At 44.4% G+C, this 144,179-nt stretch overlaps 1 long non-coding RNA gene across 2 annotated transcripts; it reads left to right on the top strand.

The window, feature by feature from the left end:
• Positions 1-34,193: 34,193 nt before the first annotated feature.
• LOC146351333 (uncharacterized) lies at positions 34,194-142,073 on the top strand. Of its 2 annotated transcripts, none has more exons than XR_014788895.1 (3): positions 34,194-34,796; positions 139,009-139,116; positions 141,345-142,073. It is a non-coding gene; the product is annotated as an uncharacterized LOC146351333 (long non-coding RNA). The 2 variants fall into 2 exon arrangements; XR_014788894.1 differs by lacking the exons at positions 139,009-139,116; positions 141,345-142,073 and adding exons at positions 80,455-80,476; positions 81,987-82,604.
• The last annotated feature ends 2,106 nt before the right edge of the window (positions 142,074-144,179 follow it).

Genomic DNA, 144,179 nt, shown 5'->3' with positions numbered 1-144,179 from the left:
GGAGAAAAAAGGAACACAAATAGCGCCCACTACGCTATTTGCATTCCCCTTTTTTTCATCGTAATAGCCTACATAAATATTTACATAGGCTAAAATGGCTAAAAATAGGGAACGCAAATGGTGGCCGTCATAGCCGCCGCCATTTGCGTACACTGGGGGTTTTTTTGGCTTCCTGTGATAGGCTACGTAAATACTTACATAGCCTAACATGGCAGCTTTGCAGGACGCAAATGGCGGCCGCTACGGCGGCAGCCATTTGCGTCCACAGCAGCCCGTCTGTGGCTGGAACTCCAGCTGTGGACAGCCCTGGCCAGCGGCTCTGTGGAGCCATTGCAGAGCGGAGCTAGCCCAGGGAAGATTCCAGGGGGAGGGACAGAGTGCCCCCCCCCATGAATCCAAGCTGCGAAAAGGTAAGTGACTTTCGTACATCCCTAATACAGAGTCATACTGCCTCTGATACTGGAGGTAATGTATAACCATCAAGATGAGAAATTTAAAAGAAGAAGAAAATAGTTAAAAAGCACCCAGTAAACTTCCTAAGTTTACTAAGAATCCCCACCGGAGTCAAATGATTTCCCCACTCCCATGGATGTCACCAATTTTTCTCTCCTCACCTTCATTGGAGAGAAAAATTCATTGAAAGAAGGTGAAAACTGTGGAGAGCGGAACCTCCCAATACGCCTATGAGCAGAAAAGCAAAACCAATGTATCTCATGTTCAAGATGTGTCATGCCGTGTTAGGTGGTTAATCGTACAGGATTATCTATGTAACAATTTTTTTGCCTCTTCCTCTTCTTTCTCCACCTCCTACCCTTTTATCCCAGTAGTTGTGTCTGGTCATTCAGGAAATGAGAAACTTTTGTGTGAGACTGTAATGGCCACTTTTCCCAAAGGGGTAATAGAATTTTTGCTGACTGATTGTTTTATCGCTCTTAATGCTTCCTTATGATGGTAATGAAAATCTTGAAATATTAAGCTGATGGAATGTTGTATGATGGAGACTGGGCTGCCCTTTTATATGAGCTGAATTCCTGACCTGGCAATGGCTTCAGTGACAAGAGCACTAAAAATAATCAATGGGTATAAATGGAAGCCTGGGAGTTAAATGCTGCTGTGGCCTTCTTTAAGATCAAGGTTTTGTTCCTGTTGTACATTGTCTAAGGGTAAACAAGTAAGTGTGAATAGGATTAGTTGTTTTTATTTTAAACAACACAGCTAGAAAAGCTGCTTTTCAAATTTTCTAAAGTGAAACAGTCTTAACACAAGACATAAAAGGAGGTTTGGTTTCAGCATCGGAGTAGCATATAATGTTTGTAATGTATTAGAATACATACAAGAAAGCTTTACTCTAGCTACACAACCATGTTTCCATTTGCTTGCTTTTTCCCATTCAGACAGCCAGTGTGGTGTAGTGGTTAGAGTGTTGGACGGGGACTCCGGAGACCTGAGTTCTAGTCCCCACTCGGCCATGAAGTTTACTGGGTGACTTGGTTAGCGACTCTCAGCATAACCTACCTCACAGAGTTGCTGTGAGGATAAAAAGGGAGAGAAGGATCATGTATGCTGCCTTGGACTCCTTGGAAGAGAGGTGGGATATAAATGTAACAAAGAAACAAATGATTCAGTCATTCGCATGGTTACTAATGAATACATGGAGAGGGGATGCCACAGCCCCAATCTCCATATGTATACTGTTTGCACAGACACTATGTGTAGGGTTGAGATAAAATAGCCCTCACACATTTTCCACCCATTTGTAGGTGATGAATTTGAGACAGTCATTGCAGTGACTTTTAACTGCTAATGGCTCTGCCTTCTCTGCTGGCTCTGTCAGAAGTCCCCCTCTGTCAACTGAACTGATAAGTCCTGCCAGGCAGCAGTAGAATGGCCACTTACACATCGCCAAAAAAGAGGAAATACTTCACCAAAAAGAAGATAGTAATTTGCACATTTGCATATGCTAATTTATGCATATAGGTGCACATTTACAAACAATAACTGTAATTTAAATAGAAATACAATACGTCTCACCTTAGTGGGGAAAACTTACTAGGTGAATTGGGTGCCTGCTCAGTCCACTGTCCATGTGCTACCTGTTTGTGGGCCGCTTCAAGGACCCTGCTGCTCAATCTTCTTATGGTTCTTTACCTTTAAACTGGATTTGGACTGGGCAGCCCATCAAATAGAGGATGCCTTCAAATAGAGGACTGTCCTCTGTAAAGCAGGACACCTGGCACCTGATACAGTTTTGCCTCGACTTTTATTTAGGGAGGAAGGGCAATTTTTTAAATTAAGGGGGTAGCCATCTGACATGGGCTCCCTACTCTGCCATAATAATGAACTCACACATGCTTTTGTACATACATACACACAGGCTGGATCCACACTAGTGTTTTATAACGGTATTGAAGTGCACTGATAACTGTTGGGGCACATTACACATTCGATATACTGGTTTTGCAGTGTTCTTTCCTGCTTTTTATTCCACATTATCCAATATACTGCAACAAATGTCACTGTGTGTCCTACAAGTCATAACTGCGCAAGGTGTAGATCTGGCCCCATTCAAAGAAAGCTATTGTACCAGATCCCAGGTTCCTAGAAATGTAATTAGATTGAAACAGCAGGGCAAGATTAACACAAATTTATAAATGAAGGAAAGGGCAAGTACAGAATTCAGATAAAAAGAAGGGGATGTCAATAATATAACAATGATGCTAGAATAAACAAATGCTTCCTGCATTAAATAAATACAGTTTCAATAAACGATAATAAGTATATCACAGTTAGTTGACTGCAGTTCTGCCTCTCCTTGCCCCCACCTCCAGAGGTATCCCTTCAGAAAACAGAAAACCCTAAGACTAGGTTCACACAGCACAACAACCCACCATAGCTGATCATCTGTCGGCTCCATCATGGGTTAGTGATTGAATAACCAACCCATGGTGGCTTGTTGTCATGGTGGCTTATCATGACATGCCAACCAACCCTAAGCATCATTCCTTCAGCTTCAATGAGGCCTGACACACAGCACAGATCTCTTGTTCTTTCAGGAACAGACACTTCTTCTGTTAAGTGTACGTGCTTCTCTCTTTGTCAGATCTTTTACTCTCACTCTTCCTTTGTCTCAGGTGCTTATTCTCAATGTCTTTCACCGCTTTCTTCTTTGTTTCATGAAGAAGTTCTGTAGCTTCCTTCTCTTGTCAGCCATGACTCTCCCACTTCAGCTCTTCTTCTTCCACCTCCACCTCAACTGCCAACCTTTTTTTCCCATTGCCTGGGCAACCTTCTCCCTTCCCTGCCCTCTGCTGTAGTTATCTGATCATTTCAGCTCCTTCTACACTATTTTGTGAATAATAACAATGCAAAAACGTGTTTGAGTTTTTTGTTGTTGTTGTTGTTTTTACTACATACTACATCTTCCTTGCCTTCCTGGAAGCAAAAGACTAATATCTTATTCATGGTAGAAAGCTCAAATAGAGACACAAGCTTCCCCTTTTATAGCTCTGAAACTAGCACAGAGACACATAGAAACTCTCTCTCACACAGTAGGGGTGTACGAACCCCACTCACCTGTCCTGTCCGGGGCATCCACTGGGGGGGGGGAAGCGATCCATCTCTCCCCCTGGAATCCTTCCCAGCTGGCTCCCCTCCATGGCGAGTCCACAGAGCCACCGGCCGGGCCCGTCCGCAGCCAGACTTCTGTCCGCTGTCACGCAAATGGCATCCGGCGTAGCGGACGCCATTTGCATCCCTGCCCTTGGCCGTGATAGGCTACATAAATATTTTTCCACTATGTTGGATGCCATTTGCTTCCGCAGCCCAGCAGCAGATGGCAGTGGATGGACCCGGACTGGTGGGGTGGCAGGAGGGAGCAGTCTGTTCCTCCATGGACTCCGGGGGGCTGGATTCTAAAGAATCAGGCCTCACTGGAGTCTTTGATGGATTTCTCCGCCATCCCTATCACACAGACACTCAAGAAAGAGACACAGACTGACTTGTTGACTCATTCAGACACAACAGCCAAACATGTTAAATACTGTATGTACTGTGCAGCTGACACAGGGCTGGACAACTTGTGACCCTCCAGATATTTTGGCCTATAATTCCCATGATCCCTCACCACTGGCTATGCTGGCTAGGGCTGATGGGGGCTGTAGGCCAAAGCATCTGGACGGCCAAAAGTTGCCCAGCTCTGGTCTAAAGTAAGGCCCCAATCCAGATCAGGACCACTGCATGCAACCTCCCCCATAGCCACTTGTTTCCCAATATATCCCTCCCTCCATGTGGGGGTTAAAAAAGAAAAAAGAAGTCTCCATTGGCCCCTGCACCGGGGCGGGGGGAATTTCAGAAAACCAGTGGCAGGGAATTGGTTTAAACCTTCCCTGTTAATGCATGGTGCTCCAATCTGGATCAGGGCCCCATATATTTACTTTTAAGTCAGAAAGAGAGGACCAGCTACAGTACATGCTATGCATTTAATGCAACATATCATTTGACCAGGATATTTAGAGGTGGGCAGATGTTAGGCTTGCAGGATCCACTTGGGTTTTTTGCACTAGAACCCCCAATCCATCAGGTAGTGGCAGGTGCAAAATAATGGCTCAGTGGATGGGCATAGATGTAGAATTAAAGAATGAGTGCCTTTGGAGCACAGGCTAAGCCCAGTCGGGAGCTCAGAGTTTTTTTCCACAATAAGCACTTCAGGTTTCCCCACAAGGTTTCTTTGGGTTGGAACCAGATTTAGGTGCATGCAACTGGGCTGGCAGAAGCAGATGCCATATCCACCTGTCCTTACGGCATACCATCCCCCTGGAAATACTATACAAAGGGTCAGGGGATGCTCCTAAATGGGGTGAGCTGTGGAAGGGGGCGGGATCCCTCAAAATCAGATGGAGGCACTTTCTGTAACTAAATCCTTTCTGTCCATGGAAGGCAGATCCCAGATCCAACCCTTAGTTTAGGGTGGAAGTGGAAAGCCTCTTCATTCTTGCTAATATTAAATTCTTGTTGTGGTACTGCAAATAGTCCAGATACCAGTGGATCCAGATCTACATTCTACCCACTCCCACTTTAGAAAGCCTCTCTTTTTCTTTTGTGTTGCCTAGGCAGTGCAGGGACATTTACTCTCTTTCTATGCTGTGTTGCACAATGTGGGAATGGATATGTCCACATGTTGCCTAGACAATAGGGGGTCATACTTCCTTCCACTTGCCCCAGCTTAATGGGTGAACTTTTCCCAGGTTTACTGCCTTCCCAAAGCATTGACAAAAAGGCTGGGGCAACTTCATAGCCTGCAAAGTCACTGATTCAGCTCTGACTTAGTACATTGAGAATTTCAGTCTACAGTTCTGTGCACACCTTAATATCCTGTGTTCCTGTTCATGCTATTTCAGTGAAGGGAGATGATCCACATTGACCAAGGAATGTATGCACAAGAGTTGTGTCTCCCCTCACTGAAATGAATGGGGAATTCATTGAAAGCAGGGCACCTGTGTGCACACATGGCCATATTTGGGTGGTAGTATAAACAAAACTGTTTTTATATGGCAGTTTACATGGTCAACAGATTACAGTTGTACAAATTAATGAAAAACTTGGCTGCATTGTTTTGAGTCTGAGTGTGACAATAGCCTGAGATATTGTTTTATAACCTTGAAACCAGCTAGGTGCAAAATCTTCAATTGCATTATCATAAAGTCATAATGAATATGAATAACACCCAATTGTACTAGTGCCGCTTTTGCGGGCTTCGTGATGATTACTGGAGTGAAATGTTCCCAAATACAAAATAAGGTAATCAAAGTCTAGCCCAACTGTGATCACTGTTAAAGCCAATTGTTCTAAATGTCTTTCAAAGTAATGAAAGTTACTACTGTGACACATGCCGTAATATTAGCTGTTTAGCAAAGCATTGTTGGGAAGATTTAAATAACAATTCTGCACAGTGTGTAGGTGGATAGAGAGATATGTTGATGAGTGTTCAGTGAGAAGACAGGCTCAAGATCAAAAAGCTGACAGAATGTCTTAGAGACATTTTTAAAGAGTGGATTAGTATTGGGTGATTATGGGTGGCAGTGATACCTCAGAACCATTATTGCTTAATCCTGGTTACCTACAGTGCTTCCAGTCCAGATGAGACTTTTATGGCACCATCGCCTTGCCACATTCATGGAATTTTATGGGAAAGGGAGGAGGGGAGTGTTCAGACTTTATCATCTTCAGCTCGTAACCCTCTTGTCTTTTACCACCATTTCTTTCATCATTTCTCTTACCACTGAAAATCCATGGAGGGAGCAATCCTATGGCCGCTAGACAGCGGCTAGAGAGCCATAGGATATGCTGTTTTCTGGGAACCAACGGTCATTTCCTGGAAAACCAACCTCCCCCCACTTCTACAGTGCCTCAGAGGCAGTGCGGAGAAGACCCGTCCTCAGTGCAGAGAGGCTGAAAAGGGGCATGGCTGGGGGCGTTCCTGGGTGGGGAGAGCAGAACTGCATGTACTACACATCCTATGTGTCGTACAGCAGCCTCCTCTCCTGCTCGGCCCCCTGGCAGCTAGACAGCTGAAATCTGCTGTCTAGCAGAAAAAGCAGGGCAGGAGAGGCACGGAGGGAACAATCCCCCTGTGCTTCTCCTGCCTCGCTTTGGATAGGTGGTCACCTCTGAGTTTGGAGGCGGATGCCTATCTAGATAGAATTGCGCCCTAAGAAAGAAATGGTGGAATAGCTGCACAATGCCTTCTCATTGATAGTGCTAGGACTCCTCCATCTGGAAGGATCTCTAAATTTACTGTTTGCCCATGTACTTTGAATTCTTCAAAATAAAAAGCCCCTGTACTTATCTGCATTACATGGAGGTTCTATTTTTTCATTATTTATTTAATATTGATTTATTTCATTTATCAGTTGCTGAATGGCCAGAGTTTTCTGGGTGAGAAACTAATTAAAAAAGAATTAAAACCACAACTCCAGTAAAACACCAGTCAATAACTGCACAACCAGCCTGTAAAACACAGTAACTATATCAAAGCAGAGATTAACACAGTATTGGTACATTTATATACCCCTTTTCTTTCATCATGGAACTCAAGGTGGTGTACATGGGATTCCCAGGTGGTCTCCCATCCAGAACGGCTCAGCTTCAGCAAGATGGCTGTATCATATGACCCCAGGCCATGCCCTGGGAAGCTGTTCTCTTTGTTTCCAAATGAGTGGCCTGAGCTTCCCCAGGCCAGATTGACCAGTGACGCTGGAATTTTTTGGGCCTTCCTTTGAAGAATGTTACTAAGGCTGACCTCCTGTACACATTTAGTAGATTCCCACTGAACTCAATATGAGTAAACATGGTTAGGACTGAGCTATGAGGCTGTGTGTTAAGTCATCTGGAGCTATTCCAATCTGCAGCTATACCCACTGAGCTCACAATCTTTTCACATAAAAGTCCACACCTGCTTTCTTCATTTCAGCAGCCTAGTTTAGGTTAAAAAAGGTCATTTTCATCCTGCTACTATTAAGCAATTGAGAGTCAGAAACCCTTGTCAATCTACTGCAAATCACTCAGAAATTTAACCAGTAGGTCCTGATCTACCTTCTGCCCACCCCTGCTCTACAGTTTTTCTGGGTTTCCATAATGATATTAAAGGCAAAACTGAAGTACTTTGGCCACATAATGAGAAGACAGGATACCCTGGAGAAGATGCTGATGCTAGGGAAAGTGGAAGGCAAAAGGAAGAGGGGCCGACCAAAGGCAAAGCGGATGGATGATATTCTGGAGGTGACAGACTCGACCTTGGGGGAGCTGGGGGTGGTGTCGGCCGACAGGGAGGTCTGGTGTGGGCTGGTCCATGAAGTCACGAAGAGTCGGAAGCGACTGACCAAATAAACAACAATAAAGTGGGAATGTTCAGCATCAGTGGATATATCTGCATTTAAAAACTAGGTGGCACTGCAAGACTGCATGTTCCCCTCAACATGCTATATACACTTCTAGAAAGGGATTTTAGACTTAAATTGCATGAAAAAGCTTTGAAGTGCTAAAATTTCAGTGAACCATATATATATTTTCAACTACTTCTCAACTATACACTGCTGGACATGGAAAAAATCTACTCTCTACTCGAACACTGCGTAGTTGTTTTTTATATACACTCATCTACAATTTATCTGGTGAATTGTATTAAAAATAGTGAACTATTCCCAAGCTGTTCTCCTATAAAGAGCCCATTGAAATCAGGGCTGTTTTCTACATACATACTACTTATGTAGACATAATCACTCTGTAGGGGAAAAATGCATTGAAGTGTCGTGGGAACATTTATTTGCCACTTTAAGCTGGTGGGAGGAAGGAAGCTAAAACTCAAAATACTACTGGATTTCAAGAGTCCTCATTCTCCTCTCTTTTATCTTTCTTATGTGTGTATTCTTTCACCTCATGTTATTTGTTTATCATAGTCTTGTCATCTCCCCTCACCCCCAACTGAACTTATATTGTGTATGTTTGTGAATGTGAGAGTTGCTTATAGGTTGAGTAAGGGTATTTGTAGAGACAGAAGACTACCAGAATTGTATTGTTTAGTTTGTCTTATAATAATCAGTAAATGATATTAAAAACATTGGCAGGTCATCCTAACAATACAATCCATGAACCAGATTCAAGGTAGAATTACATGAGGCAAATATGGCCCTCCTAATCTTACAATTAGCTCATAATGGGGTGAGGCAGGCAGCTAGGATACCACAGCAGAAATGAGCCCAGCTGGTGGGGTGGGGTGGGGGGTGGAATGACATGAGGGGTTATTTACAGGGGAAATTAATGGGCTAGGTATGGGTTAAGCTCTCCACCCCCACTTGTCAATTCTTCCCTGTGAAATCTTTTAGTCCTGCATTTACATGCCCTCAAAAAACTCAGGTTTCAGAACCTGCGCTTACTGAGGTCTTTAACTCTCAGAAAACAATGGTTATGCATACAAAGACATTCTCGGTACTTAGACCACAATAGTCCTCTTCTTACATTTAGGGTGGCCACTTATGAATCACCAAAAAAGAGGAAATGCAACACCCAAAAAACAGGGTGGAAGAGGACACTGATTTGCATAACATTTGCACATGCTAATTTATATGCATAAATGCAAATTTAGAAATAATAATGATAATTTAAGTAGAAATACAGTACATCCCAACATAGCATGGAGGACTATGACCAGGTGAGACCTCTGTGCCTTGCTCAGTCTGCTGTCCGGGCATCTTTATGGCCCAGTTTTTCCTTCTGATGGTTCTTTATCTTTAAACATAAGTTGACTGGATAGCCCTTCAAACAGAGGATGCCTAGAAAATAGAGGAGAGTCCTCTAGCAGCCCTTCAAATAGAGGACTGTCCACTGTAAAAGAGGATACATGGACACCCTACTTAAGTTACATTGGTGGTTTGTGAACCACAACAAAATGCAGTTAAGGCTGGTGGCTCTGATGTCAGTGGGGTGGTGAATCCACTCCGGGATTCAGTCAGAACCTGTCAGAGCTCTAAAGGAGCTATCCAAGGTGCAGCCTCCACTGCTTTGCACAATGGATAGCTCCTTTAGAGTACTGACGGGTTCTGACTGAAACATGAAGTGAATTCACCTCCCCACTGACATCGGCGCCACCAGCCTCTACAAGTATAACATAAGAAGAAGAGAGCTACAGGTGTAATAGTTAAATTATTGACTTTCTGTAAGACACCCAGAACTCCTCGGAGATATGACAGGGTATAAACATTTTAAAATAAACATTTAAAACTCTCTTTCCTAGGATCATAGAATCATAGGGTTGAAGTGGCCTACAAGACCAGCCAGTCCAACTCCCTCCTCAATGCAGGAAGCCTGATTCCCAGGTGGTCTCCCATCCAAGTGCGAACCAGGGCTGACCCTACTTAGCTTCCAAGTTCAGACAAGATCAGGCACATCCAGCCCTTGCCATGGATACCTGACTATTTTTCAGAAACTCTGTAAAACTTGCAAAAATTTGCTCTGGCTTGTGGTGGGCAGGACTAAATTGGCTGGCATGAAGTTTATATAACACTTCCTATGTCTTTCTGCTGTTCTCAGTTGTGCTACTCTAGATAGATCTTTTAAGTGATTGTCATCCACTGCAGGCTTTCAGGAATGGGATGGCTACACATTTAATTTAAATACAGATATAAATGGAACATCATGCCACCATTTCAAAAATGATATTGTCAGGACTAGCCCAAGACATTTTTCTGCCTGAAGCAGAGCAGGAAATGGTGCTTCCCCTGCCCCCCAAAGTCAAGGTGCACAGCGTCCACAGCCAGCCAAATTATTTTGGCACCTGAGGCAGAAAACCCCACAAGCACCTTTTCCCCTCTCTGGCAGTAAAAATACAATAAGAATAAATTGAATAACTAACAATTCTCTGCCCTTTCATGCCACCCAAAATCTGCTTAAGGCAGGGCCACCCTGGATATTGTGGTGTAGCAGGTAGTTATATCGCTATATCCCAAAGTTCAGGGTATCAGTGACAGAAATCTAACCACTAATATATTGTTGTTAAAACCATAATCCAGGAACCATCACGTTTCAAAGAATTCACTGTGAGATGTATTTGGCTCTTGGACTAGAAATGACATTAACAGAGTGATCCTATGTCTCCTAGACAGCGTCTGGAGGAGATAGGATTTTTCTGTTTCCCAGCTATGAGCTTCTACGAGCTCGTAGCCAGGAAACTGTGATCCCTTCCCCCACCCCCTCGTGGCTGGGGTGTGGAGAACCATACCACCGCCACCTCTGTGGTCATAACACGGAGCATGGAGGGGTGAAAATGGGTTGTTCCTGGGCTGGGGATGGAAGGAGACCACGGAAGCTCTTTTAGACAGCTTCCTATGTGTTCTTCAGCCCTTATCCCACCCCCTCCCCTTAGATGCGGGAAAACGCATGTCTAAGGCAAAGTGAAGGGTGGCTGCAGCATGGAGGGAATCCTCTCCTCTGTATGCTTCCACCCTGCATTGGATAGGTGGTCACCTCCAACTTCAGGGGAGGTCAGAGGTGCCCGTCTATCTCTATAGCATTGCGCCCTAAATGCATGAATACATTGAACACCTTTTTTGAACTTTCAAAACAACATCTACATGTGTGGGGCGGGGGAACACTGGGACTGTGTCACTGAGGAATGCATTCCTCAGTGCCCTTCACCAATGCCACAATCCTGACCAAAATCCTCCCTCTCCCAAAGGGGGGGTTATTGCTATTGGCATCAAGCTGCCACTGGCCTTGAGGGGGTAACTGTTTGCTGGAATTAAACCCCACCTTCCTGCAGACTGCACTCCCATTCCTGATTACCTCCCTCCACCCACATACACACACAATGCATTTAATGGCAGGTCTTGCTTGGTCTTAAGTCACCATTCAGTTTGTACATGTAATTAAGCAGATTGCTGAGGATAATGCCTGCTATCTTTTATTTACTGTTTTCTTATTATGTATTTTAACATGTTAAATAATATTCAGCTGCCTTGTGCACCAGAGTTCCTCAGTGCAATTTGAATGCAGTATATACAGTGGAAGAATTAGTGTCATTTAAAGTTTGGCTGGATGGCTTATAATGCAGATTAAAAGGAAATACTCATATTTTTAAATGATAAAGGATTGGAATAGCAACCCACCAGAGCACATTGAATTTCTCTCTAAATGTTAATAATCAGCGGTTATTGCTTTCTTTGTAGCAGTGTAAACATTTTTTAGGGCAATCATCGTTTTGCTTTGTACCATTAACACAGAAATATTGCATTCTATGGCAGCCTGCACATCCATGATTTTGTATTTCTTATTTAAAAGGTTTAAAATATAAAACCCAGGCCTCGTGAAGTATATTCTTGTCCATATAATAGTCTAATTAAAAAAAATCTAAGTGAGTATAAGAGCACTGAATTTTCATCATAACCTATGGAAGCCAGTCCAAAGAACATTAACATAGGGTGAGTGGGAGGAAGTGTAATGCCATGCTAGAATCCATGCTTTGCATGCAGAAGGTTCCAGGGTCAATCCCTGGCATCTCGTTAAAAGTATCATTTGGAGGTAACAGGAAAAGCCACTGAAGAACTGCTGCTAGCCAAATTAGATAATAACGAGAAAGATAGAGAAATAGTGTAATCAGTGCCAGCTCCAGGTTTTTGAAGGCCTTGGGAAAGAAGCCCTCAGTGGGCCCCCTCCCTCAGTGAGGCTACCTTCTCACCATGATTATCACAGGAGCTGCTATTGTTCCTCATCCTGTTTCTCATCATTGCTACAACTTGTTTGCTTGACAAGCAGAGAGCCAGTGAGCAAGTAGGCATCCACTGCTTCTCCTTCTCACCACTACTGTTGCCTGGGTCAGAGCTAGAGGCAGATGAACAAGCTGGTTGCAGTGACAAGGAACAATGCTGGGGGGCTCTTGTTAGTGGGCCCCTGCTGGAGTGTGGGCCCTTGGCAGGTGCCTAACCATGCCTACCCTTGATCCCTGAGTCTAATCAGGTATACGGCAGCTTCCTATGTTTTATCACACAACTCCTCATCCTGTTCCAGTTGCTTTTTGGTACAAAGATGTTATAAGACCAACACCCTTGTAGGAAGGAACCAAAAAGGAGATACAAAAAATGGCATGATCTGCTGGATCAGCTGGGATCGGCTACAAACCAGACCATTATATATAACAGATGTTTCTTACATATAGAGGAAGATGGGGCTATACACTAAATTCTAATAAGCTTTAAGTCAAGCTAGAAAGATGCATTATTATAGTTTGTTTACAGATAGTAATGGTTGGGGAAGAAATGCCTACCATCTTAAGTTCCATCTGTCCTTTGAGGAACAGGACTTCAATTCTACTGTCCATCCAGCTCTTGAGAAAAACCAGGGTAAATATACATAGTAGAATCCTGTAGCTAAAGAGCTAACTGGCTAGTTCAAATCATTGTATGAAATTCTCTCTCTCTCTCTCTCTCTCACACACACACACACACACACACAGGATTATGGATTTTGTAAATGCCGTTCCATCTGCATTTCGCAGATTGTGAGGTGCCTTTTCTTTTTCATCTGCTCATTGGTGGCATTGTTTTTTTTTTCCAATTTCTCAAATTTGCACAAATTCATACTTGCAAAAATGCACAAATCCCCCACCCCCTGCAAAATGTGCAAATCACCCCAAATGTAAAGCATTTTCATGCTTTAGCCTATGGGAAAATGCGCATTCTCAGCTGGTGGTTTTTTTTTATTTTACGTATTTTTCTACGACTAAATCTGCATAAAGTTCTGGAAAGTAAAAAAAAAAAAAAAAACAGTCCACAAGTCAATGGAATCCATGTGACTCAGGAAAAGCTGGTCTGCTGAAGATTCAAAAAAATCTGAAATAATTTGATTCTAATGCAGATTTCTCCAACATCACACACACACACACACACACACACACACACAGTTTGGGCTCTTGTCCCATTAGGGATGCCAAGGCAGAATGCTGCAGTGATAGCATTAGCCACAACTGGCAAAATTCCTCTTCTGTACCAAGCAATCTTGTATTCAGCCAACTCACATACTCTACCCTTACACTGTACATGAGGTTTGCCACAACTCTACCTACTACGTGGCTAAGCATTTCTTCAGCTTCAAGTCTCCCCATCACCTATTGTTTCCTCAGCTCACTCCCTATTTAGCCCCACTTCATTAAGCAACCCTGTATCTTGGCCAGGCTAAGTGGCATTCCTGTACTGCTCACCTGGTCATTCAGCCTGACCAGGCCTTAATCACTGTGAGACTTCTTCACAGCCCTCTTCCTTATTAACCTTTCTGGCCTCAGTTCCCCGTCTCCTCTGTCCCCTTCCTAATTTCTCTTTCATTACCCACCTTTCCCTCAGGTTCCTATTTCTCAGCCCGTTGCCAACTCTGCATCCTGCATTGAACTCTGCTCCAGTTCCCTACAATTTAGCTTTCTTAGCTCCCTGGAGTTGTCACCTAGTTATCTGTCTGCCCCCCACAGCCACTCCTGTCCCTAAGCTGGTAAGAAGGTTTAATGCCAGCAAAACTGACAGCTTTCCATTATTTAACAACATCTGGACTTCAAGCATTCTGACGTCTCTGTTCCCTGAACAGTTGGAATGTTTGTGAATCAACTCAGCCACTTGGAATCAGAGGTCTCACCTCTGCCCAGTGACAGAGCAATACAATACAATGTAAATACTACCTCCTGAGGCTTTTCCTTGTGATGCTGGCAATCACAACTAGATTGGATTTATGAATTGCTTGTTGGGTATAAATAGAACTTGGCCTGTAATTTTCAGCATTCAAAGGCCTAGCATTCATGTATTTTTTAAAAATATCACAGGCTTTAACTGTGTAAAAATAAAAGCAGCTCTGGAATTAGTTATCCATTTTAATAAGATGGGACCATCATAGTCTTCAGTTATGATCTTCTGAATAATGAAAGTAATAGAATTCCCCCAGTAGTTCATGTAATATAGAAAATTATCAGTCTCCATTATGTAAGTAAAAACTCTTCCTTGCAATTTCACTCCCTTGGTCTTGATCATTAACTTGATATTGGATTAGAATTTGAAAATTTGTAAGATTTTTATTGTAATGTATGCTAATGGGAATTTGTCTTCAGGGCTTAGAGTCTGGGAGTAAATTATAGCAAACGGAGTATTCTTTAGTAGGCTATTATATACTTTACGCTCAAGAATCCAGATGAAGTCACCTATGGAGGTATAATATTGATGGGCTAGATCATTGGTCTAACTTGGTAATGGGCTGGATGAGGGCTAATTAACTGACACTCAGTCCAGGTAAGATGGAGGTTTTGTTAGCAGGTGATTCGTCTGTCTGGTTAAGTGGCATTCAGCCTGCTCTAAATGGAGTTGCACTCCCTCAGAAGGAGCAAGTTCATAGTCTGGGCTCTGTCACTTGAGGTACATGTGGTTTTAGTGGCATGAAGTGTCTTCTATCAGCTTCAAGTGATATACCAGCTATGACCCTACCTGGACAGAGATAGCCTGGCTATGCTTATAGCTGCACTGGTAACTTCCTGCCTGAATTATTGCAATGCATTATATATGGGGCCACCTCTGAATATGGTCTGGAAACTTCAGTTAGTGCAGAATAGAGTGGTGAAGCTGCTTACTGGGACTGGCCATTTCAAACATATTACTCCAGCGTTGCATCAACTGCACTAGTTGCCAGTCAGTTTCTAGGACCGATTCAAAGTGTTGGTGGCGACCTCTAAAGGCCTAAATTGCTTAGGACCAGGCTACCTGAAGGAGCGCCTGCTCCTGTATGTTCCTGCCCAATTGCTAAGATCATCTTTGGAGGCCCTTCTCCGGGTGTCCCCATCCACAATGGTGTGATGGGTGTCTACCAAGGGAAGATCTATCTCTGTACTGGGCCCCCATCTGTGGAATGCCCTTCTGAGGGAGCTCTGCCTGGCATCTTCACTGTATATATTTACACATATTCCAGCGGCATTTAATCTTCAATCTGCTGCTCTGATATTAAATTTACTGCTGGCTCTTTAATATTCTTAATATCTTTAATGTCAGAATACAATTCTGTTTCAGTGTCAGGGTTTAGCTCTGGTTGATGAGAAAATTTCTGGATATGTGGGGCTTTTCTACATGAGGCTTTTAAACAATACCAGACTTTCCTTGTTAGAGCCCTCCCCCTCCCCCCTGCCCCCACTGCCTGCTAAAATGGATGCAAAGTACAGGAGAGGCCCTGGAGGATGACGACATCATGTAAAGGACCCACAAACTAAGTGAGGAATTACGAATGGCCAATAAATGCCTCATGTAAAAAGGATTGTGAATTTCCCTTACCACTAGGCAGAGCACAATCTGCCTTCACATAATTTGGATTAGGGCAGCAGGTTTTCAGGCAAGATGATATAGACTCCAGGAAGGGTTAAGTCCTGGCACATCTCAGGCAGGGCAGCAAAAATGGCCAAACTGGCTACCGCTTGAAAATAGTGAAGATCACTGGTGTAGAGGATATGTACTCCATCCTTGACCTCCCGGTGTTGACAGGGAAGGTCTTGTTGGAAATTTTGCAACCTTGTCTGAAAGGTACAGGAAGGGGGGCAGTGTTTCAGTTAGCTAGTTAATGCATGGGAATTTTGGACATAACTAGACTTAGGATCTCTGCAGCCTACAATGTGGTTTCCTGCTCCTCCCTCCAACCCCCCCCCCTTTCTGACCTTCCTTCATTGCTGGAAGCGCATATGCTTGCTCTCTCCCACAATTTCCTGTGTAATGGAATACAAAATGGACTGAACAAACTCCTTTTGAAACTCCTATGCTATACCTGCATTTATATGCAAGCATATTTGTGAGTAAAGCTGTTTTCTTTCCTTCACTAAATAAAGGTGTTGTCTCCTTTTTATTAAGATAGCCTTTGTGTGCATGTGAAACTGGTAACTGCTCATTCAGTTCTGCCTTTTGTTTTTCTCTGCTAACTGCCTTTCTAACAGGAGGCATCCTTACCAAATAATCCCATCAGATCTGAAGAAAGGCTGTAACCCCATTCAGCTGAACAGAGCTCCATGGGATCAGAATGCTCATTCTGCACACACGCACTCAGGAATCCCAGGCCCATGGAGTGCTGTCACCATGTTCAGCGGAACACAGTTCAAGCCTTTCTTCAGACTTTCCATGTCAATATAGGGAGGTGGAAGGGGCAGGGGCAGAGCACATGTCCCCATCTCCTTTGCACACTTAAATTTTGTGAATGTCTGAAGAAGGTTTAGACTGTGCGATGAAATGTTGAGAAATGGCTTTCAGATACATCTGGATAGCTTAGATTTCCTGTTTTTTCCCCCATTTAAATGCTGAGAGTGCACTCTTAAGTGGAGTAGCGTGAACCGTGATGATATTTCAAATGGTTTTGTGAGGTGTGTTTCTCCACCCTCCACCCCCAACTTATCTTCAGTCTTTCAGTGTCCTGATGTTAGAAATGGAGAAAAAAATAGACCATGAATGAAAGATCAACCATCCAGGCTTGTGACACCCTTAACTTAATATCGCATCAGTGCACCTGTTATGATTTAGCTATGTCTTGTTTACGATCCACATTTCATGTTCATGGCATTCAGCCTTGCAGGTCTGAGAGTAATATATAAGTTGCAGCTAAAGACAGCCTGTGTTCTGGATTCAATTTTCAGAGCATCTTTTCATGGCCTGGTTATAAGCCCCTGAAATATGGCACTGTAATAGAAATGCTGACAGTCTCTTTGCTGTAGCTGTGATAGTGGGTGTTATGAGCAAATGGCATTATTAGATTGATTTTTTTTTTTTTTGCCCTTCCAGGGATGGTTTTATCTTATATTTGCAATGAAACTGCAATCCGTTTTTGGGGAATGGGGGAGGAGCAGCGGCTTACCTTCACAAGGCTTCATTTCAGAGGATGAGACAGAATGTAGAAGTGCTCATTGCATCTTTCCTATCCTTTGTTCAATTTAGACAGAAGGTTTCTCTGCTGTCTATTCCATTTTGTACTTTAGCCAGCAACTGTGTAATAAATACTTTCAATTGAGCCCACTGCTGCCAAGCCCCTTCTGCTGTTTGCTCTAGCTTCTCTCTTTGTGCCTTCTAACCATTCTCTTGGCTATGTTCACCTGGAACAGCCCCCTCCTGCTCCTTTGCTCACCAAGCAGCTTCCCCTTACCTCTTTTGCTCCATGTCTCTAGCAAAGTGTTTACTGAACCCAGGGCTGATCTAATCGTTTTGCAAACAGCTTTACAAGTTGGGGGTCTTGCTATGGGGGAAAAAACTATTATCTGCAGGGTTAACTACACATTCCATGCAAAGCCGTGTAACTGTATCCCAACATCGTATTATAAAGTGAAAAGCATTGAGAGGGAGGAATTTAGGGCATGGTAAAGAGCAGTGCTTCACCTTCTCCCCTCTTGCCATTTCCATATTCTGAATGCCTTCCAACAAGCAGCTTCCCTTCCTCGAGGTTTTAAAAGTGTGTTAGGCCTTGACCTGAACAGGATATCACAAAAAGGAGGAGCAGAGGCTGTATTCCAACATTTAAGAAGATGTAAAACTTGGCCAGTATACATACATACGTACATACATACATATGTATGCAAATTACTTTTTGCAGTAAAGTGCTCTACATATGTATGTATGTATGTATGTATGTATATGTAGAGCACTTTACTGCAAAAAGTTTCAGGAGGTTCCTTACAGCAAAAAGATTCTCTTAGGAATGAGAATAACTAGCTGTATGCGTGTGTATGAACAATCATGTTCATGTTCACATAAGCACATGTCCTTGTATATGAATGCTGGAAGATAAGCAAAGTCATATGACATGTTCCCAGAAATTATAACCCTTAATGGGAGGAAATTAATCTACCATATTGTGCACCAGCTGAAGTTGCTAGACCAAGGCTGTTGAACCTATTTCAGCTCAAGCACCAAATTCAATTATGGAAAAACTCTTGGGGGCTGCATTCCACCTTAGGGAGCGCCCTTCTCCCCTACGTCCCAGTCCTCTGGTCCTCTGAGGGCTATCTGCTGCGGCTGCCTAATGTGAGATTAGCAGCCACACGCAAGAGGGCCTTTTCCTTTGCCACTGCTCAGTTGCAGAATGACCTGCCGGTTGAAATGTACTTGCTGACCTCTTTGAAGGTCTTTAAGCAGGAATTAAAGACTCTATTATTCCAGCAGGCCTTCCCTCTTTAGAACTCTTGTTCGTTTTTGTTGATTCTTGTATACTGTTTTAAACTGTGTTGTTTTTATTGTTGGATTTTTTGTTAAATTGTTTTTAGTTCAAAGTTGTTTTTAGATATATGATGTTTGTGTCTATTGTCTGTGTGCTTTTATGTAAATGGCTTTTAAACTTTGTCTGTTGTATTTTAATGTTTGAACTTTTGTAAAGTGCCCAGAGAGCCTCGGCTATGGAGTGGTATAGAAATGTAATAAATAAATAAAAATAGTGGGCAGGGACAAGGCAAAATGGGGCAGAGTGGCAGATGGGGTGGGGCAAGATGCCCAAAATACCAGCATATTTTAACGTAAAGCTTTTGCTGCCAGTAACTAAGCTGTGGGTGAGGCACTTCAGCCTTTTAGAATGAGAAAAACTATGTAAAAGCTGGGAAACCGCAGAATGGTCACTGGTCAGGGAAAAGGGACCAGAGGAAGGGGCATGGCCATCTGGGGAACCTCCAGAGGGGTGAACTGGAACCCCTGGTGGGCTAGATTTGGCCTGCTGGCCTGAGGTTCCACACCCCTGGACTAGGCTGTTATCACGGGCAGTAGCTTAGCCATGAGGTATATCTGTGACAAACATTAGGCTGCTGGACCTATAATGACCTGGCTTCCTCCTGGATCCCTTTTTTGACTTCTTCATTATGCTCACTGCCAATCCTCCAACAAGGAAGCTGATTTGAATGGCAAGTTACATGCTTTTGTTAGAATATCACCAGTATCACCTTTGAGCTCTGGACCTTTGAGCTGTTTCACTCTTGTGCTCTCCCTATGAGACAATTGGGCAAATTCCCCCTTTAAATATTCCCTAGCAAAAAAAAAGAGATTGTCTGACTTACTAATGCAGCCTTTCCCAATCTGACATCTGCCAGATGTGTTGGACTACAATGTCCAGCATTCCCCAGCCAGCTATGGCTGGCTGGGGGATACTGGGCATTGTGATCCAACACATCTGGAGGGTGCCAGATTGGGAAAGACTGTAGTCATGCTTCTTCTTCCAGGCCTTTCTCATGATGTGCAAAGCTGTTCCCAGAAAAGCTGAACTCCTGCTCAACTTCAGGGCAAAACTTGGCATTTTAATTTTGATTAGGACTGGTTCAAACCCATCAGTACAACTCCATTGCTACTGTTATTTTTTTTTAAAGAAAGGAATGGATTTCTATCACAAGATGGAGTTGTGATCTTTCAAAGACCATCTTTCAAAAGTGTAATATTACTAAATGTATGTGTGTGTGTAGTGGTAGTATTGTTAATTTCTACATTTGTATGTTCTGAAGTATATTAGTCACGTAATGTTGCCTGCCCTAACCCTTTTGCATGTGACAGGCTAAAACATTCCTTTAAACATTAAAAATGAGTCCTATTAGGATGGCACGCCACATCCTAAGCCCTGGCCATTCACCACCGTTGCCCACCTTCTTGACGGAAAGTTACACTGGGTCCAAGCCCAGCACAGGCATTTTCTCTCCCATTAAATTCAAAGGTTATGACCTATGTAAAAAGCTCCATATCGCTTAGGACCAGGCTACCTGAAAGACCACCTCCTCCTATATGAGTGTGCCTGGGTTTTAAGATCTTTGAGGGAGGCCCTTCTCTTGTTGCCACTGCCATCACAGGTGGGGAATGAGAGAGAGGGCCTTCATAGGCTGAATCTACACATACCATTTATACTGTTATCATAACTATTGGTACACACGACACCAGTGGGCACCAATAGTTATGAAAACGGTATAACAGTATAACTGCTGTGTGTAGATTCAGCCTTAGTGGCCAGTCCCAGGTTCTGGAACTCCCTGCCAAGAGAGGGTTGGTTCTCTCTCTGCTGTACTTCCACTGTCAGGCAAAGATAATTTTATTCAAGTAGGCCTTTGGCACGTAAGCTGGTCTGTTGGATTGGGTGCTGTTTTTATTCTTTTTTTGTTGTGTTTTTAATGGTACTTTTAAGATATCTATGTTTTAATTGTTTTTTTTTAATTTGAACTGCTGTATTTTATTGCTAGTCACCTTGAGTGTCATTTCCTGGTAGAAAGGTGCGGTATAAATTAATAAATTAATTAAGGGTGCAATCCTATGAATGTTTAGATGGAAAAAAAGTCCTACAACTCCCAGCATTCTCCATGGTGTGTGAACCCAGTGAGTGTGGATTATGCAAGGGTTAAATAACCTTCACATAACCCTAAAATAGACTATGGGTTATGCCCACATTAAATAACGCACAGTGGGCTGTCATGCTCTACAAACAGCCTTACTGTTTCTCTGTGCATTGGGACATTTTTCCTGCTATCCCCAACCTTTCCAATTCTCTATTTCTCTATTCATCTGGAGTTCTTTTCTGTTACCCCTCTGCCCCCGTCTCTCAAACTTTCCATTTCTCTCTGCATCTGAGCTTATTTCCTGCTTTTGTTCCCCCCTCCTTCTCTCCAACTCTCCATTTATCTGTATATCTAGGAGGAGGAAGAAGAGGAGGAGGATAAATTTTCTGTCCCCTTTCTTTCTCTCCAAATCTGTTTCTCTCAACTCCATTTTTATGTGTATCGGGGTATATGTGTGTGTGTTCCCCCCTCCCTTCCCTCTAAATCTCACTTCTCTGGGTATTCTTCCCTGTTGAATTGGGGGTGCAATTCTGCACCTTCCCAGTTTGAACAAACCAGAAATTGTCAGTTATTTGATCTGTTATTATGGTATTTTTACTGCAGTGGTGGGGTACAGGCGTTGTGAGATTTGCTCCTTCCTAAGTTAGGCAGCCTCGGTTATCATGCACATTGACTGGGGGTGGATGGGGGCAACATTGGTTTTTCCGCCTCAGGCAGCAACATGTCTTGGCCAGCCCTGATCACCCTCCATGATTTGGAGGAAAATATCTGCAGCAGGGAGCCTCACATAGGGCAGTATCTGATGGTGCTAGCGCCCCAGGCCTGCTGGCAGCAGCACCACGTGCACAGTGCCTACCATTGGCAGCTGTGATGAAGCGCTTCCAAGGGGAGCACCAAAACTAGCAGACATGCTCGTTTCTAGAAAGGGCAGGTCATCCCCTTCCGGAAACAAGCGTCTCCTCTCATTTTGGTGCTTGCCCCCAGAAGTGCTGCATCGCATCCACAAGGGGTAGGGGCTGCGCCCGTGCATGCTGCTGCCTCCACCAAGCCCGGGCTGCCCGTGCAAGGCGACCATTGGATCCAACCCATAGATTCCCCATGTAATTCATAATCTTGATTTTCCTGGGTTTAAAATTACACAGGAAGCCTCCACAAGTAGAGAAGATGTCCTTCTAGCCATGGGTATTTTCTTCAAATTCCTGAAGGGCAGTGCGGACAGTGAGGGAGCAGGTGGGCGGAGCTAGTGCACTCACTCACACTCACCCTCATCAGGTGGGTGTATTTGAATGCCTGAATGGTGCTAATGTTGTCAACAGAGAAGAGTTGTTACGTATCCTTCCTTGTCTGCTGATTTCCTTAGGAACTGTGGGATTTGGCGGCCTTGAAGGGTTAATCTAACAAGAGCTGTAATGAAACAAAAGACAAGCACTCCTGTGATTCTTCCCTCATGCAGTGAAATGTCACAGTCCATTGGTTTTTCCTAAGAACATTACACAAAATTACACCGCTTTTCATTACTGTGTTTCAACTACAATATCGTTAAGTAAATATTTGCACAAAACTGTGACCATTTTAAGGTTTCCTGAGATGTGAGCTATCCCACAAGGTAAATAATTAAAGGATGCGGTTTCTCTAGTAGCACAAACCAGTGCTTGATATAGGTTCGATCATGTCACATCTTTTTGATAATCCATAACTGTCGCCTGCAATCATTTTCAACATTCAGCCAAGCAAAGATAAAAGGCAGAACATGTTTCTTTCACCTACTCCCAAGGAAACTCCATTAGCCTTGAAAGGCCATGTGACTATATGAGAGCCAATCCGGGCAAAGAACAGCCTCCCACAAGGACAAGCTCTGTGTGAGCAGAAAATGAAGTTGTTACCAGACAGCAAACTGTAGCCCTCAGTTCTTATGAATATTTGAATGAGTAACTAAAAACAGCTCAGTGAACTCTAAGCAACTGTGACAGCTGAAACTGCCTAGGAAACTAGCAGTCTTCAAGGACCATGATGAAAAGATCACCAGTCGTTGCATCCCCTCCGACACTGTTGCTACCTCGCATACTGTAAAACATTATTGTTCTCAAAATATTAGTTCAAAGGGGAAGGAGGGTTGGAACTGTTGCTCCCTATAAATTTTCATAAGGAATCTCTCAAGAAATGTTCAAGCCATTAAAATGCAGCGATTTCTAACCATCTATTCAAGACTGGAGAATAGTCACATTTTAAAAAAAAAATTGAAATATTGATGTTGCTTTTGCTTATACAGCTAGAAAATTGGCCCTGGTGAATATTTCATGAATATCTCTCAGCTAGCTCCATGTGGAAAGAAAGACGATGAGAAGAGTTTCCCCAAAGCCAGAATGTTCTGAATAATTTGCACTTTAAAAAACCCAAATAAGCAAAGTAACTGGGAATTCATCTTTTATATTTATCATAATGATATGATGTACAGCATCCTTGTAGAAACACACCAGCCATCTTCCCCCACCTTCCCTTCCTAAAATCCCTGTGAAGTTGTCATTTGTTTTTGTTTTTACTCAGTTCCTCCTTCCCAGCCTACTGCATGCAATTTCCAAGGTTGCAGGCGAACATGCATGCACTGTAACCTTTATGCATAACCTGAAAATATATCAGCCCTCATGTATTTCCATCACTGGCCTTTTATTTTCACATGGGACCCTGCAACTTTGAAGATCTGTCCAAGAGGCAGCTTCCTCCATATCCATTTGAATGCTGTAGTGTGCAAAAGAGAACACAGGAAGTGTTCTTCAGACTTTTCCTAAGCAACATCTTTGTGCTTCCCGGGGGGGAGCCAGCTGTGCTTTTTTTGTACTAGACCCCACCAGAGCACACCAAAGCAACCCAGATCCATCCAGAAAGGAGCACTATTCAGCAGCCATGTATAGCTTTTGCTATTTTATGTTGTCAGCTGTTTGCATACTCACTCAAAATTCCTGATATTGGTTAACCATAATGAACAGTGATGTCACCAGTTATAATGCTGCTTCATAGCATCTAGCAGTTGTCAGATGAAAACAAGTTTACTTGTCCTATTTATTTTTTAAGCATGGAGGCCCTTAGTTTGAATGCTTTGGCATCGCACAGCCTGGTGGGACCACTCGCTACATCCTGAGGTGATTCCACACACAGAGCGATCTAGGCTGGATCTACACTTACTGCCTTTTTTCGCTTCAAATGAGGTTTCACCACCCGCCTTTCATGCTACGCAGTAGCCACCTCGAATTGGAACCAGAATTTCCCACTTCCGTGCTCCCGCTTTCAATACCCTAATATCCCTGTATTTCCCCTTAATGTGCTCTGATTTTCTGCCTTCGCTACCATATCCAGTCGTAGTCTCCTCCCCTGCCTGTCCATATGCAGCGGTGTTTGTATTTCTCTCCTGACCAATCACAGCTCTCGACGGCCCCATGTCTTCTTCCGGCTACTGATCGCATAGCTTCCTCAGCAGCCCCCATTTCCTCAGCAACAAGCAAAGGGCTGGATGTGTGCGTGCTTGTCTGATCTCGGAAGCTAAGTGGGGTCGGTCCCAGTCAGAGCTTGGATGGGCGACCGCCTGGGAATCAGGCTTCCTGCACTGAGCAGGGGGTTGTTCTATCCCTTCAAATGAGATTAAGTTTAACCCCCGCTCTGGATGATTTTTTTTAAAAATTCAGGCGTTATCCTTGCAGAATCGAGGCTTCTCCATGATGTTTTTTTTTTCCTAATTGAGGCATGATCTTTGAAGCTTCGAAGTTGTGAAGCATCACAACTTCAAAGATCATGCTTCAATTAGAAAAAAAAAACATCACGGAGAAGCCCCAATTCAGTGAGGATAACGCCTGAATTTAAAAAAAACAAACATCCAGAGCGGGGGATAGGAGGGAGTAAAACTTAGTCTCATTTGAGGGGATACAACAATCCCCTGCTCCGTGCAGGAAGCCTGATTCCCAGGCAGTCGCCCATCTAACTACTGACCGGGGCCGACCCCGCTTAGCATCCGAGATCAGACAAGCACGCGCAGGAAAACAGCGGGAAAACAGCACAGTGCTCGAGTGTGAACCGAGCTTGCGCATTCAGTGAAGCACTGCAACGGGGAAAATGGGTGAGTGTAAATAATCACGTTTTAATGCGACAGCATTTAACCCGATGGGACACCGAATTCATTGCGATGGCGGGCACAATGTAGATCGGCCCCTAGTGGTAACTGCTACCATACCATATGGCTGTGGTAAAAACAAACCCATCATCATTTCTGCCCTATAGCTGTGGATTTGAATTTGCCCATTATGGCAGGTGCGGCAGGGGTGGCGGCGGCAGGTGCGGCGGCGGGGGCGGCGGGCAGCAGCGGCAGGTGCGGTGGGGTGGCGGTGGGGGCGGCGGCGCCAGTGCGGCGGGGTGGCAGCGGGGGCGGGGAGTGTGGCGGCGGCAGGTGCGGCAGCGGCAGGTGCGGCGGTGGCGGCGACTGGTCTCCTGGCTGGCTGCGGCCGGGCGCAGCGTAAGCAAATGGCGGCGGCTACGGCGGCCACCATTTGCATTCGCTATTTTTCGCTGTTCTAGCCTACGTAAATATTTACGTAGGCTAGAATGGCAAAAAATTGTGAACACAAATGGCGGCCGCTGTAGCTGCCGCCATTTGCGTACGTGTTTTTTTTACTTTGCCATGATAGGCTACGTAAATATTTACGTAGCCCATCACGGTTAAGTACAGGGACGCAAACGGCGGCGGCTACGGCTGCCGCCATTTGCGTCCCTGCTGCCCAGTGGCCGGATGTCCGGCTGCGGGCGGAGCTGGCCAGGCAGGACTCCGGGGGGAGGGACGGAGCGCCTCCCCCCCCACCACGAAGCAGATCCACAAAATGGTAAGTGATTTTCGTACATCCCTACAAAATTCTATCAGCCTATGTCCTGCTTCATTTTGTTCTCCCAGACCATGCTTGCCTGTAATTCCAGGTGTCGTTTGACTACCCACCTTAGCATTCCAGTCTCCTGTAATGAAAATAACATCTTTTTTTGGCGTACTATTCAGTAGGTGCTGCAGATCCTCATAGAACTGATCTACTTCTGCTTCTTCAGCATCTGTGGTTGGGGCATATATTTGGATCACTGTGATGTTAAATGGCTTACCCTGAATTCAAATTGAGATCATTCTGTCATTTTTTGGACTGTATCCAAGCACTGCTTTAGCCACTTTATTATTAATTATGAAAGCTACTCCATTTCTTCTGTGGTCCTCTTGTCCACAGTAGTCAATCCGGTGGGCATTTGATGTGAAGTGGCCCATTCCAGTCCATTTCAGTTCACTGACACCCAAAATGTCTATATTTAATCTTGACATCTCCCCAATAACCACATCCAATTTGCCCTGGCTCATAGATCTTACATTCCAGGTTCTTATGGTGTGTTGATCTTTAGAACATCGGATTCGTCGTTCACCACCAGCACCGTCAGCTGTTAGCCATCCTTTCGGCTTTGAGCTAGCTGCGTCATCACATCTGGGGCTAGTTGAACTTATCCTCTGTTCCTCCCCAGTAGCATTTTGACCATCTTCTGACCTGGGAGTCCCATCTTCCGATGGTATACCGACATATCTCTGGTTGTACTGATCCATTTAGTTTTCATGGCAAGAATACTGGGGTGGGTCGACGTTTCCTTCCCCAGGGATCGTATTTAGTCTGACCTCTCTGCCATGACCTTCCCATCTTGGGTGTCCCTTCACGGTGTAGCTCATGATGTCATTGAGGTGCTCAAGCTCCAGCACCACGACAAGGTAACGATCTCCTTTGCTGAAGTATCACTTAATACCTTCCCCAAAATACTAGGTGCTCTGCAACATTTAAAAATCCACAAAGGTCCTGTCCTACCCTGCAAAAAAGACACAACACAAAAGGAAAGGGAAAGTGGAGAGAGGAGCAGTTATTTATTTATTTAAGGTACTCTTTATTTTAAGAATTTTTCATTTCTATAACAACAATGAATAACAACCCAAGGTCCTATAATGAATAGAAGAAACTAAACAACTAGAAATTCATACACACACCAGAAAAAAGGGCTTTGGATGATAAAGAGCTAGTACAGAAATGATTGTAATGTGCCTTCATAAAGGGAAAACAAGTCTAAACCCAAATAACATTGCATTAGCAGAGCAGAGGAGGGAAATAGCTGGGGAGCACAAACCCCTACCTTTTATCCACGGCTGACCTCCCTACAGCCTCTCTCCCAAGGCACTTTTCTCATAGCTCTGCTCACTTCTGGTGTTGGAGCTCAGATAAAGGAAAAGTGGGAGCAAGGAGCAGACTACCTGAGTTATATGCCTGCATGCCCCCTTCAGTCTACATTGAAGACTTTTCTACATGAGGCATTTATCATGCACTTGTCATTCCCTACTCATAGTTGCCTATGGGTACTTTAGATGGTATTGTGACCCTCCAGTTTTTTTTCTGTGTCTAATCAGCTCTTTAAGAGAGTTTTTTTTTAGAGCAGGGAAAATGCGACATTTAATTGTGAAAGTGAAATAAAGCACGATTTCCTCTTGTGTATTTGTGCTATTCTGCTATATAATGGCCCCAGGCCTGTAACCAAATCATCTGCAGTTTTAGAGGGGCCTAGAGATCCATAATGCTTGGCTTTGGTTCATGGGCTGGTGGGCCTCTTGGCTGGTAAGATGAGTCAAAGGTTGATATTGCCGCCTCAGCACATTCCATGCTAACGAGCTACCATTTACCTTATCAGGGCCTAGGAAGTGCCTGAGAAGTGAGGCTCTGTTTAGGCTAAGCTACAGGTGTCTGTACTGAGAAAGTTCTGATTGTTTTCCTTCTGAACAAGCGCTGTTAGCTTATGCTGGGCTTCAGTTGCAGATGAACGCTAATTAACGCTTGCTGCTGCCATGCTGCCTCGCTGCTAACATGTATGGTATAAGACCCACTGTACCCCTTGGCTCTGGGTTCAGAGAAGCTGTCTGATCCAACCATTGGGTACGGCTGTGTACTGTAAGTACTCAATCAAGTCTTCTTGTATTTATGTATTTATTTTATTAATCGCCCATCTGGCTGGTCACCCAGCCACTCTGGGCGATGTACAATGATAAAAACAGTTTAAAACAATAACATTCTACATTAAAAACATCATATTTCTAAAAATACCCTAACCCACCCCAAATGCCTACCTGAACAACCACGTTTTTAATGCATGGCAGAAGCTCATTAAAGAGGGGGCACAGCGGAGTTCCCTAGGGAGGGAGTTCCACAGAGTGGGGGCCACCACAGAGAAGGCCCTCTTCCTCATCCTCATCAGCCTAGCTGTCCTGGCTGATGGGACAGAGAGAAGGCCATCCAAGGCTGATCTTGTTAAGCGGCCCATCTGGTGTTGCTGGAGGCGCTCCTTAAGACAGGCTGGTCCAGAACCATATAGGGTTTTAAAGGTCAAAACCAACACCTTGAATTTGGCCCAGAAAACAACTGGTAACCAGTGCAACTCCTTCAGCACTGGAGTGATGTGATCATGCTGGTGGCTGCCTTTAATCAGGCGAGCCGCTGTGTTCTGTACCAGCTGTGGCTTCTGTACGAGCGTCTTCAAGGGTAACCTGATGTTTAGACTACTGTAATGCGCTTTACGAGAGGAGACCAGGGCATGTACTACCGATGGGAGCAGATGGTCGGGAAGGAAGGGGCACAGCCGCCGTATTAGATGGAGTTGATACAGCGCTGTCCGGCTCACAACTGACACCTGAGCCTCCATGGACAGCTGGGAGTCCAAAATGACCCCCAGGCTGCAGACCTGGTCTTTCAAGGGTAGCCGTACCCCATTCAACACCAGGTCAACATCCCCCGACCTCCTCTTGTCTCCCACCAAAAGTACCTTGGTCTTGTCAGGGTACAGCGTCAGCTTATTCCTCCCCATCCAGCCACTCACCGTCTCCAGATATTTGGACAGGGATTCTACGGCCAACCTTGGTAAAGATTTGAACGAGAGGTAGAGCTGTGTGTCATCCGCATATTGATGACACCACACCCCAAGCCTCCTGATGATAGCCCCCAGCGGCTTCATATAGATATTAAATAGCTCTGGGGAGGGGATGGAACCCTGTGGCACCCCACAAGTGAGTGGCCACGGGTCCAAAACCTCCTCTCCCAGTGCTACCCTCTGGTACCTGCTGGAGAGGAAGGACCGGAACCACCGCAATACAGTGTCTCCAATGCCCAACCCCTCCAGGCGCTGAGATCAAAAGCCGCTGAGAGGTCGAGGAGAACAAGGAAGGAGTATTCGCCCCTATCCAGGGCCCTCTTCATGTCATCCACCAAGGCGACCAAGGCCATTTCTGTCCCGTGCCCAGGCCTGAAGCCCGACTGAAATGGATCTAGATAATTGGCTTCTTCCAAGTGTGCCTTCAACTGCATCACCACCACCTGCTCAATCACCTTGCCCCCAAATGGCAGATTCAAGACTGGGCAAAGGTTGTTCAGAACTTGGGGATCCAAGGAGGGCTTCTTTAAGAGCGGTCTTATCGCTGCCTGCTTGAGGGCTGACGGCATCACTCCCTCCTCAAGGGAGGCGTTCACCACCGCCCTGATCCCCTCACCCAGTCTCTCTCTGCAGCCCATAATGAGCCAAGATGGGCAAGGATCAAGCAAGCAGGTGGTCGACCTTACAGATGAAAGCACCTTGTCCACTTCATCAGAAGGAAGAAGCTGGAACTGGTCCCACAAAACCAGTTTGCCACAGGCCGCCTCTTGCTCACTAATTGTATCCAGAGTGTGCAGAGTAACACTCCTAATCTGATCAATTTTATCTGCAAAGTGCCTTGCCAAGGCCTCACAGGAGGCCTTAGAATGCTCCAGCGGTTCTGGAGCCACTGGACCAACCAGGCTCCAGACCACTTGGAACAGCCTCCTGGGACAGCACTCTGCGGACGTGATAGAGGCAACATAATATTCCTTTTTTGCTGCCTTCACCGCCACATGATAGGCTGAAGATATAGCTCTAGCCCGTGTCTGATCGTCTTTGGAGCGAGACTTCCGCCACCGGCGCTCTAGCCGTTTCGCCTCCTGCTTCAGAGCTCATAACTGCAGATTGAACCATGGTGCAGTCCAAGCCCTGTTCAGGGGGAGAGGGTGTTTTGGAGCCACCCGATCTAATGCCCCAGTGATTGTAGCATTCCACCCATCCACCAGGGTCTCGACCGAGTGGTCGTTGGCGTGCTCCAGAGAATACCCAAGCGTGTTCAGGAATCCATCTGGATCCATAAGACGCCTGGGGTGGACCATTTTAATGGGTCCTTCACCCCTGTGGAGGGGTTGTGGAACCGAGAAGTCTAATGTCACCAGATAGCGATCTGACCATGACAAGGGAGTGGTGGATATTATACGACCGACTTCCAGATCACTCCCCACTTCTCCAGAAACAAACACAAGGTCTAGCGCATGACCGGCTACATGGGTGGGCCCAGTTGGAATAGGGTGCAGCTCCCAGAAAGCCATGGTCTCCATGAAGTCCCGAGGTGCCCCTGTGAGGACGGCCTCTGAATGTATGTTGAAGTCCCCCTACACCAATAAGTTAGGGGACTGCACACGCACATCAGAGACCACCTCAAGCACCTCGGCCAGGGAGTCAGTTGTGCAGCAGGGTGGACGGTCCACGAGCAGAATTCCCAGACTGCCCTTTGGGCTCCAGTACATTCACTCAGCAACCTTGGTCTCCCGGAGAGAGGTTCTGGTGAAGACCAAGGACTCTCAGTAGATAACAGCCACTCCCGATCCCCAGCCTGCGGCTGCTCTGCATACAAAAATCCAGCTGGCCATATGGCTGCAAGAGTTGGAGCAGCAGCCTCAGCCAGCCAGGTCTCCGTAATACATGCCAGGTCTGCACCCTCATCCAGGATCATGTCATGAGGTGATGAGGGATGTTTTCTGGGTAACAGACCTGGCATTGCAGAGCAGCAAACGAAGGCCCGAAGATGGAGTCACGCCTCCCCCAGCCATCCTTTGGCTCTGGACAGGCCCGGAACCGGGGACAGATATTACACATCTCCCCCTTGTTCCCCTTACCTGGCATGGCCTGCCCCTAGCACTCCGCCAGTGCCTGCCGCCCAGCCTCAGTATAGTGTACCCCCAGTATTCCCCCCACTGCCTCCATCAGGTGGACTCATGCCCCCTCGCTCCTGCCTATCAGGCAGGCTACCCACCCCTAAAAACACAACAGAACCCCCCCCCCCCACCAACAATTAAAAAAAATTCCCCCTTTTAAAATAGTGTCAGGCAGGAGTCCACGGTGGTGGTGGTGGTGGTGGCAGCGGCGGCAGCAGCAGGCATGCTTCTTCCCCAGTGGTGGCAGCTTCTCTTGCAGGCCCTGGCTCTCCCAGGCCACCTCAGCCAGCCAGCTTACGTAGCCCCTCCAGGAAGGGGCAGGTGGAAGCAGCACAGCTGGCTCGGTACCTGGGGGCCTGGTTCTGCAGGGACTGGCATTCTGCCAGGCAGAAGTCCACAGGGAAGGCCTGGTGTTGGTGACAGTGGCAGCAGGCCCAGCAGCAGCAGGCACACCTCCTCCCTGGTGGTTGCAGCTTCTCCTACTGGCCCTGGCTCTCCCAGGCCACCTCAGCCAGCCAGCTTATGCAGCCCCTCCAGGAAGGGGCAGGTGGAAGCAGCACAGCTGGCTCAGTACCTGGGGGCCTGGTCCTGCAGGGACTGGCGGTCTGCCAGGCAGAAGCCCGTAGGGAAGGCCTGGTGTTGGTGGCGGCAGCAGCCTCAGCAGGCTCAGCAGCAGCAGGCTCAGCAGCAGCAGGCACGGCTCTTCTCTGGGTGGTGGTAGCTTCTCCTGCAGGCCGCAGCTCTCCCCGACTTGTAAGCAAACCTGGATCTGGCTTATCATTATCTCGGCACCTCCAAACCTTAGCAGCCCATGGCCGGGGCATACACGCTATACCACAGTGCTGCCTAGAGGTTATATAGAAGAACAGGAAAGGAAATGTTCCTGGTGTAGTGCTCGGATCTCAATTCTGTAACAAAACCAAAAGTAGATAAAGTGGATTAACAGGCAGTTAACAGCCTTGTGTAGACCCAAAGGGTAGTAACCAATACTGCCCTTGCATGGGTGGCCCAGGGCACGCCAGCAGTGGTGTGTGGGTGGCCACCCTTGCCAGCGGCAGTGCACATGCAGCCCCTACCACCGGTGGTTGCAGTGTAGTGCTTCCGGGGAAAGTGCTGCAAAAAGCAGAAATGCTGCTTTCTGGAAGGGGCAGGCCATGCCCCTTCCGGAAACAAGCATTTCCACTTGTTGCAGCGCTTCCCTCCGGAAGTGCTACATAGTGGCTGCCAGCTGTAGGGGCCACCTGCACACTGCCACCAGCATGCCTGGGCTGCCTTGGATACTACCCGTGCACCTTCACACACGTTTGGGACCGGCTTTAAAGACATACGTCTTCTGCCATCACGTGTAGTTTGGATCAGCATCTCCCACAAAAATCTAACCCTCCTGATTCCCAGCCCCGTGTTTTTCCTCTGTGGATGTAAGTTTTATGCCCTTGGAATTTTCCCAAGGAATTCAAGATAAATCAGAAAGGAAACGATTGGAAAGCCTGTTAGAGAATCACTAATAATAGCAAGGCAGCTCCTTTTTTCACCTTCTGTATTTGCTGCCATTTTCTTTTGACCCAAGTTAGACTGTGCCTGAGGGATGTTTACCTGCTTGCGATTAATTGAAATGGTTTCATTCTGTTGAGGGAGATGTTATTTCAAAGTGAGCTCTTTGAGCTCAAAGGGCACAAAAAGCTTTCCACTCGCACTGTGAGGGAGTCCTGCCTATGGAATATTTCAGTTGTTGGAACCTGACAGAAGATGCTGAGCATGGCGAAGAATGATTTACCCATGGAAGGAAAAGAAATATTAAATAGATTATATCTGCTATATAGATTAGCAGATCTCTGCTAGCTAGCTTCTGTGGCTCTGCTGGGAATGTTTCAACTTTCTGTTCTCCTTTCCCATTTGAAGAATGCTGGCCCGGGCATTACTATAATTCACTAAAGCTGAAACCAAATATATGAAGAAATGAATGTATATCCATCCAAATGTGCTGTCTTGATTGGTCTAAATCAAGGCCGGAATTTTCCTCTGATTTGCCTGAGTGGTGGTTCTCAAAGCATGAGAAGAGATGAAGATGGTTTGTAGGGCGGGTATGATCTTCTCTCCAGTTTGTGTCCCCTGGTTGGGTAGGAGACAATATGCCAGCCAGCCCAATGCCATGCCAGTCAGTGTAATGCAGTAGAGAAATGGGTTTCACTTGAACCAGGATTAAAGTTCTTGTCCTTATCAAAGGCAGTATGCCTGTGTACACCAGTTGCTGGGGGACATGGGTGGGAGGGTGCCGTTGCACTCGTCCTGCTTGTGGTTTCCTGGTCAACAGCTGGTTGGCCACTGTGTGAACAGAATGCTGGACTAGGTGGACTGTTTGTCTGATCCAGCATAGCTCTACTTATGTTCTTATTGACAGTTCATAAATCACCAGGCACAGACGGTATCCATCCCAGTGTTCTTAAAGAACTCAGTCAGATAATGAAATTGCTGATTTTCTAACAAAAATTTGTAACATGTCCCTAAGATCTGCCTGTGTACCAGAGGACTGGAGAATGGCCAATATAATATTATATATATATATATATATATATATATATATATTTAAAAGGGATCCAAATGGGATCTGAGAAATTACAGGCCAGTTAGCTTAACGTCTGTTCTGGGTAAATTGGTTGAAAGCATAATTAAAGATAAAATTAGTAAACATATAGAAGGATAAGCCCTGCTGAAAAAAAAATCAACATGGCTTCTGCAAAGGTAAGTCCTGTCTGTCTCACTAATCTTTTAGAGTTCTTTGAGAGTGTCATTAAACATGCGGACTGGGCAATCTAGTAGACATTGTTTACTTGGACTTCCAAAAGGCTTTTGACAAAGTCCCTCACCAAAGGCTCCTGAGCAAACGCAGCAATCATGGAATAAGAGGAGAGGTGCTCTTAATGATTAGTAAGTGGTTATAGATCAGAAAGCAGATGTTACTTAGGTCTCTTTTGGGGGGTTCAGGAGATGGTGACAGAGGGCTTATAAGGGATCCATAAAAGATTTACTTTCATGGAATGGAAGTAAATCTTTGGTTCACAAGCAGACCTGCCTTTCCTTTGCTGCCTGGACTCTAAGATACATTTATGCTAACAAAGCTGTGGTCAAGCCATGGAACAATGGATCAGTATGAAAAGAAGTTACAGTCTTTGCTACTCCCTGTGACTAGCAGATCTATGAGTCCAGAGTGTTCCCCTGTATCTTGATAAAGCCTAGAGTAACATCAGCTGCCTAAAACAATGAGAAACTGTTTTTGCAGGTTTCTGCTCACCCAACATGATCTCATTCACCAATTCAGAACCAAATTTCTAGTTGGCAACTGGGAAAAAAGAAAAAGTCCAATCAGATGGCAGACAATTTTAGGGGAGTCAGTGGATCAAAAAGTGACTGCACCCTAGGAGGGGCACTTTGTTTCACTTCTTTTGCTTTGTTTTGTTGATGTTTTTCTTTTTGCATTGTCCCAGTTTTTGTCAACAGATTTTTGCTTATTTGGGGGCCCTTTAGGCCATAGTTCGTACATTTGCTTTCTTTTTGAGGGATTTTTTATTTTTTATTTTTACTTTGACTGTGTCCATCCTTCAGTTTTTGAGGCTGCAGCTAGCCATCTTTTCCGAACTAGCTTTTGGGGGATGTTTGGCTCCTGAGATGTTTGGCTCCTGAGAAACTTTGGAACAGATTCAGTTTACCCACTGAATTTTATTTTATTTTACTCACTGGGGATGTTCATTTTAAAACATTTTCTTCACTTCCTACCTGGATTTATTTTCTCATATGGACTTTGATGAGTCTTACACCTTGGACCTGGGAGAGATATTTTTCAATATTCCTCTGGGTCCACAGGAGCCTGTTCCTCAGATCTCTGCTTTGGACAGGTAGCTATATTTTTTTTCTTTTCCTCCTTCCTTTTCACTGAAATTTTGGATTACATTGTGACATAGTTGGAAACTTTAAAAATTCCATTTAACTAGTCTGGACTGGTGGGAGTTTAAGTGGAGCTAAGTAACAGTTCATGGTATAATCTTTGCACATAACAGTCACATGGCTTTGTGGTTCATGGTTTCAATTGTATTTTCTCTGTAATTGTTACGTTTCATATTTTATTTTTTCATGTGTTGTTCTTTTGCATTTACTTTTCTCTATGCATCATTCATACCTTAATACTTTCTGTGTGTCATGTTTTCATTTGTTTTAAAAGTTGAAGGGCATTCACTGTTTCCCTACTTGAGTTTTAAAATATACATTTTCAAATATATTGAATTTTTAAATGGCCTTGGGTCATTTACATTCTCTCATCCATTGGGGCAAGGTCAGAACCTCATTTTCAGGAGAGAGTAGGAATAAATGATGAATTCTCCCAATGGAAAGATAGCAACAGTGGGGTCTCACAGGGACCTGTATTGGGACCAATGCTTTTCAACTTGTTCATAAATGATCTGCAATTAGGAGTGAGCAATGAGTTGGCCAACTTTCCTGGGCCCCATCTACATGAGCCATTTACTCCGGGGCTGCTGCGATCCATGGACCTTTGGGACATATGATGCAGTTGCCACTTCGCAGTCTAACAGGGGTTTTCACAGGGAAAATGAGGATTTTCGCAGAGGTGTTTTGCTGCTATTTTTTGGCTTGCTGCGGGTTTACCGCAGTTGCTAAGCTGTCTGTCCCTTCCTTGAACTGACTTCGCAGTTTGCAGTGGGCATGGGGTAGGCGTGCTTAGTGAATGCATCACTCTGTGATACCATTTCACTCCTCCCCGTTCCTCCCTGTTCCTTTGCAGCTGTATAGTAACACAAAGGTATCCATTTTGGAATGATGGGTAGGCATGTATCTCTCACGTCGGCACACCCCTTCGCATGTGTGAACCATCGTGAGGGTGTGGGGCTGGAGGACTGCTGCTGTGATTGTGTACAAACAGTTGGCATGTTAACAAAGGAGCAGACTACTCACATCTTAACAAAGATCCGGACACGAAAGAACCCCTAAAATACAAAACAGCCACTAAAACCTGAAGTGTCATACCCCCACTGTCACATAGCTGTGCATTTAAATATAATGGTAAAAAAAGAGAGCAGCATGGCTGCTGCAGTTTACTTTGCTTTAATGGCCATGTGTCAGGGCATGGTGGATTTTTCCATTGCAGAAGTCCTCAGTAAATCACAGGTGTACTGCAGCAGAAGCTAATTCACAGCTGCAATTCTGCACAGTTACGATGGAGTGAATGTTGAAAGCGGTGCTGTGTAGATGGCCCAATGATGATACCAATTTATTAGATGGTTAAAACAAAAAGAACTCCAAAAGGATCACTCCAGACTGGGAGAATGGGCATCAAAATGGCAAATGAGGTTCAATGTAAGCAAGTGTAAGGTGATACTTGTTGGGACAAAAAATCACAACTTCACATATAAGCCAGTGGAATCTAAGTTAGTGGATAATGACCAAGAGACTGAAGAACTAGAGCGTGGGAATATGGTGGATAGCTTGATAAAATGTCAGCCCTGTGTGTGGCTGCTGTGAAAAAGGCAAATTCCATGTTAGGCATAATTAGGAAAGGAATCGAAAGTAAAACTGCCAATATCATACTACCCTTATACAAATCGATGGTGTGACTACATTTAGAATATTGTGTACAGTTCTGGTCACACCTAAAAAAGGATATTGCAGAGGTGGAAAAGTGCAGAAAAGGGCAACTGGAATGATCAAGGGGCAGAAGGAACTCCCCTATGAGGAAATGTTACAACATCTGGGGCTATTTAGTTTAGAGAAAAGGTGAGTGAGGAGAGATGATAGGGGTGTACAAAATTATGCATGGTGTGGAGAAAATGGGTAGGGAAAAGTTTTTCCCCCACTCTCATAATACTAAGAGTCGGGGTCATCCTATGAGACTGATTGGTGAGAAAACCAGGATAGATAAAAGAAAGTGCTTCTTTACAGAGTGCACAGTTAAACAAGATCTAGTGATGGCCACCAAGTTGGGTGGCTTTAAAAGGGTATTGGACACATTCATAGAAGATAGGGCTATCAACGGCTACTAGTCCTGATGGCGATACACTACCTCCAGTATCAGAGGCAGTATGTGTACGTAAACCAGTTGCTGGAGAACCTGAGTAGGAGCGTATTGGTGCATTCATGTCCTACCTGTGGGTTTCTTACTTGAGAAAAGAATGCTGGACTAGATGGGCCTTTAGTTTAAACCAGCATGGATCTTCCTATGTTTGCTTGTTCTTATGTTCTTTGACATATGAACAGAGGAAGCTGCCTTATACTAAGTCAGATCATTAGTCCATCTAGCCCAATATTGTTGACATGACTGGTTGTGGCCTTCCAGGATTTCAGGCAGGATTTTTTTCCTAGCCCTACCAGGAGATGGCAGGAACTGAAAGACTGCCTGTTTCATAATGGTGCCAGACTGTTTCTTGTGCTGGGATGTAGCATCAGTGTCATAGGTTTGATGGACCTGGGACATTCTGTTCTACCACTGAGCTATGGGCCCTCCCCAAAGAAGCAAAGGCTCCCCAATTGGGAAAACAGGCCCCAATCATCCACATGATGGTGGGGCAGGGGGAATGATGCTGCTGGCCACTATACCAATGAAGACTGCCTTCATTAATGTATGTTGCCTTGAGTTCCTTGGAGGAATGGTGGAGATACACGTCATAATAAAGCTTTTTGTGTGTTTCAGCTTTTTCTACTGGACATGATGTGAGTACATGTGGCCTTACATGACTTACACTTAGGAACTTTAAGCAGTTTCTTTCTAGGCTTAAGGAAACCACCACCAAGAAGTGACTATAGAAGAGGCACATACGGAATGGACATTTCTGCAGTGTAAGGGAGTATGGCAAATACATGACTACTTTACAATGAGTGCAACTCAGACCAGGTCTGCTCAGCTTCAGAAGTTCACAAACATGGTTGTCAGTGGTGAGCAGAAATTTAATTCTGGCAGCCAAAGGAAAAGTCTCCAGTATACTTTGCCCCAGGGGTGAAACATCTCTTAAAATCTGCTGGCAATGAAGAATGGCAGACACTGCCTCTTTCAAAGTACTGGAATTGTCTTGTGCTGGGATGTAGAGTCATGGGTCTGAGGAGTCATCCCCCCCCCCTGTAAAACTTCCTCACCAGGCATCAGAGGGAAAAGAAAACCTGCTTAATTTACACCTGTGGACCAGGAAGTGAGAATGCTGGGCAGTCACTAGAAATAATGGATAACTATCAAGTCAAAATTTGTGGACCACTCCTCAGCCCTGGCTGTGTGAATCAATCTTGGTTGTTGTAGTAATACTCTAAGGCTGCAATCCTATGCACACTTTCACTGGCATAAGTCCCACTGAACTGAATTCCGAATAAACATACATAGAATTGCACACATGTTTCTTATACACTGCGTTAAGCTGTAACTCAGTGAAAAAGGAAGCCAAAAGTTAATCAATTTCATTCTGGAATCTTGCATTTGTTCACCTTCCCAAGCTGGCATGCAATGGGTATTTTCACTATTGGCTGGGGTGGGGTGGGGGGACAGGGGGACACACAAATTATGGCTTTTCATGAGGGCCTTAATATTTGGGCTTTGTAACCTAGAAATGCACCATCAAATATTATAAATTCTGTTTCAGTGCATGCTTCCCAAGATGTAAGTAATGTTTGAACTTACATCTAACACTTGTTTTAAACTTAGAAACCTGATTCTCTGTGTATTCCCATTGTTGTTTTTCAATAATTGTTATTCAGCTTCACATTGGGAGGCTGCAAGGGATAATGATTAAGACTTTATGACACCATATACTGCAGCAGCAGCAGCAGCAGGAAACAAATTCTAAAAATAACCTTTACTGCTTGCCTTACTCCCCCCTCGCCCTCTGATAACATGTGCTCTGAGTTGCACTTAATAAATGCTCCAGACCAGAAGAATCAGCCATAATACAGATTTTCAATTCTATACCTAACAAGGAGTTGGCTTCCATAGTTGACTTCAATTTATCTGTGGGCAGGGGGAAAATATTGAAACTATTCATGATCCCCCCCCCCCCGCAGTCTGAGAAGTGTCTGTTTGGGCTCACAGTAGCGACCTCTTCACCTACAAAGAAATAGAATAATGGTTTGTATCCTGCTTTGCTGCAGAGAAAATGCTTTTGCATTTCCACTGATTCTGGAAGTTATTTCCTCGGAGACTCCGTTGACATAAAAACATGGTTTGAAAACTGCTCAATACCACATTTTCCCTCACATGAGACAGTGCTAAGCTTCCTTGGAAATATCATCAAACTGAATTTTGGGGTGTTTGTACTGCCATACTTTCAGTCTGATCTATGAATCACTGCTCCAGAAAATAAATGTTTAGAATTAAATGCAAGGGTATCTCTGCCAGCTCAGTCTTACAAATGTGAGACCTCTCAATACTGGCACAATTCTGCCAAGATTGTGTACCAATAAGGAGGAAATCTCTATTGTATTGTTACAAAAAGGAAAAGGGGAAACACCCAGTATCTTCCTCCCTTTCTCCAGTATCCTGGAGTATATATTGTAGATGTAAACATTCAAATCACAATTTAAAAATCATGCAACCTAAATGCCTTGAAGGACTGCTTTCTTGCACATGACCTTGCCCATCACAGATGGTCATCTCTGCATTCGGCCACCAAGAGAGATGTGGCTCGTGGAAACATGAGATAGGGCCTTCTTGGTGTCAGTACTCCAGTTCTGGAACTCTCTCCCAAGAGACGAATTACTGACCCCTTTGTTAATGGGTTGTAGGCATGTAGCCAAGATGTTTTTATTTCACCCGTTTTTTAGTGGATTGTAACTGTATGTTAACTTAGCTGCATGTTGTCTTTTATTTTGTTTGTTTTTGTAGTGGTTTTCCTGTTCTCATTTTTATTGTATCAGGATTACATTTTTATTGTTGCAAGCTACCTTGGGGGCCTTTATGGGAGCTGAAAAGCAGCATATAAATGTTTCAGTAAATAAATAAATAAATAAATAAATAATACAAAGGCACACAAATTCTCCCAGAGCAATTTGATTCTACAGTTGTAAGATAATTTCTGAAGGGTTCCATTGCTGCACTGCGTACATAAAAAGTCTGAATAGCAACATGATTCCATGTTAGCAAAATCGTTCATTAAGGACACCATTGCCTGAAGGTGACCCAGTTTCTATTTTAAGTAAATATAAAATATATATTAATATAATATAATACATTATAGAGTTATTATAGGTACAATATTCTGGGTGGTTCTGCTCATCTTGGTGTCAGCAGGCAGCATCCTGCTGAGGGGACCCACCACTGCTGATATTGCTGCCCTGGGCCTCATTTTTGGGTGCTCAGTGTGTGCTGGGTAGCTGCCCTTGTAATTGTTCACAGTGACCTGGAGCGATGCTATGCTGCTTTGGAGCATTGTGGGAGAGTACAGTGGTGGCTGCCCAGTACTCACTGAAGGAGTAGGTCCACTGCCACTGTCCTCCAATAGGTCCAGTCCCCTAGCTCTGAATTCAGAGGGTAGAACAGGAAGATGAGGGACCATCCACCCATCGCTGTAGGGGGACCTGCCAATGTGAGCCCACCAGTCTGTTAGGAGCTGTCGGAATAGCAGCTGGATGGTTGGGGAAACTGGGGATCTAGGAATTCTGCAATGGAGCCAGGAGTCACTCAGGTTCAAAGAGTAAGTCAGAAGAACTAAAGGACAGACCAGGAGGCAGATTGAGGAGCAAGCTAGAAGTCCTTTGACCCTGACTTACTCTTCAGTCCTGACTACTGGTTCTATTCCACATGGCTACTGGTTTCCAGCTTCTATTGACTGCTGCTGTGGAGGTAGCTCCTAATACAGATGTACAGGAATTTCAGTTCACAAATCACTCAAAACCATCCCATTTACAATCCCAAATGAGAATGTGAATGGGAGCACATGTTCTCCAAAAGTGTTTGCAAATTCCTGAACTTGCATTTGCATTAGCAAAGTATGTATGTTAGAAATGCACACTTTAAAAAATTCACACCTTTGGAAGTGCACACTTTTAAAAATGCACTTTTAAAAAATTGCATTTTCACACATTAGTCAGCGAGGAGAAAGTGTGCACTTTTGAAAAATGCACACTTTTTCTTTATTGAAGAACTGAAAAAAAAGATCGCAAACTAGAATGGGGCCAAGCTGAAACAAGCTTTGAAAGTGAAGTTTGGAGAATCTTGTCAAGCTTAAGAATCCCTGGTTCTCTGATCCCTACAGATGTCCCAATGCAGAGGGCCCTTTTAGTGACATTATGTAATTGAGGAGTAATAGGATATCAATCAATACAAATTTAACTTTAACTGTGAAAACTCTACTTTAAGACTTTATACATTTTTTTTTAAAAAAAAGCCTATTCTTTCCCGTTAATAAAGCCCTATGATTAAGATCCTCATGGGCTGCATTTACAATGGGTTTCACTAAAACTGAAAAAAGAAAGAAAGAATTAAATGCAACTAATATGAGAAGTTAATGACAAATTGATTTATAGGAAGCCCCGATGTCTTATTAAGCATGTCAAGGAAAATCAAACTTATGAAAGACTAAAATGCCAGATTTTTCTTTTCTTTAAAAAAAATGTATGCCCTACGGCATTAATATATGCTTAGAATACCGAAATATTGTACTCTCTTTTTAATAAAGCAACTGGTATCTCATGAAATATATCTGCTTCATTCCTACCCTGGCACCCCCACACCCTTCCCATTTGGTTGGCATCAGTGCATTAACATGTATCATTTGTAGGCTAAGTTCCATTCTACACAAAGCTGTTCTATGTAGCAAAAGAAAATGAAGTAACCTGTGCCACCTCCGCCCCAGATCAAAACAAGTTTATCTCTAGGGGTTGTTATTTGGGGATCAAGTAAGGAAAAATCTGGGCTATTTGTTTTTATTTATGTTCCTGTGAATTTGCTGTCTGATTATTGTGAATAGGTCTATCATTATGGTTTTGCCTAAAGTGATTCGAGATGGAATTTGGGTTTTTGATACAAAATACCTCATGTTCTTTAATGTCTCTGGCCTCTACAGGCAATTCACCTAAGTCATAAAATTTCTAAGTCATAGAATCATAGGGTTGGAGGGGGCCTACAAGACCATTGAGTCCAACCCCCTGCTCAGTGCAGGAAGCCTGATTCCCAGGCGGCCTCCCATCCAAGCACTAACCAGGGCTGACCCTGCTTAGAGATAGATGAGATCAGGCGCATCCAGCCCTTACCTGCAGGGGTGGGGTCAATGAATAGTATTTGGCAGATAGTGTGGGAAAAACAACCATTTTGCAGTTGATATAGACAAAGAGAAGTTGCTTCCAATCCACACTTAGGGATGTACGAAACACTTACCTGGTTTCATCCAGGGACATCCGCAGTGGGGGGGAGGTGCTCCGTCCCTCCCCCCGAAATCCTCGACGGGGGGGGGAGGCGATCCATTTCTCCCCCGTGGAATCCTGCCCGGCCAGCACTGCTCCGCAGCCAGGCCGTGGAGCCGCTGGCCAGGCCAACCTGCAGCGGGGCCTCCAGCCGCTGCCGGGCTGCTGCGGATGCAAATGGCGTCCTGAGTAGGGGACACCATTTGCGTCCCTATGGTAGCCCCTGATAAGCTACATAAATATTGATGTAGCCTATGATGGCTGAAGCGGGAACGCAAATGGCATCCCCTATGCCATTTGCGTTCCCGCTTTAGCCGTCATAGGCTACGTAAATATTTACGTAGGCTATCACTGCTAAAGCAGGAACGCAAATGGCGTCCCCTACACCATTTGCGTCCCTATGGTAGCCCATGATAAGCTACATAAATATTGACGTAGCCTATGATGGCTGAAGCGGGAACGCAAATGGCGTCCCCTACACCATTTGCGTTCCCGTTTTCTCTGTGATAGGCTACGTAAATATTTACGTAGCCTATCACGGGCTACCATAGGGACGCAAATGGCGTCCCCTACTCAGGACGCTATTTGTGTCTGCAGCAGCCCGGCAGCAGCCAGAGCCACTGCCGCCGGAGCCGCAGCCAGAGCCACAGCCAGGTAGGCTCCGTTTTGTGGGGCTTTCACGGGGTGGTGGGGTGGGTTGTTCCGTTCCGCCACGGATTCCAGGGGGCCAAATTCACTGGAATTCGGCCCCCCTGGGATCCGTGGCGGAATTCTCTAACATCCTTATCCACACTATCCATTTATTTTGGAACTATAATCTTTCATTTGCTCAGTTTTTACAGAGAATCAAGAGTTTTCTGTATTATTCTCCCATCTTGTTTCAGGCTGATTTGTGCCCATTTGTTCACACTTCAAACACAGTTACAGTGCCAGCCTGTCCAGTGTAGACTAACAAAGTGTAATTGAGATCTTCAGGGATATTGCTCCTTGTGACTTCTTCCCTCGTAATTGTTTCCTGTTCAGCAGGTACACAGCATTACTGAATTGCCCCTTAAGGAATCAGTTTCTGTTCACCCACAAATGTTGGGGGCTTTAATTACTGTTTCCTTGCTTTGATTTTTCTTCTTAATTGCAAACAATACTATTTTGCAAGAGAGAAAAGAAGAACAATGAAAGGAAGCCAGTAATTAAAGCCCTCTTGCCCTGCCCCCTGTGGGCTATAGGAACTGATTGATTAAAGGGAATACATCAGTAAAATTATGGCTGTGGTCAATAGAAAACAATTAGGGCCAGAAGGAGGACATGTGTAATTAAACTTGCTGGGGACCTTTGCTAAACAGAACTTATTTATTTCCAGCTAAACATTCTGTCCTTTTCCATGGGGACAGGCATTGATGGATAATATAGCACCACATTAAGTACTTTGTGGAAGACTGTTTTAATTCCACTTCTAGCTGATTGCAGAGAAACACTGTTTTAGCCGCTCTAATGGATCTTTGTGTGGAAGCAACCAGAAAGATAGACAGGGGGAGCTTTAACTTGACTGAAAGTGAAGCACCTTAAGGTTCAAGGGCAATCGCAGGGACTTCCTTTTGCTTCCTTGCAAAAGTGTTTGTTTGCCTCCACTTATGCTCTGCTGATATATTTCTAAGTAAAGCAAATATTATAAGTCTCTTTCATCCACAGAAAACTAAACTCAGTAGCATTATCCCTGAAACATCCTCCGATGCCTAACTCAAATGAACAAAAAGAAGTATAAAAATATATTTTCTTTATTGAAACCTGTCAGCTTAAATTAGACACAATAGGAGGAACTGGGGGTGGCGAAGTGACAAATAGAGAAATGGATGCCCCTAACCAGATGTGAGGAGACATCAGGGGTAACCATACAAGATATTCATTGTTGCCTAGCAACAGGAGCCAGCCACAGTTAGGGCTGGTTAAACAGAAGGAAAGGGAATCAGAGCAGGAGCTCTTTAAATGGATCCAGGACTCTGAGGGAGGAGGAGGAGTGGAGGCAGAATAAAAGCCTGAAAGCTAGCAGGGGAGGGGAATGGAGACAGAACTGGAGTAAAGAGACTCAAGAGGAGTGGCTGGAAAGAGCAACTGGAAGGAACAAAGTATGGAAGGTAAAGAGGGAGAAAAGAGCAAAGAGCAGCTGGCTCTTTAGAAGGCCAGTGAGCTGAAGTACAGGAGGGGCTGCTAGGAAACAAAGGAACAAGTGGACAAGAAAAGACTTGCTTAATTCCACAGTAAGATCAGTAACAGATCATTCTGACTCTACAACTACTTATCTACATCTAGCCTCTTTATGTAAGCATTCACTTTGACCCCACAACTACTTACCTGCACCAGAGACCTTCAACTCGATCTTGCAGATATTTCCCTGTATCACTCATGAGCATCCATCCTGGTTCTGCAGGCAGCTACTTACCTCACTCTCTGACCTTTTGTCCAGGCCCCTGCAGCCACTTACTGCGATTGCTTCAGAGACTCTGTGCCTTGACATACTTACCACAATTCCCAAGACGTGATCCTGAGCTACTGATGTGACTGATGCTGTGCTGTAACAAGGATTAATAAAGGCTATCGTTGCTGTATTTACGTGGCCACGGTGATCCTTTGGGATAGGAATAGGACAAAGAGACATGAGGGGACACAGCTTGTGACACCAGAATACAAAATGTGTAGGAAGGATAGGGAAAGGTGTACTGGATGTGGTGTCACTCTGTAAGGGGCAGACTCCTCCACAGTATCGCTGTAGGTGACAGTCCAGGCTTCAATATTAACTTAGCAGTGGGGACATGCTATCTTCCCCGGACCAAAACACTTAGTGATCTTGAGGTGGGGGATGAAATCAGGGAGTCATCCAAACAAGGAAGTGTTGTAGTAATGGGTGACTTCAATTACTTTTGCATATTGGCTGGGTAAATATGTTTCTTCTCATCTCCCCCCATCAGAAGTGGCAAAGCAAATAACTGGAAAAGTTGATACTTTCATTGGCATCTTAACATTACCTAATAAAGACACTCTGGTAGGAATTGGGGGACCTCTTTGGAGTTCCCTTTTTAACTCCTGCACTAATTATTTTAGAACCAATTCACAAAGAAAACAAAGATACAGCGGGGAGATGTGCAAAAATTGAAGAAGGTTCTTCAACAGGCTGAGATACAGCTATCCTGCTGTTATTCTTACTTGCCTTATCAGCACCTCTGATATTTCAGAGAACATTCCTTTTCATTATACCTTTTGGGGGAGGAAACATTCTCTTGATACAAAGGAGTGACCACTCAGAGCCAGTTCATGGTAAACATTCACCCCTGCTTATGCAAATGGTCTAGTCACCTAAACTATGTAATGATGGATTCATTCTGATGCTTCAGCAGCTCCACTATGAGGAAAGGTTACAACATCTAGGACTATTTAGCTTAGAGAAAAGGCAAATGGGGAGAGACATGATATTGGTGTACAAAATTATGCATGGTGTGGAGAAAGTGGATAGGGAGACATTTTTCTCTCTCATAATACTAGAACCCAGGGTCATCCCATGAAGTTGATGGTAGATTCATGACAGGTACAAGGAAGGACTTCTTCACACAGTGTATAGTTAAACTATGGAATTTGGTATCACAAGATGTAGTGAAGACCACCAATTCGGATGGCTTTAGAAGGGAATTGGATAAATCCATGGAGGATACGGCTACTAGTCCTGATGGCTATATTGCTAGCAGAGATGGGTTAAAGAAGACGCAGACAATAAGCTTGGGTTGAAAATTGGGCCACATTTATTGAAATACCTGCAAAGGGGTAACTAGGATGGGCATCTAACTGGGTGCTGCACAACACCTGGGTGAGTGAGGAGGGTTGGTCTCCCAGGCAACCTTTATCCCCCCACCGAGCCGCACAACCCGTTCAGGGGCCCTCAGGCATCACCTGTCACCATAAGGTGCCTCTGCATGCACACCATCCCTAATCTCTTTCAGGTTCTGCCCGTCCTAGCCGCCAACTGGAATGTGACCGATGATATAGACCGTATTCACTTACAGGTCACACTCAACCCAAATAACAGTGTGACATAGGCAAAAAGACTCACAATAATAGGCCAATCAAACTGTGAGCCAAAAATTCCTACATGGCTCCCAAAGGGCAACCGGCAAGAAACCCACACTGCTTAGGGGAGGGTGGGAGGGAGCTGCGTTGAGCCAGAGAGCTGAGATTGGGAGGGGGGCTGAGTTTAAGGCAACTCAGTCTGCCCCTGCTTGAATGGTGGTGCCACTGGGGTGCACCAATGAGAGGCCTCTATGTTATCTCACCCCACCCACACACAATGGCCCCCCTTTCATCCAGACAAGCTGGCGCCGGGGTTAGGGCACTTGCAAGCAGAGATGGGTTAAAGAAGATGCAGACAATAAGCTTGGCTACTAGTCCTGATGGCTATATTGCAAGCGGAGATGGGTTAAAGAAGATGCAGACAATAAGCTTGGGTTGAAAATTGGGCCACATTTATTGAAATACCTGCAAAGGAGTAACTAGGATGGGCATCTAACTGTGTCAGCAGCTAGCTGGCACTTCTTGGGCGAAAACACCCAGCCTGAGGAATGGCGGTGATCTCGCCATCCCTCCAGACTGCCCCTTCTGGGGGAGGTAGACCTTCCGGTGTCACCCCCAACCTGGTGCCGCACAACACCACCTGGGTGAATGAGGAGGGTTGGTCTCCCAGGCAACCCTTATCCCCCCACAGAGCCGCACAACCCATTCGGGGGGCCTCAGGAGTCACCTGTCACCATAAGGTGCCTCTGCATGCACACCATCCCTAATCTCTTTCAGGTTCTGCCCGTCCTAGCCGCCACAGGAGTCACAAGCCTATTGCTTGTGAAACTCCCCCCACCTGCACAGAAGAACCTCCCGCAGGCCCCTTTGCAGATCAGACAAGAATATGTGGTTCCCTATGTCCGACAGGTGGACACCGTCCCGCTCCCTCCTTGTCCACAGAATTCCCTGGTGGGTGATGCACCCATCGCCATGTTCTGACAGCCCCCATGTCAGTTCTCTGTTCACCTTCCACCGAGCCCGTTCCATGGCAGCATTACTCTGTGCCCTCCACTTGATTCTCAGGAGCACTGAGGACCACAATATGGTCACCCCTGGCCAACGATGTCGGATCGACTGCAGATCGACCAATGCCTGCTCGACCAAGCCCTTTCCTGGCTTGCAGCCCAGGTCGTTTGCTCCCAGGTGCAGCACCAGGACCTGTGGTGGGAAACTGACCAAACCTTGATGAAACAGGGTGGGAAGGACTGAGTCCCATCGGCTTTATCCATACTTATCCCAGTATGGATAAAGCCGACTTAGTGACTGCCCAGAATTGGAACTTTGTCAGTTCCAATTTTGTCAGTGGTGAACCATCATTATGGCAGAATAGGGGACCCTCACTCATCCCGCGGTGTCCCAGAAAAACCTGCAAGGCCCTGACAGGGCATAACTCCTCGGCCTGGGCCCGGCTGAGGGCCACCAATGTTCCCTTTCCAGACTGATTGGTTTTTGACCGTCGAAGACGGAGGTGGATCAGTTTGGGATGGATCTGCACATCGGAGTACCTTTAGGCCCTCCCAGTTGAGTCAGATTTGGAAGCCCAGACCCGTTCTGAAATCCTAAGGGCCCCAAAGAAGGCTGTTAAAGCTGCAGCATGAAAGAGGGAGGCTTCGTATGGAGAAGAACAAATGGAGGGCCACAGTCCCCGGAGCCCTAGAAGGATAACTGGAGACAAAGGATGCCTGGAATCTGGCGGGGCAGGTGACATCTGAACCCAACCTTGAACTGCCCACCTAACTCGGAAATCCGAGGTGGAGTCCTCAACCCCTTGCACTTTGGCACAGAAGGCCAAAGCGGCAAGTCTCCCCATAATGGTCCTAGCGGATAGCCCCTTGTTACGCAGGTGTACGCAGAATTGTAACAAGTGGTCCACAGGTAAGGGCCAAGAGTCCTGTAACTGAAGTCCACTCCTGAAGGCTACCTGCTACCTACCTGCTCTCTCGTAGGCAGCTCTAGTGCTGGGGGCTATAGAATTCAGGATAGCGTGTTCGACTTGAGAACGCCAATCTCCCACAGTCAGGCTGGCATGGGGTCCGGTAGCGGACATGCCCATGGGGCTAACACACGGAACCTGTCTATCTGGTTTCGTGACAAAGCATCGGCAATTGGGTTCCCCAGACCCGGCACGTGGCAGGCACGGAACCAGATGTTGTAGCATAGGCATTGGAGGGTAAATGCTCTAACTAAAACCATGACCCTCTGGTTTCTGGAGGACAATGTATTAATGACGTGCACAACGGCCATGTTGTCACACCAAAGGAGGGTGACGGAATTGGCCATCAGGTCCACCCAAATGTGCACTGCTACGTAAATTGGGAAGAATTCCAGGAAGGTGAGGTCCTGACAAATACTGGCGGCAGCCCAGCTTTCTGGCCATTGGCCAAGGCACCACTGCTCCTGCCATATTAGACCGAAACCGAAAGTGCCGGCAGCGTCTGAATGAATCTGCAGGTCAGCTCAAAGAAGCAACTCGCGCCTCCAGAAGGAGATGCCATTAAATTCCCTCAGGAATTTAAGCCATACCTGCAGGTCCAGGCGCATGGCGGAGGTGACTCTGGTGCAATGATGCGGGCATTGAAGACCCCGCATTGCCCAGCAGAGCCGTCGCAGGAAGGCGCGGCCAGGGGCCACCACCCTACAAGCGAAGTTCAAATGCCCCACTACTTCTTGCAGCACTTTGAGGGAGACTTTACAAAGTTGCAAGATGATCTGGAGCTTACCCCTAAGGACCAGCAGTTTATCGTGAGGGAGGCGAGAACGCTGTGTGAGGGTATCGAGTTCGATCCCTAAGAATGTCAAAGTAACAGATGGGCCCTCTGTCTTCTCGTGTGCCAAAGGGATGCCTAAGTCCGAGGAAAGGGATACGAATGCACTGATTAAGTCAAAGCATTGACTGCCGCCCCCAGGTCCAGCAAACAGGAAGTCATCTAAATAATGAATCACATTTCCAGAGCCCGTCCGGAGCTTTACGGCCCATTCCAGAAAGGTACTGAGCGTTTCAAACATGGCGCAAGAGATGGAGCATCCCATTGGGGGGGTGCGGTTGATGTAAAATTTGTCCTGGAAGCAGAATCCCAACAAATCAAAGTCCATGGGATTGATAGGCAAAATGCGAAAGGTGGATTTGATATCACACTTGCCCATCAATGCTCCGCGGCCAAGGTCCCGTATCATGGCCACCACCTTATCAAAGGAGGTGTAACGCACAGAACATAGATAATCCGGGATCTCATCGTTAACAGACTGACCCTTGGGGAAGGAGAGGTTGTGAATCAACCCGAACTCTCCGGGAGATTTCTTGGGGACAATTCCCAAAGGGGAAATCCGAAGGTTGGGTATTGGGGGCGTGGAAAAAGGGCCGATGACTCGTCCCACAAGAACTTCCTTGTTGACTTTATCTTGAACCAAGCGCTGCATGCTGAGGACAAACCGGTGATTACCGGACAAACACGGCCTACGCGGAACCTTGAAGGGGATCCTAAAACCCAGTGTGAAGCCGCGTTCCAAGTAGATTGAGTCCCTCCGGTTCGGGTAACACCGTAAAAGTTGAAGGAGTGGAAGGATCTTAACTGGGCTGGGGCCCTTTGGGAGGGGGATGATGCCCACTGCCCTGTTTTCTGCTGCCATGTCCTTCCTTTGGGGGACCCCTCCAACCTCTGGCCCTTGGGCAAGAGGCGCAGGAGTGCTGACCGCCGCAAAGGGAGCATTCGTGATGGAAGCGGCATGGGTTTCGGGAGCAGGAACCCTTGGAGCTGAACTCCCAGCACAGCCAGAGGTGTTGAACCCCTGGACCCGCAATAGGCCTGGAGGTCATTGCGGGCAACAGCTTGGCGAGAATGTGGCCGCTGTTGGATCGGTCGCCGAAGCCTGGCCTGGAAGGGGTCATAAATTGGAGCCAGAAGTCCTGGTCCTTCAGATCCCATTGCATGGAAGGGTCAATGGTGGCCCTCCGGCGGAAGGCCTCATCATAGGCCAGCCATGCGCTCCCTTCATATTCAGTGTAAGCTCTGTATATTATGTCGAGATACTTGGTGAGTACCCAACCCCTCTCAGGGAATCTCTGTTGGAGGATGCCAGTGTAAATCAAGAAACCTGGTAACCAGTTTGCCCAGGTGCGCGGCATCTTGCGACCCTTACCCCTATCAGGTTCCCTGTCATGGTTCTTATCCTTGTCATTGGCCTTGGGCTCCCAAAAGAGCAGGGAGAAGACATCTATAAATTCTCCCCGCAAAATCTTTTCCCTGGTGGCAACGGTCAGGTGGAAGCCAATAGGGGAAGAAGTAGCACCCGTGGGCATGGCTCCCCTACCAAGGTTAGCGTATGGATCAGCCAAGGGCATCTGTGGTGCTGGTAGGGGGGGTGGCAGGGGAGACAAGGGGTCCTGAACCGACCTGGCAGGTCCCTGCCAAACGCTGGCACAAGCAAAGTTAAGCAGCTGAGACTGGAGTGGTGGCGTGGGAATAAGGGAGGTGTCTCCCGTACATCCCAGCAAGGGGGATGAGGCGCCAAGCCCCACTGAAATAGGGGGGTTGGGTACTTGTGCAGTTGAACTGGGAATTGAGACTGGAGTGATGGGCTGAGGAGTACCGGCTGCGGGGGCTGGAGTGACTGGGGGCAGCGGGAAAGGGGGGAATGGCCAGCCCTGAGGGGTAAACCAAGGCATCCAACCCCAGGGGTTGACATGCCCTATGTCCGGGCAGGCGAATTGAGGTGCCAAGGCAGTCTCACATGAACCAGTGTGGTCATGTTCTGATCCCCGACCGGAAAAGCGGATGTTGTTGCCTGTGTCCTCAGGGAAGAGGAGGCTGTGGAAGGGGGGAGCTCCTCTGGGGGCGGTGTGCTATCAAGAAGAGCTGGCGAAGAGGAGGTGGAAGCTTCAATGGCGTCCAGACGAGCTGAAATAGAAAGTAGTAGCGAGCATTGGGTCTGTTGTCGCGTTCGTTTGGGTTGGACCACCATGGTTTTCTTAGGCCTGGCCAGGGGATGGGGAGGGATCCCCGAGGAACGCTCAGCGGCTTCCAGGCGAACAAGAATAGATACCAGTACTGGGCCTGCGTCCTCCTCAGACTCAGAATCGGGCCTTGGGAGTGGCCTCTTGGGGGGGAAGGCGGGGCCCTATCCTTCCCTGTCTTTCCACCCTGGCCCTTCTTGGGGGGCATGATGTAGCAGAGAGTGAGTTAAGTTTGGCACAGTAGTAGAAAATAAAGAAGCAAGGGCCAGGACCCCTGGTCCCAGTCCAATGCTCAAACCACTACCCAGAGAAGTAAACGTGGAAGGAGTCAGAACCCACTGCTGGAGGTTCCTGTGAGGGCTACTCCACTGGGCTCCTGGGCAACAGAGGCAGCACCTCCAGCCCTCAAGCTCTGTGGGCCAGAGGTTCAAGGCCAATGCAGAGTGGCCTGGGAATGGGAGATAATCTCCCCAGATGGTGACCGAGTGGTGAAGTGAGGCACTGGCCGGAAGGCCACCGCCCCACAGCAGCAAGCGCTGCCGCTACTGCTGAATAGCAGGGCCACCCGCTGTGGCCGTCGGCGATCAGAGGAGCGAGGATCAGAGAGGCGGGGGGCGCATGCGCCGCTGCCGCAAGCACCGGCACCCCGAGAGGCGCAGCAAGCGCCCATGGCCACGGGAGCCGCACTTGAGCGCGCACGCCCCGCTGCCAGCACCTGCGACCCCGGGGCTGCGGCAGGCACAGACGAAGAGGAGCCGCGACTGCCGGCGAGCAAGGGGGCAGGCGGGCGTGCGCGCCGCCACAAGTGCCGGTGCCCCCAGAAGGGCGGTGAGCACCAGCGGCAACAGGCGCTGCGCCTGAGAGCACGCGCCGCTGCCACACACGCCTGTGCTCCCAAAGGCGCGGCAAGCACCAGCAAAGAGGGAGCTGCGCCTGAGTGCATGCACCTCCACTGCGAGTGCTGGCGACCCAGAAGCCACGGCAAGCGCCGGTGGGAGGAGGAGCTGCGCCTGCCAGGGCGAGGGGCTAGCAGCAAACGGATTGGGTGCGGTGATAGCAAGGCAGTTGGGAGCGACGAAGCAGGTCTTCCTCAGGAGGCAGCAGGCAGTCGTCACTTCCAGGTCAGTCTCTCTAGCTGCGTCGAGCCAGAGAGCTGAGACTGGGAGGGGGGCTGAGTTTAAGGCAACTCAGCCTGCCCCTCCTTGCATGATGATGCCACTGGGGTGCACCAATGCGAGGCCCCTACATCATCTCACCCCACCCGCCCGCAATGCCCCCCCCTTTCAGCCAGACAAGCTGGCGCCAGGGTTAGGGCACTGCTACCTCCAGTGTCAGAGGTAGCATGCCTCTGTATACCAGCTGCTGGGGAACAGAGGTGGGAGGATGCTGTTGCACTCATGTCCTGCTTGGGGTTTCCTGTAGACAGCTGGTTGGCTGCTGTGTGAACAGAATGCTGGACTAGATGGACCTTGGTCTGATCCAGCTGTTCTTATGTTCTTAATTCTCACCTGTTGCTGAGTCACTATACAATATTTGCAGAAAAGGAGCTGCAAACTCATAGCAATCATTATTCGGACTTGGTACAACTCGCTAAGTAGACCACTTCCATGAGCAGACTTCAGTAGTGCAATCTGTTGAGTTCAGGTTAAATGCATAGGATCACAGCCTAACGCTTATTAGAATGTCAGAAGTGGCAACCATTCACAAACCCTTCATACAGCGGTATCCTAAGCAAAGATTTTAAATTAGATGTTTCTATGAGCCGAAACAGGCGTTACTTTAAATCTGTGATTAGCAATCATGTCTTTTTTCATGTTTATTCTAGAGTAGGTGCAGGAACCTTAACTCTGATTGGAACCCTAGCATGGTGGGGGAGGTTTTTAAGATTAATATTGGGGCCTACTCTAGAGTGAGCCTCGTGTGGCGCAGAGTGGTAGGCAGCAGTATTGCAGCTGAAACTCTCCCCACGACCTGAGTTCGATCCCAGGGGAAGCTGGGTCCCAGGTAGGGATGTACGAAAGTTCCGCCATGGATCTTGGGGAGGCTGAATGCCAGCGCATTCGGCCCCCCAAAATCGGTGGCGGAATGGCCCCCGCCCCCCCAGGACGGGACTTACCTTAGGCGGATCTTCCTGGTGGCGGCAGCTCCAGCGGCGGTTCGGCAGCGGCGCCATTTCCAGGTAAAAAAAAAAACGTGATAGGCTACGTAAAGATTTACGTAGCCTATCACGGCTAGATTTTAAAAAAAACACTGTGATAGGCTACGTAAATCTTTACGTAGCCTATCACAGCTGATTAAAAAAAACAAAAAAACCCCGCGTGTACGCAAATGGCAGCGCCCATGGGCGCTGCCATTTGCGTTCCTTATTTTGGCACGTCTTAGTCTACGTAAACATTTACGTAGACTAAGACGGTGAAAATAAGGGGAACGCAAATAGTGTAGACGCTACGCTATTTGCGTTCCCCTTATTTTCGTCGTCTTGGTCTACGTAAATATTTACATAGACTAAGACGTACCAAAATAAGGAACACAAATGGCGGCGCCACGCGCGTTTTTGTTTTGTTTTTAATCAGCCGTGATAGGCTATGTAAACATTTACGTAGCCTATCACGGCTGACTGAAGGGATGCAAATGGCGGTGGCTACAGCTGCCGCCATTTGCGTCCGTGCTAGCCAGCGGCCAGATGTCCGGCTGCTGGCAGAGCCGGCCGGCAGCTCCGCAGAATCCCTGCGGAGCGGAGCCAGCTGGCCAGGATTCCGGGGGGGGAGGAACGGAGCGCCTCCCCTCCCTGGCCAGGATTCCAGGGGGAGGGACGGAACGCCTCCCCCCCAGCATCAGCATAATCCGCGGAAAGGTAAGTACCTTTCGTACATCCCTAGTCCCAGGTAGCTGGCTCAGGTTGCCTCAGCCTTCCATCCTTCCAAGGTCAGTGACCCGGTGCTTGCACAGGAGGAACCTTTCCTTTCCTTTCCTATTCTAGAGCAATAATGAACAAAAGACGTAGCTGCTAGACACATTTAAAGTAATGCCTGTTTTGGCCGTGGGTCTATTATAGGTGAGGATCCACGATTTCCCTCCCCCTAGTAACTTGCAACCTACTCCTGATTGCCATCTTAGTTGTATTAATTCTTTCCCATGTGTTGTATTATCACCTTTGACAGATTTGTTCAACAGACTGCTACTTTTCCCCCTTTTCCTATTTAGCCCAGCTATTTCAATCTTGCGTAGCTAGGCAACAAATGGCAGTATGCCATGGTAGGTTGATGTGCCAACCACTACGCCACAAATTGATCTGTGAACTCTATATCTGGCCTCTGCTAGTTCCACATCTCCATCCCACAAATTCCTGTCCCCAGTGAGAAAAGAAGATTGATTCCTTGATTCTTTCGTGCACAGCTGGGGGTAGCAGTACTTCCTTCTGTTTGTCTGTAGGCTGCAGAACAGGTTAGTGAGAGCACAGCGGCTTAGTTGGCTGCAATTGTAGACTTGGGGAGTAAGTCCCACTGAAACCAATTGGACTTCTTATTTATTATGTATTCATTTATTTTAAAGATTTATATCAGGCATTTCCAGTTTCTAAGATGCTCAAAGCTGTTTTCAAATAAACATTGAAAACAAAAATCAACAGATTTTTTTTTTAAAGAACGGCAGATATGATACACACAGAAAATAAAGGAGAAAAAAAAAATAAGGGGCAAAAGATTTACTTAGGACTGAGCATGGCTAGGATCAGGCAGTTACCCTTCATTGCGCTCTTAGCCAACGATGACAGCAAAGCCTAATAATCTTTATTTGTTAAATCGGGGTGGGCAGAAGGTAAGTTAGGATCTACTGGTAGATATCCAGGTGATTCGAAGTAGATCTCCAAGGGTTTAACCATAGCAAGTAAAACTGAAAGTAAAAAAACATATACTCTGCCATGGTTGGCCTTGTACACTTACCTTTTAGCTTCAGTGTTCATTACCTGTGATTATGTGTGTGTGTGTGTGTGTGTATATGTATGTATGTATGTTATGTATGTATACATATATACATATATGTATATATATATATATATATATATATGTATGATTATATGTATGTTACCTCTGACCAGGTCTTTATGCAGCTCTGCTGGCCACTTCAAGAGTTTTGTGTTAGAATCTCTGTCGTACAGTACTTCAAATGTAGCTCTGTGTTTGTATATACAGTGTATGGCTCATGGAAGGCGTATCACCCTCAAAAGCCCCTGCCGACATGGCCAATGGTCAGGAATCCTTGGGGTTGAAGTCCAAAACATCTGGAGATCTACTTTTTGCCCAACCTTGCATTAGGCCAGGAGTGGGTGACTTCAGGAGGCCCAGCGGCCATTTTGAAGGCAGCACACAATCAGCAGGGTATCCGGGGGGGGGGAATTGGTGGTTTGCCACCAAACTTCAGTGGTGAAGCACCCCATAGCACTCTGCAACACTAAAAGGGTTAATTTAGTTTTTTCTTAAGCTAAATTTGACCCTTTTAGCACCCTGTAGCACTAAGAGTGCCATTATTTGTTTTGTTTTTTTAAACATCTACTGCCACTGGCACATTTGGCAATGCAATGGGGGCTGCATGATGCCAACCCCTGTATTAGGCAACTGATTCCACTGATTCCTCCGCACAGTAACTTATACCTGCCTCTGATTAGCGGACCTCAGGGGTTCTCGTAAAACAAACAAACAAACTAGATCCCACAAGCCCAAAGTCTGTCCTGCCCTGTGTTAAATGATGCATTTCTTAACACTGACATTCATGATAGATTGTAGTGGCTCCTGCTTGCAGTTTGCAATCTTGAATACCATTTTTTATTGATTGATTGACTGATTGATTGATTGAAAATTATATCCTGCCCTAAATCACTAGGATCTCAGGGCAGACAATAGAACCAATAGAAAGGTTTCTAACCCAAGTAGTTTCATATAAACTATTAAGGAAAGATCAGCAGATGAAATTCCAGCCTTTTGCAGTTGTTCAAATGTGGAAGGGTTGTGGGGCTGTGCACGCTGCTGTCTCCACCTTCCCTGATCTCCTCACATGACTGGGAAGGTCTGAAGGGAGATTGTAACCATGTTCAGCTGAGTGTGGATTACAGTCCTCTCCATACTTGGGAACCCTGATCACTCAAGGTTTCCACTTAATGTTGGAAGGTCTAAGGGGAGGGGGTGAGGCCAGCATATTTCACCACATGGCACCTCTATGCTTACAAGTTTGAATGCTTGCACAGGGCTATAGTGATGGTGAATACTCCTTAAGTTGCCTAAAAGACACTTGGTCAACGGTTTTTTAAGCTTTTCCTGAGTATACTTAAACTTTCTTGAGATATTATTTTAAAGTATTCTTGAAGAAAGCTACAACAACAACAATATAGGTGAGGCACACCCCATCTCCCACCAGTTACTCCCACTGCCTTCCCAAGCAAAACAAACACCCCTAACATGTAATAAGGAGGAGGAGGTAACTGATGATAGGGAAGGACTTGTTTTAGATAAGAGGCCTTTTCCAGGGCCAACCCAAGGCTTTTTCCTGCCTTATGGCTGGCCTAAGTCAAGGGCTGGCCTAACCAAGTCAAGGTGCGTAGTACCTCCAGGGTGCACTGCACCCCTCGCATTAAGATGCATAATACTCAAGGCACGTCAAGTTATTTTGGTACCAGAGGCAAACAAAATTCTCAAAGTGCCTCCCCTTTCCCTGGAACTAACGATACAATAATACTAAATTAAATAACTAACAATTTGCTGTCCTTTCAGGACACCCAAAACCTGAGGTAGCTGCTTAATTCTGCCTAACGGTAGAAGGGCCAGTTGGACCTTTCCTATATGGAAATTATGTTCTTGAGCATGCTGAGGAGAACAATTTTTCACCAGGGATTTAAGATTTGTAGTTTTCCCTGCCTCACAAATTGAATATCCTGCTGGGAAACATGGGGATGGGGTGGTAGTTTTCTCTGCCTTCCAGTTCAATTCAGGAAACAGAGAAACAACAAATCCCATGTTCCCTGGCAACTGGAAACTGGAAGTGAAACTGTACAATGAGCTTTTCTACATGAGGCATTTATCATGCACTTGTCATTCCCTACTCACAGTTGTTTTCAGGTCCTTTAGATGACTTTATGACCCTCCAATTTTGCTTCTGTGTCTAATGAGCGCTTTCTGTGAGTTTTTTTTAGAGCAGGGAGAATGTGGCATTTATTTTTGAAAGCAAAAGCAATGCTTTTTTCACTTGTGTATTTGTGCTATTTTGCTATACCACAGTGCCAGCTAGAGAATGTGGTGGAAAAAGGAGGAAAGGAAACACTCCTCGTGCAGTGCTTGGATCTCAATTCTGCGACAAAACCAAAAGTAGATATAGCAGATCAACAGATGATTAACAGCCTTGTGTAGAAAACCTCATAATTAGAAGTATACATAATGAAAACACAAAATGAGTAGTGACATTTGCATTTATTTTACAGACCTGTGAAGGAACATAAACAGTTCAACTAGTACTGCAAATTATTTTTCTTGAAGAAATATTTCAGATTAAATCTTGCAATTTTGTTTTAAAATAACTATCTACCTTGTCCTATATTTTATAGCCTGGTATTCTTTCTCTTTAAGCTTCAGGCAGATTATATTTAAGCTGAATTTCATGAAGTTATATATAAGTTTTAATAATGAAAAAAATCCATCAAGTAAACAAAGTCATAATTGAATATGTGATCCAGTATTTTGCATGCATTTCCAATATAATTTACATGGTTTCTGATTCTAACCTTCAGAGTTGTTTCCCTCACCCCTAAATGGAATTCTAAAGTGTGGCCATGGTACTGTTATCTTTTTTCTATTTTCACTGCACTTTACTGGTGAGCCAGCACAAACATAATTTCTTGGAATTGTTCATCTTCTATTTTTTTTGTATACATTGATCCATTTCTTCCTTTGACTACAAATCAGAACCTCCAGTTTTATCTGAAGAGATTATGATGGAGATATGCTTGCGTGGAACAGCAATATTGGGCTTTTCTACACAAGGCATTTATTGTGTCCTCATCATTCCCTACTCACATTTGTTTATGGGTTCTTTAGACGATGTCATGACCCTCCAGTTTTGTTTCTGTGTCTAACCAGCACTTTCAGCAAGGTTATTTTTAGAGCAGGGAAAATGCAGCATTTAATTGTGAAAGCGAAAGAATGCGCAATTTCCTCTAGTGTATTTGGGCTATTTTTCTATACCTAGGGATGTACGAAATTGGCCTTACCTGGCTCTGCCAGGTTCCACTGGAGGGGGGAGGCGCTCCGTCCCTCCCCCCGGAATCCCCCCCTGGAATCCTGGCCGGCCGGCTCCACTCCGCGGGGATTCCGCGAAGCCGCGGGCTGGCTCTGCCAGCAGCCGGACATCCGGCCGCTGGCTAGCAGGGACGCAAATGGTGACGGCCGTAGCCGCCGCCGTTTGCGTCCCTGTAGTCAGCTGCGATAGGCTACGTAAATCTTTACGTAGCCTATCACGTCTGACTTAAAAAAAAAAAAAAAAAAACACGCACGTATGCAAATGGCGGCAGCTACGGCCGCTGCCATTTGCGTTCCTTATTTTGGGCCGTCTTAGTCTACGTAAATATTTACATAGACTAAGACAGCGAAAATAAGGGGAACGCAAATAGCGTAGCGGACGCTATTTGCGTTCCCCTTTATTTTCACCGTCTTAGTCTACGTAAATATTTATGTAGACTAAGGCGGGCCAAAATAAGGAACGCAAACGGTGGCAGCCATAGCCGCCGCCATTTGCGTACGCACGTTGTTGTTTTTAAGTCAGACGTGATAGGCTACGTAAAGATTTACGTAGCCTATCACGTCGTTGTTGTTTTTTTTAAACCTAGCCATGATAGGCTACGTAAATCTTTACGTAGCCTATCACATCTTTAAAAAAAAACAAAAAACTGGAAATGGCAGTGGCAGCAGCTGGTCAGAAGACTGGCCGTCGCAGCTGCTGCCGCCGCAGCTGCCACCACCCGGAAGATCCGCCCCAGGTAAGTCTTGTCCCAGGGGGGATCCGTGGGGGGGGCAGGGGGGCAGGCCGTTCCGCCACGGAGTTCGGGGGGCCAAATGCACTGGCATTCGGCCTCACTGAGATCCGTGGAGGAATTCTCTGACATCCCTATCTATACCACAGTGCCACCTAGAGGTTCTGTATCAGAAAAGCAGGAAAGAAAATGCTCTTCGTTTAGTACTCGGATCTCAGTTCTGCAATTAAACCAAAAGTAGATACGGCCGAATTAATAGCCTCATGTAGAAAAGCTCATTGTGACTAATCTAAGTGCCATTGAAAGTTACTCTGTTGTGTTCTGGGTTACAACTACCAGGATGATTCTAGTAGTCCCCAACTCTATGGTTGTAAGCTGCAGATAGACATCCTACAGTGACTCCCACTTAATGAAATTCTCTTCAAGTTTATTTTCTCTATGGAGATAGATATAGATATAGCTAGGTTTCAACAGCCTTTAAAGGGCTTTTTAAAATATTGTTTCAAGAATGTGCAAATTCTCTTTGATCAGAGATGACAGCAAGAAAAAATAAATTACTTTTGCAAAAGAAATTACTTGAGAAAGTGGCTTATAATAGTGGGGCTCACAGCAAGCGCTTAGTATGTGAACAAACTGCTTCCGTATAATCTAGTGGTTTGAACAATCCACCTAAATATTTTGGAAAACTTAAGGCCAAACATATATTACTTTAAGGGGTCAATCGTATGGCCACTAGTCAGCAGCTAGACGGCCGTAGGATAAGTCAGCTCCTGGGAACTGACCTCCACTCCCTCCTGCACTGCCTCATAGGCAGGGCAGAACGGCCCGTGCTCCATGCTCTTAAGAGGAGCGCGGAGCAGTAAAAACTGGGTGTGTGCCGGGGCAGGGAGGGCGGACGCGCCTTTCTGACGCTTTCTATACGTCGTCTGGCATTTGCCACCACCACTCCTCTCCAACTTCCCGTGACTAGACAGCTGAAATCAGCTCTCTAGCCATGAATGCAGGGCGGCTGAAGTGCGGACGGAGTGATCCGCTCCGTGCTGCTCCTGCCCTGCATTGGATAGGCAGTTGCCACCAAGTTCAGAGTAGGGGTGTACGAAACCTACTTACCCATCCGCTGAAGGGGTCTGTGGGGCGAGCTATCCGTCCCTCCCCCCAGAATCCGCCCCGGCCAGCTCCACTCCGTGGCGAGTCCACGGAGCTGCCAGCTGGGCCTGTCTGCAGCCAGACCTCCGGCCACTGCCACGCAAATGCGTCCCTGCCCTTGGCTGTGATAGGCTACATAAATATTTATGTAGCCTATCACGGCCAAGGGAAGGGACGCAAATGGTGTCCACTACACCGGATGCCATTTGCGTCCGCAGCCCAGCAGTGGATGGCTGCGGAATGAAGACGATGGACCTGGACCGGCTGCCGCCAGGTAGGGTCCATCCTGACCGGCCTTTGCAGGGTGGCAGGGGGGAGCAGTCTTTAGAATCCAGCCTTATTGGAGTCCATAGCGGATTTCTCCGCCATCCCTAGTTCAGATGCAGCCGCCTATGCCAATAGGATTGCGCCCTAAATGTGTGACTAACAGGTATGTCTTCTTTTCATTTTTACTCTACAGTGGGCACAGGGGCCCCAATCTGAATTTTAAAGCCCCTACCACCCATGCCAAGGACCTGATCCAGATCAAGGCCCCTGCACCTACTCTAAAGTAAAAATGAAATGATTACAATAGACCTATTCAAAAGAGCCATGGCTAACTTGTTCCATTGATTTTAATAGGTCTACTCTAAGCATGACAAAGTCTGGATCCAACCCTCCCTTCTTCCTTCCTTCCTTTCCATATATCATCCCCATGAACCTGAAAACTATCCTTTCCAAATGCAGAACACACTAGCAATGTTCGCTGTGGTTCTAAGCAAAAAGCAAGTAAATAAAAAATGGGTGGTATAGCAGCCAAATAGGTACAATATGTTCCAAGTATTGATTCAGTACACATCTACAATAGTCCCACAAAGTGGAGAAACAGGTAAGATTGGAGGGTATGAAATAGACAGAAAGATATAACACAATATGGGGAAAATAAGCAGTTACAGGAAGCAGCTTTTTAAAAAATATCAATTTGTTTCTTTTGTGTTGGTCAAGAACTGCACAAGCAAGAGCCAAAGCAATGATGAATGTTCAAATATTTGCCAGTTTGAAAAAAAAAAACAGCATACATACCTGCAGGCCTTCTTCAGATCATGATGTTTTGTAAAGATTCACAGGAAGCTATGAAGTACTGCAGAAAGGACAAAACACAACAGGATCCATGTACCTCCTGGGCTAGATGAAAGGATACTTCAAAGTCTATTTGTTTTTAAGCAATGTCTGTCTTTTCATCTTTGTTAATTGTTTCAGAAGATGAAGAGTAGATGCACGATAATATCACTGTGGAGAAAGAAACCTTTTCAAATGAAGGTGTTTATATTAGTCTAGTTTCATATAAAATTAAACATAATTGGGTGTGTTTAGCAGCATGTCTTTTACATTAGTCTGTAACAACGGCATATGAAAGTCACCTTTTTAAAAAAGAATGTTGGCACTCACTCTAATATCTCATTTTCAAAGCAATTTTTTTTGTCCTAGGCTGTTATAAAACAATGCATATCTGAATAAGCAATGAAAAACGTATTAAAATTATAATAGTTCATTTGGAAACAGGTCCATCTTCAATTGCTCTATTGTTTCTTTACACTGATAAGGGAAAAAGAAAAGACACTTCTGCAGAAATAAATCTTCTGTCTTTATTACTACAGTTATCAGTTTTAATTTAATCTAATTAAGAATATTTAAATTCCAATTTCTTTTGTGCAAAGTGAGCCTATTGATTAAAATGTCTTAGAGCTTCAAAACTTTGAGGACTAGAGGCTCTTTCTTCCCAAGAAAGGCACTGTGTAATATCCACTTCAAGGATCCTTTCAAGAGATCCTGAGTCAGAGAAAATTAAATATACACACTGGAGCATTTTCTCCACACCAATTTTATATACCTCCAACACGCCTCCCACCTTGCTTGCCTTTTTTTCTAAGCTAAAGACCCCAAGGTTGTATAACCTTTCCATGTAGGGAAGTTGGTCCAGTACCCTGATCTATTTGGTTGCCCTTTTCTTTACTTTCTCCAGTTCCTATATTATCCTTTTTCAAGTGTGGCAAGTAGAACCAAGTGCTGTTGCTGCTTCAGGCCAGGATTTATTTATGTATTTATTTATTTGATTTGCACCCTGCCTTTCTACCAATAAAATGGCACTCAAGATGGCTTGCAGTCATAGATAAATAAAACAATAAATAAAACAATAATAAAACAAATACATTAAAACACAATTAAAAACACAACAATAACAAAATAAAAACAGCACCCAACCCAATATACCCACTTACAAACCAAAGGCCTGCTTGAATAAAAATGTCTTTGACAACCCAGGAGAAACTGAGAGCATTTCTACATGAGGCTTTTATTGCATGCTCATGATTGGTCACTCATGGAAGTTTGTGTGTCCTTTACACAATGTCGTCAACTTCCAGGGCTCCCATGCTTTCTGACCTTTATCCCTCTTTCAAAAAGATCAGAGATAACCTGATAAGGAACATTAATCTGATATATCGGCAGTGTGTAATGATGGAGTTCTGCTATAATCACACTGCCATCTAGTGGCTGTTACACAAAACATATAGAACTTGCTGAGAACTTACTGAGAAAGACAGCCCTGAAAAAACAGCCCATGTCAGTGTGTGTAAAGAGCCTATCTTAATCCTGCAAAGAATCCAGAGGCAGAAGCCCTGGTAAACTGCATGATAAAAAGCCTGGTGTGGTGAAGCCCCAAGCCTCCCTCAGCAGGGCTCACCCCAAATTAGGTAAGGAAGGGCAAGTTTGCAAGGTGGCTCCTACCTTAGTTAGTTGCTGCCCAAGCTTATAATGTTCTTGCAGATCTCCTTTATTGCATTAAAGGAAGTTGTGGCTCTAGTTAAGCCACTGTCTTGCCTCTTTATCCCTAACACACAATCTACTAACTCTTGGCTGCCAAAGATGGCTGCCTTGAATGCCATTTTTCTTGGTAGAATGGTGGGGTATAAATAAAATAAAATATATCCTCCAGCTTTCCCTGTTTTCCTAGGAACAATCACTATTTTATGCTTCCTGGCCCTGTCTCCATTTCACCATTTGTTACATCTTCATTACAGCTTTCAGCTCAGGTTTGTAGAAATTAGGACTTGTATCCAGTGGTGTCCTCCTATCAGTGGAACAGACACACCTGATGGATTGAATGCCTTTCCTCCACTGTAGCCTTCCACATGCCCCAAATCTAGGGGTGAAACCCCACTTACCTGGCTCCGATGCGTTCCGCAGGGGGGAGGCGATCTGGTCTTCCCCCGGGAATCCTCAAAGGGGGGGGAGGCGATCCGGTCCTATCCCCAGGAATCCTGCCTGGCCAGCTCCCCTCCATGGCCAGTCCGCAGAGCTGCCGGCCGGGCCAATCCACAGCAGGGCCCCTATCCGCTGCCGGGCTGCTGCGGACGCAAATGGCGTTCTGCGTAGGGGATGCCATTTGTGTCCCTACTCTAGGCTGTGATAGGCTACGTATATATTTATGTAGCCTATCACGGCTAAAGCAGGGATGCAAATGGTGTCTCCTATGCCATTTGCGTCTCTGCTTTAGCCATGATTGGCTACGTAAATATTTACGTAGCCTATCATGGCTAAAGCAGGGACGCAAATGGTACAGGGGGCACCATTTGCGTCCCTGCTTTAGCCGTGATAGGCTACATAAATATTTACATAGCCTATCATGTTTAAAGCAGCGATGCAAATGGCATCCTGCATAGGGGATGCCATTCACGGCCGTGGAGCTGAGCAGCAGGCAGCAGCGGCCGGATCTGGACCCGCCGGAGGCAGGTAGGATCCAGTCTGTGAGTACTTCGTGGGGTTGCGGGGGGAAGCAGTCCGTTCTGCCATGGACTCTGGGGGCAGAACGGACTTCTCACTGGAATCTGTGGCAGAATTCTCCGCCATCCCTACCCAAATTCACTCTAGAAAGACGGGGGACCTTCCAGAGCAGATTTAGGAGGGGTGCAGGGGAAGGGAAGGAAAACTCCCATTGACAAGTGGAAATCTGCTTACATAAAGTTGGATGTAGCCTTAAGGCTGCAACCATAAGCATGCTTACCTTTAATTTCAGAGGGAGTTAAGCCCATGCGGAAAGCAGTGGAATTTAAAAGAGCTTCACTGTGTCTTGGTTATGCCCAGAGTGAGTACATGTTAGCAGGATGATGAAAAGATCATTGGCACCCTGGCAGAAAATGACCAGGAGAAAAGCTGTTAAAAAAAAAAAAAAGAATCTACAGAAAGAGAAAGGAAAGAAAAAGCAGTAGCCTAAAGAGAACCAATAAATGAGAGAGGAGAGACAAAATGTACAAAAGCAAAATAATAAGATTTGTGCATTAGCAAGCAAGCAGAATAAACAAACAAGAAACTGCACAGTCAATTGTCATTGCCTAAAGGCTAAAAATTAATGAAGATATCACAGAGTTGCCATTGTTTCTTCCCTGCCCCCCCCCAATGATGATGATGTCATTATGGTGACATGCTCAAGATGCAAGAAGCCTACAAATAAGCCAAGCGGCATTTTATGAGAACACATTTACTAAATTATTTATTTTATTTAGGGAGCAATCTTATGGCTGCTAGACAGTGGCTAGGAGGCCATAGGATATGCTGTTTTCAGGGAACCGACCTCAGAGCCTGCACTCTGAGGTCGGTTCCCAGAAAACCGAGCTTTCTCCACTCCCACGCTGCCTCAGAGCAGCATGGAACGCTCCATCCTCAACGCTCACAAGAGGAGCACGGAGTGGCTGGAGAAGGGTATGGCTGGGCGTGTTCCAGGAAAGGGAGAGCATAGCTGCCTGTATGACACATCCTATGTGTCGTACAGCAGCCTCCTTCCTTGCTCCGTGCTCTCAGGGTAGACAGCCACTTAGTCAAAAAATGCAGGGCAGGAGAAGCGCGCAGGGAACGATCCCTTCCATGCTTCTCCTGCCCTGCTTTGGATAGGCAGTCACCTCCGAGTTCAGAGGCGGCCGCCTATCTTGATAGGATTGTGCCCTTAAATATTTAAATAAATAAGAGCCCTCCCAAGGCAGCATACAAACGATTAAGTACATGTAATAATAATAATAGTAATAATAAAAACCCAGTGTGGTAATTGAAATGGCAAAGGTTCCACAAAACAACAAACACCAGCATAAGACTGAAGCTACAACACAATTGTAGCTATAACCCAGTCTCGATCAAACATAATCAGGGGGAGTCCAGAGTAAACAGGTAATATTCAAGGCCTTCTTAAAAGCCTGCAATGATGGGGCCTGGAGGACCCCTGATGGCAACTTGTTCCAGAGGTACAGGGCCACTGCAAACAATGCCCTCTCTAGTGTACTCACCATGTAAGCCCTCACAGGTGGGCAAGTGAGAAGGACCTCTCTTGCTGATCTTTCTTTCTTTCTTTCTTTCTTTCTTTCTTTCTTTCTTTCTTTTTCTCTTTTTTTTCTTTCTTTCTGGATCCAACCCCAGATCCTGCTTTCATATGGTACATTGTCATGCCTAGTGATTGCTAAAATGTACTCATGGTTCATTAGCATGCCAGGATAACCATAACAACCAGTAGTCCAGGCTATACTACTGGATGCAAAACCAGCAATAGCAGCACTAACTTACAGAAATACTTTTTCTTTGAAACAGAGATTATATATGAGCCATTTTTTTTAAAAAAAAAAATCAGTACAATAGAACTATTTTCACAACATGAAGCAACTCCAGCCTCCTGGGCTCACTTGCACACCCCTGAAATAATGTCATTAGTTCAGTAAACTCATATATTGACTATACATGGGGTTGGATCCAGACTACGTTGGTTATGCTTTAGTCCCATTGAAATCAGTAGGAGAAGTTAGTCATGCCTAACTTAAATTCCATTGATTTCAATGGGTATAAAGCATAACTAATTTAAGTACTATTCAGGCACTTGGTTTCAAATGCATATTGTGTGATCTATGTGCACAGAGTTTCCAATGTGAGGTCTGGAACTGGTTAATCAGACCTTCAGACTGATGCCGATGTCATGTGTATGGCATGGCCAGGACATGGAGGGACAAAAAAGGATTAGTCTAGCCCCAAGTGTTTCTACTTTATATATGCAAATATAGCAAAAACAAAAAGAGAAAGGGGAATAAAGCAGCAATGAAAGAGGAAAAGAGAAAGAGAAAGAAAGAAAAAAAGAGAAAAAGAAAGAATATGACATTAAGAGCCTTTCTACATGAGGCATTTATTGTGTGCTTGTGATTCCTCACTTATGTAGTTTGCGGGTCCTTTACACAAAGTCCTCATCTTCCAAGGCCTTTCCCGTGCTTTGCAACCATTTTAGCAGGGTGTGTGGGCGGGTGTGTTTCTAATAAGGAAAGTCTGGTATTATTTGTGAATGGTGGGGGGAAAGCCTAGTGTAATTGCGCAATTCTGCTATACCACAGTGCCACCTAGTGCTTGTGTAATGCAACATAAGGAAAGGAAGAGAAAGAAAAACCCTGGAAAAAATGCATGTAAAGGAGCTGAGCTTAATCCTGCAAAGAATCCGGAAACAGAAGCCTCAGTGAAGTGATGGGTTAAAAGCCTCATGTAGAAAACCCCCAAAGTATATCCATGCACAATAATAGTTAATAACACCATCAACAAAAAGAAAAAGAAGGGTGGGGGAAAGGATTCAACACTTCTATTCAAATATATACATTAATATAAGCAGTCCATATATCTAAATAACCATCCAAACCATGTTGACAACTGCAGGAGATATGTTCAAATGTAGCAAAAGCTGTAAGATCAGTCCATTGAATGATTGGTGGTGGTGGTGGTGTTTATCCTTCCAAGCTTGAGGTATAAATCTTTTTGCAACTGTAAGGGCTCTCAAAGTCTACTTTTGTGATCCATCTGTTGATCCCCACATCACAGGAATATAATTTCAAAGCACATGAATATCTGTGATTATCACACACTTTTCAAGAACAAAATGTATACGAGCAATGACTTCCCGCCAAAAGGAAGCCAGCACAGGGAATGCCTACATCGTGCGCCTTAGCAAGGCAAGCAGCTTGTTCTTAAAAATCTCTGTGGTGTCCAATATATATGAAACCTCATTTTTTGTTGAATCAGCCTCAATTTTAAATCTACAGAAATAGTACATATGGAAGCTTGGGCAACTTTGCAGTGATTCAGTCAGGAGTAGGCAGCCCTTTTTTGGTCCACGGGCACATTTTACATTTTGAAATGTGTCTGTGGGCACCACCAAAAATTGTTGTCAGGGTGGATGGGTGCTTCTTCCTCTTCTTCTTCTTCTTCTTCTTCTTCTTCTTCTTCTTCTTCTTCTTCTTCTTCTTCTTCTTCTTCTTCTTCTTCTTCCTCTTCTTCTTCTTCTTCTTCTTCTTCTTCTTCTTCTTCTTCTTCTTCTTCTTCTTCTTCTTCTTCTTCTTCCCTGCCCTTGTATTTCCTTCCTCCTCTTCTCCCCCACTCATGCCCCCTTTTTCTTCCTCCTCCTCTACCCCTGCTCACTGTTTCCTCCTCCTCCCCTGACTATTTCCTTCTCCTTTTCTTCCCCCTTGCTATTTCCTTCCTCCTCTCCCTTGTTGCTCATGACTCCCTTCTTCTCCCGCCCCATTCCTGCCATGCTCACCTTATCTCCTGATCTGCAGTAGTATGGTAGGAGAGAAGAAAAGGCTGCAGCAACACCAGTGGGGGTGGCAGTGAGGCAGGAAGGACAGGCCATGGTCACTGCATAGGTGGGAAGGAAGGAAAGCCCACAGCAGTCACAAGCAGATGCATGCAGCAGCAAGGAAGGGAGGAACGCCAAGGTGGCGGGGAGGAGGAAAGGCAGTGTACGGTGTTGTTGTTCAGTCGTTCAGTCGTGTCCGACTCTTCGTGACCCCATGGACCATAGCACGCCAGGCCTTCCTGTCCTGCGCTCTCTCCCGGAGCGTGCTCAAGTTCATATTCATTGCATCCGTGATGCTATCTAGCCATCTCATCCTCTGCTGTCCCCTTCTCCTTTTGCCTTCAGTCTTTCCCAGCATCAGGGTCTTTTCCAGGGAGTTTTCTCTTCGCATTAGGTGGCCAAAATATTGGAGCTTCAGCTTTATTATCTGTCCTTCCAATGAGCACTCAGGGTTGATTTCCTTTAGGATGGACTGATTTGACCTCCTTGCAGTCCAGGGGACTCGTAAGAGTCTTCTCCAGCACCACAGTTCGAAAGCATCACTTCTGCGGCGCTCAGCCTTCCTTATAGTCCAGCTCTCACAGCCATACATTACTACTGGGAAAACCATAGCTTTGATTAGACGGACCTTTGTCGGCAAGGTGATGTCTCTGCTTCTTACTATGCTGTCTAGGTTGGCCATAGCTTTCCTCCCAAGGAGCAAGCGTCTTTTAATTTCATGGCTACAGTCACCGTCTGCGGTGATCTTGGAGCCCAAGAAAGTAAAATCTGTCACTGCTTCCATTTCTTCCCCTTCTTTATGCCAGGAAGTGATGGGGCAAGATGCCATGATCTTCGTTTTTTTAATGTTGAGTTTCAAACCAGCTTTTGCACTCTCCTCTTTCACCCTCAACAAGAGGCTCTTGAGATCCTCTTCGCTTTCTGCCATTAGGGTGGTATCGTCTGCATATCGGAGGTTGTTGATAATTCTCCCAGCAATCTTAATTCCGACCTCTGATTCATCCAACCCGGCATTTCTCATGATGTACTCTGCATATAAGTTAAATAAGCAGGGTGACAATATGCAGCCTTGTCGTACTCCTTTCCCAATTTTGAACCAATCGGTTGTTCCATGTCTGGTTCTGACTGTTGCTTCTTGACCCTCGTACAGGTTTCTCAGGAGACAGGTAAGGTGGTCTGGTACTCCCATCACTTTCAGAATTTGCCACAGTTTGTTGTGATCCACACAATCAAAGGCTTTAGCGTAGTCAATGAAGCAGAAATAGACGTTTTTCTGGAATTCTCTTGCTTTCTCCATGATGCAGCAAATGTTGGCGATTTGATCTCTAGTTCCTCTGCCTCTTCGAAACCCAGCTTGTACTTCCGGTAGTTCTCGGTTCGCATACTGCTGAAGCCTAGCTTGTAGGATTTTGAGCATCACCTTGCTGGCATGTGAAATGAGCGCAATTGTGCGGTAGTTTGAACACTCTTTGGCGCTGCCCTTCTTTGGAATTGGAATGTAAACTGACCTTTTCCAGTCTTGTGGCCACTGTTGAGTGTTCCAGATTTGTTGGCATATTGAATGCAGCACTTTAACAGCATCATCTTTTAGGATTTTAAATAGCTCGGCTGGAATACTGTCATCTCCGCTAGCTTTGTTGTTACTAATGCTTCCTAAGGCCCACTTGACTTCACTCTCTAGGATGTCCGGCTCAAGTTCAGTGACCGCACTATCATGGCTATCAGGGACATTCAGATCTTTCCTGTATAGTTCTTCTGTGTATTCTTGCCACCTCTTCTTAATCTCATCTGCTTCTGTTAGGTCCCTGCCTTCTTTGTCCTTGATCATGCCCGTCTTTGCACAAAACGTTCCCCTGAGATCTCCAATTTTCTTGAAGAGATCTCTAGTCTTTCCCATTCTGTTGTTTTCCTCGATTTCTTTGCATTGTTCATTTAAGAAGGCCTTCTTGTCCCTCCTTGCTATTCTCTGGAACTCTGCATCGTGGTGGCAAAATAAGACAAAGAAAGGAAAGGCCACTGTGGCATCAGCAACAGTGGGGAAGTAAAGGCCATGGTCACTGCATAGGTGGGAAGGAAGGAAAGCCCACAGCAGTCACAAGCAGATGCATGCAGCAGCAAGGAAAGGAGGAACGCCAAGGTGGCGGGGAGGAGGAAAGGCAGTGTACACGTGGTGGCAAAATAAGACAAAGAAAGGAAAGGCCACTGTGGCATCAGCAACAGTGGGGAAGTAAAGGCCATGGTGGCTGTGCCTGGGATGAGGGAGGAAAGGAACGGTCTGGGGGTGGCAGTGAGGAGGAAAAGTGAAGCAGCTGGAGGGCAGAAAGGCACACCTATGTATACAAAACATGAAATTCCCTACTCTGCCTAATTGTACATGCCAAGTGTCCCAAGCACAAATCAAATATCGAGGGAGGGAGACAGAGGACAGCCCAGCCCTCTACCCCACTCTAAACAGAAAAACTTGAAAGAATTCCATTTGTCATAACAGGTGACATAGGAGAGAGATTCTAAAATCCTAACCCATCTTAAAAATTCCTGTGAAAAGCCAAAAGTTTTCCAAAGTCACAAATATAAACCGCCAATATAATTTGTTAAATGCTTTCTCAGCATCAAATGAAGTAATCGCAGCAGAATCTATTCTTTCAATATTAAAAGCAATCAGATGTACTACAAGCCTTAAATTATCTGCTCCCTGTGTTTGGTGAATAAATCCCACTTGATCAGGATGTAGTAATGTATGTATCACACTCTGGAGTCTATTAGCAAGAATTGCAGTTAATATTTTAGCATCCATATTAATTAAAGAAATTGGCTGATAGTTTGCACAATTGGTATGGTCTTTGCCAGGTTTAGGAATAGCTGATATATAAGCATCACATAAAGACACTGGTAAAGTTCCTGATTCAAAAGCCTGGTGATAAAGACAAAAATGCTTGGGAGTCAAAAAATCTAAGTCTGCCTTATACCATTCTGTAGGAAAACCATCTGCCCTGGAGCTTTCCCATTCCTCATACTCTCAGTAACACCCTTGACCTCTTCCACCTGTAAAGGCTCTACATGTAGTTCCTTTTGCTGAAATCCAATTGTGGAAGGACCAAATCTGGAAAGAATTTTTCAAATTCCTGATTCATAAAATCCCTATCCTTTCTATGTAGTCTAGAATAAAATGTTTGAAATTCCAAGTTTATATCTTTGGGGGTTGGTATGTACATTGTCATCGTTATCTGTAACCAACAGTGTTCCTAGTTGCCCCTTGATGCATTTGGTACCCACAGGCACCAAACATGGAATAGGGCTTTATTCTGGATTCAGGTCAACAGCACAACTTCAGGAAGGGGTGTTGGAAATCAGAAGTGGAGTGTTACTCAAGGATATGGTTCAGGATATGCATAATTACATGCCAGCACTTTTTAATGTGTTCTGGGATATATTGTACAAAATACACGTGGTGCACATGCTGAGAAACACCACACATCCTCGGGCAAATAGGATTCAGTCATACCCTGAATCAATTTATGCCCATAATTTTAGCAATTTCCTGAAATGATTGGAAACTTCATGTCATACATTGTAACTACCTTTCAAATATTGGCTGTTTCCATGAGTAGGAATGCTATGACCATACAGTGTGAGCATGAATCTGAAACATGGAAAGCTAAGTACATTTCTATGCTGTGGTCAACATATCTGTCTAATGATCTCTATAATAAGAGAACCTTTTACTTAAGCTGTTTCAATTATTTCCTAGAGATTAACTTTAACAATATACAACACTGGCTAATCCTATTGCAATTAACTACAACCTGGATGGCTAACTTTGTTTCTGGCAGAGTTCCTGTGCTTTGAAACTGCTATGCAACAAAGAAATGCAAGAAGTAAAGCTTTCCCAGGTTGCTAGCTACAGTGATGCAGATTTGTGCTTGTATACAGCTGTTAAAGGCTCAGGAGCCCTGCCAAAAACATTGTTAGCCATCTTAGATACTGCCTGTAGAAGACATTACATCTGGGAAGAAACATCTGGACCAGCAGACCTTTTGAGTGTACATGACTGCAAATATAACCAGAGATGCATCTGTAACAGCATTGGTTTGTTTTCCACAGAGGTAATAAATAGTTTCATAAAATATAGCAATAGTCAAGTTACTGACAAAACCACCTGTCCAAGGTAGCTCAAATAGAACTGTTTTAAGCAATTATCCCCTAAAGGCCCTAAGTATCACTGTATCATTTGGATCCTTAACCTTTAGACAGGGCCACATAACTAAGAAATGATTCATTCTCTTTCTGCTGTCTTGACCTTCTTAATCTGTGCTTGGTCTTGCAAGGAACGTGCAGTGATGCAAATATATCAGGCCTGTGACTGATGCATTTAATGTACATTGTCTCATATCATTAAAAGAAAACATTAGAAATTTGTATGGGATGTCTTAGAAGATGGACTTTATCTTAAGAAGCTTTAAAGCCCTGAGATAGTGATCTTTCCTTGGCAGGGGACATGTCTTTTTTTCCTTTCTGAGTAACGTTTTATTGTTCCACTTTAGAAATGTGGGAAAGTTTGTATTTTTGTATTTCCTGTTCTTGAGCTTGGTTTAGCCTCCTCTTAAACTCAGTTTATTAACTGAGGTATGTTTTCCCAGATGCAAAACTTACTTTCCAACAGAAGCAAGTCAAAATAAGATTTATCATTAGTCATCACACTTTAACACCCTAATCAAACCCAGAGTTTAAAATATGCATCTTCACATGTGTTGCTTAGCTGAATTTATGTGTTCTACATTTTTATTTTACATAAAATAAACATATTCCAAAATCAAGTTTGTGACACATTTCAGGTTGTTGTTTTTTTAATTCATAGCCATCTGTCTTATGGTTTAATAAATCAGGTTTGTGGTAATCCCTCATTTTTCTTTATAATGTTACTGGTTAAATTGTAAAATTAAACAGACCTTAATAAATTCATCCATTGGATACAAACATCTCATTGAATATTTACCTCAACGTTGGCTAACACATTCTTGTATTTGTAGAATTTTGGCAACTCAGGATGTTTGGATAGGTGTGTGTTTGAGACAAAAAATGTTTTGTAAAGTAAAAGAGAAAGTTGTTTGAATGTTCTTAAGGTATTTGTTTTCTTTTTTCAGTTTTTACTTTATATGGATTTCAAGTGTTTCTTCAACTTCCTTAAGTCCTCTAGATTTTATAGATGTAAAGAAATGTCTGGTTTCAATAATATGGATCCTTTATTATTTTTAGAAATAGGGGATGAAGGATCACTTACTGAGACTGCTAACCTCAAGCCACTTTTTTGAGAGTAACCCAGTTCATCCCACTGGAACTACTCTTGAGTAAGTGGCTTGAGTCTTGCAAACTAAACCTTGTAACTCCCCAACCCCAAAGGACTAACAAAAAACCCAAGAAGTCATTTTCAAATTCAAGAGACCTAGGTTTCACACTTGGGTAAAGAACCAACTGGGTAATGTTAAATTTGTTGGCTCTTTTTTGCACCATGGCTTGTTCCCTTTGGACCAATAAATTCCTTAGAGGTCTCAGCTCTTTAAATCCCCTAAGGAAAAAGAGGAGTGAAGAATGTAGGCTCATTCTCAAAGACTCCCTTGTTTTCCTGCAAGGTAGAAAAGGCTGCAAGATGCATCCTGCACATTTTTACTTGAATGGACTTGTAATGGCTTGCTTTCCTTGCAGGGGGTTAATGATAACCAGCAGGCTACACATAAAAACACAGGATATAGATAATCACATAGGTAGTCTTTTATTGTAAAGGCCAAATTAGACTGCCTATATTCCGCCTCCCCCCGCCTCTTTGACACACTGCCTACCAATCTGCCTTTGCATGGTGCCCCCAGATTTTTTTTTCTCCTGCTACCCGTTGTTTTGTTTTTTTAAAATTCAATCCACATTTGGCATTCTTATTGTTCAACGTGTATTGCAATGGCATCCTGCCTGAGCTGACACTGGTGTTTCTTTGTGCCAGCACAGGTACACATCAGATTGTGGCTCTTTTCTGATATGCATAAGTAGGTTAGGACTGGAAGGGGGACAAGCTTGAGGGAGAGACATCTAAGGGTCAGTGCACACAAAAGTGCTGCGACATGGAGGCTGTTTTTATATTTTGGGCCGTGGGAGCTGTCTTTATGGAGAAAACATCAGGGACCTAAAAACTGCCTTATACTGACTGAATGAGACCAGTCTATCTAGCTCAGTATTATGTACCCTGATTGGCAGCAGCTCTCCAGGGTTTCAGACAGGAGCTTTTCCCAGCTCCACCTGGAGATACCAGGGACTGACCCTTTGCGTCAGGAAAAACCAGAACTGATCTGAATGGGCCCGATTCAGCTTGGGCTTCAGTCAAATTCAGTGCACCTCCTTAGTGTCCCACCCATTGAAAGAACTGGGCATGTTTAGCCTTGAGAAGAGAAGACTGAGGGGAGATATGATAGCGCTCTTCAAGTACTTGAAAGGTTGTCATAGAGAGGAAGGCCAGGATCTCTTCTTGATCATCCCAGAGTGCAGGACACGGAATAATGGGCTCAAGTTACAGGAAGCCAGATTCTGTCTGAACATCAGGAAAAACTTCCTGACTATTACAGCAATACGACAATGGAACCAATTACCTAGGGAGGTAGTGTGCTCTCCCACACTGGAGGCATTCAAGATGAGGTTGGACAGCCATCTGTCAGGGATGCTCTGACTTGGATTCCTGCATTGAGCAGGGGGTTGGACTCGATGGCCTTGTAGGCCCCTTCCAACCCTACTATTCTATGCTTCTATTATTCTATGATTCATTGCTCATGACCCACTGCACATGCCCAGACATATTCACTTTCTATGGGTCATGAATGTTTAATGTGGAAGAGCATGCAATCTTTCAAGGGGAGGGAACATTGCTCAGTGGTAGAGCACCTGCTTTGTTGGCAGAAGGCTCAGGTTCAGTCCTTCGCATCTCCAGTTAAAAGCAGGGGAGGATGGTGGATCCAATTTCAGTGGGGTGGAGATTCCATTCTGGGTTTTAGTTACAGCCAGCCAGATGTCTAAAAAGATATCCAAGGTGCTGGACCCTATCCCCAAAATGGATGCAGCACCTTGGATAGCTCCTTTAGATTCCTGACTGTGTGTAACTAAAACCCAGAATGGAATGTCTGCCCTACTGAAATTGGATCCACTAGTCTCCCCCAGTTAAAAGGATCAGGTAGCAAGTAACATGTATCATCCCATGGTTCTTTTTGTTTTGTTTTCCTCTTCTGAGAAGCATGGTGACCTTATCAATGTACTTCTCTGGCAGCCTACTGTCCCCTTTTCTCTTGGAGGAAATAGGTTTGTTTCCTTGCTTCCTTTCTTTAGAAATGAGGTTACTAAAAGGAGTTTGAGGATTTGGAGGATCCGGTAGTAGAAAAATGATGTGTAGATGTATGCGGTTATTATGTTGAAATGGAATGAAGCTGTCTTCCCAAGGCTAGTCAATGTGTCTCATTCTTTGCACTTGCCAGATTGCCTGGTGCATAAGAAATTCCTGTCCTGGCACAGCTCTGCACTCATAATGACGTTTATTCAGCATTAATCTGGCTGCCATGAGCACCTCAGTCAGGCTTTTATTGCCAATTCAGCATTAAAGTACCATTATAGCAAAGTGTTACTGTAAGAGTGAATGGCTGCCAAACATTTCTCAGAAGAGCCCTGCGCTTTTAAGATAAGTGAGATATTCACCATCTTCATTTTCATGCAAATGTCATCTTTGAGAATTCTTATTGATTAGACAAAACAATGGTGAGCACATGTGTGGAAGGAGCAAGTACAAGTTTCTGGTACAAGGAGAATTATCCTATTCCAAGGAGAAGATGGTTCCAAAATTCAGGAAAAACTGGAATGCAACATGGTGATTCTGTCACTTTCAAATCCTGACCCTTGTTTGAACAACTCTGGTTTGGAGTCATCCTCACATAGAAGAGCTTTATGCTTTATTGTGATATGTATATTCTTCTGACAGTGACGCAAAGTATCTGTATCTTTCAACTTCCACCTAAACTGTATTCTTTTGGCAGTATCTAGTAAAGCCACTGTGGTCCCATTTGATCAGTTACACAACTGGGATCTATCGCTCATGCAACAAAAAGTAGCAATTCAGAATGCAACTCTGGAAACAAGTGGAGATGTGTGCTCCCTGACTGGGACAACTTGGCAGAGCATCCTTCTGCAAGCTCTGCTGACATCCCTCATTTCAGAAATGAGCGTTTCTCCTTGTTTCTGGCTGTTCCTGCTTCCTGATGCACACTTGCATGGGGGAACACTTAGATACTGCCCTTTGTTTCCCCTCCACTTGTTCATCATATATGATTTTTCTGAAAAGCATTTACACTTGGAGCACCAGCAGAACATTAAAAAATACACTTATATGCATTTTTCAAGGATCTGAAAAAGGCAAAAGTGGTAGAAAAGGTTTGAAAAATAGGCAGCTGCGCATTAGAAAACAGTAGGATATGATATTTGTGTATATTTTTCTTGGTTGTGTATCATCTGCTGGAAGCTCTGCTGAAGGACAATACATAAATACAGAAACATTATTTTTTAAAGGGTGGCCCAGAGCCTCTGAACCTTTTTAGTTAATCATAAAATCCAACTGAGCAGCTAAGACAATAATTTTATTTCTTTTGGATCATATTTGAGGCTGCACATTTATGCCTAACAACCATACCTTTCACTGTTTCATCATATATATATATTTTCTGGTAAGATAAGGCATTTATCATGTGCTCAACATTCCCTACTCACAGTTGTTTACCAGTTCTTTAGATAATGTTGTGGCCCTCCAGTTTCTGTGTCTAACCAGCACTTTTGGCGTGTTTTTTTTAGGGCAGGGGAAATGCAACATTTAATTGCGAAAGCAAAAGAAACAGCTGTTTTCACTTGGCATTTGTGCTATTCCACTATACCACAGTGCCACCTAGAGGTTATGCAGAGGAAAATCAGGAAAGAAAAAACTCATGTAGTGCTTGGTTTCAATTCTGCGATGAAACCAAAAGTAGATACAACGGATTAACAGCTGATTAATAGCCTTGTGCAGAAAAGCTCAAACAGAGGCAGTGCGATATAACTCCAGAGCCTGTTAACAACATGTTTCCATGAACATTAAGAAAATGTACATTGCTGATGGTCAGCTGAGAATTATTGAAATTTGGGCTAGAGTGGCTTCCAAAAGTAAAGGACAGCCTGCCTTTCTGTTATCGCTGGCATATTGCCAACCCCACACTCACAGCATCCTGGAAATCATCACCTCATGTTTGTAAAGGTCCCAGGGATAATTTTCAACCTTGTTTTCCACCAAAGAAGATTATTAAATGTTGGCTTTTTTCATGGCATGGTGACAGTCCCAGGAAAGATTCATAGATGGATTATGTTCCTAGACATTATAAATCAGTGCTGATGGCAGAGATATCTTGAAGGCTTGAAGTAAATAAAAAATAAATTAGGATATAAGAGAGCCCCAGGCTGTAAAGACATGAACATAAAATTTAAAACCAACGAATAGAGAAAAGAACCATGGAAAAGAGAAAGAAACATACACAGCTGACAAGGGTACGGCTCTCATGCAGGCATCTTAATAAAACATTAAGAAAACCTAATAAAGTTTGGCCTATAAAGTTTTAAAACATTTTGGGACTGGGAATGAAAGCATTTTGTTTCAGAAACGCCTACAGTGCACAAACTCTATGTTAATGGAACAGAAGACTTGTTGTAACCTTTATGCTGCCCACTAAATGGACCACTTCCTGAGAGCTCGCACCTTTTGTCATTTAATCTTGACTTTGTCCTCTACCCAGTGTGGGTGTAGCATCCCAGAGTTTTCCATGAACAGAAATTTATACAAATCCCTGTTCAGTACTTAGAGCTACATTATGACTCAATCTGCCTCTATAAAGTAGTGATTCATTATCTGAGCACGCTAGCTTAGATTATTTGTAGCTGAGAGAAATAGACTTAATTTTCATGGAAAGCCCAGAATTAATGTTCACTCCTATTTTAAAAAAAAATATTTAAACTTAATTCTAGGCCAACGCTAAGGGTGGAAGACCATGCACATCTATTCAAAAGAAAGCCTTTTATTTATTTATTTATTTATTTATTTCATTTCTATACCGCCCAATAGCCGAAGCTCTCTGGGCGGTTCACAAAAATTAAAACCAAACAACACACAATAAAACAATTTAAAATATATAGAACATTAAAACCACATTGAATTCAATGGGGCTTATTCCCAGATAACGTAGCATAGGATTTCAGACTCAGGGCACAATTCAGCCCAAGTCAAACATGTTGAAGTCACTGGCCTGATTTACATGATCACAGGGTGGTTAACAAGCAACAGTGGCTTGTTAACCACCCTGCACGTGCTGGTTGTGTACCAGCTGATTTGCATACTTATCCTCGCCGGGCAACAAACTGCCCAGAACCCATGGCCTGTTGTAGGGTTGTGGGGCGGTTTGTTAACCACCCCAGCAAGCCATCCTTGCTGGGTTCAGACAGCATGAAAAGCCACAGCAGTGGCGCCTTGAATTGGCAACCTGGTGCCTGTGGGTGCTGCAACCCACCATGGCTGAGAAGCTGTTGTGGGCTGTGGTGATTGTGAGAACCACGCCACTGTGATCATGAAGGAAATTAACTCTCAGCTCTCTGTCATTAAAATCAATGGGATCTATGAGTTCTTAACTTTGGCTGGCTTGTACCAGTCCCAGGAACTCGTGGCTCACCTGCACACCTTGTGACTCACCAAGTCAAGTGCATTCCCACAAGCTATGCATCTGTGGCCTGTCAGCCTGTCGACTCTCCTGTTTATGCAGGCCCAAGCAGGAAGAAAGGGTTGTATCCAATGGGTTGTATGTAATGTTAGTCTTACTTAAGTCCCATTCATTTCAATGAGTCTATTCTAAGTAGGACTTATAATGGATACAGCCCAATACCTGGCGGTGTATTTTGCTCTAGTGGGCTCCCATACATGGATGTGTTTGATTTGGCGATTCATGAATCATACAAGCCTGATTTAAGCCCTCTTTCAGAAGTTATAAGTAGCAATGTAGTGGAGCTACTTTAGCAAGGACACTGATGGCATCTGCTACCACCTGCTCAGAATTTCCTGTTCCCTTTAAGGTTAGCTGCAATCATCAAAGTAGCTGGGGGGGGGGGATGAATTTGCCATCTCTTTTGTACTGCAAAGTATTTTCAGGTGCCCTGATCTTGAATGGGCCTGATAGCTTTATAAAAGACCTTCTCCTGGTAGAGATGAAAACTGCTGGAATTGGTTTATTATACGGATCAACACAGCTGCCTGCATTTTTGGCCTCTCCTTGGAAGCGTGGCTATGGAGACTGTCATTATAAGCACCTGCACTTCAACATTTACCACTGTGCTACTAGTAATAAGTGTGGAGAAATGAACAGGTGTCCCCCCCCCGCCCACATGTTCCGTTCGTCATGCTGATGATGTCTGAAAAGGGCTATAGTTTTTGGAAGTGTTCCTGTCACTTGCTGTTATGTAGTACATCCACGCCCACTATTTGGAGGTGGGGAGAAAGTATAATACCAACAGTAATATTATTTCATATGTATTAAAACAAGGCAGTTGTAGTAGATGCAGTTGCAGCTTTTGGCTCACAGTCCATAAGAGGCATGAAGATCATGGTGGAGGTGGAGGGACAGAAAGAATGAGCTGGAGTAAGCTGCTGAGCCCCAAGGAAATGTGTAAAAGAAAATATATTTTCAGCACTTTTTGTTAAAGGAGCTATAGAACTAGTACTGTGAATATCAGGGAGGAGATATTTTTAAGCATCCATGGACACGGTACTTTTTGCTCTAGATTTTTTTCCCTCCCTACAGACACTATCCTCTGATTCACAGTTACATGGGGAAATGAAAGGGTGAAGCAGCAGTGGATGCTGCTGGCAGCCATTTTTGCAAGGTGTCATAATCACTGCAGCTCAGTGGTGTGGTGGAAGGGAACATGGGGGATCCCAGCTCTGGGATCCTTTTAAGAGCAGGCATGGTGACATGACGTGCCGGAGCACCGGGGTTATTGAAGGGATCCACCTTGGTCTGGCAAGTAAATGAGGTGATATTGAGGTTTTCAAGTTATATTGTTGTTTTTTGGCTTTAATTTTTGTGAACCACCCAGAGCGCTTTGGCTATTGGGCGATATAGAAATGGAATGGAATGGAATAAATAAATTAATTAATTAATTAATAAAGACAGGTTCAAAAGCTATGGGGATAGAGCTGGTCAGAAAATGATGAAGGTAATCAAGCAGAGGCTGAATACATCTTTCTTTTCTTTTTGACAGGGCACCAACTTCATGTGAGCAGGTAAATAGTAACACTCTTTGGGGGGGGGCAAAATCATTTGCATTTCTGATTAAAAGCAAAATGGTGCATCTTAGCTGCATCAAGATCTTGAGTTTTACAAGTTGAACCTATGCAGTGAGAAGTAAGCCCCACCACTGAGTTCAATGGAGTTTACTCCCAGGTAGTTCTGTGCATAACCTGGTTCACATGATCACCCCAGCCCACCATGGCTTATTTAACCTGGTTCACATGATCACTGCAGCCCACCATGGCTTATTTAACCATGACAAGCCAAGGCATCTGTGGGCACCAGGCTGCCCATTCAAGCCCCAGCCATGGCTTGTCATGTCATTCCAACCCAGGAGGCATGACTTGTTGGAGGTGCTGTAGTGGGTTACTCCGGAAGATGGTGAAGAGTATAGTGAGTTTTCACAGTCACATTCCACACAGTTTATTGAGTGCATAGAGACCTGTGTTAACCTAGAATAGAGAGCAGCTTTTAGATAATTAAGTAGGCTGCCTCACATGGGAAAGCTGGTACCAGGCAAGGCCAGTTTTGCAGGTACAAAGCTGTTGGTTCTTGCCAGGTCCCTCTGGTCCCTCTCAGATAAGAGCATAGTGTTATGTCTCCATGAAGAGCTGGGAAGCTTCTGAGCCCAGATTGGAATGCTGGAGCCTCTTTCCCTTGAGGAAGGTAATTTATTGCCTTGACTGTGATGCTTTATGCATCCATTAGGGCATGGAAGAAAAGGCATACAAGCATTATTTAAAACATGCCAAGTTGGGCTCACTTCAAGGGACAATGTGCACTGCCAGCTTGGAGAAACTTGTGTGGCCCTAGGAATGGCTTCTGTCTATGGTGGGGGCCCTGATAGACACCCAACTCTGACAGCTTGATCAGCTGGAAAGAGGTGTGAGCTTTCTTTGCATATTTATTCTGCATCCATTTTCTATCAATAAACTGTCATCTTTTTCCACAAGTGGCTTCATTTCATCTTGGTAATCAAAATAACTGTCTCCCGTCTGTCTGCTTTCCCTCTCTCCCCCCACTGCTCTCTCTCTCTCTCTCTTTCTCTCTCTCTGTGTGAGTGTGTGTGTGTGTGTGTGTGTGTGAGAGAGAGAGAGAGAGAGAGAGAGAGAGAGAGATTCAAAAAGGAATCAGGATACAGAATCCAACATGTTATGTGGAAGAAGGGAGGGAAATAGACATTTGGATGTTGGTCTTGGCAGCAGCCCCATATCAAGTGTAATACGTAGCTCTGCCCTTTCTCCTGTAAGCATGTAGAAAAAAATGGCAATTTAACCAAGATTCAATCATCAAAAACCTGCCAGTTTTAAAAGACCAGAAGCTAAGGCTATCCCACATTGGTCCAAACTGCCCAAAGCCAGGAAATTAGAAGCTAAGGCTGATGACCTATCTGATGTGCCCCATGATCAGTGATGATTTTGTGCAATGCCACAAATTGTGCTTGCTTACAACTTACCCTCCATGCACCCACATGTTTTCTGGGTCTTTCATTCCCAAATCCAGATTGGGAGGATGGAGTGCCTAGGACCAGGAAAGATGCTCCACGTTGTCCTGATCCTGTACTACCTTATGAAGAATATGAGCCTTACACACAAATTTCAGAAAGATTGGTGAAACACTTACGATTTTATTAAGGTTAGAATGATCCACCCCCCTGATTTCTATTTAATATTATGGAACCCTTATTCTACTGATCACCTTATCTATTGGAGCCACAACTGTAGCTCCAATAATATCACCTCAAGATAAATGCAAGTGAAGACAAGTATTTGGCTAATTTTTCACCTTAGATTACCCATAGAATTTGTCCCCAAAGTTATACTTTGCTGTGGAGTAACTCCAGAGCCTATCACGGGGGGGGGGGGGATTTGGCCTGGGCCTCACATTCATGGAGGACCTCAAATTCAGACTTGATGTAACATAAACTGCTTAACATAAACTGTGACATTGCAAGAAAACTATTTTTTCCCCAGAATAATTGGTGAATTTGCACAGAAAAAGCTAGAAAAGCACTTGTTAAATAAAAAGGTAACATTTATTACAAATTATTGCATTGTATTTTTGTGTTAAAAGCTTTAATTCCTTAAACGTAAACATTTAAAATATACCACAATTTTTGTTACCCTGTTTTGGCATTTCTTCATTTTTTAATATAGCAGGAGCATCAAAAAATGGAAGTGGCTCGGGCCTCTCTCAGCCTCTGAGAGGATTCTTGTCTTTGAGTATACCATGAGGGTGGGGAGATGTTTCAGTTCCATGTGAGGCTTAGGGTTACAACTCAGGTTAGGGTTAGGGTTGGTAAAACCTGGGTCCCTGTGCAGAAACAGGTGCCTCGGTAAAGCCTAGCTTGGGCAGACAGACTGAGTGGCCAACCAGGATGGCCTTTCTTTGGGTATACCATGTGGATGGGGAGATGTTTCACTTTTATGTGAGAGTTAGGGTTAAGCGTAAGGTAGGGTAGGGTTGGTACAACTTGGATCCCTGTTCAGGAATGGCGGCTCAGCAAAGCCTAGCTTCAGGAGACAGACTAAGTTGTCAACCAGGATGGCTTGCATACGGAGTTTGAGTATGCCATGTGGATAGGAAAATGTTTCAGTTTCACATGAGGGTTAGGGTTAAGCCATAAGTTAGGGTTAGGGTTGGGGTTGGTAAACTTGGGTCCCTGTGCAGGAACAGGGGCCTCGGTAAAGCCTAGCTTGGGCAGACAGACTGAGTGCTCAACCAGGATGCCTTGCCTACTGTCTTTGAGCAGGGCCCATCACAGGAGGGAGAGGAGGACCATTTGGCCTGGGCCTCACTTTCACGGAAGGCCTCAAATTTAGACTTGACATAACATAAACTGCTTAACATAAACTGTGAGATTGCAAGAAATCTATTTTTTCCAGAATAATGAAGACATTCATCATCCCATTACCAGGTCACACTGCCTATAGTGCACTATGAATTATAATATAATGATAATATTTTTTATAAATCCCATAATTATCTTGTGAATAGCACAGTTATGTTGTAGGACATTACCACATACATCAGCAAAACAATTCCAAAGAAAGTACACCAAAGAAATATCAACAGATCTGTGTGATGAGGTCATTTTCCTCAAGCAAATACATTCAGTGAACTTTGAACTGTATTGTAAGCCAAAGGAATTGCTTCAAGAAATACTCCAACTTGGACTTGCTGGTGTGTTTCCTACTGTCACCATTTCATTGAGGATTTTTCTCTGTCTACTTGCATCAGTAGCTTCAAGTGAACAGTCTTTCAATGTGGTGAAGCAGGTCAGGAATTACTGCCATTCAACTACGGGACAAGATTGTTTGAATGGCCTTGCTATGCTTAACATAAACTGTGACATTACAAGATAACTATTTTTTTCCAGAATAATTGGCAAATCTGCACAGAAAAAAGGCTAGAGAAACACTTGTTAAATAAAAAAAGAACATTTATTACAAATTATTGCATTGTATTTTTTTGTGTTAAAAGCATTAATTTGTTAAATTTAAACACTGAAAATATATCACAATTTTTGTAACTCTCTTTGGGCATTTTTTTTTAATATACTGGGATCATCAAAAAATGGAAGTAGCCTGGGCTGCTCTCAACCTCTGAGAGGGCCTGCGTAACTCTCTTGCATATAGATGTAAATGGTGCTGCTGAACTGTAATTTCTTCCTCATGATATTCTATTTGCATCGATGAAAACATCTCTCAGTAAACTTGTACTGTCGTCAGCTACTGTTCTACAGCCATGTATTTTGCCAGGAACTGCGATAATGTAATCGATGTTATAATTAAAGTTTTCCCCCTGTAAGTATATATTTATGTGCTATGAAGTTGACAACCAGCTGCTAAGGAGTGTGGAGTTTCAGAGTTTCTCATCATTTACGGTGCTTCTGGAATGTTGATGTGATTGATTACATCCACAATAGGGAATTGTGTTTTTCTGCAGAAAGTATTCTATATCAGGAGAATTGACATGCCCTGAGAGAGGTCAAACCACAGAATGCAAATGTTAATTAATTTTTGGGATTAAAAGCGAAATAACAAATGACTGAATCATTTTTATTAGCCGCTTTCTTAATGAATCCACCGTCCTTCCGACCTCCGGAGTTTAATCTTTAAGCGCATGCATCATGTTCAAAACAAAAACAAAAACTGTTTAAATTTGTAACAGTGTATTGTTCCTACTCTGATAGATTTAAAGCTATTGACTCAAGGTCCTTTTGAATCTTAGGAAATGTAACAATTTGTCTATAACAAAATGTAACTTAAATTCCCTCCCTCCCTCGCTCCCTCCCTCGCTCCCTCCCTCCCTCTCTCTCTCTCTCTCTCACACACACACACACACACATCACTACCACTGCCACACTTTCAGATGCAACAAAATAACAGTTTTATTGATTGATTTGAACAGATGCAAGCTGATTATTATTTTCTCACTTGCTGTACTACAAAAATGTCATGTCCAGAATGAACTGCCAATAATCCCAACTATAACTCACCCTGAATAATTAAAGCAGCCACCGTCTGTTGGGAAAATACTTTATAGACTGCCCTGCCTAATGAAAGTTCACAGCACTCAGTCGTTTAATATGAATGCCACCTGAGATTTAAATGAAGTTTTCCGTATTGGTGGGTCAAGTCCATCAGTCCTTGTAATGATTAGACCTATCTGTGTGCCGCCTGGTTTTGAAATTCAGTTATGATCCAGAGTTAACATATCAGAACATCCTAGAAAAATAAATAGCTGAAAGGCAGCCTGTTGTTGTTATTGTATGCTTCTGATCATCAGATTTATTTTTTATTTTATTATGATTGAAACTTTAGGAACTTTCTAACTCTACAGCTATTCCTGAGTATAAAATCTTAGAAAGGACACAGAGTTGGATGTGGCTGGCATTGCTCTATACGTCAAAGAGGGCATAGAGTCCAGTAAGCAAGAAAATGTAAGATGAGTAAACTCCTCAACAAAATCACTATGGGTATAAATATTAGGCCCAACAAGTTATTTTGTAGTGGGAACATGCAATTATGCCCTCGAAAAAAATGCTGTGGGTGATTTTTAGTGGAAAAAGAAAACAGGAAGGCAGCCAAAGTAGAAAGTGTTGTAATAATCAGTTTCTTCAGCTATGTTCACATTGAATAGGTAAGTGTATGTTCAGGTTGGGCAATATGAAGACAAAAATTCTAAATCTGATAATTGACAGCCTCTTGGAGTGGTTAGTTATAGAACCAATGAGAGTTCTGGGCTTAATCCTGAGTGGTGCCCAGAATCTGGCACAAGATGTTGTTGTTGTTCAGTCGTTAAGTCGTGTCCGACTCTTCGTGACCCCATGGACCAGAGCACGCCAGGCCTTCCTGTTCTCCGCTCTCTCCCGGAGTGTGCTCAAGTTCATATTCATTGCATCAGTGATGCTGTCTAGCCATCTCATCCTCTGCTGCCCCCTTCTCCTTTTGCCTTCAATCTTTCTCAGCATCAGGGTCTTTTCCAGGGAGTTTTCTCTTCGCATTAGGTGGCCAAAATATTTGAGCTTCAGCTTCAGTATCTGTCCTTCCAATGAGCACTCAGGGTTGATTTCCTTTAGGAATGACTGATTCGTCAGTCTTCTCCAGCACCACAGTTCGAAAGCATCAATTCTTCGGTGCTCAGCCGTCCTTATAGTCCAGCTCTCACAGCCATACGTTGCTACTGGGAAAACCATAGCTTTGATTATACGAACCTTTGTCGGCAAGGTGATGTCTCTGCTTCTTACTATGCTGTCTAGGTGTGCCATAGCTTTCCTCCCAAGGAGCAAGCATCTTTTATTTTCATGGCTATAGTCACCGTCTGCGGTGATCTTGGAGCCCAAGAAAATAAAATCTGTCATTGCTTCCATTTCTTCCCCTTCTATATGCCAGGAAGTGATGGGGCCAGATGCCATGATCTTCGTTTTTTTAATGTTGAGTTTCAAACCAGCTTTTGCACTCTCCACTTTCACCCTCAACAAGAGGCTCTTTAGATCCTCTTTGCTTTCTGCCATTAGGGTGGTATCATCAGCGTATCTGAGTTTGTTGATAATTCTCCCAGCAATCTTAATTCCGACCTGTGATTCATCCAACCCAGCATTTCTCATGATGTACTCTGCATATAAGTTAAATAAGCAGGGCGACAAGATACAGCCTTGTCATACTCCTTTCCCAATTTTGAACCAATTGGTTGTTCCATGTCCAGTTCTTACTGTTGCTTCTTGACCCTCATACAGGTTTCTCAGGAGACAGGTAAGGTGGTCTGGTACTCCCATCTCTTTAAGAATTGGCCACAGTTTGTTGTGATCCACACAATCAAAGGCTTTAGCGTAGTCAATGAAGCAGAAATAGACCTTTTTCTGGAATTCTCTTGCTTTCTCCATGATCCAGCGAATGTTGGCGATTTGATCTCTAGTTCCTCTGCCTCTTCGAAAACCAGCTTGTACTTCCAGTAGTTCTCGGTTCACATACTGCTGAAGCCTAGCTTGTAGGATTTTGAGCATAACCTTGCTGGCATGTGAAATGAGTGCAATTGTACGGTAGTTTGAGCACTCTTTGGCATTACCCTTCTTTGGAGTTGGAATGTAAACTGATCTTTTCCAGTCTTGTGGCCACTGTTGAGTGTTCCAAATTTGTTGGCATATTGAGTGCAGCACTTCAACAGCATCATCTTTTAGGATTTTAAATAGCTCAGCTGGAATACTGTCATCTCCGCTAGCTTTGTTGTTAGTAATGCTTCCTAAGGCCCACTTGACTTCACTCTTGAGGATGTCCAGCTCAAGTTCAGTGATTGCACTATCATGGCTATCAGGGACATTAAGATCTTTCCTGTATAGCTCTTCTGTGTATTCTTTCCACCTCTTCATTTGCCCATGCTTGTCCATTTTAGTTTGCTGATTCGCAAGATGTCGATGTTCAATCTTGCCATCTCATGTTTGATCACCTCCAGCTTACCTTGATTCATTGATCTTACATTCCAGGTTCCTAAACAATATTGTTCTTTACAGCAACGGATTTTCTTTTCACCACCAGACACATCCACAGCTGAGTGTCCTTTCGGGTTTGGCCCAGCCGCTTCACTCTTTCTGGCGCTACTTGGAAATACCCTCTGCTCTTCCCCAGTAGCATATTGGACACCTTCCGACCTGAGGGGCTCATCTTCTGGCGTCATATCTTTTAGCCTTGTGATACGTTCCATGGGGTTTTCTTGGCAAGAATACTGGAGTGGGTTGCCATTTCCTTCTCCAGTGGACCACATTTTGTCAGAACTCTCTGCCATGACCTGTCCGTCTTCGGTGGCCCTGCCCATGGTAAGTCCCATCCCGGGGGGGGGGGCGCGGGGGGGGCGGGGAGGGTGGCGGAGAATTTCATGGAATACTCCATGGTGGAATTCTCCAACATCTGTATCCTACACTGGTTACAATTCTGGCCTCGGCATTCTGCACAAGCCATGATGGGCAAAAATCAAGAGTAAAGGTGGTCAGGCACACACCTCCAAGCACTTTGTTCACATCCTCAGGCCACGTTAACTAAAACTGACCCCTCTGAAACAACCAGACTAGATTAGCCTAAATGCAGCCATTTACAGCTGCATTTAGGCTAATCTACCAGCTTTACGGTCCAGTACGCCATTTGCGTCCCTACGCAAATATTTGCGTAGCCTATCACATCTAAAAACAGGGACGTAAATGGTGTAGTGGGCGCCATTTGTGGTCATAAAGCTGGTAGATTAGCCTAAATGCAGCCATGAATGGCTGCATTTAGGCTAATCTACCAGCTTTACGGCCGCAAATGGCGCCCACTATGCCATTTGCGTCCGGAGCCTGACGTAGACTACGGCAAAAAAAAGGGCAACACTATTTGCGTTGCCCTTATTTTCGCCGTAGTCTACGTAAATCTTTACGTAGACTACAGGGACCAAATAAGGAACGCAAATGGCGGTGCCCCATGGGGGCCGCCATTTGCATACGCGTTTTTTTTTTCAAAGTCACCCGTGATAGGCTACGTAACGATTAACGTAGCCTATCACGGCTGACTTTGGAGATCTAGCCATGATAGGCTACGTTAATCGTTACGTAGCCTATCACGGGGTTGTGGGTTTTTTTTACTTCAGCTGTAATGGCAGCGGTGGCAGCCGGTCAAAAGACCGGCTGCCGCTCCCCCCCCCGTCGAAAGCCCGCTGAACCGCCGCCCATGGTAAGTCCCATCCCGGGGGGGGGGGCGCGGGGGGGGCGGGGAGGGTGGCGGAGAATTTCACCGCTGATTTCGGGGAGCCGAATGCATTGGCGCTTGGCCCCCCAAAGATTCAGGGAGAAATTCTCCACCATCCCTACTCCATGGTGGAATTCTCCAACATCTGTATCCTACACTGGTTACAATTCTGGCCTCGGCATTCTGCACAAGCCATGATGGGCAAAAATCAAGAGTAAAGGTGGTCAGGCACACACCTCCAAGCACTTTGTTCACATCCTCAGGCCACGTTAACTAAAACTGACCCCTCTGAAACAACCAGACTAGATTAGCCTAAATGCAGCCATTTACAGCTGCATTTAGGCTAATCTACCAGCTTTATGGTCCAGTATGCCATTTGCGTCCCTACGCAAATATTTGCGTAGCCTATCACATCTAAAAACAGGGACGTAAATGGTGTAGTGGGCGCCATTTGTGGTCATAAAGCTGGTAGATTAGCCTAAATGCAGCCATGAATGGCTGCATTTAGGCTAATCTACCAGCTTTACAGCCGCAAATGGCGCCCACTATGCCATTTGCGTCCGGAGCCTGACGTAGACTACGGCAAAAAAAAGGGCAACACTATTTGCCTTGCCCTTATTTTCGCCGTAGTCTACGTAAATCTTTACGTAGACTACAGGGACCAAATAAGGAACGCAAATGGCGGTGCCCCATGGGGGCCGCCATTTGCGTACGCGTTTTTTTTTTCAAAGTCACCCGTGATAGGCTACGTAATGATTAACGTAGCCTATCATGGCTGACTTTGGAGATCTAGCCATGATAGGCTACGTTAATCGTTACGTAGCCTATCACGGGGTTGTGTGTTTTTTTTACTTCAGCTGTAATGGCAGCGGTGGCAGCCGGTCAAAAGACCGGCTGCCGCTCCCGCCCCCGTCGAAAGCCCGCCGAACCGCCGCCCATGGTAAGTCCCATCCCGGGGGGGGGGGCGCGGGGGGCGGGGAGGGTGGCGGAGAATTTCACCGCTGATTTCGGGGAGCTGAATGCATTGGTGCTTGGCCCCCCGAAGATTCAGGGAGAAATTCTCCACCATCCCTACTCCATGGTGGAATTCTCCAACATCTGTATCCTACACTGGTTACAATTCTGGCCTCGGCATTCTGCACAAGCCATGATGGGCAAAAATCAAGAGTAAAGGTGGTCAGGCACACACCTCCAAGCACTTTGTTCACATCCTCAGGCCATGTTAACTAAAACTGACCTCTCTGAAACAACCAGACTAGATTAGCCTAAATGCAGCCATTTACAGCTGCATTTAGGCTAATCTACCAGCTTTACGGTCCAGTACGCCATTTGCGTCCCTACGCAAATATTTGCGTAGCCTATCACATCTAAAAACAGGGACGTAAATGGTGTAGTGGGCGCCATTTGTGGTCATAAAGCTGGTAGATTAGCCTAAATGCAGCCATGAATGGCTGCATTTAGGCTAATCTACCAGCTTTACGGCCGCAAATGGCGCCCACTATGCCATTTGCGTCCGGAGCCTGACGTAGACTACGGCAAAAATAAGGGCAACACTATTTGCGTTGCCCTTATTTTCGCCGTAGTCTACGTATATCTTTACGTAGACTACAGGGACCAAATAAGGAACGCAAATGGCGGTGCCCCATGGGGGCCGCCATTTGCGTACGCGGTTTTTTTTTTTCAAAGTCACCCGTGATAGGCTACGTAACGATTAACGTAGCCTATCACGGCTGACTTTGGAGATCTAGCCATGATAGGCTACGTTAATCGTTACGTAGCCTATCACAGGGTTGTGGGTTTTTTTTACTTCAGCTGTAATGGCAGCGGTGGCAGCCGGTCAAAAGACTGGCTGCCGCTCCCGCCCCCGTCGAAAGCCCGCTGAACCGCCGCCCATGGTAAGTCCCATCCCGGGGGGGGGGGGGGGCGCGGGGGGGGGGAGGGTGGCGGAGAATTTCACCGCTGATTTCGGGGAGCCGAATGCATTGGCGCTTGGCCCCCCGAAGATTCAGGGAGAAATTCTCCACCATCCCTACTCCATGGTGGAATTCTCCAACATCTGTATCCTACACTGGTTACAATTCTGGCCTCGGCATTCTGAACAAGCCATGATGGGCAAAAATCAAGAGTAAAGGTGGTCAGGCACACACCTCCAAGCACTTTGTTCACATCCTCAGGCCACGTTAACTAAAACTGACCCCTCTGAAACAACCAGACTAGATTAGCCTAAATGCAGCCATTTACAGCTGCATTTAGGCTAATCTACCAGCTTTACAGTCCAGTACGCCATTTGCGTCCCTACGCAAATATTTGCGTAGCCTATCACATCTAAAAACAGGGACGTAAATGGTGTAGTGGGCGCCATTTGTGGCCATAAAGCTGGTAGATTAGCCTAAATGCAGCCATGAATGGCTGCATTTAGGCTAATCTACCAGCTTTACGGCCGCAAATGGCGCCCACTATGCCATTTGTGTCCGGAGCCTGACTTACAGCGATACGGCACAGCAATGGCTGCTGGCCGTATCGACATTTGCCAGTGAAGCGGAGGTGGCGGCCGGCTCCACAGGATCAAAGGCGGAGCGGAGCCAGCCTGGACGGATTCCGGGGGAGAGGAACAGATCGCCTCCCCCCCCACGGACCCCCCCACCCAGAACAGGGTAAGTGATCTGCCCATCCCTACACTGGACACCTCCACTGGAACTACATCAATGATGGCATCAAGTTCACCATAGATATGAGTGGCCTTATCCTCAGAGTCACAGGAGATCACTGAGGTTCCACCACATCCCCACCTAGGTCTGATTTCAACCATCTATTCACCACCTGCAAAAGCTCTGCTGGATCAAAGAATGCAATGGAGGCAGAGAAGTACGACTGCTTTGCTGCCACCTCTGCCACAAAGTAGGCATGGTGTTGTGCTCTCACTTGTGTTGGTATAATAGTCACTACGAACTTTTGAACCCTCTGTGTTCTAGTCATCAGCTTGTCTGTTTCATCATAGCCCATAGACCCCAGGTAAAATAGGGAGCTACTTGGGCTCAATAGTGCCAGAGAGAACAGTTGAGAGTGAGCATGTCAGTCTCACCACACCATAGTGATACCAGGGCTTCAACTGAAGCACTGACCAAAGTTAACTGGAAGCTACCCAAGAGCATTCAGGAATCCCACAGATTCCATAAGTCTCCTTGGGCAGACCGTCTTAATGAGCCCACCACCTCTGAGATGCAGTGGGGGGAGGAAAGCGCCACTGTCAAGCTAAACTTGCAGGAAGATGTTTGACCATGACAACGGGGTCACGGAGAACCTTCCCCCCATTTCACATGCAGCTGAAAAACCCAGGTCAAGGGTGTGCCCTGAAAAATGTGTTGGGCCTACAGCCTGTTGAGACAGCTCTGCTTCTCATGGTCTCAAAGTCCTGAGCTGGACTCCCTAAGATGTCTCCAGTGTGAATGTTGAAATCCTGCAAGACAACCATCCTGGGGTTTTCCAACACCATGCCAGAAACTACCTCAGTCACCTCAGGTAGTGATACAGGGCAGCAGGGTGGTTGGAACACCAACAGAATTTCTAATCTGTCTCTCTGGCTCAACACTACAAAGAGACACTGAAACCCAGCACCTGAAAAGACTGGTCTTCATCTTTCAAGATGAAGCTGGACTGCCATCTGTCAGGGATGCTTTGACTTAGATTCCTGCAGTGAGCAGGGGGTTGGACTCGATGGTCTTATAGGCCCCCTCCAACCATACTATTCTATGATTCTATGGTCTCCCAGATCTCTTATAGATGTTAGCAGCACAGCCCTCCCCACCCCTCTATCGGTGCTGCACTATATACCCAGGTGGTCAGAGCTGGGACAAATCCACTAGCTCTAGATGATGGGATTAACATTTAACCTGCCATGGGAGGTGGAGTATCAGACAGAACTGTTGGGTGTGCTTGTGCAGCACTGACACAAATCTCCAAATCCCCCGAAGTGATAATGTTGCTACTCTGGAATCACTGTCTGAAAAATAATGCACTTTTGCGAATACCTCAACTTCCTGCTTTAAACAGTCACTGTTGGATTGCCTCATGATTTACTAGGCTGACTTCATGAATCAGACAAAAATTATTAGCCTGTAAATTATTCCCAAGACTAATTTGCTTACCAAGAGGAAACGGCAAGGCCTTAGGGCATCTACAAGACAGCTCATTCCTAAAGCAATCAAGCCACAACATCATAGTCTGACTTGGCAGGTGCAGTTGCACTGCTGCATTGATAACTGTAAAGTTTAATTAATGCCTTCTTTTTTGTACATTCCTATACTGAAGGCTGATTTTGTCATTAGACAACCTTTCCATTTCTCTATGCATTTTGAAGGATGTGGTCCTGGCATGCAGGGACAATAAGTGTCAAGGGAAAGACAGGGGTCCCCAGTTCTACTGGGAAAGAAACCCAACAGGCAGGGAACCCAAACACCAAATGGTGCTCTATTAGTGCATGGCTGCTACAGCTCACCAGGATCTAGTGAACAGCTCTAAGTGGCCTGGGACATTATCGTGTATCTCAGGAACAGGATATTCTAGTGACCCCATGACTTGAACTTCTGCAACAATGTCCCTTGTGAAAGGGGCTGTTGGGGAAGCTCCGTGGCTCAGGGGTAGAGCACCTGCTTTGTATGCAGAAGGTTCCAGGTTCAATCCTCAGCATCTCCAGGTAGGGCAAAGAAAGACTGCTGCCTGAAACCCTGGAGAGCCGCTGCCAGGCAGTGTCGACAATACTGGGCTAGATGGACCAATGGTCTGACCCAGTCTATGGCAGCTTCTATGTACAGACAGACACATGCAAATGCACAGATCTCAGCATGCGGCCTTTGCCTATCCCATCTCCCAGTGATCTCCACTGAGTTAGCTGTTTGTCTGCTGGTATTAGTGGGAGGAAAACAGCAATCTTAGAAGTCACTGGAGGCTGGGAGGACCTTTTGCCTCTTCTATCCCCAGCTGTCTCTACTGAGATTGCATTTCTCCACCACTAGTGGCACTGGGGAATCTGCATTCTGGGAAGTGGGGTTGCTGGGGATTGGGAGAGGCTTTCTCCTCTCCAATCCCCCAGCGTTCCACAGCGAGATCACTGTCCCAGCGCTGCTAATGGCGAGGTCACTGTCCCCGCCCTGCTAATGGCGAGGTCACTGTCCCTGCCCTGCTAATGGCGAGATCACTGTCCCCGCCCTGCTAATGGCGAGGTCACTGTCCCTGCCCTGCTAATGGCGAGGTCACTGTCCCAGCAGTGTCGTCCTGTCCCCTCACAGTAGAGGGGAATTCAGTGGTGGCAGGAAGGCAGGGCATGAAAGAAAGCATTTTTTCTGTAGGCCCCACCCAATCACAAGGGGCCTCTTGCTTGTCTGTGCATGTCACATAGGAATCACTTCCACTAAAACTTGGCCGCTCTGCCATTTTCTGTGGTGGCCCCCACTCTGTGGAACTCCCTCCCTAGGGAACTCCGTCATGCCCCCTCTTTAATGAGCTTCCGTCGTGCATTAAAAACGTGGTTGTTCAGGCAGGCATTTGGGGTGGGTTAGGGTATTTTAAAAAAAAAATTTATGGTAGAATTTTATTGTTTTAAATTGTTTTATGGTATGTTGTACATCGCCCAGAGTGGCTGGGTGGCCAGCCAGATGGGCGATTAATAAATTTAATAAATAAATAAATAAATAAATAAATAAATTTATCAGGTGGTTCATTTCCCCTGGAGGCACAAGTGCACAAGAAGAACAACTTGATCAAACCAGTCACGTGAGGAATGACTTTTTAATACATCGAGAGAGATAATGTTATAGGCATTTCCGTGTTTTAAACTCAAGGCCGGCTCCAGGTTTGTGTGAGCCCTCATGGGTCCCTTCACCATGTTGGTAGGCTCAGCAGCCCAAACGCCTCTCTCACACCCTTCTCCCCACTTTCTCCTGTTTAAATCTGCATTTGGCAGATCAGCGGGATCTCGTCACAAACAACAGCAGGGAAGAAGGTGAGATGACAACAGCATGGGTGAGGAGGAGGAGGAGGGCCTTGGCAGCTGCCCAACCTTGCCACCTGGTGCTGCTGGGCCTGTCTAAACTAAAAACACATGGGGAGGGTAATCTCTATAAAGGCTTGAGTCTAACAAAGAAAAGCACCTCGTAAAAATGACACACATTTATTTAACCTAAACAAATGCATCTTTTTCTTATTGTTAGCAACAGCTTCTTTTAATCCTTGTTTTTAGTGGGTAACCAATTTGTCCTCTCTCTCTCTTAACCTTTTGTAATTACCATAACTCATTCCAGCACAGGCTTGTTTGGACTGCATTGTTTACATGCCTCTTCAATAGACTGATTTCTGTTAAGTAAGTTGTGGCTGATTAATGCCTTCCAACAAAATGTGGCATTGTGCAGCTTTTCTGCTTGTCCCTGGGATGCTCTCGATGTGTCACTGCTGACTTGTTTCCCCTTTTCTGCCTGCAGCTAAATGGCAATCTGCCACTTCAGGCAGGGAGGAAAAAAGAAAATATTCTGCCGGAGTCACAAATCCATTTGTCTAGAGTTGCTTTTTATGACATGACACTCAGTGTAGGTCTAAATTCCCAATTATTGAGAGATCATGCAAGGAAAAGAGACTGCTTGTTCACTTCCACAGCCAACATCTTGGCATTTGCAAACCATAATGAACAGAGGGGCGGCATTTTAGCATCTAAGTTGTTTGCAGAGCATCATCGTAGGTATTTTCTTTTCATCTTATTGAAACGTGAACTCTTGAGTTCAACAGAAGGGTATTTATATACTATGGTTCCAAGGCTGAATTTCTTTTTCCTGCCCATTCTGTTAGAAAACATGTGGTGCTTTTCATTTTCAACAGCATTCTTAGATGTAAGGTTCTAACATATTTTGCATTCAGCTTTTCTCACTCAGGTGCCTATGACAGTGAGCTGCAGGGCCTTCCCTGTAACTTTTTTTATGGTTAAAAGGCTCACTTGGCCAGTTTTGTTTATTTGTTGGTTTTATTGAATTTATCTCCCACCTGTTGGTGGAACAACAAAGATGGGGCTTGCCTGGCCTCCTTTGATACGAAGTTCCAGAGCCTGGGAGCAGCCACCGAGAAGACCCTCTCTCACATGCCTTGAGCACATTCAGGCTGCTAAAACTTCCCCTTTTTAAAGGAAGGTGTTTGGTAGCTTAGGTTGCTAATGCTACTCTGATTGGTTTTCATGTCTGTTATTTAATTATATATGTTCCAACCCTATTGTCTTGTTGTCCACTGTGAGCATTTGGTCTAATTTTAGAACAAATCTGTCAAGGGGATAGATAAACCAGCCCCAAATGTTGGCTCTTAAGTTTTCAAGGCTTGGTGGGGGGGATTAATTAACCCCACCTTGGCTAGGGAGTAGCGGAGACTGGCTGTGGGTTTAGTAAGCTGAGCCAGCCACACAGTAAGTTGAGCCAGGACATTTTCTTTTCAGAAGGAAGGGGTGGCAGGGATAGAAATTAGGGGTTAGTCCATATGCCCTCTTGAAGTAGGATTGGCCACATTTTCTGGGTAGGTTGACAGGTTTTGACAGACTGACTCTGATGTAGCTGTAATTGATCAGTCATCTGAGTGATACATCATAGGTAGAAACAGCAGTTCAGTAGGTCATTGCAATTAACTCTACCAGATCAGTCCAAGAAAGGGCCAACATGGACTGCGGGGAGGACAGAAGGCGTTTAGTGTGTGTCGCTGCAATCCTATGCATACTCACCTGGGAGTTAGCCCCATGGAATATAGTGAGACTTACTTTCAAGTGCACAGTCATAGGACTGTGCTGCATGCACATGGTTAGGTGGGAATTTTAGGGGGAAGTGAGCCTTTCTGTGTTCCCTGATCTCCACTGCCCCGTCACTGGAAGTTGCCCCCTCTTGAGTGTGCTTTTCAATGAAGGAGCGGCCATTCCCTAACATGATGTGCAGCTGTATTGTAACATAATGGCCTGGTTCACACATAACAGTAACCCATGGTTTATTTAAACTGGCAGACAATTGAACAAGCCATGGTTTGTTTTCTCAGTTTCTGGGGTGTTTGTTTCCCTCCTCCTCCACCTGCTCCTTCCCAAATGCCTTTGTGGTGCTGTTGTACCAGCATGTGTAGTGGCTGTTTTTTTGTTTTTACTGCTCTTGCCCACTGCCTCTGCAGCCTGGTGAAACATCCTATGAACAACCTACAGTTCTGAGTTCACATGTAATGACAACCCATGGTTTAAACAACCCAGAGTTTACAACCCAATAACAAACCATGTGTTTTCTTTTGGGGTTGTTCGTGATTAATGAACAATAGTTTGTTAGCGAGGCCACATTCTCACATCACAACAACCCAGAATTCAACAGTCCATTCCATGGGCTAGCATTATGTGCGATCCAGGCCTTAGTTTAGTCCTAAGCAACTGATCTGAATACCAAGCAATAGTACAGAAGCAACAGGAATTCCTGGTTTAGTGGTTGAAGGTTATTATAGGGTGGCCAGGTGTCCTACTTTGCAGGGGATGGTCCTCTATTTTGGAGAGCTGTGAGAGGACAGTCCTCTATTTGAAGGTGTCCTCTGTCTGAAGAGGTGTCCAGTCCAAGTCTGGTTTAAAGTCAAATACCCATAAGGAGGGAGAGCGGAAAGGGCCTTGGAGTTGCTCATCAACAGTTAGCACCTGCCCAGAAAACTGGGCAGGCATAACGGGTCACCTAGTCATTCTTCTCCACTGTGGTGATATGTCTTGTATTTCTATTTAAATGATAATTTATTTCTAAATATGCACCTATACATATAATTTTGCTTAGGTGGATGTTATGTAAATTGGTATCCTCTTTTTGGGTGATCGATTTCCTCTTTTTTGTAGATATGTAAGTTCCCACCACCCCACCCCACCCTGCCCCTAACCTATTGAAGCAGGGGTCTTCTGTTACAGAAAGGCTTATATTCAACATGCGCAGGCTAATGTAACTGTTACTCACTGCAGAATTAGAAATATTTCCTCTGAAACCTGATGAGCTGAATTTGAAGGTTATTTATTGACCCATTTAGTAGCTCATTAAAAGAAGTCTACTTAAATGCTTTTCATATATAAAAAGACTACATTATATTGCCTTTAAATAAGTAAAATATCATGCACTACTGCTGGTATGTGGCATTGCTAGCACTGATGTCATCAGCATCGCAGCTGTACTAATAATTTTATACCTCTTTTTTATTGGAATAGACATCTTTTATCAACTGTAAAGAGGATCATGCAAATTTTGTGCCATCTTAACTGTGATTTGCCACCTGCCTGATTGTTCAGAAGTGCATGATATGCTTAATTAATCTAATTAGCCCATGCACATATTGAAAGCAAATTTACAGTCACTCTCATCACAAAAGTATTTTTGTTTTCCTGGGGTATATAATTCAGTTCCCAAAAAAGCGATCTCGCAGAACTTGCTTCATTTAAAATAAGATTTGAACTGAATATCACCACATTTCCTTTCCCCATTGGTTTATTTTGTTTCTGTTTCTATTTCTATTTCTGTTTTGTTTTTTTAAAAAAACGCTATCTGTTCTGTGACATTACTTTTTTCTGCTATCAACGTTGAGTAAACAAATTCATTTCTAAGGCACGGAAATTTGAGGCTACTGAAAAAGCATGTTCTGTTATATTCTGGGAGCTTCTGAACATGACCTGATGTGTGTTTACTCCAAAGCAAGAGTCACTGAGTCCAATGAGGCTTCTTCCAGGGTAAATGTGTATAGGATTGCAGCTGCTGTCTCCAGAGGCTCAAATTCATTTTTCACAAGTGAAATTAGTTTAGTGCCCCTGCCTTTGTAATGGCGTATGACTGAGTGTGTCTATAGACATGTGATGCGATATCGTAACAAATCTTTCCTCACCCAGGGCTTCACGGTTGTCACAATGCTGTAACTCAGGATTGTTGTGAATGTCACAGTGACGGTGTATGTGTACATTCTTGGTATCCCTCCTCCTGTTCTTTGAAAATATGGCATCCCTCAAGGAAATGAAAGAGCAATTCCTAAGTACAACAGACAATCAAGAGAAAAATAAATCTGTCCAACTTAGATACAACCTTAGAGTGGGAAGAGGTGCATGAAAACATCTCTGAACACTCCCACAAGAATAAAATGAGTTGGATCCAGAGACAGTTAATGTCACTTAGATTCTATTTAAATCAGTGTGAAAAGTCAGTCACGACTAACAAAGACCCACTGATTTCAATAGGAACTATATTCTACTAACTCTGGATTAGGGATGTCGCAGGCACCCGACTGGGTCCAGGAATTTGTCGGGCTCCCCTCACTCGTAACCCCTGGACTGTGCTCGCCGAGATGCTCCTTGTTCACCCCCCGTTCGTGCCCACTCATGCTCTCCAGGACTCACTGCGATCCCGTTCGGTGAGCCCCCGCCATTTTCGAGCCTTTGATTTGTACGTAAAACAGGAAGTTTAAAAAAATGTGCATATTTAAATATGCACAGTTTAGAGCTGGGAAAGCTAAATAAGCACAATATTAGAGGGATTATACCTCTAATATTGCGCTTATTTAGCTTTCCAGCTCCAAACTGCGCATAATTAAATATGCACATTTTTTAAACTTCCTGTTTTACGTACAAATCAAAGGCGTGAAAATGGCAGGCGCTCACTGAATGGGATAGTGGTAATACCGGGGAACTTGCCAACCTCATGGGTGGCCCGAGCATGGGTCCGGGGGGGTGCGAGCAAGGGCGCTGCTTTGGTGGGTGCCCGGAGAAACCGAGCTAGGGTGAGTTCTTACATCCCTACTCTGGATCCAGCCCAGTATATTATTGATTATCAGGCTCGATGGCTCTAATTAACATAGCCCCTGTATAAACCTTTCTCTTGTATTGTTTTAAAGAAAGCTCCATTTGATGGTACACTTTTAATTATTTTTGTATACAGCTAAAGAGAGCTCTGTGAAATCCAAAAAGTGGCTTTCAGCATTATGAACATATATTGGTTCAATACATCTGTAGCCTCCATTGCCCGGTGCTTCTAGTTCTGCAGGATCTAAGTAGCTTTTAAGACTCAGCACTTATGAAATGCTCTTGTTCTGGACTTAACTTAGACTCATGTACCCACATTGTGCCATTTCACCCCACTGACTAGATCCTTCAGCCATTGCATCAACCCTTTCCCTTCTGACTCCTGCCCACCTCCACGAATGCATAGCAGCCTGATGCAATTGGATCTACAGCACTCTAGGAGGATGTACAACCCAACATCTTCGTTCCAGTAATCCTGGTGTGGTCATGCAACGGACCTGGAAAACCCTGAGCTCTACCACTCCTATGGCAAAGAACGCTCAAATTCAAACCCCCACTTTAGGAATATTCTCTTTAGGGTGTCCAACTTGCCTCTGAAAGCAGGCAAGAAATCACTCTCCTTTTTCTTTTGAGATCAGCATTACATCAGGGTCCAAGTTTTCACATTCTGCTCAGCATCTTCACACAAAGGGATCCTATAAGGCATAATGAGTCCTGGTTTCCCTCTTTCAGCGCAGGCATTTCTATACTCCCATTACAACAGGACAAGAGATATGCTGCCACTACACTGGCAGAACAGCCCCCGGGTGGGTTTGAATGATCACAGTGGGAAAATAAACCACAGTGTCTGATTTCCCCTCCCATGCATGCCGGTCACGATCCGCCTAATTAGAATAATTATCCTCGCAGGCACGGGTTATTGTGACTCCAAACCTGGTGAGGGCCAGTGGCTGGGGTGGTTTACAAACCACCCTGAAACCCATGGCTTGTTCTAGGGTTTCAGGGTGGTCCATATATCCAGTAAATGCGCAGCCCTAGAGGGAAGGGGAAAAACATGAGCACTCAGTGTCCAGTGATTCAGGAAATGAGTAGTTTGTTCATTCCTTCCACATTCTTGTCCACTCTTTATTCACCTCTTGGTCAAGACACAAACTCAGAGGCCTCATCCCTCTTATCACCCTGGAATGGCCCCTTGCGGATGGCCAATGGGATGCTGGGGGGAAATACAGCTGTGAGAGAGGAACCTCCAGTCCGTGGGCATAATCTGAGCCACCAAGTCCCGCTCCCTTGAGGAATCTCCCGAGAGGAACCCTCACTGTTACCTCTGATAAGAAATAATGGCGGAGGTGTGGTTGGTGAGAGACTGTTCCCAGCACCGTCTGAGTCTGTTCATACAGCAGGCGCTGCCCCCATGGAGATAATACGTGCTGCATGAAGCTGGGGACTTGGCACGCGCTTGGAGGAGGAGCCGCTCTTCCCAGCAGACACTGCCCCCATGGGGACAATGTGCATTGCTCAAAGCAGCTACGGCTCCAAGCACTCACGGAGTCCCTGTCTCCATGCTGAGAGAGGCACAGAACTCCATGACTCTCTCAGCATGGAGAAAGGCAAAATGGCAGGGGGTGGGGCGATGATGTCAGGGGGTTTGGCCACGCCTGCTGTCATCATCCAGACAGCAGAGGGCCTAATGGGGGGGAGGAAATTCACCCCCCCACCGCCTAAAATTAGTTCTCAGCCCTGCTCTATGGAAATCCCATATTGTGCAGGTGCTGTTCTGCAGTAGATTGATCAAGCCCAGAAGGAAGTGGTTTGCAGCAGGGCTGAAATTGTTGCCTAGTGATCATTTCTGAAATGTGATTTTTTTACATTAGCTAGGCTGGGATTATTAGAGATGAAGAAATATTCCTCTCAGTTATGTACTCATACCAGCAGAACTTCCTTCAAATGACCTATTGGGATTAATTTATTTCTGGTGGCTGAGGATCCTTCTTTTACCTGCCAACTTCCATTTATTTTTCAGTGATCAGTGATCAGTTCACTGAGCAGTCAAAGTGGCATGTTTAAATTTCATGCAAAATGCAGAGATGAGGGGCATATCTAAGGGTTTTCTCTTTTCTTTGTACTGCTTGGTTCAGATGTAACAACCCAGGGTATGGGTTGAGTATGGATTGTTGTTGAATCATGTTTGTTGCTGAATTGTAGGTTGTCATTATGTGCAAACCCTACACTGTGGTTCAGGAGGAGAACCCATGGCTTGTTGTTGGGCTGTGAACTCTGGGTTGTTCATGGTTAACAAGCCATAATTAAACCACAGTGCAGGGTTCGCACGTAATGACAACCCACGATTCAACAACAACCCATACTCAACCCATATTCTAGATTGTCATTACGTGCAAATGAGGTCTAAGGGCAATGATGTATATAAAACCCCTGCAAGGAAATTGAATGTGAACAAGTTTAATTTGCACACCGGAACCAGGGAAAATCTTTATTGTGAACTCTTAAATAAAAAAGGTGGTAGTGAAAATATTACAAGGGGTGGGGGATTGTCCTGGTTTTGTTCTCTTTAGGGGCCTAAAATAGTAACATTAATATTTGAATTGATTCAATTAATATTACACTACATTATTGGTTACATTAATACTACAACTGGATGATATAATTTATGGCATCCATTTGCATAAAGTGATAGTCTCATATACTCACACATTGGTTTGACATTTTGGCTCTCCCTCATCCCAATTATTTGTGATGTCCCTATAGAAACCTTTTCTTAATGATACTACATCAAACTTAGTGTTCCAACTAGGGTGTGTATCCATATCAAACTCAATGCACTACATAAATATTTAATAAAATCATGTTCCAGGGCTGAATTTTGCATTCTAGGGCAGCAGTTTCAAACTTTCTTCCTCCAAGATGCTTTTTCCACAATGACTTGTTTGCCAAAGGACCCTAAGCTACCAGGCTGGCATCTGGATTAGACTCAGGAAGTGGTTATAATTCCACCCTCTAGCCACCTGCAATGATAGTAATGAAGGACAACAAAGAGCATGCCAAAAGTCCCCTTCTCTGTCAAGCTACCAAGGTGGCACAGAGGTTCTTGGATCCCACTGCTAAAGTCCTCAGTTCAAGATCCCTGGTGTCTTATACCCTGCGCATCTGCCACATTTGGAGGCACTCAATAAGTTTATGCTCATAGGCTTCAAATGCATGATGCTTGCCCTCATGTATGGATTGCAGGTGCAGAGCCTAGATATATTGGTTGTAGGTCCTTATGAAGATAAGACTTCAAACGTGAGGAGGTTGGACTTGGAGGTCATGAAAAGTCAGGGCCAGCAGGTGCAATCCTGACCTCCCCACTACTACAGGCTTTCCAGTCTGACTTTCTGCACAGGGCTGTTGACAGCGTACACTTCTTTTTGACTAAATAATGGCGTGTCTCTTTGGCAATGGGAACTCTTGTGGTCAAAACAGCTAGCAATGTGGTTTTCTCCCATGGGCAAGTCTCTTCCTTGGATCCTGACCTATCAAAAATTTGCTGTGTTTGCTCTGCATCCTTGTCCATGCTCTAATACTGGCAACGTGCAAAGGAATGTATGAGGTGTATGCACTGCTGACTAATACTGAATGTTGCATTTAAGGGAACAGAAAACTGCATTTTGCAAGATCCCACCTAATAATAGTCTTAAAAAGACATAAAGTGAAATTGCTATAAACACAGTACTTTCAACAGTATAATTTAAAGCATGTATTTATAGCAATTATATCGATCTACACTAATTAACAATATCAATATTAAAATTCCAAGCATTTTCTTACTGCAATATTTATGCATTAAATCCCAGCAGGTTCTACACTTTTGCAAGAATTGCTATAATAACAATTAGAATTCAGAGTAACTGAAATGGTCTAAGTTACTTCATTCCATTCAAATTTCACTGATTTGACTAAATTAAGACAAAGAAATATATTGTGCATTGTGCCGGTGAAGGAAAAGTGCTGTTCTTTCAAGTTCCTTTGTCTGCATCTCAATCTGTCATGCACCTACTGATAGCTTTGAGAGTATAAATGCTTATTGCTTACTTCTTATTGTAACATGTTATCAATTAATTGCTCGCAAATCTCTGCTCTTACTCTGTGTAGGTTGCAAGGAGTGGTAAATCATTAACTTTCAATGACAGCCTGCTTGAATTACAATACCAGCCTTGCAAGGTATGAAATTTGCAAGTTTAATTAGTTGAAAACAACCCCTTTATCTTTCAAAATCCTGCTGGTAAGACCAAGAACACATCCTCAGCACTCTAGGGATGTCAGAGAATTCCGCGACGGATCTTGGGGAGGCCGAATGCCAGTGCATTCGGCCCCCCGAAATCTGTTGCAGAACGAAGCCCCTGCCCCCCCAACCCACAAAAGGCGTGTGTAATGGAGCACTTACCTGCTCCCATCCGCGCTGTTTTGCGAATGGCGGCCGTCCTGCGGCCGCCATTCGCTTCCTCCTCTTCATAGCCGTGACAGGCTATGTAAATACTTACGTAGCCTATCACGGCTAATGCAGGGACGCCATTTGCGTCCCTGCGGAGGCCGTGATAGGCTATGTAAGTATTTACGTAGCCTATCATGGCGGGGGGGGGGGACCCAGCGTATGAAAATGGCGGCGGCTACCGCCATTTGCATACGCTGGTTTTTCCCCCCCCCCTGCCGTTATAGGGTACGTAAGTATTTACGTAAGTATTTACGTAGCCTATCACGGCAGGGGGAAAAAAACCCAGTGTAACAAATGGTGGCGGCTACCGCCACTTGCTACGCTGCGGTTTTTCCCCCTGCTGTGATAGGCTACGTAAATATTTACGTAGCCTTTCATGGCTCAATACAGGGACACAAATGGCGGCGGCTACGACAGCCGCCATTTGCGTCCCTGCAGGGCTGCCCAGCGGCCAGATGTCCGGCTGCTGGTGGCCAGGCAGGATTCCAGGGGGGAGGACCGGATCGCCTCCCTCCTGGTCGAGGATTCCAGGGGGAGGGACGGAGCACCTTCCTCCCACCGCGGATTGCCTGGCGCGGAGCCAGGTAGGTGTTTTGTACATGCCTATAGCACACCGGCCTGACTACACCTCCCCCCCCCCCACACACACTCTTTCACTAGTAGGTCTTCAGTGTCTTACCTACAGAGGTTTTCCTCATTGGGCTGCCTTCTCTGTTCTTTTCTTATCTAACACATACATGGCAGGATACCTGGGGAGTAGAATACCTGTAGGAAGAACAAAGTTAGCTTTACATTGTTCCTTCCCTGTGTTCTGAATAGCAAGAGATTCCTAAATCAAATAATGAAGCATCAGCCTTCAAACGTGTGCCTATCAACAAATTCACATTATTTTTTAGAAAAATAGGGTAGGGAAATAGTGTATTTATAACCCAAGAAACACACAATAAAGCACATAAATGATCTAATCACACAGAGAAAAACTCATAAAGCTATTAAGGTACAGATGCTTTTTACTATGCTGAAATTGATGGTTGTTCTGTTGATTTAAAAGTGACATTCTTGTGATTATGTTATAAGTCTCTTTGGATATACCTCTTAGGAAAGTAAGATATAAATAAAATAGTAAATATTGCAGCTAAATTTTCATATTAAGATATAGGGAATCTATAACAGGCAAAACCTCTTGATGAAGAGTTGATAATCCCACCCCAAAGGTATATTAGAATTTGTAATTATCATATTCCATTTTGTCACTTAACAGATAACATGACTCTAATAATAATGGCTTTCTCTTCACAACACTGGAAAAATACATACATACATACATACATACATACATGCAGGCAAGCCAGCAACTAGTAGTTCAGCGAATCGATTAATGCCATTATTCTTTCCCATGTCATTCACAGCACAATCCTACACATTTCTACTTAAAAGTAGGTCCCACTGAGTTCAATAAGACTTACTCCCAGGAAAGTGGTATATGATTGCAGCCTTAAACACATAAACACCATGGAGTCTTGTGCATTCTCAGCAAGTTTTAGGCTAAAGTCATAATCGAAACTACTCTTTGTTTACCTCTGTTGGGATTGCTGAAGAATAATTTATTTTATAGAGTTCATTTGGCCAAAGGAAACGTTTCTGCCCCTTGGTATCAGAACAGAAATATGAAGGCAGTACTTGTATAGTAAGTTACAGAGACCTGAGTCTAGATTGGAGTTTTGCAGCAGTGCCCTCTGACATACACCAAACTCAGTAGCAATGAGATGGGAATATATAATGTCTTAGTTTGGCACTGCTTGTAGCCTGTTTAAATAGCAAATAGCACTGTTGTTTTAGGTATTCATCTTTGGGGCGGGCAGGGGGGGGAGGAATAACGCTTGCCTGGAATCTCCTATATGAGGTTAATTAACCATTGCTATTTATTTATTTGAAAAAGTTACAAACCACACCTTCATCCCCAAAAGGATTTCAGGGCAGTGTACGTAAAATGATTCAAAATGCTTTTCAGGAATCATAGGATGTTCCCAGTTCTTTAGTTTAAAGGATAAGTACTCTGATCTGGAATAAGTAATAACTAACGCTGAAATTGTATGAATAGTTGAAAATGTTTTTTAAACAAATTCACAAAAGTTGTATATCTTTACTATTATTGGCTGCAAAACTTCAGGTAAAGTGCTTTTGTAATAAGACCCAATCACCTGTTCCTCTCAGCCTGTAACACTAGCAGCACAGCTAAAGGTCAGCATTAAAAACTGTGGCAGCTACAGACTGAGATGACCGTAAGAGCAGGCCCTAAGAGTCTGTTTCTCTCAGTGTCTCATCACGTAACATAAAATTGACAACAGTGACCTCTTTTACGTCTGTGAGCCAAGCTAAGATTGTGACAGTAAATACAGAATAATTCTAAACCTAGAACACTTCTATATTTAGCTGCTCCACAACCATGACTATGGAACTCCTCAGGATACAAACCAAAATCCAAGTCTCGGCATCTTATGGAAAGATGATTCTATCTGGACTTGCTTTAAGGGATCTGGGGTCAAGCAAGTAGACAGGGCTGTGTGCACATGCATACATTATATATTATGTGTTCTTATTTTAACAGAGAATTCAATATTTGCTTTTAAACTCTTTATTACTCTTCCCCAGTTTCTGAGATAAGGTAGTCATTAATTTAAAATAAATGGTAGCAAGGAAAGATATTTGTATTATGAACAATTTAATTGTGATGCCATGTACAAGATTAACAAGTCCTATTCTACTTAGTTCTCCTTACTTTTGCCAGAATCTGTAGCTGATTATCCTTTCCACAAATGCATTCGTGTTTGCAAGTAGGGATTTTTATACTACTTACTCTCTGTCATTTATATAATATTTTAAATTATACATAGCTGTTTAGTTCTTTTCACATTCATTGACATGACATCCCTCTCATCTTTATTGTTTCCATTTTGCAGATAAGAGAGCATGCAAAGATGTTGCATGTTAGACATCAAGTTAGACCATGGGTCTATCTGACCCAACGTTATCTTTTGTGTCTGGCAGCAGCTCTTCAGGGCCTCAGATAGGGCACATCTGCACATCATGCTAAGCCATCCTGAGAAGAAGCTACAGTGGGTGTGTGACTTTTCCATTACTCCCGACAGACAATCATCTGCTCCGTGGCTTCCCATGGCTTGTTTCTTCCTTAGTCCTTCTCAGTCCTCCAGCCCATTGCTGGCATGTATCCCAGAGGCCTTTGTGGCAGAAATCCTCATTCCCTTGTTCCCTACATCAGCAGCCTTGCTTCACACCTTGGATAGCTCCTTTAGAGTTCTGACTGAAACCTGGAGCAGATGCACTGCCCCACTGACATTGGAGCCACCAGCCTCCACTGACAGAGAGTACCCAGCAGAGGGTTCAGAAGTTTTCTAAATTACATGATATATCATTCCTGAACTGTCCAGAAGAATACTGAGGAAACGTTGTGATCTTGCATCCAATTCACAACAGGTCAACGGAAAGGTCATGCCACATACATTGAACTCACCCCACCTGATGATTCTTTTGATCAAATCATCTGATGATGATTTGCTGATTCATGCAGCAAAATGGCTGCATGAATCAGCTCTAAGCAGAGGTACAATACTTCTTTTACCATTCTTGTCCTTATTATGTTAAGGTCAAAGAAAGCAACATTTTTCTTATGCTAAATAGAATTATTACTTTTCCACTCCCACCTGCAAAACATTATATATTACAATGAGGTATGGTGTGTTAAAAGCAATAACAGAATTGAAAGAAGTAATGATAATTATAAAATGCTTTAAAACCTACAAAATACAGTTTATAGCCAGCATTATCAGCCAAAAACGCTATTGAATAAATTTAAGCAGAGGTTCCAGCCGAACCCTCTGCCCCCATGTTCAGCTACCATTAAGGAGCAAGAAATTAGCATACTGCATATGGTAAAATCTTGGGTGAACACTGTTTAAAAGGCTTAGCTTTTGAGCGCTCATATAATCTTACCAACAACTGTTTAATAACACTCACCCAGATTGCGATCTTAATTACACCTGTGCATATATCCATTGAAACACCATTACCTGCAGTGGATTCATTTTCTAATTAGCATATTCGTATCATAATCTATTTTACTGAAGAAGTTAATTATATCTCTTATCGGGGCAAAAAGTAATATTGTAGAATATATCAATCACAGTAAGAACTGAGGAAGGGCTGGATTTACCAAGAGTCAAAAGTGAATTAGTGTAAACTCAGGGTAAGGTTATATCCCCTGTTATTGTATAGTTAGCTGAGCGGGTTGCCTATCTTCCTTCTGGTACTGTGTCTAAATGTCTGTTTTCAATGCATGGGGCAGATTCACCAGTGAAATACTGCATTGGGAGTGGGTGGATTCTCCTTCACTGGAGGTATTTAAACTGAGACTAGGTAAGGTAACCATCAGGGATGCTGTAGGGACATCCTGCATGGCAAAGCCTGCATTGAGCAGGGATTATTTAGATCACCTCCAAGATCTGCCTGGAATGCCATTTTTCTTGACAGATTGGCCGGGTACAAATCACATAAATAAAATCAATACATAAATCCCTTTAACTCTACGATTCTGTAATTTTATAATGAATGGGACAAGTTGATCATATTTCCAGGAATGGGGGAAAAAAATGAAGTACAGTATGGCTTGTACAGTATGAGGAACAAAAATACCCATGCATACTATACATCCTGATTTGTGGCTCACAGTAAGGTTGTTTGCTTTTGCTTCTAATGTATGGTTATCTTTCCACACATGACTGAATAGAGGCAACAAAGTGAAAATGGCACCTGAGTCAGAGAGGTTCAGGGCACCAGAAGACAAAGCTGCAAAGGGGTATCTAACAAAGTTACAAAGAATATGTTGTTTTCAAAGTGTGATAGGCCTCTGTAGGAAGCCACTAGAGTCTAGACGATTGCCGTGGATATCAAAACATCTCCCTGACACCTCTAAATGAGAGTCTTGGCCGAGTCAGGAAAGCAGAGTGCCAACACAGCAATGCAATACTGTAGACTATGCCCCATTCCTTGAGCAATGCTGGACACCATCTATACACCAGTCCCCTATTTTCTGCAATCTTTCTGATTCCTTTGCATCCTCCCATGGGAACTTTAAAGAACATGTTCTGACCTCATGCACTCTTTCATTTTTAAGTCTCTGCACTGGATGCTTCCAGGTGAACTGTCTTATATTTTGTGAAAGATGTGGAACTATTTGGACAATGTGGCTGTAAACAGTTACTGTAGTGTTTTAACTCTATGCTCTAGGTACTATTGTACTGCAGGAAGATTAAAAGAAGCTTTGCCATAGTGTTCCCATCAAAACTGGCTTCAAACAAGCAAAGAAGATATTAGCCAAGATGTTTTTTCATTTGCTTATCTCAGATATCTCTAAATCTCATACTGCCTCAAGGAGAGACTGAACGAGTACTTCATTTTTATCTTGTATTTTTGCATGCTTTTTTCTATAGCTTCTTTTAAGACTGGATACTAAGGGCCAAACTCCACATGACATTAATCAAGCATGCACCCTTGGATGCAAGCTTTTTCTTCCACAAATTGCCAGAGCAGGGGATCCAGTCCAGATCACGACCCCGATATGGGGGTATGAATTTATTTATTTATTTATTTATTTATTTATTTCATTTCTATACCGCCCAACAGCCGAAGCTCTTTGGGCAGTTCACAAAAATTTAAACCAAACAGCACACAATAAATAGGGGTAGGGGGTCTTTAACCCTTAGCTCCTCAAGCAATCTTCATACAGATCCTTTGAGCAGTGAGAAAAGAGCGATCTGTATCAGGATTGCTGGAATGTGTGTGCATGCATGTGTATATATTTGTGGGCATGTGCATAGATGTGCATGGATGTAATCCCATCCCACAAGCCAGCATCACATGTGGCTCTCAGGAACAAAAATTTTGTGCATCCCTGCTCTAGAGTCTAAACTGCAGATGTTCATTTGATGGCCCAGAGGCAATAACAGTCCCACTACTGTCACTGGAACCCAGGAGAAGGCCTTCTTGGTGGCTGCCCCACGGCTGTGGAACACCCTTCCCAGGGAGGCTAGGATGGCTCCCTCCTTGATGTGTTTCCGGAGGCAGGCTAAAACATTCTTGTTCCAGCAGGCCTTTGGGACATAGTTGGCACCTGGGGGTAAGCTACGTAAATATTTACGTAGGCTAGAATGGCGAAAAATAAAGGAACACAAATAGCACCCACTATGCTATTTGCGTTCTCATTTTTTTCGCCGTTTTATCTTACATAAATATTTACGTAAGATAAATCGGCGAAAAATAGGGAACGCAAATGGCGGCCGCCGTAGCTGCCGCCATTTGTGTATGCTGGGTTTTTTTTGGGGGGGGTGTTAGCCGTGATAGGCTACATAAATTCTTACGTAGCCTATCATGGCCACAAGGATGGCAATAGTGGTGGCAGCAGCCCGGCCACGGCCGGCCAGGAGACCAGCCGCTGGAGCCGCTGCCGCCAGAGCCACCGCTGCCGGAGCCACCGCCGCCACCGCCGAATCCGCCACATCCACCCCAGGTAAGTGCCATCCCAGGGGGATTCCGCAGGGGGTGGGGGGGCGGGAGGCCGTTCAGCCATGGACTCCGGGGGGCCGGATTCTTTAGATCGGCCGGGTACTGGAATCCGTGGTGGAATCACTGGAATCCATGGTGGAATTCTCTGCCATCCCTACTCAGCCCTCCTGTGGCTAGACAGCCAAAACCAGCTCCCTAGCCGAAAATGCAGGGCAGGAGAAGTCCGGAGGGAATAATCCCCTCTGTGCCTCTCCTGCCCTGCTTTGGATAGGCAGCCGCCTATCTGGATAGGATTGTGCCCTAAGAGTTCTTTAATCATCTGGCTGCCCTAATAATTATGTTTGCTAAAGTGGAATGCTTTCACTTTTATTTTATTTTAAAAATTTATTTAAAACCCTTTTTTGTCCTGCTTGTCTACAAACCTAGGCAGCTTACAACAAATCATAGTAATTTTCTAGAAAGAGCTCAGACACCTCCTGCTGCAAGGAGGGGTCCCCCTCCCCCACACACACAAAAGTGACTTTTTGATCTTGTCAATGGTTTACTAAACAAAACTGAAATAGTCACAAAGATCTATACATCTGTGAAGAGGTGAAATAACTAATATTGCCCAAAGTTTAGAATTTAAACCTTTTCTGAAAATACCATGTTTTCAAAGTGATTTTTGAAGTTCTTTCCCATGGAAAACAAAGTTGTAAGACCTCATCACTGTGAAATGAAATGATCCATTTGGATAGCTCATCAATGTTGCACATTTCTTTAGTTTCTTTACATGCCCATCAAAGAAACTGCTGGGGAAAGGTCATGTGAGCATTAAAAGGAAAAACACAACCCAATATTCTAGACTTTGTCAGACAATTACAGTTTGTCTTTGTACTTTACAAGACAGGAACTATGGTACTGTTTGAAAATTTCATCTTGTTCTGACAACTGAGGAACTTTCTGCTTGGCTCCAACGCATGGCAAAGGTGTGGAAAGGAGAGGCTGAATGGAAAGTCAGCAGAGTGAGCTTGTCTGAGAATGTATTCTAAAGATCTTGCTGATTTAGAAAGGTGATGGGGGAACAGGCATTTAGAGAAAATGGCAATTGTGTGTCTCTGCATTTCTAAATGTTCACAGAGAGATAAATGAAGATATAATATTGGGACCCTTAAAGGGAAGTACAGTCAGGGCCAGAAATATTGGAACAAGGATAACTGTTTTGGCAGTTGGCCTCTGTACACCACCACATTGAAGTTGAAAGGAAGGACACCCAGATGGGAGCAAAGTCAGGACTTTCAGCTGTAATCCAAGGGGTTTGACAAAAGTGGGGCGCTAACCATTCAGGAAGTACAGCCAGTGGCATCCCCCCCCCCCATCGTTGGTGGCTCATAAGTAATGGAACAAACCAACATCATTTCAAACTTAAGGATCGCCTTGAATACCTGGATGAAAATCCTTTGCAGTCAATGACTGCCTGAAGTCTGGACCCCATGGACATGATCAAATGCTGAGTTTCCTCCCACGAGATGCTTTGCCAGGCCTTTACTGCAGCTGCCTTCAGCTGCTGCTTGTTTGTGGGTCTTTCTGCCTTCAGTCTTGTCTTCAGGAAGTGAAAGGCATGCTCTATTGGGTGGAGATCAGGTGACTGACTTGGCCATTGAAGAACATCCCACTTCTTTGTCTTGAGAAACTCTGGGGTAGCTTTTGCTGTATGTTTTGGGTCATTATCCATCTGCAATATGAAGCGGCGTCCTATCAGTTTGGCAGCATTCGGCTGAATCTGAGCAGAAAGTATAGCCCTATACACTTCAGAATTCATCCTGCTGCTTTTATCAGCAGACAGGTCATCAATAAACACCAGTGACCCAGTTCCATTGGCAGCCATACATGCCCATGCCATAACACTGCCTCCACCATGTTTGACAGATGATGTGGTATGCTTTGGATCATGAGCTGTTCCTTTCCTTCTCCATACTTTTCTCTTCCCATCATTCTGGTGCAAGTTAATCTTAGTTTCATCAGTCCAAAGAATCTGATTCCAGAACTGGGCAGGCTTTTTTAGGTGTTTGCTGGCAAAGGCTAATCTGGCCTTTCTGTTCTTGAGCATTACCAGTGGTTTGCACCTTGTTGTGAAGCCTCTGTATTTACATTCATAAAGCCGTCTCTTGACGTAGATGTTGACAATGGCATGCCTACCTCTGCAAGAGTGTTCTTGACCTGGCTAGATGTTGTGAAAGGGTTCCTATTCACCATGAGCAGAATTCTGCGGTCATCCACTTTAGTTGTCTTCCATGGTCTGCCAGGCCTTTTGCTGTTGCTGAGCTTGCCAGTTAAGTCCTTCTTTTTCAGGATGTTCCAAACTGTTGTGTTGGCCACTCCCAATGTTTTTGCTATCTCTCTGATAGGTTAATTTTGTTTCCTCAGCCTAATGATGGCCTCCTTCACTTGCATGGACACCTCTTTGGACCTCATGTTGGGAGTTCCAGTGAACAGCTACCAAATGCAAATGTCACACTCAGAACCACCTCCAGGCCTTCTATGTGCTTGATTGGTCATGGGGTACACAGGAGACAGGCCACACCTGGCCATGCAGCTGCTTGACAGCCATTCGTTCCATTACTTATGAGCCACCAATTATGGGGGGGGGGTGTATGCCACTGGCTGTACTTCCTGAATAGTTAGTGCCCCACTTTTGTCAGACCTCTTGGATTACAGCTGAAAGTCCTGACTTCGCTCCCATCTGGGTGTGCTTCCTTTCAACTTCAGTGTGGTGGTGTACAGAGGCCAACTGCCAAAACAGTTATCCTTGTTCCAATATTTCTGGCCCTGACTGTATGTGGACATGTGCAGAAAGCAAAAATATTGGGCAAAGTTGTCTTCAAGGAAGTATAATGACTATAATAGGTATATTTTAATGTTGCAGATTAATATGGAAACTGGAACAGGTAAACACATGAAAAAGTGACATGGACTAGAAATAGACTGAGTCACCCATCCCTGTTCTTCTCCTGAACTATTTCCATTAAAATTAATTGCAGAACTATCTGATGGATTTTGAACAATATGGGCAGGTCGAGGACTTTTAACTGGTAGCAATTTGCATTGCCAATGAAGGTTTTGGATGGATAGTTGAATATTATTTTGTTCTTTACCTGTTGAAGCACATTTTAATTCAAATGGGCAGTTCCCACAAATTATCCCCCTTTTCTCATTAAGAACCTAGCCTGCCGTAGCTTATAGATCTGTGATTTGGCAAGTATTGCAAAATTCATTAGCCAATAAAAAGGCAATGAAGCATGAGGGACATTAGATAGCATAATAATGACCAAACTGCTACCTTTTTGCAATCTAATTAAGCATTTGTTGGTGTTACTGCCTATTTCCAAAAATGGGTGTTTTGCTCTTGAAACCTAACAAGCACCAGCTGGGGCAGCACAGCTGCATGTATAAATAAATGTATGTTTAACCTTTGTGCTGTGGTGGTTGCCTAGATTATTTTGCCTTGGGGGCATCCTGCTGAATGAATGGCAGAATCCTGCCAAGCTGTGGAGTGCTATGTTATCGTCAAATCCCCCGCCATTCATTTAATTCTGCCCCATTTGTCATTGTAGTACAAGGATGTCTCAGCAAACAACATCTGGAAAGTGACTCGAGAAGTTCCTTGTTAATCATTTATTGGTTCTAGCAGAAGAGCTTTTAGCAAAAGCTTTTAGCAAAAGCAAAAGGGGCTGGACTCGATGGCCTTGTAGGCCCCTTCCAACCCTACTATTCTATGATTCTATGCAACAGGGCCTTATATCAAAAATCTGGCAAGACTTTTGGCATACCCAGAAGATCTAAAGAGTATTTGCAGCACTGAATCCTTTCACAGACTTGACTCTAGAAAATGATTAACTTTAGAAAGAGAGAGACAGAATCATTCACACCAGTTCTTGGATCGGCAAAAGGTTATGGCAGCCTCTTCATCAGTGGCCTACAAAGCAGACTCTGCATGTTTGATCTCGTGAATCAATAGTATAATAGGCAAAGTGTCTAACCAGCATTCCTAAGAGCTATAATGGCAACCAGTTACCTCTGTCTTGATATTTAGGTGCATTTGGGAAATGGCAATCATGAGTGAAAAGACATGTGAGTATCTGGATCACATTTAACAAAAGATTAGTTGACATTTTTCCACTTTCTTTCTTTAATGGTAATTTTTGTTGATTTCTTTTCATAATAATTGTGTGTTCGCAGTTTCAGTCCATCCAAACTTGACCATTTTAATGTCCCAGTGTTTTCAAGTGGAAGGTTGGACATCTGCTTAACTCTCTGCCATTCAAATGTATGGTATATAAAAGTGAGCACATTTGTCTGGATTACATCCAGTTGGGTTGGATTGAGGCTAAGTTAGAGCAGTTCTACCTGGGGCTTTAATTGCATGCTCATGATTGGTCAATTGTGGAAGTTTACGGGTCCCTTACATGATGTTGTCAACCTCCAGAGTGTCTCCCACTTTTATCAACTTTTTAAAAAAGATTGGAGATAAGCCAATAACAAACGCTAATGCAAGATATCAGCAATATGGAATGACAGCATTGCTCTATAATACAGCCAATAGATGGCGCTGTATAATGAAACATATGGAACATTGCTGAGAAAGGAAGCTTTCAGTTCAAATCACGTGTCCTCCATGTAAAGGAACCCATCAGAATCCTGCAAAGAAACTGGAAGCAGAAAGCCTAACTAAGGATGCAGGATTTCAGCCTTGTGTGATGAACCTCTGAGTCATGCTGGGTAGAGCAATCCCAAGTGAGGAGGGGAGGAAAGGGATGTGGCGGATAATGATGATGATGATTTATTGCATTTCTATACCACCCCATAGCTAAAGCTCTTTGGGTGGTTTACAACAATTCATAAAAAATACTACAACAGTATTACAGAATACAGTGGTATGATAAAAACAGTCTAAAATTGTTTTAACACACCAAATTTAAAACAGTATAAACAGCTAAAAACAATTTCAGTAAAACAATGTAAATTTAAATTGAAAATTTAAATGGATCTGCCGCTATTTAAGCCCTGCTGGCTTGCACCAGCCAGGCAGGAGCATTTTTTTCCCAGCAGTCACCCCTCCCCTCCAATTTGCCCCTATTGGTTTCAATGCAAAGGAAATTACCAGCATCAGCTCCACTGTAGCTTGGGTAATAGGCTCAGTCCTAGGGCTCCTCATGGGAGCAGAGAGACTTGGGATCCAGCAGCTCCAGGACTGTAGGCACAGCAGGGGACACCAGGACAGATCAGCTTCCCCACTCTGCACCAGCGGGGCTTCTCTTCAGTGGGGGAGGAGCGCTTCCATGCTAACCCCTTCCAGACAGTGGTTTTGGGAGTTGGGATTGGTCTCTAAATCCCGTTGAAATCCACAGGACTAAGTGGGACTACAGCATGACTAACTTAGTTCGAAGCCAGCCCAATATTATTACAGGCACAATCCTATGTATGTTTAGGCAGAAAAAAGGCCTGCAACTCCCAGCAAGTAGGCGTTTTTTCTGTCTAAACATGTGGCTTAAGACTCTTTTACAATGCTGCTTTAAAACCATTTTACAGTAGCCCTATTTAGGTGTTTGGGAACTAGGTAGAATAAACCTGTGAGGAGGGGGCATGTGCTAGCCCCACCCACCCCTTTCCTCACATGGTTCTGCCACCTTCTACACATTCTGAAGAGGAAAGTCTTCTCTATCCATGGAGGCTCCCTGTGCAATGTTGAATGCAGATTTGTTGCCTGAGCACAGTTGCCATCTTTGTACACTGAACTCCTGACTGCCATAACACATATATGCAAAATATGCATATAAACTGGATTTATATGCATACTGTCTTATGTCCATTGGCCCAAAAGGTATTATCTTCTACTCCTTTTTCTGGGTAGAAGGATAGGATATGTGCAGACAGGAATTTATGAACATAAATCAAATTTACATTTTATGGTATATTTGCACCATGCCTGGTAGTGGTATGGAAAAAAATGTATGTTCAGTATTGCACACCTGAGTAAAGGCCTGAAGTCAAGGGGCTTGTACTCCTGGTAAAGCTTTTCTTTAAACAAATATTATATTTTTTGTTTTATAAAAAAGTAAAAATGAAGGTTTACATCATCAAAGGAAAATAATTCCGAAATATAAGAGGTTGAATATTACTTATCGAAAAGGAATCATTGCAGGCCATCAAGCATAGAAACAATACTGAAAGATAGATCAGTTAGGTGGACCAATAAAAGGGAGGCTGCATAACAAGAAATTCGTTTTTAGGATAAGAAACAAAATTATACTGCTTTGTGTGAAAAGCGTCAGCGTTAGCCAGTACCTTAGAGAGCTAGATAGGATAACTGAGTTTTCAAGACATGGCTACCCAGTCTGAAGTACCATGTAGCTTTGGTTGGATATGAGTAGGGATGGTGGAGAAATCTGGCACGGACTCCAATGAGGCCAGATTCTTTAGAATCCGCCCCCCCTAGTCCATGGCGGAATGGACTACCCCTCGTCACCCCCCCGAAATCCCCCCAGGACAGAACCTACCTGCCACCGGCCGGTCTGGTCCAGTCTGTCCGCCGCCATCCGCTGCTCTGGTCTGCAGCCGCAAATGGCATCCAGTGTAGCGGATGCCATTTGTGTCCCTGCTTTAGCCGGGATAGGCTATGTAAATATTTATGTAGCCTATCATGGCAAAGAGCAGGGATGCAAATGGTGTCCGCTACGCCATTTTCATCGCTACTCTTTTCGTGATAGGCTATGTAAATGTTTACGTAGCCTATCACAGCTAAAGCAGCGATGCAAATGGCGTAGCGGACGCCTCCCGGAACCTGGAGGTAAGTATTTTGTACATCCCTAGATATGAGTTAGTTTTCAGTGTTGTCTCAAGTACTGGGTACACTGTCTGCCCTGACTGAAGAAATGTATGTGAAAATGTTATCACAGATAAAGGATAAAGATCGTTTGCTGACATTCCCAGTTTCCTAAAAAACAAGATCCTAAAACAATGACATGAAAAAATGGATTAATCACGTATCAAAATGAGAATACCTCCAGCAATTTACAGGAAGTATCAAGCTTCTCTTAACGCACACACACACTTTTAAATTTACAGGACCTGGACAGTTTTAGGGATTCAAATTCTCTTATGTGGTTAGATTTTCTTGACATCAAAATGGAGCTATAGTTACGCCACCTTGGTGAGTTTCAGAGAAGCAGTATAGAAAGGCCTTAAATAAGTAAAAAGATGTTTTTAAAATATCTGTGTACTACATATAAATTATTAGTTAAAATGTCCATTCTATTCCGTTTCTTACTCTAGAGCCCTATTCAAGTGTCATTCCCCTCATGCCATGAGGGGAGAGATCAAGGACAAGGTCCGGTGTATCGCCATGCCTTCTCCTTCTGGTGTATCGCCATGCCTATCTCCACCACCCACAATATGTTGGGAAGATGATCTTCCAGGATTCTAAACTGTGTGGGGAGCCTCCACGAATAAAGAAGGTTCCCACTGCAGATGTTCTCCTTCCCAACACTAGCAATGGGAGAACCAGTGATTCTCAGGCTCACCTAAAGTCTCTGAAAATTATTTCGAAGCTCATTTCTGCTTGTTCCCATTTTAGTTTTCAACCTGTTTTTCAGCTTATAAGAAGCAATGAAGCCAGTGACAGGGAAGCTGCAGATGGAGTGAGGCCAACAAGTTCATCCCCACTGTCCTGCTCATGTCATAGTAATCAGTGGGTGGAGTGAGTGGGGGAAGAATGCCTGAAGAGAACTTGTGTCTAATCTAGAACTGACTGAGGTTGTAAGTGTAATTTTACTAAGCAGAAATGGAGACCTCCTTATTTTATCAGTTATATATTTTCACTAACCATGAGATTGGCCTTGTATTTATCCACAATAAGAACTCAGCTCTTAGACCAGTTGTGTGATTTGATAAAAGCATTAACTGTGAGTTGACTCATAGTTAATGAATTTCACTGAAGAGTTTTATCCTGTATATGCTACCATGTGAAAGTACCTTTGTTTTCAGTATTGCATTTCTCTGCTATGTTGATTCTCTTCTTTTGAATTGTGAAGCAATCTTCTGCTTGATGCGTAAATTCAGTAATGTTGAAGCTGAACTTTTGAACTCACTGTGTTTAATGCTGGCTTGCAATTAGGCAAAATGAGATTTCATCTTTGGTATTACTGTCCGACTGCTTTTCTTTTGCTGTGTATGAAACAGCATGACTGTTTGAAACAAGCTCCTGAAAGACAAATGCCCATATTTTATAAAAACAAACAAAATACCTCTGCTGAAAATGAAATGAAAATGAAATCATAGAAGCCAACAGCAGGTCAGACTGCTTTTGTAGAAGAACTGTGCCTCTCTAGACCCTGTACCTGTGGCATTTCAGCAGAACCTGATTGTCTTGGGAATATATTGTAGAATATATTCATTTAATCGGCAGCCTGCTAAATGTAGAGCCTGACATCTTGGATGCTAGCTTCAATCACCATTTCCTGCTTGAATAAGCCTTAAAATAACATGCATTTTCACCTGTCTCATCTTTCTCATGAGCAGATAACACAAATGATAGTTTAGATTGTATTCATTGGGTAACTTTGAAGCTACAACATCGGCCTACACGCAAATCATTTGTTAACATAGGTAGCTGTTGTGTGACTACATAGAACATTAAATCTTATGTGTCCTCTGCTTGCAATTGTTCCCCTGAGATTGTGGTGTACTGTTGTGGTTTTTTGATACAAGGAAGAGATTGGTTTTCTTCTGGTTCTCAGAAGATTCCCCAGCCCAACCCCAATTACCTAATGTCACATCTCTTCTCCCCCCTCCCCCCATGCTAAGGGGCAAAATGGGCAAAATGATTTATCTGTTGCTGGACCACACCACTTCAGCCTGCAGATGGGGATCACATGTTCTGCTCGTCACCATAAAAATGAATCCCCTATGCATACAAAAGTAACACATCAGCAGGACCTAGTCAAGCCTTCTTCCTGACTTACTTTTTTTGAACATGAAAGAACTTCCAAATAGCCTACTCGGAGACTGGGATACAACCTGTTCTTGAAGGGCTTGTGCTCCCCCTGAAGGATTCATTCCAATTATTTACATCCTTTTCAGGTTTCAGGCCTGGTTATGGGATGGAAACAGCCTTGGTCACCCTGGTTGATGTCTTATGCCAGGGAATGGATGGCAGGAGTGCTACCCTGTTAGTTCTTCTGGACCTCTCAGCAGCTTGCAATACCATTGACTATGGTATCCTTCTGGATCATTTATCTGGATTGGGCTTGGGAGGCACAGTTTTAAAGTGGGTCCAGTCCTTTCCGGAGGAATGGTCTCAGAAGGTGGTGCTGCAGGACTTCAGTTCCACCCCATGCTTATTAGCCTGTGGTGTGCCGCAAGGTGCTATCTTATCCCCCATGCTTTTAAACATCTACATAAAACCACTGGGGGAAGTCATCAGGAGGTTTGGGATGAAATGTCATCAGTATGTGGATGATACTCAGCTCTACCTCTCGTTTCCATTCGCACATCCCAGGGAGGCTGTGGAACTCTTGAACCAGTGTCTGGAGGCTGTTTTGGGATGGATGAGGGTGAACAAACTGAAACTTAATCAAGACAAGATGGAGGTACTGGGGTTGGGAAACCAACTACTTTGGATGGCGGTTTACAACTGGTCTTAGATGGGGTTGTGCTCTCCCGAAAGACCAAGTGCACAGTCTGAGAGTCCTCCTGGACTCTAGCTAACTGGGGAAGCCCAGGTGGTTGCGGTGTCCAGGAGTGCTTTTTACCAGCTTAGGCTGGTATGCCAACTGCGGCCCTATATGGCGAGGACAGACCTTGCCTCAGTTATCCATGCACTAGTGATGTCCAGGCTGGACTACTGTAACGTGCTATATGTGGGGCTGCCTTTGAAGATGGTTCAGAAACTCCAGCTTGTGCAGAATGCGGCTGGCCGAGTATTGGTGGGGGCGAGGCAATTTGATCATATAACGCCTATACTGCGCCAGCTGCACTGGTTACTGATGTGCTTCCGAGCCCAATTCAAAGTGCTGTTTTTGACCTTCAAAGCCTTAAATGGTTTGGGACCAAGTTACTTGAAGGACTGCCTTCACCCATATCAGCCTGCCTGCACTTTAAGATCAGCAAGAGAGGCCCTTCTCATCTGCCCACCTGTGAGAGCAGTCAGGTGGGTGATCATATGTGAGAGGACCTTCTCTGCAGTGGCCCCACACCTTTGGAACAAGCTGCCCTCAGAGGTCCGCCATGCTCCATCATTGCCTTGAAAACATATTATTTTACCTTGACCTTCTCTTGATATGACTGCTGTTGTTGCTGTTACTGCTGTTAACATTGTTGCTGGTTTTATTGTTGGCTTTTATTGTTGTTTTTATGTTTCTATCACTTTTAATATTTTAACTGTTTTTATGTATTTCATTGTTGTGAGCTGCCTTGGGAGGGCTTCTGCCAAGAAATATTTTAAATAAATAATAAAATCAGATCCAAAGCTTGGGAGTGCTCCTTGATCCTACACTGTCCCTGGATCCTCAGGAGGTGGTGGTGGCCAGGAGTGCATTTTCACAATTATCCTTGGTGAGCTGGCTGCAACCCTTCCTAAGTCAGTCTGACTTGGCAACAGTTATCCATGCCTTGGTTACACTGCATTTAGACTACTGCAATGTGCTCTACATAGGGCTACTCTTGATTGTCTGAAGTTTCAGTTGGTGCAAAATGCAGCAGCTAGGCTGCTAACCAGTGCATGGTATTGGGACCATATCACATCTGTCTTGAAAGACCTGCACTGGTTGCCAAGGTGTTGCTTTAAACTGTTAAAGTCCTTAAAGCTTAAAAAAAGGTAAAGGTGTCCCCAACCAGTCGTGTCCGACTCTAGGGTGTGGTGCTCATCTCCATTTCTAAGCTGAAGAGCCAGCGCTGTCCGAAGACGCTTCCGTGGTCATGTGGCCGGCATGACTGAACACCGAGGTGCACAGAACGTTGTTACCTTTCCCACCAAAGCGGTACCTATTTATCTACTTGCAATTTCTTGCTTTCGAACTGCTAGGTTGTAGGGATGTACGAAAGTCACTTACCTTTTCGCAGCTTGGCTTCGCGGTGGGGGGGAGGCGCTTCGCTTTCCCCCCCGAAGTTCAGGAGAGGGGGGGAGGCTTTCTGCCTCGCCCGGCCGAAATTCAGGCCGGGGAGAAGCGCCCCGTCTCCCTGGCCGCGAAACAAAAAGTAAAAAAAAAAAAAAGACCCCGTGATAGGCTACATGACGATTTACGTAGCCTATCACGGCTAGATTTCCAAAGTCAGCCGTGATAGGCTACATAAATCGTCACGTAGCCTATCACGGGTGACTTTAGAAAAAAAAAAGCGTGTAAAAAAAACGCGTAAAAAAAAAAAAAGCAACGCAAATAGCGTGCCCTTATTTTCGCCGTAGTCTACGTAAATCTTTACGTAGACTAGACTTGCCAAAATAAGGAATGCAAATGGCGGCGCCCCATGGGTGCTGCCATTTGCGTACGCGCTTTTTGTTTTTTTTCAAAGTCACCCGTGATAGGCTACGTGACGATTTACGTAGCCTATCACGGCTGACTTTGGAAATCTAGCCGTGATAGGCTACGTAAATTGTTACGTAGCCTATCACGGGTGTTTTTTTTTTTTTTTACTTTAGTTTTTTTTTTTTTTTGCAATGGCGGCAGCGGCAGCTGGTCGGGAGACCGGCCGCCGCCCCTGCCCACGCCGAACCGCTGCCGAACCACCGCCAGGACCCGCCGCCCAGAGGGACATTCGCCGAAGGTAAGTCCCGTCCTGGGGGGGGCGGGGGGCCGGCGGAGAATTTCCCAACCAACTTTGGGGGGCCGAATGCGTCAGCGCTCGGCCTCCCGAAGATTCGGGGAGAAATTCTCCGCCATCCCTACTAGGTTGGCAGAAGCTGGGACTGAAGACGGGGGCTCACTCTGTCACGCAGCACTCGGGTCTCGAACTGCTGTCCTGCCGACCTTCCGGTCTGCAGTTCAGCGTCTTAACCACTAAGCCACCGTGGATCTGGCTATCTAAGGGACTACGCAGGGCTGGCCCCAGCCTCCACTAGGCCTTCTTACCTGGAGGTGACTTCTCCTCCAGGCCTCCTCCTCCTTGCCTGGGTGACCCAGCTGTCAAAAGAAAGTGCTGTAACAGCTGGCCATATGAGCCTGCAGGGTCTGTGCCATGCCATTGGAGAACAAAACTTTTTTACCTTACGTTTTGAGTAGCAGTGATCTGAATGAATCAGATCCTGCAGATCTTAATAACTGGGCATGGTCATAACTGATGGGATTATTTGGCATTGCTGCCTCTGTTAAAAAGGCAGTTAGCAGAGAAAAAACAAAAGGCAGAACAGAATGAGCATTTACCAGTCCCACATGCACATGAAGGGCCAAAAAAAGAGACCACACCTTCCTTTAGGGAGGGAAAGAAAGCAGCTTTATTTAGAAATATTCTTGAATAAAGATGCAGGTAAGGCGTATGGTTTCAAAAGGAGTTCATTCAGTCCATTTTGTATTCTAGTACACAGGCAGAAGCCTGTGGTCTCCCAGCAGTGGGGGAAGCCAGAGAGATAGAGCTGGGGGCAGGAAGGGGCAGGGCAGGAAGCCACAAAGTAGGCTATAGAGTTCCTAAGGCTAGCTATGCTCAAAATTCCCATGCATTAACTAGCTAACAACAACACTGTCCCCTTCCTGTAATTTTCAGATGAGGTTGCAAATTGCAATATTCCCAGCAAAAACAAGATAGGCGGTCCCAGCCCCAGCATCAAGGGTTGCCATGGTTTTAATGTTTTAATTGTTTTAAAAGTTCTTGTTTTTACTGTTTAAGGTATTATAGCTTAAAATGGTTGTACTTCACCTTGAAGGCTTTTTAGCAGATAAGGTGGTGAAATAAATATACAGTGCTACCACACAGTTTGAAGTGGTACACTCCAGCAGGGCTGATGGCCTGGCCTGGCGATCAAAAAACAGGCAGTATTCAGAATGTAGTTGAAATCTCCCGTTTGATTGTGTTCTATGTGCAGATATCATGCTTATTTCTCATCCTAGTGGAGATGGTTGTGGAACTAAACATTTTGAGACAAAACATGGAGTTTCACACAATATGGGACCGCTCATGTGATCATCCCAGTCCCAATATTGTTTCATTAGATTATCTAATTATTACTGTCATAGTCATCACCTAATTTTAGTTAACTTTTAAGTTTAGTAAAAGCAAAATCCTATATCTGTCTTGAAATAATTTCCAGCTGCAATCTTGTACCCATTTACCTGGCAGTAAGCCCAACTGAACTCAGTGTGACTTACTTCTGAGTAGAGATGCACAGGATTGTACTGCTAGAGAAAGAATTCCCTTTTAGCAGGCTACTATCCTGCTGTCTTTCATCTGAGATTTGACTTGGCTCTTTGGAAACTACTCTGTTGCCTGGTATCTTGATGACCATTTTCAATAATAAGAGAAAGGGAAAAGAGTATTTTAAGTGCTGATTCAATACTGTTCTAGCTCCATTTCCATTTAATACTCAATTAGAACAATTAGGGATCTATTCTGCCTGCACTTATGCTCTGCTCCTCTCAAATTTTCACATAATTAGAAAGAAAAATAGAGCTGAGGGACTGTCTCTCACCTACATTATGTAAAGTCATTTTCTCCTCCTTTCTATGATTAAGTGCACCATTTGAAGACAATGCCAAGTATTCAGAGCAAGTTTCATTTTGAAAGTACTGAAATTCCTGAAGAGATTTTGGTGCAGAAGTTGAGAGTCATAGAATCATAGAATAGTAGGGTTGGAAGGGGCCTATAAGACCATCGAGTCCAACCCCCTGCTCAATGCAGGAATCTAAGTCAAACCATCCCTGACAGATGGCTCTCCAGCTTCATCTTGAATACCTCCAGTGTGGGAGCGCCCACTACCGCCTTAGGTAATTGGTTCCATTGTCATATTGCTCTAACAGTCAGGAATTTTTTCCTGATTCTCAGCCAGAATCTGGCTTCCTGTAACTTGAGCCCATTATTCCATGTCCTGCACTCTGGGATGATGGAGAAGAGATCCTGGCCTTCCTCTCTGGGACAACCTTTCAAGTACTTGAAGAGCGCTATCATATCTCCCCTCAGTCTCCTCTTCTCAAGGCTAAACATGCCCAGTTCTTTCCATCTCTCCTCATAGGGCTTTGTTTCCAGTCCCCTGATCATCTTCATTGCCCTCCTCTGAACCCTCTCCAGTTTGTCTGCATCCTTCTTAAAGTGTGGTGCCCAGAACTGGACACAGTACTCAAGAGGAGGCCTAACCAGTGCTGAGTAGAGGAAAACTAGTACTTCCTGGGATTTGGAAGCTATGCTTCTATTAATGCAGCCCAGAATAGCATTTGCCTTTTTTGCAGCCACATCAAATTGTTGGCTCATATTCAGCTTGTGATCTACAACAATTCCAAGATCCTTCATCCTTGTAGCAATGTTGAGCCAAGTATCGCCCATCTTGTAACTGTACATTTGGTTTCTTTTTCCTAGGTGCAGAACTTGGTATTTATCCCTATTAAATGTCATTCTGTTGTTTTCTGCCCAGTGCTACAGCCTATCAAGATCACTTTGGAGTCTGTATCTGTAGCCAACTGTGTATCTACCTGATAGTTGTTTCATCTAGCCCACTTTGAGCTAGTTTGCTCATCAGGATATCATGGGGCACTTTGTCAAAAGCTTTGCTGAAGTCGAGGTATATTATTTTTATGTCTACAGCATTCCCACAGTCCACAAGTGAGGTTACTTGATCAAAAAATGAGATCAGGTTCGTCTGGCAGGATTTATTCTTGACAAATCCATGTTGGCTTTGAGTAATCACTGCATTGTTTTCAAGGTGCATACAGATGGATTGCTTTATCATCTGCTCCAGAATTTTCCCAGGGACTGGTGTCAGACTGACTGGTCTGTAGTTCCCAGGTTTCTCCTTTTTACCCTTTTTGAAGATAGGGACAACATTAGCCCTCCTCCAATCATCTGGCACTTCACCCGTCCTCCATGATTTCTCAAAGATAATAGACAGTGGTTCTGAGAGTTCTTCTGCCAGTTCCTTTATTACTTTAGGATGCAGTTCATCTTGCCCTGGAGATTTGAACTCATTCAAAGCAGTAACCATAAACTAAAACCAGCTCATTCAAGAATAACATCATGAATAATCTATCAGTTTGGATCATTGTTATCTTTATCCAGAGAACAGCTGGATGAGATGTGTCTGGCATAATTGTTTTATCAGATTTTCTGAGGCAGGGAGATGAATTCAAATTTCAACTCCCTCTCTCTCTGTATATACAGAATGCTTTTTAGGTGCCCTTTAAATGTTACCATGGAAGCCTCTTTTCTGTGGATGGCTCCCATGTGATCTAACCATGTGGGAGAAGACGATCACATGGCCCTAACTAGGGCTATACTAAATTGACACATTTTGTTTCTCAGCTATTTCAAAATTGGGTGTTTTGTTTCGGCTATATTTGGGGGAGAATAAGGCAAAGTCCTTTGGGGGTGGAAAGAATCAGATCAGCCACCTTTTTGGGTTTCCCAGAAAGCCCTGCTCTAAGTTGCTTGCTGAATTTGGGGAAATTCAGTATGACTGCTGTCATTAAAAAATGGCTGCGTCCTTTGCCACTCAATGGCACCCACCATTATAGTGGATATCAGCTGAAAATGAATAGAAAATTACCACACTTTTACAGAACAGGTGGATTGTTCCTCCAGAAATGTATTTTATTTGAGAGATACAGTGATAAATAATATCCCTTCAAATAAAATGTGGTGATTGGAAAAGGCTTGCTAAAAATATAAAGTCATAGTGTGCCATTCTATGCAGCTCTATTTTTAAACCTAAAGTACTAAAGGAAAGTTTTTGGATTTCTTTTCTTTTATATATATAAGGATGTCTTGCCAAAAAATCAAATGTGCTTTGTTGAAAAGCAGACCCAAACTGATGCTGGGTTTGGCAGCAGCGGGGCGGTGGTGGTGGTAGAGGATGGAAAACAAAACAGAGATTAACAGTGCCGTCCTATACATGTCTAATCAGAATTAAACCCCACTGAGTTAGTGCAACTTTACTCCCAAGTAAACATGTTAAAATACCATAAAATTATTCGGAGAATCAAAGTTTGGGAAGGGGCCATTTTACAATGCCATTTCACCTTGAGTTACTAGGTCAGTTTCATGAATTTTTGGTTGAATCACTGTTTCTCTCCAACCCTAGTCCTAACCACAGAATCAACACTCTGTTGGTGCTGGTTCTCTGTGTAAGACCCCATGCCTTTGCAGATGTAAATGGGCCATTTAAGCGTTACTCCAGTTGGGCAGAAGCTGCTCACAGAATAGCAACTTCAACATAGTTAGGGTGATGTTTAAAGGTCCACATAGCTTTCAGTGATTTGATTGCCATAACATCCAAGTCTTCAATTAGAAAAGTATGTGTCTGACCATCACATTTAGCTGTGAAAAAGAAAACATATATTCCCATTTTATTGACAGAATGCTAAAGATATTAAGAAACAGTGATTTTTCCAGGCCCCTCCACTGAGACATGACAGAATAATAATGTGAGGGGTTTGGTCTTGGTCTGAATAACCTTTTAGGGGTCCCAGTTCGTCTGACTGCAAAGAGATCCAAGTTCCTTTCCAATTTTGTAATTCTTAGCTCTTAAGATTTCTGTAAGTAGAGCTATCAGTGTGAATGCCTTGAGGCCGTACCTCTTTCGTGTAACATTCTAGTGATGTGTATCAAGGGGAGCTAGGATGGTCCTAGCAGACAGACATAGGGGATGGGTGGAGATGACTCCTTTTTCTTCCTACCTCTAGACAAGGGGAGGGGACAAGTCTGTGTGCACAGCAGCAAATTAATCTGTACTGAAACTGAGTCTGAAAAGGAGGCAAAGAGCTGCAGGAAATTCTATAGCACTGTGGGTTCCCTTACAGTTCTGATGGGGAAGAGGAATCTATTGGCGAGTTAATGCTGTGGACCTTCCAGTTTATGAGCAGCCAGTATATATGTGCAAATAAACCTTATATCACAGAAATGCCATAAGTCTCCAGTGGCCTCCTTCTAAGGAAACTGAACTCTTGGTAAGCACTGGAAGCCCTGAAACTTCCCACTGCTTGGAGGTGCTGTGCACGGCTCCTTCTATGCTAATCCAACTAGCTTCTCACCAAAGTGCCATGATGTTGTCAGGTCCACGTTTATGCTTTAGAAGTATGCTTAAGGATTAAATACAATTATGTTGTGGGATGTAGTTTTTTAAGAATGTGCAAAGATGGCAGACTTGAGCTTGATAACTGACTAGTTAACACGTTTATTTGCTCTCTTTTGCCATTGCATTAGTAGTTCTGACTTCTTAAGGAAAACCCTTGTTTCTATTAGCTAGAAGTCCCTGTTATTATCAGATGCAAGATGATGCATTGTTTCAATTATTGCTCTAGTTTACACCTGTAGCTAATTAGTCTGGTGACAGACCTGAACGGAAGACCGGCTTGATGATAGATACAGAGCACGTTGGCTTCTCAGCTGGATAGTCATCAGGTTTCCGTTTACAGATGCCACTGTATGCTTGAAAGCAAATAAACACTTGTCAGGGCAATCCAGGCTGGTGTATCTTGAATCTTTAGAACACATGAGAAGCTAAACAGTTGGATTCATGAATAAATTCTGGAAGAGGAAATGGAATCAGTGCTTTGTACAAAAAGAGTTGCACTTGTCACTTAGGTATCATATGCTCATAGGCAGAACTGGTGGATAGAAAAGATAATTCCTCATGTCTCTAGAGCAGGAGCTCAAATCATTCAAAGGGCCACATTTATATTTTAATTAACTGAAAGAGGTCACACCATTTTGTTAACCATAGTAGAACTGTGTGTGTTTGTTTTTTTACAGTTTTAACTTGATATGTTCCAGTCTGTTTCCTTTCCTGCTATTTCCCTCTGCAGTAAGTGACTCTAAATGCCGCTATTAGTCTTCCCTTCTTTTGTCCTGCTGTTCTGTGGCAAACTCTCTTCTTTTTCTGTACCACCTAGAGCACTTCCCTCTCAGCATCTAGGGATGCACAGTGTTTTCCACATTCTTTTTTTTTTTTTAAAGGCTCAAGTTCTTTCCATCCTGTTTGTGAAGAAATTTACAAGTTTTGGTATGTTCTTATTAAATGAGAAACCAAATGAAATTCTCACCCCTATCAGTACCTCCACAGGTCTATAACCTCATATCCTATTAACCACCACCACCCTTTTCCCTACCAGTGATCTCTTTCCACTGATGCCTATTTTTCTCTAGGCACCCTATGGCACCTCCTTTTTGTACCACCACAGGTCTCTCTAGACTCCAATTTCCATTACCCTCATTTCTCTTTTCCCTGCTCTACGATTCTCTCTATACCCCAGCTTTGAAGTACCCTTCTCTTTCTTTCCCAACTCTATAGGATTATTTTCTTTGCACTTCATCTCTTGACTGTTCTCTCCTTTCTTGCAGCACAAGTCTGTTTGCATCCCATATGACTGCATTATCTCTCTGCCTTCCATAGCATTCTGACTCCTCTACATCCCCATAGCACTCTACACTCCCCACTTTTTTCTCACTCAAAGGCCTTTCTGCACCCCCATCTCTCAGTTTCCCACTTTTTCTTCTTTTTCCTCTCTATTTTAGTTCGGGTTATGTTCTCTCCTCTTGCCCAATATCTCTCCCTGTGATTGGGAACAAAAAGCACAAAACTTCATCCTCCCAGCAGTCTGCACACTGAGGGACAAGGGTGGTTTGTGCAGTGCGGTTGCCAGCCTGCAACAGAGTAGAAAAACACCACTGTGTTAACACCACTTCCTAAACCTAGGAAGAGGAGGAGCAATGCAGATGTAGTCATGGCGATTCACCTTGGCATTTGGTGGCTTGCCGTTACAGTTTTAAGTTGTTTGGATTGTATGTATGTTTGGATTGCATTATATTTGTATATTGTGTTTGGAATTCCTTTTGCTCTTATTCTTGCACAACACATTGAAATTGTAACATGACAGGCAATAATTGAATACTGAAAGAAAGAAATGAATTGCAGGACAACAGTGCCATCAGCACAGGACTTTGAGGCAGAAGTCCAGGGTCTCACTCAACTGAATGAGTAAGAGGGCCCCCAAATGTAGTGGGGTGGCTCACCATGTTTTGAAGCGAGTGCTGTACACACATTACCATCTAAAGAGGGAAGGCCCCTGTAGGAAGAGGGTGGGGCCTGCAAGGCTATGAAGTCCAGAGTCTAAAATTACTTAACTGCACCTCTGATGTAGTCATCCATTCATCCACCTCTACCTCTGATGGTCTCCAGAGCCCCATGGGCTCCCCCATGAGGCTGCACACAGAAAGGGAACAAGCTACAGTTGACCCCTACAATATTGTCCAGGTCTTTTCAACAGTATGTAGTTTGACACATTAACCCATGTTAAGCTGGGTGGGATATAAGAATTTTTTTTAAGTTTTCACTGTTCAAGGCTGGTTCACACCTACATATTCATTACTATGACTTACTATCAAGTGATGACTTGCATGTGTCAGTGAGACATCACTGCTCTCACACCACGGATAGAACTTTTATGTTGTCCCATGTCATCAGTCAATGGAGTCAGTTCATGCATTCAACTGCTGGTGATCCAATAATGAGATGCATGAACACGTGAACCCAAGCCTTGGTGTTTAATGTTGAAATTAATAGTGACATCAGCATAGTACAATACCCAGGAACATTGACCCTTTGTGGCATGCCAGCTTTAAACAGCTGTTTGTACTTGTGGTTCTTCTGCAACCGAAGTGGATCTCTAAAGTACAGATTTGTTACAGATTTGGAAGTATATGCATAGCCCTTATTTCCTGATGTTAGATCACTGCCTGAATGTATCTGATACCTGCAGGTCCATATGCACTAAGAGCTTCAGCCAGCATTAGTCCTCCATCACCTTACCAGCCAGTGAAAAGACAGCAGAAGAATGGTAGGCTGTGCACCTTGAATGGCTGGCTTCCTAGTTTCAGTATGCAGTTGGACAAGGGAGAAAATAATACCAGCCTTTTCTAGGAATGGTTTCCACATTTCCAGAAAGATGTTACAATACCCAGCTAGGAATATAGGTGGCAGCTCTGTGAGGGAGCTCTTTGTGTAATTCCCAGTGACATAAAGAGACAGAAAGTTTTGTTTAGCATGATTAAGGTGGGGTGGGTGGGTTAATAATGGGGAGGGGGAGTAGGAGAAGTGGAACAGGCAGTAAAAATCATTCTAATTGTTGCCCAAGAAAAGAAACTTGCTGCTGTTTGCTGTTGGCCAGCCAGATGGCTTCCATTTAGACTTTATTGCCAGTGATTCTCAAATGTTTTGAATCCACTCTGCCTTCTAGGAGCCTGCAACCCAAAACAAAAAACACATGGTCTACCAGTGATCGTGCAGAGATCCTTGCACACAGTTATGTGCATAAAGCCTGCTACTGCCTAAGGATCTGTAGGATGTGATACTAATTTCAAGCCCAGCATTAGGAGGAGAATCTCTCTGCCCTTCTCCTAAAGCTACAGGGAGATATCATTAGAAGAGCCAAGCAACTCTTTCTGCGCTCCCTTCTTTCCAAACCACTTTGGGATATTGCAGCTATGTAATGTGGATAAATGAAGGTTTTCTGCCAGAGGCTATTCTACTCCTTCAGCTTGGTTGATCCATGGACAAAGGCTCCATCTATCTCAGGATCCAATCCTTCCCTGGAACAAGGTGCCTCATAGGATAGCCAGGTAGAAAAGAGAATAAAAGAGGGAATTTCAGCAGGTGTAGTGGAAATTTGATCTTCTACATAACAAAGGTTCAGGAGTCCTGTTCTCCTTGGCATCTGGCCACCCAAGGGGGCCCTCCAAAGGCTCTCACTCTACAGTGAGAACTACTGTATTAATGAAACTGAAGTTAAAATGTATGACTAAAAAGCAGTCTCAGGGGTTCATCACATGGAGCATTTCTCCTGCTATTGAGATGGGTCTCTCACGGAGGTTTGCGGGCTCTTTAGATGACGCCGTTACCCTACAGGGTGTCTCCCGCAATTTCCCCTAGCCTATCCCATCTTTTCCTCAAATGCAAGAAATGTGGTATTTTTTCCACCCCACGGAACAAGAGCAGCATGAACTCCCTGAGAAATTCTCCAATAGTGGAAGAAACCACTCTATCTGCCTGCTGTGGGCGTTTGTTTTCAGTTGCTGGGGGCACGTGTGGTCAGAATGACAAAGGCATTGAGGATGGGAGCGGGGTGTGCAGGAGCAGATTTGACAGATGTGAGGGCAAGAATTGCCTGTTGATTGCAACTCCTGCCTCCGCTCAAGTCTTGCTGTGGATAGGGATGTACGAAAATTCCGCCACAGATCTCGGGGAGGCCAAATGCCAGCGCATTCGGCCCCCCAAAATTGGTGGTGGAACAGCCGCCCCCCCCACCCGGGACGACGCTTACCTTGGGCAGATCTTCCTGGCAGCAGCAGCTCCGGCAGCGGTGCGGCGGCGGTGGCGGTGGCTGCCGGTCTTCCGACCAGCCGCCGCCGCCGCCATTTCCAGTTTAAAAAAAAAAACACGTTATAGGCTATGTAAAGATTTACGTAGCCTATCATGGCTAGGTTTTTTAAAAAAACCCGTGATAGGCTACGTAAATGTTTACGTAGCCTATCACGGCTGACTTTAAAAAAAACAACGCGCGTACGCACATGGCAGCGCCCATGGGCGCCGCCATTTGCGTTCCTTGTTTTGGCACGTCTTAGTCTACGTAAACATTTACATAGACTAAGACAGCGAAAATAAGGGGAACGCAAATAGCGTAGATGCTACGCTGTTTGCGTTCCCCTTATTTTCGCCATCTTAGTCTACGTAAATGTTTACGTAGACTAAGACGTGCCAAAATAAGGAACGCAAATGGCGGTGGCTTTGGCCGCTGCCATTTGTGTACGTGCGTTTGTTTTTTAAAGTCAGCCATGATAGGCTACGTAAACATTTACGTAGCCTATCACAGCTGACTGCAGGAACACGAACGGTGGCGGCTACGGCCGCCGCCATTTGCGTCCCTGCTAGCCAGCGGCCGGATGTCCGGCGACTGGCGGAGCCGGCCGTCGGTTCTGCAGAATCCCTGAGGAGCACAGCCGGCCGGCCAGCATTCCGGGGGGGGGGGAGGAACAGAGCGCCTCCCCCCCCGGCGAGGATTCCAGGGGGAGGGACGGAACGCCTCCCCCCCAACCATAAACATAATTCGCGAAAGGTAAGTACCTTTCGTACATCCCTAGTTGTGGAAGGACTTTCCTTCCCAGGTAAATGCTTGAGCACGTTTGTCAGTTAGAGAGAGAAGAAGGTAAAATGCCTCACTACAATGAAGAAACACATCAGATTCCCCACCCCACCAAGCTCAGAAACAACGTCCTCTGTTCTTTCAGAGCACCCAATTAAGTTCAGTGGGGCTTACTCCCAAGTAAGTGTGCTGAGGGTTGCAGACTTACAGGGTGACCTTATGTCTACTCAGAAGTAAGTCCCATCGAGTTCAATGAGGTTTACTCCCAAGTAAGTTTGCCATGGGTTGCAGACTTACAGCACAATCTTACATTTTATGTCTGCTCAGAAGTAAGTCGGAGGTTTCCTGGGGGCTGTGAGAAAAGAGTACAGCAGAAGTTAAGCTACAGAAACCAGAACCCTACCCGCCCCCCCGCTCCTTTGCACACATGCCAGGGAGCGGGGGAGGCACTCCCTCAGTTCAAACCACATGTCTGCCATGTCAAGGAGCCCTTCCTAATCCTGCAAAGAAACCGAGAGCAGGAAGCTCAGGAAAGGATGTGGGTTTTTGCAGGTTTTTTGCTTCATTTGTAGAAACACCCTCAGTTAATCAAGAAGGAGTACAGAGGGTTTTTCCCCACACCTTGTTAAACCCTTTACAAATTAAAACATAGCTAATGTGTGTGTTGTGTGCATGCTAGGGAACTCCGCCATGCCCCCTCTTTAATGAGCTTCTGCCACGCATTAAAAACATGGGTTGTTCAGGCAGGCATTTGGGGTGAGTTAGGGTATTTTTTAGAAATATGATGTTTTTAATGTAGTATTTTATTGTTTAAACTGTTCTTTTGTTCTACAGCGCCCAGAGTGGCTGGGTGACCAGCCAGATGGGCAAATGAATGAATGAATGAATGCTCATGCACATATGGAAGCTTTAAAAAGCCTTAGTTTTCCATATTAAGATTTATCAGTGTGACCTAACTAAGTATGGTGTGTGTGTGTGTGAGAGAGAGAGAGAGAGAGAGAGAACTACCTGCCTGCTAAGGTCTATAGACTGACATATATCCTTTACAGCAGGCGTGGGCAACTTTTGGATGTTTGGGCCTACAGTGCTCATCAGCCTTAGCCAGCATAGTGAATGGTGAGGGACGATGGGAGTTGTAAGCCAAAACATCAGTAGAGCCACAAGTTGTCCACCCCTGCTTTACAGCATTTCTAAGATGGTAATCCTTAGATGTGGAAAAATACTTCGGAGTAAATCCCACTGATTTCAGCAGGATTTATTTCAGAGCAAATATGCATACGGTTGGGCTGTGATCTCACCAGCCTCTTGCAAAAATCACATTTTATAATGTACCGAAATGAAACAACAATGAGCCAACAATGTGATGTGGCTGCAAAAAAGGCAAATGCTCTTTTGGGCTGCATTAATAGAAGCATAACTTCCAAATCCCAGGAAGTACTAGTTCCCCTCTACTCTGCACTGGTTAGACCTCATCTGGAGTACTGTGTCCAGTTCTGGGCACCACACTTTAAGAAGGATGCAGACAAACTGGAGAGGGTTCAGAGGAGGGCAGCAAAGATGATCAGGGGACTGGAAACAAAGCCCTATGAAGAGAGACTGAAAGAACTGGGCATGTTTAGCCTTGAGAAGAGAAGACTGAGGAGAGATATGATAGCGCTCTTCAAGTACTTGAAAGGTTGTCCCAGAGAGGAAGGCCAGCATCTCTTCTCAGTCATCCCAGAGTGCAGGACATGGAATAATGGGCTCAAGTTACAGGAAGCCAGATTCCGGCTGAACATCAGGAAAAAATTCCTGACTGTTAGAGCAATACGACAATGGAACCAATGACCTAGGGACCTCCCACACTGGAGGCATTCAAGACGAGACTGGACAGACATCTGTCAGGGATGCTCTGACTTGGATTCCTGCATTGAGCAGGGGGTTGGACTCGATGGCCTTGTAGTTCCCTTCCAATCCTACTATTCTATGATTCTATGAAACTTAAGGATTTTGTCCCCAGCATCTGTGTCTCTCTCCCTCTCCATCACACACATACACAGCATTTCTCTTTACACCAACTTGTTTGTACTGAGTAAAAGGGGCTGCTTTGATGTCCTTGCACTGGTGGCTATGGAGCAGGCTGTCAGGAGAGTTGTACAGCGGCTCGCCAGTCCTCTTCCTCAAAGCCATCTGAAACTAATCCGATTCTATTACTGTCCAGGAGTGAATCATTAAGCCTACAATCCGAGTCCTGAACATTTTAAATGGACTACGAATCAGTACAGGGTTGCAGTCTTAGATAGGATTTGTTTTCGTTTTGCTGCAGGGAGAAACGTGTCCTGACTTTATGAGACATGTGATGTTTCTGTGAATGAAACTGGCAATTTTAATAGCATAAATAAACTGGATTAAGCAGCCAAATCCTTCCCAAATCATAATTAGATAAGAAAAAATATATCAAGTATACTAGCCAAGGGCTTTTCCATTCCTCTTCTGTCTTTTTTTTTTTTACTGGCTTCTTCAAAAGGACAATTCTTTTACAATTAACACACAATCATAACTGTGTAATGATTACTTTTTCACACAAGCAATTACTACTGTTTAATTAGGGCTGAACTAGCAACATCTCTGGTGTGTCACACAAGTGTGCAGAGACTCATTCAGGTGTATTTGAAGCTGCACAAACTATTAATAATATTAATATCTTATATTAATGTTTTATAATATTAATATAAAATTAATACACCATCCCCAAAAGCCAGTCTTGAAAGGGAGTTGCTGTTGGTTCCATCGTCTTATTTTCCTAATATTTATTAATTAAAATATTTATGAATCACCTTTCTGCCCCTAAGTGCCCCTGAGGTGCTAATCAATTTTAAAAAACAATACTGCATATCAAAAGCAATCAGATTAAAAGAAGAACATAACCGTCTTTAAAACAAATTTTAAAAGTTGAGTTTAAAACCCATCGGAGCTGGGTGGAACATGACAACTTTTTGCCCTGCCAGCTGCTCTGCAATGACGGGGCCAATCTGACCTCCTTAGGGAGGGAGTTCCATAATCAGGGTGCTGCCATAGAAACAGCCCTGTCCTGTGTTCCCACCAAACTAACCACTCGGTGGTGGGTCATATAACAGGGCTTTTGCAGAAGATTGTAAGTTAGCCAGGCTAAGATGGGAGGAGGCAGTCTGGTTTAGAAGTAAGAAACAGCACCATGAATTGAGCCTGGAAATCAATTAGAAGCCAGCCAGTATAGTTGGTGTAAGGCCAGTGTTATATGGTCAACACACAGCATATGCCAGACACCTGCTGCACTGGGCCACCAAAGTGTGGAGCTGATATGCAACATTTGGCGTACCGTACGACACTTATCAATATCTTCTCTAATGACACTTATTTAGGGGCAGTTTGTGGTGGTCTTATTCTTAGCTTTAATCAGAGTTCCATGGAGAGAAAACAACTATTTAGGGTGCGATCCTACACATTTTCCCAGCATGCCCCAGTCAGCATAGGATTGCACCCTTAAAAACAGAGTACAATGCCTAACACAGTCCCAAGCAATCAGGCATTTACAATAACCAGAAAAGTATGGTGTGTAATGTATGCACCAGGCATTTAGAAAGTTAAGTGAAGTTACTGTTGCCTAGTTTTGTAGCGGCCTAGTGCCAAAGCTAGGCTGAAGGAGTTGACAGCTTGTAAGTTGATTTCTCTATTACTTCCTGGCAGGTGCTCCAGCCTCCAGGTGCAACAGTAGTGGAGTTCTGAGAAGAAATCACCAGCAAGGTGCCACTGCAGGCATCAGCCACATGTCAGAGCAAATGCAAGGGGATCATCAGACTTGTGTTTTAACCAGTGTAGGCAGATAGTGAAGGTGTGAAATTGAAAAAAGGCATGGATGTCTCCTACCTTATTCCTCCCCGACAGGTTTCATGCTCTTACTTAGAGCTCTGGCTCCCACAAGGGAGTGTTAGAGCCTTTATTACTTTCTCTATAATGAGATTTTTTAGATGTGTGGCAAAGTCACATTCTGTATCTCAGATGCAGGCCAGTTCAGCTATGGGGGGGGGGGGGCGGGCGGCAAAGCTGTAATTCTTGCTGCTACTCGGTATTCCACAGCTTCCTTTAATATACTTTAAACTCCCTGTGGAAATAGTAAGCTCCCTGGATGCCTAGTGTCACTGTAACCACATTCCTTTTCCATCCACCACTTAATTCTTGGGTAAAAGATGCACGGCTTACATACTGCCTTCTCCCTTGCTTCCCATCTTGATCTCTTAGTACAGGGGTGGGGAGCTGTCATCCTCCAGATGTTGCTGGACTTCAGCTCCCATCAGCCAGTCAGCATGGCCAATGGTCAAGGCTGGTAGGAGTTAACATCCCACAACATCTGGTGGGCAACAAGCTACCCACCCCATCTTAGAATACCCAAGGTTTTGATCTTAAAAAAAAAAACTTTAATTCCATCAATGTGTTAACTTCGCCTGTGATTAGGGATGTCAGGGGACTGGAAACAAAGCCCTATGAAGAAAGACTGAAAGAACTGGGCATGTTTAGCCTTGAGAAGAGAAGAGATTGAGGGGAGATATGATAGCGCTCTTCAAGTACTTGAAAAGTTGTCACAGAGAAGAAGGCCAGGATCTTTTCTCGATCATCCCAGAGTGCAGGACATGGAATAATGGGCTCAAGTTACAGGAAGCCAGATTTCGGCTGAACATCAGGAAAAACCTCCTGACTGTTAGAGCAATATGACAATGGAACCAATTACCTAGGGAGGAAGTGCACTTTCCCACATTGGAGGCATTCCAAATGAAGCTAGATAGCCATCTGTCAGGGGTGCTTTGACGATGGCCTTGTAGGCCCCTTCCAACCCTACTATTCTATGACTATTCTATGACTTGGATTCCTGCACTGAGGAGGGGGTTGGACTCGATGGTCTTATAGGCCCTTCCAACCCTACTAGTCTATGATTCTATGTACAGTATGAGAATTTCATTTTTGCTTGCAAAACATGTGAGCATGCCCCATTCGAAGCTCCAAATGTGCGCATGACTGAAAATGGTAAAATTGCTGAACATGTGCTCATATTGGTCTCATTCCTAATTCCCAGTTTGATTTGTGCAAAATTTCTAATTCACACGTATTTTCTCAGTAGACTGAATAAGACCAGCTTTAGTTGTACAATGAAAGGGAAGTTCTGCAAATTAGGAAAATTTGTGCAGATTTGGGGAGATTTGCACAAAGCTCCTGTTCAATCGCTGCTCAATTTGCACAAGTTTCCTGTTCATACTAGGCGAGCAATGATTGCAAATGTGGAATCGCACATGGATGAGTGCTGAGACAATCTTCGGAGAATCCTAACAATTTCAGATATCACTCATTCACCCATTCCTAGCTGTGATCCTATACCCACGTACCTAGAAATAAACCCCATCAAACTTAATAGGACTTCCTTCCAAGTAGAGATATCGGGCATCTCTACACCAGCCTAAAATCCTGCATTTAAAATGGGGCTTTCTGCTTCTGTTTTAAATGCAGGATCACAACAAGTCCCTTTTTCACATGCTTCCTTTTCCCTCACCCCCTTCCCCCTCCTTTTTCCCGTATCTGAGTCTTCCATTATCTTTCATTGATCTCGCTCCTCTTCTTGCCACTTTTACTCTTTTCACAGAGGAAAATGAAGTGGAACACAGCCGGGTAATTTGATAGCTCATTATCTGCAATCTATTAAAAAACAGAACAAAGGACATTTAGTGCAGGAGATGCCTTGAACGATCACAGCTTCATGTAAAGAGCCCGCAAACTTCCATGAAGGAGACGGAGTAATCTCAATTGCAGGATAAAAGCTCTGTGTGAAGGAGCCCATAGATAGATAGTATTGTCCTGTTAGAATGTCATGCGTAGCAAGTTCTTGGTGGATGTCCCCCCCACCCCAAACACTCAATATCCCTTCTCCTGGAGACTTTTCAAAGTAACAGCATGCGTGTATTTCCAAAGCAATGAGGGAGAATTTAGTTGAATTGGCATTTTCATAAGATCTTACCAAATTCACACTTCCCAAATCAATATAGTTGCTGAAATACTGTTATCCTTCAGTATTCACACTCCTCAGAATTTTGCAATTCAATTCTCCAAAAGAAAAAAAAAAGTGTATATATTTTAGGATTCTACAACTGAAGTGCCACCACTGAGAAGACTGGTAGCTGTTCACATCACCTCCAATGGCATGCGTACCCATAGAGGACCCCTTACTGAAGCTCTTAACATACAGGTAAGCCATCCAATTGAAGGTGGTCCTACAAGTATCTTGTCCTGAGGTTAAAATGGTGAAATGGGTAGGGCTTTAACTTGTCATTTTATATAGGCATTGGATGAAACTCATTGGAGGAATTTCACTGCTATTTCACAGGAGATCTTTCTGTTGGAATCTGGTCAAGAAGCATGGTTTACAAAGACTGCACATTGATTTTTTTCAGAGCTGAGATGCATTCATTTTTAATTTACAAGATTTATATACTAATCTATATCTAGCAAGATGCATTTATTTGAAGCATGGCACCCCCCAAAAGCTATATGCACTGTGGGTGGAGCTCACCTGGTCTTCTGCCCATCTGCAGAGCAGATTTGGATGACTACAAGGCCACACTGCATTGGCATTATTATCTGCATAACACAATTTGTGGTGCTGACATGGTGCTCCGCCATGCTACATTGTTTTTATTTTCTGGGGGAGGGGGACTTATTCCATATTTCCAGTATGTGGCAAATGAGGAGCATCAGAAGTTCATTTGCAGATTTACCATTAGAATAACAGATTTTTTGGTTCTTGGGAGGTTTTCAAAAGAACACATGTGGGAACTGAACTTATTTTAAAAAACACACCTGTCATGTACACAGCTGGAAGATTGTTTAGCTTTTTTAAGAAGGAAGAAGGAAAGGTCCTTAGCTCAGTAGTAGAGCACATACCTTGCCAGTTTCAAGCCCTGGCACCTCCAGAAAGCAATGGGAAAGATTCCTGCCAGAGATCCTAGAGAAATACTGGCAGGCAGTATAGTTTTAAATTAGATGGACCAGTGGTTTGGCTCAGTATAAAGCAGCTTCCTCTCTTCTTTTCTGAGGATCCCCCAACTCTCTGAAGCAGATTTGTAGAGGGCACAGGGGGACAAGAGGATGTGGAGGTCACATTCCACCAGTGTTATCCTTCCACTGGCAGAACAACAATTCTGGATCAAAGCCATTATCTGTATATTGATTTTAACATTCTTCATAATTATTTATTTATTACATTTATATCCCACCTTTTTTCCTCCTTAAGGAACCCAAGGCGGCATACATAGTCCTCCTTGTCCTCCATTTTATCCTCACAACAACAACCCTGTGAGGTGGGTTGGGCTGAGAGTCTGTGACTGGCCCAAAGTCACCCAGTGAGCTTCCATGGCTGAGTGGGGACTAGAACCTGGATCTCCCAACTAAAAGTCATTTGAATAGTTTGCCTTGATTTCTGTACATATAGTTTCATATCTCCACATCTACCATAGACCCTTTGGAGGGTATATATAGAGACATCTTAAATAAGTCCACATGCCTTGGGAAGAAGTTCATGTAATGTCTGGATGACATTAACACATTCAGGCACTGTCATTGGGTAGTATCCCATGTGCTCATGGGACCCACCTCTTGCACAATGGCGGTTTGGAGCTTCTAAAAATAACCCCAAACAAGTGGAAACGTTCATTTCCTGAACAGGGCAGATCAGTGGAGATTGCAGAAGGGAGCGTTTCCACTTGTATCTGAGGTTATTTTTAGAAGCACGAAAACCCCATCGCACAGGTGATGAGTCCTGAAAGCACAGGGTGTGGAGTGGTCCCATTAGATACTGCCCACCTAATTCAAGTAATGTCATTAAATGTTTCTGGTAATATACCCATCACAGAACATAATTTGGAAATGCTATTGTGACCAATTCCTGCAAGCTAAAAAACACAGAGACATATATATCTCAAACAATAAAAAAATCTTCCATGGTTTAGTTAAAAATGTATTCTGTGGTTGAAAAAAGAAAGGGAACATTAATTTCTTTTCCCTTTCCTCCAATATTTTGTGAGCAAATATTAATAGACAACCGTTCATATAACTGTATTTTTTGAAACTCGCCTGCAACAGAAGATGTAGAGTGTGTGTGTGTGTGGGGGGGGGGGGGCTTGTTATGTTTGTTAAGTTTAACTATATGAATTACCAGCAACCGTCACTCTGAAGAATTAGACCCACTAGAGTATTTTGTTACATTTCAAGGAAAGAGAAAGAGAGTACAAAGCCGTTATACTATTAAGCAAGTTCACTGGAGCTGCTGTTCTTATGCTCATTATTCAAGCCGCTCTTTAGTTCAATTATACACCTCTACAGCTAAAGAAGATAGATGAAGGTCATTTGGGAGTTGTAAACCACAAAGCACTGAATGCAGAGCTATGTTCTTAAACTGATTTACACCTTGTTTTACAGCATGGAGCTTCGATTGAAATACAGGGCCAGTGATTGAAAAGCTTCCGTTCTTGGGCTGGGAGCCTCTTGCTATAATTATTACCTCGATGAAATGCAGAAGACAATGAATATTTCTTTCATTATCAGCATGATGATAAAGACAATAAAAACACAAACCAATAAATTCCTTCTCCATCCTCCCCCTCCCCCAATGCAGCTATCTTGAACACTTGGCCAGGAAACCACTGTGACAGTTCAATGGGATTACATAGCTGGAATATGCTTTCTCTCTCTCTCTGTCGTGTGTGTGTGTGTGTGTGCGCGCGTGCACGTGCGTGTGTTGGGCCAGTCAGGGAGAAAACATATAATTGAAAGAAGCAATTTGCCATTCCAGGAGAAACGAAGAGCCACCATTTTGTACTCATTTACTTCACATATATATCAGTGTGGGGAAGGCAAGGCATATGGAGAAAAAGTTAATTAACAGAGAAAATGTGCATTAAAATAAAATTCTCCTGGGACATTGTCAGCTGATTACCAAATCTATCCAAATGAAAGACTGGCAACATAATTTCTGCAGGACTCACTATGCTAATAGCTGAAACTAGAGACAATCTAGTCCATTATCTTCTTTGACTTTCAGGAGGCAGTAGCCACCAAACAATGTCTACATATATCTGCCTTTTTGTTAGGTCTGAAAGAGATTTTTAACTTTTTTTCCTCACATGAATAAAATTATAGTAAATGCTGATTTCCTCTTCCTCCTTGTGGAGAACCTGGTCTTAGGGTGGGAGCCTCTATGGTAGGGCAATCCTTATCCCCAAAGATGGAGAATCACCCCTCACCACTGGGCAATTCCTCCTTAGACTTCTGCTGCCACCATTAAACTACATTGCTTTATGTAAAATACACCTTTTTCTCTAAGGAAAATGTTCCCTAATGTTTTGTCTCATTAGGCATGAGACAAAATAGATCAGAGGTACCCAGAAAATAAACAAAGATATAGTATTTTATTGAAAAGAAATTAAATATTTACAAGTGCTGTTACTATTTTGTAAACTGCCCAGACAGCTTCAGCTACGAGGCAGTATAGAAATGGTAGTAGTAGTAGTAGTAGTAATACTTTTAAACAGGGTTTCTATAAGTTACTATTACCACCAAACAGTTGTTAGAAGCCCCAGTTCCTACCCCTAACCAACCTTAAGCCAATTACCCTATCAAGATCCCCAGTTAATTCATGATAGTAACAATGAGGACTTGAAAAGCAATCTTCTTTCTCTGACTTCCACCTAGAACCTTCAAGGGTGTTCACCAGGCTTCTCATGGAATCTTCAGTTTAGCCCAGCAGCTGCTTAGTCTTCAGACCACTGCCATCCACTGACACTCAGGCTTCAGCTCTTTCCTTTGAAGGCTGCTCCAGGAGTCTTCCTCTCCTCACTTGCAGACCTTCTTCAGCTTCTGCCTCACATGCTCTCAGCTTGGCCTCCCAGTCTTGTAGCTGCTCTTCTTCCTGGCTGTTGTCTTCTTCAGGCTCCCCCAGCCTCTCACAAAGACATCTGATGACTCTTCCTCAGGCAACTCTCCAGCCAAACTCCACCTGACAGACTCCTTATATACGCTCCAGTCAGAATCTGCCAGCCAATCAGCTTTGGTGTGGCCAACATTCTATCCCCCCCCCCCCGTCTCCATTTAAATTTAGGACTAATGGGCATCCTTAGACTGTTTAGTTATTCTCCAATCAGATGGTACCAATTTTAATCCTGCCTTCTCATATATAAGGACAGAAACCTGGCTTCATTTTCACCTCTTCGTGGTAACAGTAATTATCATTTTGCAGCACACCATATTTACAATGTAACTCTCCTGAGGCACAGGACTCTAGTAAAAAGTGTACATTTTTCTTCTGCAGTTAAACCATTCAGTCCTTCAGTCACTAAAACAGAACATAACAGTTAAACTTTTACCTCATTTTCTTTACATCCCCCCCACCCCTTCTTAACAAGTGGAACACTGTTATCCTTTCTGGGATATAGTATGGAGCACAACAATAACTTAGGGATTTAGGAAGTCTTTAACATACCAGATACCATTTCCCTTTTGAATTCTGAGGCATGTCTTGCCCAAACATTATGTCTGTGACCACCTTGTGTTGTCTAGGTACATTTTCAGTTTTGAACTTAAATTCTGGCAACAACCAAAACCATTGTTGCAACTTTGTGGCTGCATTAAACATGGTTTGTAAGCATATCAAAATAGAATAACTTGTCAGTACCACCAACTTTTGTCCCCACACATAGGATATCCATTTGCACAGTATCCACACCATTGATCCCAACCTGAAATAGATGTTCAACGGAGTTTCTGCAAGGATAATGTTCTCTGTTAAAATCAAGGTTGCTGCTTCTGGATACCTGGTTGGCTGACAAAGAAATGTCAGCACAAACTTTTCCCCTTTCCTCCTCAGCTTAAAGAAAGGGCCAACTTTGTTTTTGCTTCTCCTATGTACCTTATTCCCTCTGCCATGGTAAGGTTTCAACACATTTATATGCACTACTTTTTGATGCACCTTGCATGACTTACAGTATGTTTTGACTTGTTTTGCCATGCTTGGCAAAAAAATTCCATTTAACCTTTGGTCCTTTTTTTATACCTCGGTGTCCTGCACAGGGAACATCATGTGCCAGCTCCATGAACTGTGCCCTGTAAGTATCAGGAACTACTACCTGGGTTACAGGTTCCCATCCTACCTACCTCTTTACCTACCTCTTTTTAGGCCACCATTTCCAGTACAAAAGACCTTCCTTCCATAGGAATTTATCCCTGGATTTAGGATTTAGAACATTTGACTCACCAATA

This window comes from Heloderma suspectum, chromosome 3 (assembly GCF_057233095.1).
Source record: "Heloderma suspectum isolate Gila_16-S chromosome 3, 16-S_ref, whole genome shotgun sequence".
Classification (NCBI taxonomy): domain Eukaryota; kingdom Metazoa; phylum Chordata; class Lepidosauria; order Squamata; family Helodermatidae; genus Heloderma; species Heloderma suspectum.
This window is presented reverse-complemented; position numbering and strand designations above follow the sequence as displayed.